The following is a 111,177-nucleotide window of genomic DNA, read 5'->3' as shown; positions in this document are numbered from 1 at the left end:
TGTACCAAAGCGGCTTTGTGATGGGGTTAGAAGATACACCCTTGCACAGAAGAATATTGGAGCGTGGATGCTGTTCTGTGCTCAGTGAGGGCTGTCTAGATCCAAGCCGTGGAAAATATTTCCTAGCAGACTTTTCCCTCTGCAGTCTTCACAAACTATAGGTGGTCACTAGCATACTAGAAAGGCTGATTTGTCTCGCTGCTGATGGGGAACTACAGTAAGTACACACACACCATCCCCACATCCTCCCCCTTGTGCTCTGTCTCCAGGCTAGCAGATCACCCAGGCCCTGCGCTTCTCCTCGTTTCTTGCTGGGCAAATGATCCCAGAACATCCCTCTTCAGAATATGCCATGTGTACTCTGATCTTTTTCTTCTGTCCATTCAGATCTCATGGCTGATTGTTTATATTAAATGTTCTTGCACATCCATTGAGTAACATCACCAGCACCGATTCAGGCTTAACACAGACAAAAACATTCTCTGCTGGAATCTCTCCATGTATGTGCATCACAGTACCTCATACCTGTCTGTCTGTCACAAAAACCGGACGTGATTGTTTCTTTTCCTCTTTACTAGTCTAGTTATCAAGTCTGGCTTTCTCTATGAAAAGGTGATCCTATCTGTATCAGAAGCTAGGACTTTTTTTTTTGCTTCTGGTCATCCATTATCCTGCTACAACCCCTTTCTTTTAGGTTCCCCGATAGTCATGTCCCATCCCAGCCCTCTTTCAAATAATTTCTCATATTGCTTACCTCTTCATTCCTTTATCTAAACTTTCCTTTTTATTTATTTATTTATTTATTTATTTATTTATTTATTTATTTATTTATTTATTTTAGGTCTTAGTTCTGTCCAGGTCTGCAGCTCTAGTCTGGTTTCTCGTCATGTCCCCACATCCCCTTATTCCCTTTGTTCTACTTGTTATTCCAGCTTTAGTGTCCCCTCATCCATATTTCATTCCTATCTATTAATACTCATATAGCATTTTTCATCTGTAAATTTCTAAGAATTAAGAGCCTGTGGAGAAACCTTCCATATCAGTTCTTCAGATGACCTCTTCATTTCTGTGAGACGCTCACTTCTATGGTGACCACAAATATTAATCCCAAGGCCTTTTGCATCTAACTGCTGTTCTGTTAACTCAAATACCTGCAAGGAGGTCTACTGAAATCATAGAATCATAGAAAGTTTTGGGTTGGAAGGGACCCCTAGAGGTCATCTAGTCCAACCCCGCCACAGCGAGCAGGGACACCACTAACTAGATCAGGTTGCTCAGAGCCCTGTCCAACCTGGTCTTGAATGTTTCCAGTGACAGGGCCTCTACTGCCTCTCTGGGCAACCCGTTCCAGTGTTTCACCACCCTCATTGCAAAGAATTTCTTCCTTATATCCAGCCTAAACCTACCCTGTTTTAGTTTAAAACCATTACCCCTCGTCCTATCACTGTTGTCTCTACTAAACAGATTGTCCCCATCTTTCCTATAGGCTCCCTTTAAGTACTGAAAGGCTGCAATCAGGTCTCCCCGCAGCCTTCTCTTCTCCAGGCTGAACAAGCCCAACTCTCTCAGCCTGTCCTCATAGGAGAGGTGCTCCAGCCCTCGGATCATTTTTGTAGCCCTCCTTTGGACCCGCTCCAACAGTTCCATGTCCTTCTTGTGCTGAAGACTCCAGAGCTGAACACAGTACTCCAGGTGAGGTCTCACCAGAGCAGAGTAGAGGGGCAGAATCACCTCTGTCGACCTGCTGGCCACGCTTCTCTTGATGCAGCCCAGGACACAGTTGGCCCTCTGGACTGCCAGCGCACATTGCCGGCAAGAAATCCAAGACATCTAGGGGAAAGCACTTTTTCTAGTCAAATTAGCTCTTCTGAGTTAACACACTTGAAAAACCTGGAAATGCCACACTCATTTTTTTAGTCTGAGTTTAATGCTATGTTATAGTCACCTCACCAAGCTGAGATGGTGTTAAATATAGATGATATGCAGTCTTTCCAAAAACAGTAAGATAATTTGACAAGAGAGAACTGGAAAGTTCACGTATAAAGTTTTTTGAAAGTAGAAAGATAATTGAATGGTGTAACTTGAAGAATAAGGGCTGAAGAATGAGGGAATAGTATTCAGGAGAGGCCATTGCTCACTGTTATTTAGGCATTTTTAGAGCACCAGGGTGCTCGTTAGTACAAAGATGTATTTGGTCCCTGCCCTTCCAAAGCTAATAATCTAATTTTGGACACCACAAAGCAACAAAGAATAACAGAACACTGCTGGAAAACACTGCCGCCCTGGTTATCTTCATAATCATCGTTTCAGCCATATTCCTTATCTCAGTGTATCCCCCCCCGCTCCTTCAGCATCTTAGCAAGCAAAAGCTACTTCACTTTTTTGGCTCTTTACAGCTTATTCCCACCCTATCATCTTTTAATATCCCAGAGAGAAATCTACGTCTTCCCCCCACACGTTTCATTCAGTAATAACTCTCTACTTGTTACATTTTCAAACCAGCACCTTCATGCTTTCCCTCGCTGCTGCTTCTCACTCCCACTCACCTAATTTTCCTCCTTCAAATCCCTCCCTAAAAATCTCCTATCCTGTGATGTCTACTGAAGGAATGATAATGAATCGTCAGCTGTGTGCCAAGATTACTGTCTGTCATGGTGACTAGTGTCGTCTTCTGATGTCTCTTGCATCCACTTCTGGCATTGGACTGAAAGTGACTTGACGCAGGTTCCCTCTTTTTGCTGTGTCAGTCATGGGTTCTGGAGTGGACTCTTAAAATCCGTTATATAAACAAATAAAAATAAATTGAGGCGATGGAAATAAAAATGGAAATGCTGGCCAAACCCAGGAAGATTAGGCAATAATTCAGTTATGATTCATCAGCTTAAGTAAATTTACATAAAAATTAATGTGACTGACAACTCCCTTCATTAGAAATATTCAGAAAGAAACTATTTCTCTAAATACAGATTTGTGCCATTTTTCTATTTATTTATAACCTATAAGGACTTGAGTATGTTTTACTTTTTTATCTGTGCTTGTACTTGAAGTATTAGATATTCCATTTTTTGTTTGTTCAGCTTTTGTCTGCAGCCTGCAAGACTGTGTGGTGACTAAAGAACATGAGAAAGCATAATACGACAAGAGCAAAGACTGAAAAGAAAAAAGATTTCTGATCACTCTTGTTTTTAACATGAGTATGATTCAAATATGCTGAAGATAGAATGATTTGCGTTACACATTCAATACTTTCGATTCAACTAGAGGTGGATGCTGTCAATACATATCTGTCGAAACCCCAAAGATCTTCCAAGAAAATCAATAAAAATCCAATTTTACAATCCTGATCTTTTCAGAGTGTGAAAAAAATCGGCAAAACCCACCCTTTTTTTATACATTACAAAAAAGCCAGTAAGGTGTATTATTGATTTTTCACAAATCGTTTTTAAGTGACTGTTAAGGTGGATAAGATTGAGAAGATAGAGTATGAACACGAGTTTTGCATTTGCATGTGTTCCACATGCCACGTATATGGTATGGTGTATGGTATGGTTCTTCAAAGTGGGGATTTAAAAATCCAGGTGTAATTGTGTAGAAATCATATCATTACTTTTTTCTGTATCGATTTCCCTGTGTAGAAGTAGTGGATGCATTCAGGTGTATGTCCTATTGCTACTTCAACTTTGACTACTGTCAGAGAAAAGGCCATGACAATGTTTCTGCTACAAACAGGCCATCAATGTAGGCTGTGCAAGCAGAGAAGGTACAATCCAAATTAAAAATAAAAAAAAAGAAAGAAAAAAGTCTGGACAGGGTGTTTAGCCAGGATGTTATGGTCCAGTGGATTCAGACAGAAAATTAAATCTGATAAAGAAAAAAAGAGAGCCAAAATGAAAAACCAAAGCCTAGACGGAAGTAGCAAAATTGAAGTGAATTTTAAAACATGCATACACATGGAGGAATGCTATAATCTTGTTATTGTAACCTTGATCCACTCTCTTCTTCCAGCATTTATTGCTCTCATTAGTTATGTACCATCTAAAAGCAGACTGTGAATTTCTTATGTCAGGACAGTATCTTTAATGTATTCTGAACGTGCCTAGTATAACTTCAGACATTCTATACAAAAATAATATGTCTTGGGTTTTTCTGTATTATTTCTAAGCATAGGAAAAATTAAAATGAAGCAAGTCTGGAAAGGTCAAAATGTGTCTCCCCTCATTCTGTGCATGACTTCAGAAATAATCAAAAAGTTACACTGGGATAACTGATATGAAACCTGAGACACCGTGATCACAAAACTTGGATCAATTTGTGCTCATGCAGGCGAAGCATCATCTCATCTCACTCCTGAAAATATTTTTTCTAATTTTTACATTTTATGCATATTTTGAACTGTTTGTTCTTAACTATTGTCCTCACGGATGTGCATCAACATTGCATAATTACACAGAGAAACTGTCACCCTGAAGGAACCCAATCTGCAAATTACAACCACACTGGGTACGGAAGGTGGGCAATTTGTCACTCCGGGATTTTGAACGCTGCCTTGCTTTTCCACTCTTCCACAAGCGCCTTTGAGCTTGGGAAAGCACGGGACTGCCAACCTGTAGTGCTTTCTCAGGCACACTTCCTCTGTCACTACTCCTCTGAGCAGGGCAGAGCTTCGATCGGGGCCTGGTTGCCAGTGTGCACTTAAGCCTGGTGTTTGACTAGGAAGGGAAAGAAAGGTCTGTGCCAGCCACCTGAGTGCAGAATGGGAAAAGAAACGTTACCCAAGGACAGGAGCAAATGCTTACTATTACAAAACTGGTATTTTAAAATTATTTCCAGAAAATAAAGAACCTTTTTAAGTTCCCATCAGAAAGGCATACACATGTATACGATAGACATGCACTTTATCTGGGAAAGATGGAGGGCTAAGTCAGTTCTCCTGGGATTTGAACATGTGGATCACAGCAGTTTAGGAATTTCAAACCTGAAGTGTAAGGCTGAGCGCGAGTAAGTATTCTGCACCATTCCGAGGCAGGCAGAAGGGGCCCAAAGGACTCTTCTACGCTGGAACCCTGCAATTCCCTGGGAGCTCTCAGTAGTGAAAGCACTTTCAAATCGTTTCTAATCGTGTAGCTGCTAAATAAGCTGTTACTTTGTGAATATTTCCAAGGGGTCTACTTGATCCTCATACAGTCCTGGTGCCAGTGATTACTACACCTATGCTTAAAAATTAAAATATCTGCTTGTGTGATGTTTTCATATATTTATTGAAAATTATGTCTAAGTATTAGTTTTTCATTAATATTTCTGTATTATGGACATTTTCCAGACTTTATCCTATATGTATACATACAGACATATTTTATGCATTGCATTTTAATATTATATAAACTCTGCAATTCTCCTCCTCTATATTTTAATCTCTTTTAGCATCTACTCTTAACATTCTTTTAATGTAGCTACTGAACTTCTGGAAAGATGAGAGAAGTAGAATCAGAACTTAATTTGGGATGAACTGAACAATTTTTTGCTGTCTTGAAACTGATTATTGGGCCCTCAACTGAAGTTTAATTCTGTGGAGGAAAGGAGAGTTCATAATGAATTTAGGAACCATGTTAAGTTCCATACTTTTTAAATAAATTTATGATTTGGTTTGAGTTACAATTTCGCAAGGTTCCAGTGACACAGAAAAAGGAGCAGCAAATCACTGAGAGACAATTACTACATGTAGCAGCTGGGAGAGAGGAGGTAAACTGAAATTGCAGGAATTTACTTTAGACTGCAATAAGCTTATGTTAGCTAACACATGGCAACTAATACACGATAAAATCCCAGTGCAGAAAGGCCATTTTTAGTTTTCACATTTGTTAGCAGATCATGGTAAACAGTTGGCTCACCCTAATACGCACTTGTCTTCCCTAGGATTTTTTTCACATGCTAAGTGGCAAAGAACCATCTTTTTCTCCTATCATTTACAAGGCCCACGAGTGCTCAGACAGGAAAGAAATAGTTCTATGCCAGTGTAAGCCACGTGGACTAACAGTGATCTTACTTTTCCTTTAAAAGAATCCAAGGGATGAATTCAAAGGCTGCAGATAGATTGCCTTTGGTGGCAAAATTCACGTGTAGGCTTGAGTTCAATGCACTAGATGGCTTGAGACTGTCAGCCGTTAAGGTCCTAGTTCACCTTACGCCTTTTGCTTTTGTGCTGTACTTGTGCAGCAACACTGTTGGCTTGCCAGTTATTCCATAAGTCATGCAGTGCCACCAGAAGAAGTCCTTGTAGGGCAAAATATTATCAGCATTGGCTTTTAATAATAGTACAATAAGGAAAACTCCAGCCCATAGCAGTACTCCAAACAGCATAGAAAAGGTACAACAGCAAGTCGGACCCCTTCTCTGTGGAATCCAGGCTATGGAGTAAACCAAAATATGGGGCCTACCAAGGCCAACCACCTTCCCCCAGGAGTACAGGAAATACTGTTGTTGTTTGGTGAATCTAGTCCTAAATACTATCTGCTATGGCAAAATAATGTGAACTCAAGTGAAAAAGGTCATTATGCCTCAAGGACAACGTTGTAACTGATGATGGTTAGCAAGATGATCAGGGATTAGTGCCGCCCATGCAAACTCCAGCCTGACCATCTTGCGATACAGATGTGGCTTTAGCATCATTAAAGAATTGTTACACCAAGACTGCGTTCATAATAACATTTTAAAATCACTATTTCACGTGTTTGAAGACATAAAACACACAGCATCTTTTCTTTAATTTCTCTGTATTTTGGCCAAGTAATATCAAATTCTAGGTATTCCTGAACATTGATTACCAAGGTTGTTTCCCCTGTTATAACTAGCAATGCTGAGAAATCAATATTCAGTAAGACATACTCACACCCAGTGATCTGTCCCCAACCTTGAATATAGTCTGTAGAAAAAATTACATGAACTTTATTTAAAGTTTACATCCATAACATCTTCTTCTGCATTCTAGAGCTTCAGTGACCTTCACTGCACGCAAACTTTCTACCCCTCCCTGCAAGAGTTAGTGCTCCTACAGAAGAAAAAAATCCTTTAAGATCTTGAGGAACTGAAGAGATATATATGTATTTGATCAGAAACTGAAAAAATAATTTAATGTAATTACTACCTGATCCATCTTGAAATCAAGGACAATTTCAAAATTAAGAGATTGATATGAAATTAGAATGACTTGAAGTTCAGATGAAGGAAGTACGTAGTAAAAAAAATGTAGTTACATACCATGTTTATCTGCCAAATGAAGATACTTGGTGAAGCACACTTAGGATGGCGGCTGCTATACCAGAGAAAGGAAGCTGATTTCTTTTTCATATTTTCAGCACACACAAAAGTGGCGGCAGCTTAGGAACCAGCTCTTAGAAATAGCACCTGGCATATAAAAGCATTTAAAATCTTACCCATCAGAAAGCAATGTTGCATTATACGGGAGAACTGGAGTTCAAGTGTACTGAGGGTCTGATGAAGCCCTGTCCAAGATAGCCAACCTTGACCATTTCTGAAACTGTGCCAAAATTAGAATGGGTGGCAGAGTTGCTCACAAACCCCATGCAGTATCTGCAACTTGACAACGTGTATAGATGAGGGCTTTCAAGTAAATTCAACCTTTCCTTAAAATTCTGTACTGGAAACTGCAGGATTGAACACTAGAGGGGTAACCCCATCAGGCACCCTAAGTTACACCATCCCGATGGGGTCACACATGACCTAGCGACACTTGAGAAGCCCACTGTGGGGCAAGGAACTGATTTGGTTTCCCAAGTCTCAAGCTTACCCATCAGGACCTTCCTCCCATAAAGTAAGCAAGAACTTTCAAAGGCAGCAGCTGCAATCAGCCAGTGAACCAGAAGGTGACAGAAATGTTGGTAAAGTGTCCCAGTATAGCACCGAGAGTTACACAAGAGGCAGGATTTAAAACAAACACAAGAATAGATGCTATTTAATTAGGACCTTCACAGAAAAACATCTGGTATAATTGGTTAAGGGGAAGTCTTTACTCAGGCAACATTTATTGGGATATAAACAATGTCCAATTGTAAAAGCTAATTAAACAGCAGGGCTAAGGTAACAGAGAGTTTTGCTTGCGTGACTAGGATATAAGGTTTATAATCCATGCTGTTATGGGACAACAACCACAGAACAAATAATTGTGTATCCAAAAAAGTCAATTATGCCCCTCTTTTAGTAATAACATGCTCCAGAGGTCAGAGAATACTTTTTCTTTAAGTAACATAGCCAGTGTTTATAGTATAGAGACTGAAGCTTGATTACTGTTCAGCATTTGTTAGGAAACTGAAAGCAGCAAAATCAGCCTGATGGATATTCCACCCGATCCGGCAGTACGTTATTAGCCCATCGCTGTGAAGCTCTAGGCACCCTCGTGCCCTTTGCTTTCACACAGCAGATTATCTGATTTTGAGCCATCTGGCCTATAGCAGTTTCCAAGGAACTTCTATCATTGACCATAGATTATTTCAAATTGTCCTTTTAAAGAAAGTTCATTTGCAAGTAGTAAGGAGATATATATATATATATATTGTTGAATTAATAAAAATTAAATGGCAGGTACACACACATCCATGTAGCTACAAATTCAGTGGCAAATGCATCTCGTAGAGCTTCTTCAGATGTTTTGCAGCGGATGGCAGCCTGGGTTTACCTAACCTCCCCAAATTGCCTCCAGGTTATTCATAGCAAAGCCTCAAGCTTCTGCAGCATCTTCAGCGTTGTTTCTACTTGGCAGCACCACACCTGCCATTACAATCCATTCAAATGCAGTCTCTGTAACAAAGAAAATTCTGCTTTATTAACTTTCTTCTTGCTTATCTTCTTCGTACTGGTGGAATGACATACCTCTGCAAATTGAAGGGAAAATAAGAGGCCAGGCATATACCACTACTTCTGTGAAGACAGAGCAATATTCTCCCTTGAATGTCACTCTATGCACTGGTATAATCCACAGGGACTGAGAAGCACCATTTGTCCTATAATATGAACAACTAATACTAAAGAATCTCCCAAGAAGTCCTCTTCCAAACCAATGAGAGCTTTATTGTCTTTCAAGTGAACACTATTCAGATATCTTATCTTTTTGGTTTTTAAACTGTTATCTTGACGCAGTGTAGGCTAAAGTGCATTTACTGTACTTTCCAACTACGGCCATCAAATAACTTGAATTCTGTGAGAAGGCTGCATACCGAGCAGTGGTACACAAATGCACTGAAATGTTAAGCTAGTTAATAGCTTTTCAAAGTGCACACAATTTTCTCACAAACCAAATATCTGGAACAATCCAAGTGGAAAAACTAACTTTAAAACTTTAAACGTTTTTTTAAATTCATAGCCTCTAGCAATATATTATAATGAACAGTAGGTATAAAACTGTACTCAAAAGCTTAAATGTTTTCACAATAATTTTTACTTTTAACAATTTAATTTACTACATTTTAGATTCAAAAGTAGCAAGGACAATTTCAAACAAAAACTTCAAAAACAAGATACAACCAAAGACTTTTTCAGGATGAAAGAACACATGTAAGAAGGATCAAGACCCTACAGTGAGATCAGCTATTAGCTAATTAAATATGTGACCAAAATTCATCATTTTAAATAGCAGCTGTATTGATGGTGAGCAATCTGGTAAGCAAACAAATGATAGTAGATTTTTTTTTTGTATCTTCAGAGAGAAACATTTATCTTAATAAGATTCACTATGCAATAATACATGTGGAATAAGTCAATGTCTACTAATTAAAGGACACAGTCAACCTGATTTTCTAAACAGCTAATTAAAATATGTAGCATTTAATACAGCACTTCTTGCAAAGTATGGTCTGTTTAAAAAATACATCCCTGTAAAATTACTTGTTTTTCTATTCCCCTGTGTTTGCTTTTTAATTGGTTTTTCAACAAAGGAGGATCTGCTGAGCTAAGGTTCCATTTCTGTATCAAGTTCCATTAATGCACGCCCATGAACTCATCCAGTGATTTGTAGATCTAAAAGGCTATACAAGAAAACAATGACCTCAAGTTGCTTCAGGGGGGCTGTAGATTGGATATTAGGAAAAATTTCTTTACTGAAAGAGTGGTCAAGCTTCAGAACAGGCTGCCCAGGGAAGTGGTGGAGTCACCATCCCAGGGGGTGTTCAAGAAACCTGTAGATATGGCACTTCAGGACATGCTTTAGTAGGCATGGTGGTGTTGGGGTGACGGTTGGACTTGATGATCGTAGAGGTCTTTTCCAACCTTAATGATTCTGTGATTCTATGAATGACATTAATACTAAGGGTTTGCTGTTGTTGCTTTTTCAAGGACGACAAGATTTCCTCTCTCTGTTTTTGGGGGGATTTTAGATAATCTGGGTGTTACTTGAAACTGTAAAAATTTCAAAAAGAAATATGATATTCACATTGATGAACAATCTTCAACCTTCCATTTTGTAGATTACATTAGTTTCTCAGAATAAGCAGGCTTCTGTGTTTCTTATTCTGATTCTGTATGTAGCTTTTTCAAGAGAAAAAAATTGTTGCAGATCTGTCAGCAAGGCTCTGGGAGTAGGAGGATGTTTGGATTTCCGGCATATTGCAACACAGTTCTTGGCCACCAGCAAAGCTATGTGTGTGAATCTCATTTTATATCCGTTGTTTGCAATACCACATATTTTAAGAGACATTTGAAATAGTCTCTGTACTCCTAATCCTAGATAAGTAATCACAAATCATTCCCTAAAAGAAGCTGAGAAGGCAAAATACATACCTTTACATAACTCACGTCATGAGAGACTGTGGATGAAATGATGCTGTCATAGAAATAAAATCTTTTGTATCTTGAACAATTTAAGTCTGTATTCAAAGTTCTTAGCTCAAACCAGCCTATTGCTTGCTGTTTGTTTTTTCTTCCCAGATTCAGATTCAACAATATTTTCTGACATATTTTTTGCATTAAAACATTATTAGCCATCTAATCTTATCAGTCAATTTTAAAATCTTTTTTAAAATGTGTATTTTTGCAGTGCAGAAATCTGATATAGTAAATTATGAACTCTCTGACTGCTAATTAGTTTTACATCTGGAAGTATGCGGAGCTCATCTTCAACTCATATTTGCATCACCCGAGTCACCACTCCCACCATTTCCCCTTCTTTTCTGTCCTTGACCACTACATAGAAAACATCGTTTTTCCAGCCAAGGCATACGCAACATCCTTCAGAATGCATCTGAGCAGATCCTTCATCAGCTGGAGGAATCACTGTGTTAACAAGATGAGGTCCTTCCTGCCCCGGGCAGCATAAAACAAGCTTGGGATTTCCAAACATTTTGTCTTCTCCAGCAAAGAGGTGATTTTAGCATGTGTTAACTAACACATTATAAACACGTCTTTTCCTTTTACATACCTGTGCCCTTTTGTAGGCAAGCGCCCAGCTCCTCCCAAATTATCATGAAAGTTCTCTGTCTGACCAGAGGCTTTGACAATCTCTGCACAGGACAATGACTTGAAACCAATCCTCTGCATTATAAATAATTCCAGAATAAAAAAAAAAAAAAAATAACTGAGAGTTGTGTTGACAATGACTTGGGAGGGAAAAGTACTTTTTAGTCTTCTATAACTGTCTGCATTCTGCAGTGCTAACAGGAGCTAAAACTTGGTTTAGTCATTAAGGTAATCAGGTATGAATCAAAGAAATCTCAGGAGATTCTGTTGTTGAGAAAGCGGGTATTATTTTCACACAAACAAGCATTCTTCTCATCCTAACTTTATCTTAATGGGTATATATCTTTAATAAACAAAACCATTATTTTGAATTGTATCAAGAAATTTCCATCTTTAATATTGCTCAGACAAAAAATACTAAAATGCTAAAAGCATTTTGTTTTTTTATACACACATCTAGCATCGTCATTGCCATAATGCAATATTGTAAATGCCAAAAAAGTGAAGCAGTGATCTATAATTTTAAAATGCCAGTGATATCCAAGCTGTCACTGGTCTTGGAAAATTTCCCCAGTAGCATGTGGAGATCAATAACTGTTTACAGACCTTTTAGTCCCAGTTTATAGGGAGCGTGTAACTATGGACTATGTCAAATCTCTTAACTGTGAAGTGAAAGACTGATTTCACATTTAAATCTACCCAAAAGCCCATAATGCTAAAGAAAAAGCAAGTAGGATGATCCACGGAACGACAGGCCAGTCAGTGCCTGCTTGTTCTCTGGGACAATAATGGTGCAAGTCCACGGGAGCCATTTCCAAAGAAGAAAGAAATATGACTAGAAGCAGCAGCCAGCATGGATTTGCCAGGGGTTGTAATGCTCGACCAAGCCTAATTACCTTCTGGGATGCAATGGCAAGATGTGCAGACAAAGGCAGCGCAGTAGATGCTGTCTATCTTGACTTCAGCAAGGCTTTCAGCACACTCTTCCACAGCACGCTTGTATCCGAGTTGGAACATTACAGCGTGGATGGGCAGACTGCTATATGAGTGAACATCTAGCTCGACAGGCACAATGGGTTAACAATTCATACTCCACCTGACAGCTGGTTACAAGTGGCGTTCCTTGGGAGTTTACCCTTAGACCTACACCATGGAGTATCTTTATCAGTGGCCTGGAGAACACAGAGCACAACTTTGTCAGGCTTGCAGAAGGCATCAGGCTAGGACATGCCATCAGCACTTTCAAGACCAGAATTGTCATTTAGAGGGACGTGTACAGGCTGGAGGAATGGACTGACAGGAACCTCATGAAACTCAACAAGGACCCATGAAAAGTCTTGCACCTGGGAAAGACTAAGCCCCTACAACGGTATGGGAACGGACTGGCTGGCTGAGGAGCAGCTCTGCTGAAAAGCACACGGCAGTCCTGGCGATGTTGTACACTAAGCATGAGCCAGCAGTGCGTTCTGGCAGCAATGAAGGCCGACAGCACATTGCGCTATATCAACAGGTGCATAGACAGTAGATTGAGAGATGTAATTATTCCCTTTTACTCCGTATTCTTTAGCTATTTTAGTATCTGGAATATTATCTGCAGTTTTGGGGACCCCTGTACAAGAAAGATGTCGATAAACCTGAGAAAGCTGAGCAGACAAGAATCAAGGTGTTTAGGGGGCTGGAGCCCTTCTTTGAGGGAAGCCTGAGAGATGAGGACTTGTTTAGTCTGGAGAAGAGACAGCTTCCAAAACACCTGAAAACCACCTGCCCATACTTAAGAAGAGGCTACCAAAAAGATGGAGCTGGGCTCATTACTGAAGTGCAACTGGATAGAAGGAAAAAAATAATTAAATAGAAGGATATTTAAGCACTGGAAGAGGTTGCCCAGAGAGGCTGGGGAATCTACATCCTTGCAGGTTTTCAAATCTTCATTGCACCAAGTGCTAAACAAACTGATGTGGTTTCAGTGTTGACCCTGATCTGAACAGGAGTTTGCACCAGCAAGCCTCCTAAGGTCCCTTCCAACTCAATGATTCTACGATTCCCAGTAAGAGTCTTTTCAAAGTTAGACTTTGCCATCCATCCTATCCTTCGGGTTGTCCCTTTACATGTGTAGTTCTGGGCTGATGTCAAAAGAAAGTAAATCAACATGTCCTCCTCATCCTTGTGCCTCAGAAGCAGGTTTAAGACCAATATCCTGTGCATGCTGATCCTAAATTCCACTGCAACATTAATGTATCCCATTACCAGAAAACACCTTTTACTCACCATTTTTCCTTCCTTGCACACATACCCATGTGAAAGTGGGTAAAGAATTTCATTGTATTATGGAACCTTTCTCTTCTGAGATGGTTTTCTATTTGATATTTTACAGAAAAGGTACTGAAAAATAATTTTATCTTTTATTATGTCTCCTTACAGTTTATTCATCAATGCTTTTAGTTACAGTAGATCAATTCTTTTCTATGATCATCCATTTCTCAGACTTCTGTTTTGTCCAGTTTTTCAACAGCTGAATCTTTTCCTTGCATAACCAAAATACGAGCTATGGTTTTACACGCATCACTCTGTCCATAAGTCTACAGTTCCTGAACATTAATTGGATAAGAAACTGTGATGCAAATTAGTAACAAAGCATGCTATATCTCAACGCTGTAAAGAAATGTGAAGTTTGAACTGTTCTCATGAAAACCAAAATTTAATTACATTACTCCATTTAATGAAGTCAGACTTACTGGAACTAGCGTCCTCTTACAACCTTAGGTTTTATCTCTTTACAGTCACATTCATACTGTAAACTCCCTGGTTAGCAAGTAAGACGTTGCAGGAAATCCTCAAAATGAACACTACTACTACAGTAGTCATTTGTTACATGATTGCACATTCTAAATGTGACAGTATTTAGCAAATAATAGAAATGTATACTGGAAATCAACCATAGATTTTCTTCCTAATTCCTTTAGTAAGAGTGCGTAAACACATTAAATTGTGCTGTTTCATATCCAAGGTCTTATTTCCAATATTATGAAAGACTGCCTCGAAGTATTTAAACCTTCTTTGTGTTATATCATCATGAAGTAAAAACCCAACCTATAAGGAAAACTTACAAACATAAAAAATTAAAGGGGCCACTGGAATTCTCTAACTTTTGAGCAATTAAGGTGGCATAAAATGGGATTTCAAAGATATGACAAATATACAAAATTATTAAGCATGAAAATAGCTAGGAGCCTATTTGGGCACAACTGTAGATACATTGATGGCTTTGCCACAAACTACAGCCAAAGACCAACTTCTGTTAATCACAGGAGAAAAGCAATACTCTTCCTGAGGTATAGCACTATGTATATCAATAGAGGAAACAGTTTAAACCTATTCAAACAAGAAAAATATCTTAGAAGTCCAAAAAGATAATAAACAAACAACATATCCTGTTCTTTATCCTTTTTCCACCCCTGGCTGTGCAAATCAGATAAAGTAGAAAGTTGGGGTAGCAGTGGAAGGCTCACCAAAATACATTTCAAAAAGAAAGAAAGATACTTAAATTGGTATGAAAAAGAAATAATGTTACACTGACTGTTGAAGGCAGAGTGAACACAAAGTCATGTGGCTCTGAGGCCTGATCTTTTAAGCTGCTCCTAATTAAATGCAGCTTTGCTCCTACTAGATGCTAAGAGCTTTCCAGGTTACTGCCTGTATTAAATGAGAATTAGAATTATCGGTATGAATGTTGCAAAGTTGATTGAAAAAAGATAACGTGTGAAGTCTCTGTCAGGAAAGAATATTGCTGATTCATTCTAATGTGCTTAGACATTCCTGAACTCCGATGGTTCATCAGTACCTCATAGTATAGGTCATAATCCTTAGCAGATAAATGCTTAATCCAAGATAAATCGTAATAAATCCAAATGAGATTAGACCTTTACTGACATATTCAGTGAGTGGTGTAAAAACATGTTTGACTGACTGTGATATATCAGTGGGAGTCACTGACTAAATGATGTACAGAAGTTCAGAGAAGGTGCAATAATAGTTAAAAGAAAAGCAGAAATTTACTGATAAGTGCCACGTAGGGGGCTGGTGTTGAGTGTTCTTCACCAGCGTCACTTCTTAACAATATTCTTCTGATCTGTGAGTCTTCACGGTTTAAATCAGTGCTCTGTCAAAGTCACCTACTTTCTGAAACAAATGTTTTATTTATCTCCTTCTCCCCACTCCTGCTATTCTGAATCTGAATAAAACCTGCAGGAGCCTTAAGGCTAAATCATTCAGTAGGATCCACTGGCATTTTCATCCCCTCTGTATTTGGTAGCTTATGATATCTGGTTGACTCGTTAAGTATTCATAGTAAAGCACACCTTTGCATAGTATTTTAAAAAATCAAAAAGCCATATTAACTGAAATTAATAGTGCTACGATTGACTCAATGCATTACAGTTAGAGCTGGACAAAAAGAAAAATTGTTTGCTGCTAAAATCTGAGATTGCTACAAAAGTCTAGGATCTTCACCTGGAAGAAATTTTGTCTGTCTTTATTTGTGACACAAGTATAACCTCTTAACCTGCCAACTGTAAGCAAAAAGCTGCTGTCTTGAAGCAGCAGCAGTTCAGCTACATTTTTAAAAATTTTTTATTCTGCAATAATAAAACCTTCAAGAAATCCCATTCTAAAAAACTGTGTTGCCTTACATTCAGCAATTTAAAAAAAAATCACTACAAGAAATTACTGCTTAATAAATTGCAACATGAATTAAATTAAAATTCTGAATGAAGCTGCCCATGTAAGTCTGAGTTCCATAAGTATTACTGAGCGTACTTGGAGTTGTGATCCTGGGATACTGGCTTCATGGGAGTTGTTGACTGTGTGAGGAATGAAAGTTCGTATCTGATGTCCTCAAAGCCTTGGATGTGTTCATAGCTTTTATACGTCAGTTGCAAAGATGAGCTTTGTAACAGCTTTCTACACTTACATTGCAAAGGCACTTATATTCTCTTTCCGTTGCTTAAAATACATAAATATTTACTTTGGACAATATTTGTTATTTATTCTAAAAACAGTGGTATGCATTAACAATATATTGATTCAGAATGCTATATTCTGAATAGGCAATTTCCTCCTTATGCTCTAATAGCACAGTGAAGCTATCAGATTTTGTCACCATCTGACTTTGGCTAGTTCTGCTGTTTCATCATGAAGCAATACAAGCAAAATTCTGCATTAGGTATTATGATATTAACAGTGAACTAGGTAAGCCACTTCTCATTAGCAAATCACGCCCCCTCCATTCAGTCCAGGTTTCTGAACTTCTGTAGATCCTATTGTTGGTTGCTCAGATTAGACAAAGACACAGGGCGGATTGTGGGAGGAGTAACATGAATTAGGTAGAGACAGATGCACATAGACAAAGCAACACAGGTGCTTTTCTAATTCACATGTAGAACGAGCCCTCACCTACTTTCAGTTGAGACTTCACGTCATTTCCATTGCCTCCAGCATACGACTCATTTTTCTGAAGGAGAAACGTAAGTTCTTATTTTAGAAGGTGTTTTTGTTGTTGGTTTTGTCATGTAACTAAGTAACATGAAAATGAACTAAGTCTTTTCTTTTAGTCTGTGTAGTACATATCTAATTCATGCATTAGCAGCATTCAGTTGTAAGAAACATTCACGTTTCTTCATATCTGACCAGATCTACCTAGAATTCTTTTCAGAATAACAGAATCAGGCTTTACACTTTTCAAGAGTACTGAAGACTTTCCTGTGACTATTTTCTGTTATATTTTTAAACGGCAGTTAGGAATATCGTCTCAGTCTAAGCTCGTATCATCAAGCAAATGCCACATAATGATCGTTAGTTGTACAACCATGTAGACCTTTTGCTACGTTGATGGAGAAATATTTGCACTGTAACCAGATGCAGTAGGAACTGCAAAATGGTAGATTCAAGTTTTTGGAGTATCAAGTAGAATTTTTAAACCGTTTTTCTTTTTCCAGACCTAAAAAATCTAGGCAAATAACTGAAATATTGAATAGTGCAGACTCAGCACACTGCAAATAAAAAAGCTGTGTAAAAGATGTCATTTTCTTTAGGTATACAGGGCTTCAAAGTGAAACACTTTTAGAAAAGCTGTTGTCTAATGGGGTGATACCTTATCATTTAACGGATTGATGCCCTTTTCTTAACTGTGGTTTGGAGCTAGACTTCTCAACTTTTAAAAATATCAATACCTCTTCAGAAGAAAGTTGTAAAGGCTGTAAGTCAGGAAGGATTTCGATAATTCTGTCAAAATACACAGAAAGAAAAGATACAGCGCATCTATAAGTACAGCAACACTACTTTGGTTCAGAGAGAAGTATTTTGATATCATTACCCTGTTTAGGGGCAGATGATTTTTAATATAACAGTGCACTGACAAAGTCAAACTTGTTTCCAGGAAAAAAAAAAGTAAATAGCAATTTAGTTTTGTCTGGATTTCTGATGATCGCATTTTATACCTCCACTTTTTAGTATAATTTATGTATTTTAGGGGATGCCTGCATAGAGTATATCACAGGTCTTTTCTGTATGTGATAGTGTGTCTCTAAAACAAGAGAATTTTGACCAAACTAATAGACAGATGAAGCCAAACAAACAAATTGCTGCTATGCTAATTTCTGAAACAGATGGCTCTGATCCAGTATTTGCTAGCAAATGTAATTCATTGTCAATCTTGCACAGAATCATGTATGTCTTTCTGTCATTCTGTATGTGTAGCATATAGGGAGAAATCTGGCTCAGGATACTCCACCCACAGCTAAATTTATACACAAAGAACTGAAAATCAAAGCGCATAAACAAGTACAAATTCTGCCATCCTTACTAAAAGCGGAGATTAGACCACTGTTTAGAAGTTTCAGATACAGATCTTCAAAAGGCCTGAGATTTTAAGGCTACATAGTCTTTCCTCACTTTGTGGTAGAAATACCCTTGAAATTAATGCAAGTTGTATACATGGCTTGCAGCATGAAGAGTATACCAGGCAACTCACCCTACAAACTTTGAATTATCTAGATGCAAGATATTTTATTTAAATGGCTGAGATTTTGTTACCTTTAAGCAAGGTCCCTGGAAAAAGGTCAATAAAAATGTAAGTAATTTTGCATTCAGTCTCCTGACCAGGCCACGCAGGCGAGACTGTGGGTCTAATTCAGCTTTCTGAGACAGTCTGACTTTGGTGTTGGTGCATCTTCAGCTAAATTTAGCCTAATGTTCAGAATGACCTACACAGCAAGGAAATAAACTGTTTGAAAAAATATAGGACAAAGCTTATGTTTAAGGGAAAGCTTCCCACAATGTTCTATTTGTGGCACACGATCATACATTTGTGTCACATCATCTTATCCTTTCCTTTGCACTGATTGAAAAAGAGGCTTTTTAACCTACTCAAAATTCTTCTTTATACATCTTTATCAGCGAGGGTCACGGACCTGGGTCAAAAAACAGGGGAAGCGCCTCCAAGCAGAGACCACAACAGCTCCCATCCTGCCTGCTGCACTTTATTAATTTTCATTTCCAAATCGTGAGGTACCTGGACGCGCCGCAGCCTTCGGAGGGAGCAGCGCTGGGCAGACCCGCTGGGTACGTGACCCCGACTCCGGTGCTTACCGTCATGCACCCACCCACGGGGGTCATCCCGCCGCGGGGCTCACCGACCCGCACGGACGTCCTCTCACCCACCCCAGCTGCTCAAGAACTCCCCCGCCTGCCGCCGAGCTCGTAACGCGCACTGCGCGACAACCCGCCCTTCCCGGCACACCCCGCCCGCCTCCACCAAGATGGCGGCGCCGCCTCACGCCGCTCCGTAGCGCCGCGCCCCGCCCCGCCCCGCTCGGCTGCGCGGGAGACCCCGTGGCCACCACCGCCACGTGCCGTCGTCGCGCGCTGGCCACTCGCGGGCGTCTCGTGCTGCCTCCGCGGTAGAAGATGCGCGTGCAAAGCGCGGTGAGGACCCCCCCTCCCCTCCCCGTTCGGCCCGCAGAGCGCTATCGGGGATGGGGCGGGAGCGGGGACCCCACTGCACCGACAGCTGCGGGAAAGCGCGATTTGCCGGGATCGCGGCGGGGAGGGGGCGCCGGTGCTTCCCCCGCTCTCCCCGGTGTGTGCGGGAGCCCCCCCCCCGCTCACCCGTTCAGCCGCCGAGTCCTCCCGCGGGGCGTCGAGCGGCGGCGGGACGCGTCTGCCGGGGCCGGCCCGGCTCGGGCGGCCGGGTGCGCTTCCACCGCCTCCCAAGAAACGGGTTTTTTTAGAAAAAAGACGGTAATTTTGCGTGGTGCTTCCTAAACTGTCGCGTTCGCGGGAGTTCCGGTGTGCTCCCGGTCCCCGGAGCACCTCGCTGCGGGCTCGGTAGCCGCCGCGGCCCGCCGGGGCTTGGCTGCCGGGGCGCGGTGCGGGGTGGCGGGCGGGGGCTGCGGCGCCGCGGCGGGAGCGCCGGAGCCGGCGGGCAGAGGGTGAGTCCCCGGTGCGGTGACCGGGCACGCGGTTTCTCCCTAGTTCAAGGCGTCTGTGCGAGGCGGCGAGTTTCAGAGTTCCAGGCTCGGTCTAGTTAGCTGTGATTAGCACAATTAAGGCGTTTTTAATTAAAAATTTTACCCATGACAGTATAGTTTTAATTGCGTGATACTTGCCGGGGAAGTTAGCCCGGGTTTGTGCTGATAGCCTTTTTTCCTGCAATGGGCTGATAATATTAAGTATTAAAAGGGTGTTAAAGGGATAACTTACATATTTGAAACATCTATGTGCTCGTTATTCTATATAATACAAGAAACATTGCTAAAGTAAGTGTTGCCAATGAACTCGTGCGTTAAAAGATGTATTTCTCTCAAGTATTGTCTTGGAGTGCGTTGCAAGTGTGATGGCACATGTTGAGCAAGAGGTGCAGGCTAATACTGACTTATACTGACTGTGGAGACTTGGAAGCCGGGCTGCCTGCGGCGATAAATCACCTTTTAAATTTCGGCAAAGCGAGGGTGGGATAATTCGTACTGCCGTGCTTGTTCCATTTGTTTATCGGTCCTTAAGCAGGTCTCCCACTGCCTTCCTCGGAAGGTCATTGCGCACAATGGCACCCTCAGCACCATTTAAGGCTGCTATTGTTGCTTTGTATTAGTGGAAGGCCACATAATACTATTTAACAGATACATTAGAGGTTTAGTTTTGTGCCAACGCTTGGCCTTTTCTTGTCAAAAGGGCCAGGGAGAGCAGTTGAGAATTTTTTTAATAAAATTAAAGCGGGTCCCTTTTTTTTATTTAAAAGCTCTGGAACGATATTGAAAACCTTGGACGAGAACACTGTTCTAGTGGTTGAGAAGCAGAACCTGCAACATATTCAAAGCAGAAATGAAATTGATAGTCTAATTTTACTATCCACACTGAGTGACTTACAAAATAGTAAGGAAGCCTAAATGATGAAAAGTAAATTAGATTTTTAAATTAGGTAATGTTTGAAGATGTTAGAGTATTATTACATTTATTTCGTTGTTAATATTCTGAGATGTTTTAGGAAAAAGTAAGGAAAGATAAATCATACCAAAATAATTTAAATTACATTTAAAAAATCAATTACAGTGTGAGGCTTATTGCTATGCAGAGGAAGAAGTCTTCGCACAGAAAGAAGCCTTTTACTTTACTCCACCTGTTTAACAGAAAAATGTAGACTTGGACAGAAAGTGCATGTCTAGCTTTGGCAGTGGAGAAGCCTGGGAATGGTCTGAGGAGATGGAGATTCCTGCACCATTCCAGTCCGGGGTTGTGACTGAGCTGCGTGGCACAGGCATGTATGTCTTTGTCTAAATTTTAAGGGGGTTTGGAAACACAGCTAACTTTTTTAGACACGTACAGGGAGGACTTTTTAGATGTATTTTTGTCTCAGTACAAAGAAGGAAATCCCTCAAATCTGGAAGTTTAGAATGAATGACTTTTCAGTAAGATGTGTGCTGTGGCATTAGTTAAGACTGCTTTGCAGATTCAGATCACCCTGGTTTTGTGGTGGAGGAAGAAAGGTGACACCCTACAGCCATAATAGCCTGAAAGCTACAGGCAGGGCAGCAATCCAGGGGTGGCCCTGCACCCTCTGACTTCAGAAATGGGCATGGGAAAACATTGCTGCAGGCAGCCAGCTCTTCCTGGGCAGTTGAAGGGTTAGGTTGGGCTAATGTGTAGTGATACACCAGAAGAGAATTTTTAAAAAGCCTGTCAATTTCTATTAGATGTAAGAGCATATTTTAAGAAGTAGAATTTTAGTTCTACATAGCTGCAGAAATAACTTTCTGAAAAGATGGTTCCTGCTAAGACTTTTCTAAGCAGAAATAGTTGATTTGTATCTCAATAGGGTGTTGGGTTTCATGCCAACAATGTGCTGGGGAGAGGCAGAAGTTGTTAACAGCAAATCATTTTGCTGTTTGCATTCTGGGATTGTGGGTGGGAGTTCCTTTTTTTACCTATTTTTATTCTGCCTAGGTATACCTGGGGTTATTGCAGCTGGGAGTCAGCAACTTTTTATTAATTTTCTAGAAATAGATGTGTAGCAAATAAGTTCTTAAATAACTCTAGGTTGTGTCAGCATTTTTCTTTGCTTGTTTCTATCAGCATTAACTAACTGTTACTGTTCAAATCAGCCTGGTAACAGTTTTGAAGAATGGCAAAAGTAATGAGAATGGATGTATTTTCATGGAACGGTAGTGTATAAGAGGAAAGAAGTAAAGCCTTAATATTGCCAGTTAGATTCCTATTATCTGTAACTGCTTTTTTGGCCTTAAGGGAAGTTCATACCTAACAGTAAAATCTGTGTGAAATCGCATCATATATTTATACTGGTCTAGCTGCCTGAATAAAAGAAAAACATGTGGAATAGAGCATTATTGATGTAGCAATGTATCAGGATCCGTTTGTAGTAACTGAATTCGTTCAGGATGAATGGGGGGAGTGTATAATATTTATAATTATGGCTCTATAAGAATAATATTGTCCTAGGCAGAAGAGAGAGTCTCTCAAAACTAATGACAAAATATGCCAGTTGTGCAAAGTTAGATCTCTGTGGTATTTTCTTCACTTTTGCTCAGATTTTTGAAGAATTTGAGTGGAAGAATCCCACATTCAAACAACAAAGGAGTGCAAACAAGATGTGGGATTAAAGAGCAAGCTGAAAAATCATGACTAAACTTAGTCACAGTGACAGAATAATTGTGGTCACTTCCAATTAGCCTGTTTACCTCACAGTACCAATTCAGATTTTTCTAAGACAGTATATATGCTGGTGTTTTTTTAATTAGCTCTCCTTGATTTTTCTTACATATCTTAATTAAAAGTTTGGTTGTAGTTGTTAATTATGATGTACTTGCTTAGCCTTTTGTTTAGTCTTTGTTCTGTTTGTGAATGCTGCCTTCGAACAGCATTGCTCTTACTCAAACATCTTGCATGATGGTTTTCCTTGGGGGTTACGGAAATGATAATCAGCCTTATGCTTGCTCTGTTTCCAGGTACCAGTAAGAGAGACTATTTGGAAACGATAGCTCAACAAACAAACATTTCATGTTCTGCGGTGACCCAGTCCAGTTTGCCAGAGATTGAATTTTAAAGCATTAAATTGCTTATCACTAGACCAAACTGCTAGTGAGATTTTCATGTTTCCCCTTCAGCTGGACTTCGGAGTTCTGGTTTCAGTGGTTTTTTTGGTATGGAAAGAGGGTTATAGTGGAGGATCTAAATGTGTGTTGTACTTCTTGCAGTATTTTATATTTTGTCAGTTTGTTTTTCTCCCAAACTGTTTGCAGCAAGTATGGCATAGAAGCACAGAAAACTCTTAACCTCTTGCGAAAAGAAGTAACATGTCAAATACTATACAGTATATTACTGGATTCAAAAAGCAATTGACTTGTGAACCATTTTATTCACAGTGTCTTTTCATTACTTATTCAGATAATTGATGCAATGTTTGAAGTCCCTGAAGTGCACAGAAGCATCTGCAATTTCATGACATAGTAAACTATTTACAAAAAAAAAGTAACGTACTTCTGTATCCTCGCAATAGAGAAAATGTGCAGCCTTTGTTTCCATAACGATTTAAAGTTAATGCATGGGAGATTGGGTTTGGGATTTCCATAAATTAAGAATTTTTTTCCCACTTTTCAACAGTTGGGTTTTAGTACTAAAGAAAAGTGTAGCGTCTGTGTGGGTTGTGTATGACTTCAGTAAAAAGAAGCGTTCTGGTGCTTACCCCCAATTATAAAAAGTAATAATAATTAGTGTTATTTGTAAAAGTGCTGATACTTCTCCAGTTTAAGAATACATTGAACAGATGCCTCTTATTGCCATCCACTTCAGTATGTTTACTGGTGCTTCGTACAGCCCAGGTCATATTCTGTTTTCGTGTTTCTAAGTGCTCCTGTAGCCTCTTCCTCCTGAATGCAGTCAGCTGCTCCTTGATTTGGTTTACATGCTCTTAGTGTCTCCCTCGGGTTCTCTCCATTCACCGTCTTTCACAACAGTCTCTGCAAGCTTTGTTAATCAGCTCATCCATTTGCATTAGAAGGTGTTTTTTTTCCAGGGCAAGAAAAATTGTTTGCACCGCTCGCTGCTTGCTGTCATTCCTTAGTTTGGAGCAAATCTGTCCCTGCATCCTAGTTTATTGTCAAATTTATCACTTGCTGTACTTCTAGATAAAGCTGCACGTTTCTGTGAGGGTTTTTTGCATATGTGTCTGTCTGTGTTATCTGGCCCCTTGCCTGCCTTTATGAAAAAAGCTTACTTTTTCTTCTTGATTGATTTCTTCCACTTGGTTCCTTTCATTTTCTTCACTGACTAGTAGTTTTGTCACTTCTGGGATTTCACGCACTATTTCCAACACAGTAGACTTTATTTGAACCATTGTCCTCCATACTTTCATGCAATGTATAGCTACAGTGAAAGAGTCTTGCATCTTGTTGTTCAGGTTTGTCTGCACTTATTTTTATGTCTTTATAGCAAGCCAGTGTGCCTAACTGAAAAAAAAGATATTTATGTGCTGATGCTTTCTTATGGGTAATACTTGAACAGCGGATTTTCTGACCTTCCCAACAAGCATGTTCATTGTGTACGCTTTTGTGTTTACTTAAAAATGTGTAATTCCAAACTTCTTTTAGTTAGTGTTTTTATACCCTGATTCATGTATTTTGGCTACCTTGCCGGTTTGTTTAGTTGCAGTAACCTCTGTGAAGCTACCTTTGGCTAAGCTGTTGCTCATTGCTTATGCAGAACCCCAAATTCTCCAAGGTATATAAAAATTGTTGTTGTTTAATAGAAATACTTTTAGTAGAGGAGCTTTCTAGGTCAAAGGAGAAGGCCTGGAACCCATGGGGCAAAGAAGACTTGCCCATCTCCTATGTGCATTGCCCGCTAATATTTTAAAACCTTATCTTCCAGGAAGGATTCTCCTACCAGGTACAGGATGCTAAAGCCCACCCTCTGTTGTAGGCTATGGAATATACACCTCACCACCTCATGCATGCCATTATGGAAGTAATAATATCTCAGCTGATCTGCCTCCACTTGTGTAGGGATACGGTGAGTTACCGGGTGGCTGGCTGTGTGCAGTTCCCTGCGGGTCTGCAGAAGGCTGGCTGCTGCGCTGCTTAGGGCAATGTGCTCCCAGGGTTTGCTTGCTCCAGTTCAGGTTGTGCTGTAGAGCTGTATTCAGCACCTGTGGCTTTGCTGGAGAGGTTATTACTGTTTCAAGATCTAAGATAGCAAGCTTCATTTACAGAAGTTTTGGTCTAAAGCTGATGTGATACGAAGCTGGTTTGATACTCAGGCTCCTGTTTCCGGGTCTGTTATTTGTAAATGGTTAGTAATCGTGACTCCTCATTCAAGTATCTGTGTTTTTGAATAGTTCTTGATTTCGTTCCTTGTTTTCTATGAAAAGTCCTTATTCTGTCCTGCTTGTCTGCTGGTCATGTATTCCCTGTTTAAAAGCTTTCTAACCCACTGGTGAATCTTGAGCGGATGACAGAAAGGTGGAAGTTTCAAAGGTGCTACACTATTAGAAGCTTTGCAAAATCAAACATCCGAGAAAAGCCTTCATTTGAGCTCATCATCCCTTGGATAGAAGCACAGCAGCAAAACTGAACGCTGAAAACTTAAAGAACCATTGTTTGCACGGGACAAGGTTCCCGCTGGCAGCCGTGATATGTGGGAGATTATTTCTCCCGTGCTATGGTGAGAAGGGATAAAGCACTTTGTGTACCCGTATTGACATCCTAGGTAGCATCTCATAATACAGGTTATTTACTTTTTGGTTGAATGGTGGTGCCTGTTGTCTGTTGGTGTTTGCAATATAGCCTTTCTGCTAATGTACTCATTGCTGAATTGAACTGCTCTAAGGAAAGCATCAGCTTTAATTATGTCTTGGAAGACGCATTCAGATCCCTCTCCTGACAAGTTTCCTCTCCCTCCATGCTCCACGCCGTGGTTTGTTCCTGGCTCACAGGAGCTCTTCTCGGGCTATCACATAAGCAGAGAGCTTGCGGCAGCCCTGGGACTGTTCTCTGCGTCTGTACTTTGACGTGGCAGCAGTCAGATGAAATCAATAAATACAGTAGATGGAAGTGGTCAAGGACTCAAAAGATGACAAGAGATTGGTAGAGAAGGAAAAAATGGCGTTTCCTGAAGTTGGTAGGACACTGAGCAGATCAGTTTGGGTGGTTTGTTTTGCTGTTTTCTATTCCCAGGAGGGAATGCAGTATTTGTTGACCAGAAAAGCAGATTCTGGAAGAATGGTGTGCCTGGGAAAATAGAGGGCTAAACCTGAACTCACAGAAAGATGCCTTAGACATGACAGCATATTTCAGTCAGTGCTGGGCTGTATCCTTACTGTCTTGTAGTCCTTCTGACCTGCATAAATCTGTAGGTTGCTCATGCAGTAGTCAGCTAAGGCATCACAGAGTCCTGAGTAGGACCTGTGTGTAAGTAGGAAGAACCTGCAGGAACATCCACCAGGCAGTGTATAGTAGCTTGTCTTAGCAGATGCGTGATACAGAGGAAGGAGCAAGAAGATCAAAAGCAACAGATACTGTATATTTGCAATGCGATTCCATGTCATGCTGGGCATTTTCCAGCCTACCAAGTAACTTACACTGGCTGGGAGTAATGTCCTGTGCAGCCTGCTGTAGGTGACCCTGCTTCGGCAGGAGGGTTGGACTAGATGACCCACAGAGGTCCCTTCCAACCCCTACTATTCTGTGATTCTGTCAGAAGGTTTTATTCTTTCACATGATTTGTGAACCCTCTCTTCTCAGTGAGTCAGTCCTGTGATATCTCAGCACTAGCAGGACAGCCAAATTTCCCACTTCATCAGTGGGACCTTAGGAGGAAGAGAAGTTGCCACTCCACATTTCCCGCAGCTGGCAGTGTGACTGGAGGGGTGAAATAGCTGCGCTCCAGCCCAGGTACCTTCCTCTGGCAGCAGAAAGAAAAGAAACCAATGCCAGACTTCTCTCCTCTTGTCCTTTGCTGGTGTGTGGGGGAAGATATTAAGGTCATCCCCAGGCTCCGTGTGCTGTGACAGCGTAGGTTGTTTGCTTTACACAGATGGTCTAGCTGATGAGAGTACACTGCTGAGCAGAGTTCTGAATCGGGGTTATTAACACCCAGATCTAACTACCCTGTATGGAACCACATAGTTAAAGCACCTGTAATACTAGGATGCTGCGTGTAGTACAGACACATGCTTTGTGGATCTGTGGGTGTGTCAGTGCATCTAACCAGTCCTGCCCTACAAATGTTCATGACTTTCAAAAATCCCAACCCTCTAATCGAGAGGTGTATTATTGGAGATTACAGCTGGAGGTATGCAGCCTATTGTCCATTTTTCCATCCACTTTCTCAAGGGTAAAGTGGTCTCCTTACAAAGTGAAAGACTGGTGGTTTTCCCCTCTGTGCCTCAGCCCTGAGCTGAGGTGGACACCTGGGCCCAGGGGTGGTGGTGGAGGCTGCAGGTGGCCTGGATCAGGGCAGTCAAGACCCGGGAGCACACCTGGCAGTGGCGTGGCCTCAGGTCTTCCTCGACTCCCTGAATCTCATGCTGCTCTCTGCAGATCCTTCTACTGGAAACCTGTTTGATATTTTGCCAGGTTATGTTGCTTATGTAGCATTGAACAATGCATTTGGGATCCACTTGTGGTATGGGACTGTCTGTCACGGGCTGATGTGCTTTTTTCTCCTTCTGTTCACTCGTCGACTCTGATTCTTAGCAGACATTCTGCAGAACAGGGAAATTGGGAACACCAGAGCATCTGGCCTGTCCATCTTCATCTGAACCTTACAAGCAGTCTCTCGTGTAGAAATTGTGAATTTTTTTCTGGTTTCTTAAATAGCTGAATAAAGTGAAACCTTCATTAAGCTTGATTGCAGCGTTTTTAAAATTATTTCTATCACGGTCTTGTGGAAGCATGTGGAGCAAGTTATCACTGTGTACACTTGCATGTTGTTTTTTCCTGACATTTATTTTTAGTATTTGGTCTTATTTTGGTTTGCATAGTTGATGTGACTGTATCTACGAGATGTTTTTTCCTTCATTCATTACTTAAAAGCTTATGTAACACGTGCAATAGTGTCTAGTTTTGACAGTTTTTTTTTTTAATAAATTACTGTTATTATCTTATGATGCAGAAGGAAAGGTTGGCTCTGCTTTCCGCATGGAACAGCAAGTGGTGAGATTCAGGGAATTCATTATTTGAGGAAATTTTGCATCTGCTGGCAACATGTGCAGAGCTGCAGTCTTTATCATGGAAGTTTTAATAGTCTGTGGTGTCATGGGCACAGGCCATGTGTATGGGGGTTCTTGGTGATGAAGGCTGGAGTCTTGAACTAAAAGTCCTGACTAATGCCAGTTGAAAGGGCCAAAGAAAATGTTTGGCATGTGTAAAGTAATCTGGGTGGCTAAGGAGTGTTCTGTGTCAGTAGGAGTTTCCTAAACATTAAAGTCTCTGTGCCTTAGCGTATGGCAGCTGAGAAATGACAAAGGCAGGAATAGATGAAGCCATGTCATCATCCATCAGCATGGGATAGGCTCCGAACCAGCTGAAGAGGGTGGCTTCCTGGACAGATGATGGCACCTGAACAACTGGCCTCATTCTCTGTGTTGACCATCTTCCAGTTACCAGTGAGGTCAGGGGGAGTAATTGGTTGGTAGTTTGATTGTATCTTAAATTTAAATAGTGCTATTAACCTAAAAGGTCATGAGCTCAAATTTCTACTACCAAATCACATCATTTTGTGATGTGCACCTATACTACCTGATATTTTGACAGAAGGCAAAAGATCATCCAGGCGATAGAAAGTGCAGGAAATAATCTGGAGAAGGAGACAATACAGAGGTGCTGTAGGGATTTTGTCAGTTGCTGCCAGCAGTTTAAATTTTCTTTGTGAAATGTTCCACGTTATCACTGATCTCTGGTTTTCCTTTAGCCACAGAAGTATGACTCTACCACTGCAGAATAAAATCTAATCTGTTATTTGACACAGTTTAAAGAAGTAAATATGTTCTTTGCTCACTAGGTGTGTGTTGGTCATCTGTGCTCTTTTGAAACATTTCTTCTAAGTGATTTTCTTTTTTTAACGTGGTACATGCTCCTGTAGGTACTGGGTCTATGGAAAACGTTAAAAATAGAGGCCTGCTTCATTTATTAGGTAAGAAGTTCCTTCGTTGTTCGATGTCAGAAAAACAATTAAGTTTTATCTGAGCAGAGCAGGGTGTCCCTAGATGCAGGTTACAATGCATCCAGTGATACTATTAAAAGAAAGATTGTTTGTTGTTGCATTGGGGAATCCTTATAAAACATCAGGAAAACTGCCTGGAAGAATATAAATGTGTTCAAGCAATGGAATGAAATACTCTTAAACTGCAGAGTGATGGCCTGTAGCAGGATAGGTTTTCAAAGTAGCTGTTTTGATGCGATTGTTGCTTTTCCCAACAGTCATAAATTGGATGTACTGGAACCCTTTTTTTCTTGGGGGTCTGCTGTTTGGAATTATGGTCTGGAATCAAAGCTTCTGTTAGTAAAGAGAGAGCATCTAACCTAGAGTTCATGAAATAAACCTTAGTGGGGTTTTCTTTTAATAAGATGCATAGGTGGCTCATGTGCTTCCAGAGATGTTTGGCTTTTCCATGTACAGACCAATGTAGCCTTGCAAGATTTGCTTTGTGTAGCTATTACAGGTGGATTGAATGTAGCTGTTGTGTCTTGTGATCAGGTTGCCTGGACTGTCTGAAGCTTGCCTTCCTTGCATTGCTGCTTATACTTGAACAGCTATGCTGAGTTACACCAAAGGTTGCACTGTTGTGGTAAGAGCTCCCAAGGAGGCTGAAGTTGGGGCAAATTTGCATCTAGGTGAGCATCAGCTGGAGACCATCTGCCTTGGTCACCTGAGCAACCCATGGTGGGGTTGGTCTGACCAAAGATGGACTTTCTACCTGAGCTAGGCTCCCTTGATGGTCACTGGAAATCTGCTTAATGCGTAGTCAGAGAAGTTAAGAGTATGATCTGTCTTGCTCTGAGAGGTTTCTAGAGCAGGACAGGTGAATTGTGCCTCAGAAGTGACCATTTGCTTTAAGTGCCTGTACAAGGTGGGTTGGAGATACTAGCTCTCCTCCAGATGTGTAACCTTAGGTGGAGTAAATTCATCCCTACTAACCCGGGACTGGTAGAGCTCATCCTGCTGTGTACAGTTTTTGTCCACAGACTGTTAAAAAAAAAAAAAAAGGGGCAGCCTGGCTGCTGCTTCATGTCTTTGACCTGCCTATTGAGTTGAAAGTCAGAGTGAAGTAGTGAAGAAAACATACTGCCAGTGGCTGTGGCAGAGGCAGTTCGGAGCAGAAGTAAACTCGCTCTTGGGTGCTAACTGATCAGCTTCTTCAACTCCGCTGGAACCTAAGCACCAAATACATTGGCTTAGTAGATAACTGTGGTTACAATTACTAGGAAGTTTAGCCTTCAAAAAATTTTTATACCTACTAACATATTGTGAATGGGTTTCTTTTTTAAAAAGTGCTAAAAATACCCATTGTTCTTCATCTGCCCTAGTTAAAGGAAGCTAAAAATCATCTGCTAAGATATGTCTGATGTTTCACAAAGAAGAGTTTAAAGAAACCATAAATGCACATGGAAATCTGTGAGAATTGGGTAGGAAAACCTTAGGGCTTCCTGACCAGAGTCATCCAGATCCCAGCACACTAGCTGCATGAGCTGTGGAGAGGGCAAGAGGAGACACAGATAGTTTTAAGTTGCCTTTCTTTAGCTCCTGTCATGCTTGTGTGTCAGTTTGGAGATTTCAATGTAAACACTGGTCCCTACTTAAGTATTGCATCTGCTCTGCTTTTTCTACCTTTCACCCTTCCTGTATTTTAACTTTTTTGTTCTCCTTGTTGTTACAAAATTGTCATTTCTGTCATCTAAATTACACACTAAGCAGTTGTTTGAGCTCTGTTGGTGAGGAAGATGTTTATCCCTGAGTTATGGGGTACCCTTCAGCAGGTGTGGAACAAAAGATGTACACAGGAAGCTTCTCACAGGTCCTGAGACTTGCAAATACAAGTGTAAGCTTTGGAACACGAGGCAAATTTCAATTATTTTGTGAAGTTATTTAAAACTTTCTTTTCTGCTTCTGAGCACTCTGGGTTTGGGGATAGGTTGTTTGATAGGGTTGACCCAGATGTGATTGTGAGTGTTTTTATATATGAAATGATAATACTTACTTACATTCTGTCTACTGTTACTAAAATACTCTGTGTAAGTGCCAGCTGTTCTAACGAGAAGTAATTGGGACAGTTAGTAGCTCTTGACACTTTTTATTGTCTTTATTCTCCTTTGTATCTTCCCTGGTTCTGCATCCTTCCTGTGTAATTGCGAGTTGCAGGAGACGTAACCCTTCTGCACGCGCTGCTTGCCGGTCTCCTTTGATTCCTGCCATACCTCTCTTCTGATCCAACCACCTTACACTCTTCCCCAGATCTTTTTCTGATCGCTGTCTCAAAGCTTGGAAACATCAGCACATTAATCCCCCTTTCAGGTTTTTATCTTTGTTCTTGTTATGGATATTATTTGGCCTGAGTGCAAGGCCAGCACACTGTATTACAGATTGGTTTAAAGCAAATCCATCAACTGTTCTAAAATTAGGCAGTGCCGGTTGAAAGACCCTGTTCGCGTTTTTATGAGGATTTTTGTGTTCAAGTATAGACACATTAAAAATGGCTGAACTCATGTAAAGCTCCCTGGTAAGTCTAGACTTCTTCAGTGTCTAGGTCCTTTTATTATTTACAAGTAAATACATTTTAAAAATGCAGTCATAAATCTTTGAAAACTTCTTCATTTGTGCTCAGTTGAAACTTTAACTGTGTTGTATAAAGTTGACAGCAATGTTGAAATGTTTTAACTCTAGGTACGGTTGAATCCTGCTTGTACTGATAGGAGAGCAAGCTGTAGAATTTAGGATGTCTGATGTTGAATGCAAGTTTTAATATCCCTAAATTTAAAAGGAAGAAAAGAAACTCAGGGGACTGAAAGCACTGAAATGTATATTCCTGAGCCAAAAGCAAAAGAACTGGGAAGGGGGAAAAGAATTGCTGGTATCTCCTAGTGCTGTATTAAAATGTTTACCTAGCATATATGCTGCCTTTTGCTTTTCAGTCTTGCAGCACTGACTGTGGGTTCTTTAAAATGTATTGAACATTAGCCAGGCAGGACATACTGTGGGACCGAGTGGATGCTGTATTTTGCAAAGCAGTAGTTTGGAGCCAGGAGAGGAGCACGGAGCCAAGGTGCCAAGGACATCGCTGGCCATCAAACGTGCTGGGAAGGTGCTGAATCATTTTCTCCAAACCCTGCTGGCATTGTAGCAGAGATGCTGGCCCACCTCGCTGGTCAGCCTGTACCCTGACATTTGCAGAAACCTTTGCTGAGGTTATTCACTGATACAGATGCATGCTGAAATGTGCATGGATGCCCAGTTTTCAATTTTGAAAATGAGTATTTGGTTCCTATCGTCAAGAATTCTCTCACCATCAGAGCTATTTACACCTATTCATTTTGTTACCTCTGTGCTCTCGTCTGCCCTGGAGAGTTTTGTTCCAGTCTCCCAGCGTTCAAACCTAAGTATCCACAGAGGGGTTTGCAGATACACACATCTCTGGAAAATTGGTGTGTGATACTTAGAGCGGCTATGCAGCATCCAAATTACACATCTCATAAGGCATGAAAAAGAATGTGGGCAAGCAACATTAAATAGCATATTTGTGCAAAAGCAGCTGAAGTGTGATTTCTGTGGGAACTGTGACTACTTGCTTCAGCTTCATGTATCTAAATTCCTCATTTAGGGTGGTAAGTATATAGGAGGGGTTTTTGTCTGGTTTTGCATCTAGTGTCTCTTCATTCCAGACCTCTTTAAGAAGCTAGATTTCTGACTAGTCTTGATATTTTTTTTTTTTTTTTCTCTTTCTGGGAACAGATCAAAAGGTGATGATTTTTCCAGGTAGATCCGTGGTATATTTAATCTCCCCAGCATCAGGAGGAATCTCAGTGCACCAGGTAGTACGTACATTGCATCAGCAGCAGAGGTTGTCAGCTTGCTGGTGGGATCCACAGCAGGGGCAGAAGAGGAGGTAGGGACAGGTTCCTGCGTTCCTGAGAGGATCATCAAATAAAAGCTAATAAATGCTCCAAACTGTGTCAATCATCCTTTTCACCTACTATTTCCTAAAAAATTGTATGGTATTTCAGCCTTTTTTGTGGGTAGTGTTCGATTATCATGACTGTTAGGTATTTTGAAGTGAAACCTTCAACATTTGACTCTTCTTTTTCTCAAATGTATGAATTCACTAACCTTAAAGAGCAGTTGCCTGCAGAACACTTTCAGTGTTGTGCGATGTTACAGTCTTGATACCTGCTTAATTTCCACAGGGCAGTTGGTAGGGTGTTTTATTTTGCCGCTTTTTTAAATGATTTGGTAATCAAACAAACGATGTTCTTATTTATATATGCACTTGATTGTAAACTGTTCAAATAACAGTGGGAAAAAATACCTTGAACTGTGTAGGTAAATAACCTGTTTAGTTCTTGTTTTTCTCTCAGTACACCCCTGGTCCACCCTGTCTCCTGCACACATGTACAGAGAAGGGCAGTCTGCTTAATTGGACTGATGATTTTTTTGTTTCTGTTCTCTTTCCTGAAGTTTGGCTTTGGGTTAGGTGCCATGAACAATTTGGCCCTAGTTTCTCCACCTGGGTTGGTGACTTTCAGCATCACTGAATTGCATATTTAGCTTTTGACATTTTCTTGTCACTTCATGGATGATTTTAAAATAATTTGTTTCTCCTCTCCGTGTACATTTGTAAGGGGTTTGCACCGCTTTGTTTTCCCTTTTTCTTCTCTTGCTCTTTTTTGGTTAGTCATGCAGTGAATTTGTCAGGATATAGGTGGTAGAAGATAATTATGAGATCTGCTGATGAAAAGGCTATGTATGAGCTGTGTTGTTAAAGATAGTGTTGATGCCATACTTGAACTGGAGACTGTTTCTGCAGAGGTTCCTGGAATTACTGCATAGGGCAAACCCTAGTGCTTGTGTTGTGTAATGTCCTCTCCCAGTCCATTGTCTTCTGTGAAATCATTTTGTACTTCAAATTTGTCCCTTACTCTCGCACACATCTCCTTTGTTCCTAATCCACCTGCACCCTCCCATCTGTCAAACAACAAAATACTCTTTGATCAGAATTAAATATTAACTTTATGATGGGGATGTCTTGGAAAAGAATAGTTCTAGGCACAAATGTTTAGCCCTCTGGAAGAGTGGGAAATGAGGTGATGGAAAATGCCAGGTTGTAGTTAGCAGGCAGCAGCGTTTAAATGGTTTGCTATAATCATATTAAGATAGAATTAAACAGAGTTCTTGATTTTGTACTGCAGTGAAATAGGGCTGCTGCTGATCATTTTCTCCTCCCTCTTGCTTTGATGATGAGCGTGAAAACTCGAGCAACAGAAATTACAGGAGTTAAGTAGCAGTGCTCAGAGAAACTGGTGTGAGAGGATCTGAGTTGGAGTTTTGTGTCCTTGCACGAGAGCTCTGGTGCTTCCCTAATAGACTGAAAATGAGACCACTGCTGCTTGATAAGAGGTCTGTTCCAGCCACATTGCTCTACAGCTTGGCAGATGGTGGCATGTGAATGGTTTCGTATTGATTGGGTGGATTTGCCTCGGGGTAAGAGGAGTGTGGGTCCTTAACGATGCACTTCTAGATTATTTTTATTTGGAAAAAAAAAAGTGTATATATAAAACACTTCTCCTTAAATTGAAGCAGTGTGGTAAACAAGGCACTGAAGTTACCTGGAAATAAAAAGCCAGGAAATAGATTATCAAAAAGACCGAAAAGCCAAGAATACTTATTTACTGAATGATTACGTTTTTACATTAGAAGAAAGTGACACTTTTAATTAGTGTTCAAGGCATATGGTGAATGAGAAAATAAGCTTATTTCATGCAAACAGAAATCGATGCAAATAACCTTTCTCCTCATATAAAAAGGGATGACTTGAAACTCAATACATATTCAAGAAGGTTAAGTCATTACTGCATCACTTTAATATTAGTTAAAGGCCAACAAAGAAAATCGCTACTCTGCATGTACTTACTCAGCAAGGATTGCTATAAATGAAAGAATTAGGTGATAGTACTTTGTAGGTGATAAATCTGAAGAAGCCCATGTCCATATAGTGCTTTTATTCTGTAACTGCAGTGAATAACTGTTTGGGTTCTGAGTTAGCACAGGTAGTTTCCAGGGATGCCTTAATTCTCCAGCAGTTCATCCCAGCTGGTAGAGACGTTTTGTGGTGCTCTGTTTGTTGTTCTTTCTCACACCTCTGTTTTGTGTTTCAATCTTGTATGTTTGTAAATCCTTCAGTATGAAATTACTTTTCAAATGTGTTTGGACAGCACCAAACACAAGGATCCCAATCTCACTCGAGCCTCTGGGTGTTGCTGTAGAGCGTTGAGTGAATTCGTATTTTTTTTTATAGCAATGGAAGTATTCCTTGAGGTATTTGACCTTAAATAAAGGGGGGGGGGGGGGGGGGGGAAGCTTGCAGGCGTGGATGAAGTGGGACAGTCTGATAACTTGGGAGACATGGGTGCTGTTGAAAACCGGATCCTTTCTGTGTATTTCAGTCGTGTGCTCTGATGCGTGCAACAGTGGTTTCATAAATTAATGTAAGCCAAAATACGTCACAGCAGTATCTTGTCAAGTTGTCTTCCAATTTCCTTGAAGGTATAGTTTGTATTTTCTACCGGGCTCTACCCACATGTGAATTATTTACATGCTGAATTTTGTGTTTCCATGAAAGACCACTGTCCTGCTGAACTTAATGCTACTTTTGTTTCTTCTGCAGCACAGAACATTTCTGTGAGCGTGCTTTCCCTTTTAATTACACTTTGTTCTCGGCACTGGTTGGATTTTATCATTTAGTTCATTTTTGCTGAATGAAATGCTCCTGTATGAATTTTAAGGTCCCTTTAAAAAGAAAAAAAAGGTGAAAGTTAAGTAATTTGATGGGTTTTCTTTGGGGGCTTGCTTCTGGGGAGGAAAGGGCGTAAAACAGTGCAAATTTTTTTTTTTTTTTTCTCCCTTCCTGCTTGGTAGGTGTAGGGGGGATGTATGCGATGTATCACAACCACCAGCTATTCCAAGAAAAATCTTCAAGATGGTTACTTGAATCTGTGTACACTGCCCACCTGGTGGTTATGGAGTGAACTGTTACTTTAAAGAATAGTTTAAACAACAGCCATGTTTGGGGCAGGCTAATCTTGCAAAGAGAGCAGTACATATAACAGGAGTCTACAGTGTGATAAGGGGAAAATTCAGCTCACTGACTAGATGTTTTAATGTGTGAACTCTAGGGAAATAACATATTGACTATTCTGTTGTGCGCAAGAAAATTGAAGAACCCTTTGCAGACAGAGGGCTTGCAAAGGATTCTTTCTGTTTCTCTTAACCAAAATCTGTGGCAAGATGTTTGAAATCAGCAGGACGCTTAATGCTGCTTTGTTAAATAATGAGGTAATATTTTGTCACTTTTTCTGGGCAGCATCTGTTTTTCTCCTTTTTCATATGTTTGTGAAGGATTCGGTTTAATCTTCCGAAAGTAAGAGATTTTTTTTTTTTTAAATCGTTCTTCAATTTATTTTTTTTTTCCTTTTGATGCTTTTGGAGAATTGGGTTGTCTTTTATTTGCGGTTTCAATCGGCTGCTGTTGCCTAGGACATTATGCCACGTAAGGCTTCTAAACTGCACAGAGTAGGTAGTTATTAACGCTGAATTGGCTTCTGGTATAGTCCATCTGGGCTCTGTATGAGAGAGCTTGCTAGCGGCTACTGATGCTAAGATACCCGCAACCTTTGGGATGTATGCGTGGTGGAGAGGGGCTCAGTGATATGAGATCACTTCTTTTAAGGGAAACTGTCATTAATGAGTCAAGAAACTGCTCATTTATGGTAAGGAGAGGGAGGGGGGGCTGGGAAACAACCCTGTGATTTCATTTTGATATTGGATTAGCTGTTTAAGACAAGTTTCTTTTTGTGGGGATGGAAGATTGCATTAAAAATATGCTTTCCTCAGGGGCTTGCTGGCTGGTGCTGGAGAGGCTGTATTGAGAATCCGATGCTTTACGAATGTCACAACCGTGATGCGGTGGTCAGTCCCTTACCCTGAAAGAGAAATAGTACTATTGGAAACACGAGAATAAGGTTGACTTTTTCAACAATAGGATTCTGCCTTTGTCTTTACAGAGGGAGGCCTCTGAGGACGTTTGAGCGTTTGTTTTAGTGTTCCTCGGAAAGACTGCGTGTGTGGGGTGCTTTGGGGGAAAGTGGTCAGTGTGCAGGGTACCTGGGTTTACAGGCGGAGGAGAGAGCTAATTTTTTAGAGGAGCGGCGTGCAATTATTGTTTCAGAAAAATGGCTGAATCTTTTGATATGCATAACGAATTTATAGTAACAAAGTAGGCTGAAGTTGAAAAGACTTAAAAATGATTTCTGAATGTCGTCTTCGGTGTTATTAACCCCTGAAGAGACCTGAAGTAAAAATTTGCATTACAAATCTAACTTTAATATTCGATGTATATTTGCACAAGAATGTATGGTAATATACTAGCTATGTAGCATTTTGATGCCTGTGTGTTCAGCCTAATAGGTCGCCTAAATATTTGAGTTAGGAAATCGGTCTTACGAGGGAGTTTAATCTTTACTAGTTTTTACGGAGCTGCGAATGTGCTCCAAAAGATGCATGGTGAGAGAAATCCTCGGCAGCCTCTTACATTGTTCATATTTTAATTGAATTCAGTGCTCATTCCACAAATAGATTGCATGATGTCTTTTAAATGCGATTTTTCTCCTTGCTTTGTCTGTTTGTGGCTAGATTTTCTAAGCTTACTGTATTTTGTGTGTTTTATGGGTGTGTTTAGTCCGTGTGTTTTGAGTGTTTATGGTTTAAAGAAATGTAAAACGTACAGAATGTCAGTTCAGAGCTTAGCAGTTCAGAGGGCATATTTGTACTTCAAAAAAAAAAATAAAACTTCTAGAACAATGATTATCTGACCACATATTTTTGAAAATGGTTTTGGTCGTTTGTATCTAGGTTTTCTTTCTCCAGGAAAGAGCTAAGTGAGCTTATAGCATGGCCCATCCTAGCTTTCTCTGTCTTTAGCTCTTGCGTTTAAAAACGCTTGCAATGATACTGAATTTGAAAAAAAAAACCCAACAACCTTGGCTGTTGAAATGAATGTGTGAATGGTAAAATTAAATAATTCCTAAGTGTGTTAATAGAGTAATACCTGGTCACTTTAGTTGAGATGAACATAAATTCAAGGGTTAGTTGCAGCTGCAGGGTGCCATGCCTTGTTACTTTGGCCAAAACGTGCTCCGGGAAAATAACTCTCAAGTAAGAGAAAGAACTGAAGGCTTTCTAACTTGCGAGAATTTTTAATAAACGTGCTGCGCTCGGGAGAGGGTAAAATGTTGCTGTTTGGAGGTGAAGTTTTGTTAGTTTGTCAGCGGCAGCGAGCGGAGGATTAATGAGTGTGCATTGTTAAGTTAAGCACGTTCCTGTCTCGGGCTGGACAAAAAAAAATTTCTTTTAAATGCCCAAAGTTCACCGTTGTTTTATTTCCTGTAGAGCTGAGGAATAATGAAGCGAGGTGGTGAAATAATTCTGAAATGCTGCTGTCGTTTGGGGGGAGCACTCTGATAAATGGGTGCCTGCCGTGCCACGGGCAGCGTCAAGTGGCAGCAGTAGCAAATCCATTTCTATAAATGGTTTTTTTTAAAAAAAAAAAAAACTCGGAGGGCTGAAGGAAGGAGAGATGGGTTGGTTATTAAAATCAATAGTACCTGAAAATAAACGCGGCTTTAAATGCACGTCGAAGTGCTTTTGTTGTGCCTTTAAGCCCGGAGGCAGATCATTAAATATGCATTTCTCCGGAAAGCAACTGTCGAAAAAGATAAGGTAGTTAAAATACGCCGGACCTGGGAGCCGGGCGTGCAGGAGGTAAGAAGATGCGGGCGCTGGAGCATGGCCGAGCGATGGACATCGCCGCGGCCGAGGGCTCCTGCGCCGGCGGGGCGGGAAGAGGAATGGGGGAAAAGGAAGAAAATACTAAAAAAGAAAAATAATAATAATAAATACGGGGATGCGTGTTGTTTCTTCAACCGGGCCTTAATTACTAGACACAAGCAGCAGTTCAGAAATCTGGTCTCTGTTGTTGTAGAGGTCACCGAATCATTAACATTGTCAATCTGGCAGCGGCTAATTTCAATAGCACCTGATGTCGCAACGCCCCCCCCGCTCCCCCCGCGCGCGGCGGCGGCGGCCAATCAGCGCCCGCCCCGCCGCTGACAGATGGGCCCATAAATGGCTGCGCAGGGGCGACGCCGCCAGGCAGTTCCAGCAGGGCTCGCGCCGCGCCGCTCCGCCCGCCGCCGGGGCCGCCGCTCGGGGACCGCGGGGCCCGCGCCGCCAGCAGGGACTGAGGGACAGGCAGGCGGGCGGGGAGACCCGGCCCGGGCCAGTATTATTATTATTATTATCGTTATTATTTATTATTATTATTATTACCGCTGCACAAACGTCTAGCACTGTGCTGTGTGGATCTTCAAAAAAAAAAAAAAAAAGATAATAAAAATTCTCCCTGAAACCTTAGCAAATCAGTAGAAGAGTTGAAGCCTCTCAAGACCCAATATTTGCCATTAAGAATGGTTATGGTAGGTATTGGTAGATTTAAAATCTCATCGTAGCGGGTTTACGTAGAGGTAGACGTAGAAGCTAACATACAGATTTTTTTTTTCCCCCAAACCTGCATCGTTCTCAGTCTTGTGTTTTCACATGAATTTAGTTTTGCTGCTACTGATTTGTTTGTACATGATCTCTCCCTTCCCCCCCCCCTTTTCTTTCTCCCCTCCTCCCCCCGCTCGCTCTCTTTCATATTTAATGTGTGCGTATCCTTTAATAAAGGATGTACTTTGTCATTTTAAGGTAATTGCGATTTCTCTCAGAATAAAGAAAAAAAGCTCATTTCTGATGCAAGGCTGGTACGTGGCGAGCTGAAAGGCGAAAGGAAGAAGAGGCTTTTTTTAAGTGGTGATGGGGGGGGAGTTAATTTCCACATTGACATTTTGGAGATACAAATGCAGAGCAGAATCCTGGGGGGGGGTGGGGAGGTGGTGGCTGAAAAAAAAAAGCCTCAAGATTGGTAATTTTCTTTTGGTGGACTGCGCAATAGGTATGGTAATTTTAAAAGAGGGTGATTTATATGAGCTTCAGTAAATGCTGCATATTGTATTTCAAAGAGTTTCCTGTCATGACCTCATAAAAAGAGGAGGAGGCTTGTATGTGTTGCAGCGCCTAGTATATGTCGATTTTGTTGCATCGTTGGGCAGCAGCGCTGTAAGAAGGAATGTCAGCTTTTACATAACGCTCTTTTTGCTTTTGACTCTGTGAGGGGCTGTAAGGGTCCATCTTGGTGATCACAGATGGAGTGGAATGGCTTGAAAATGGTAAGTGAACGGGGAGAGCCTGCTCGTGGGGTTTTGTCTCGCTTCTCGCGTGCCTCGTGGATTTCTTTTGTTCGGGGCGGTGGATCGTGAGTCATAAAATAAAATTAGAGAGCCTTGTTTATTTTTTTTTGGTGGGATATGTCTGCCTGTGCGTGTATGTATATCTATATTTAACATATCTAACTGCGATGGCACTTGACGGCGTTTCCATTGAACGTTGCCTTTCAGTCGAGCGAGGATGGTCTCTGCTGCCAGTCACGGTGTCATTGTACCGCATGTGCCTGGCGGATCAGGCAGCCGATGATGCCTTTTAATCTCCGTTTGTATTACACCGGCCTTAAATACAAACCTAATAATCGCCTCTAAAATTCAGGTATTGCGTTTGCTATGGAGCCAGTGCTGTAGAGGATGGGTGGGTGGATGGATGGATGGAAGGATGGATGGATAGATGGAAGGAAGGAAGGAAGGAAGGGTGTGTTTTTTGTGTCGGGGTGGGGGCTGGGGGGGAGCTGTGTTGTTTTGTGCTGTTTTAAATGCCGGGAGAAGTCAAAGCCATTTATGTGAAAAATAGTATTTCTATTTTTAGACTGTATTCTCCTGGCAGAGGAGCCCGGACGCACTCGTCTCGTCCCCTCTTTTGTGCTTTCCTTACAGATTGTGCAAAATGGCATGATCAGATACAACTGCCGGGGACCCGGGCTGGGGGCTGGGACCCAGCCCGCACAATACCCATCCCTCCTGCCAGCCCCACGGGATGCTGGGGGGTGTGGGTGTCGTCGTCCGTCCCCCCCCCCCCAATCCCCTGTTCCCCCTTAATTTAACGTTTTGCAGACTTTTGCCGTGGATATTTATTATAACTGGGGAAACAAAGCGACGGTCTTTTCCCATTCTTACAGGATTGTCTTTGTCTAGCTGCTTGTTTTGATGGGTGTAAAACAAATAAGATTAGACTGAGCAGCCGAACTGAAAGCGATAGCTGGGAGGAAAAGCCAATGAAAGGTTGCCGGGGAAACGAGCATAGGGGAAGCTGAGTGGGGGAGCAGGTGGCAATCATGTGGGAATACTGCAAACAGTGTTAAAAAAAAAAAAAAATCTAAAAAAAAAAGCAGGGGCTACCTCGATTATCTCTGCTGTTCTTTGTGGCAGTCACAACTTTAATTATTCTTTATAAATAGGTGTTAATTACATTTCTGGCTCAGGCTTACCGTGATTTCTAGAAATCTGGTTTTAAGCATCTGTTCTTTCTCCTCTGCAAAAGAGGGTTATCTTTCTTTTTTTTTTTTTTCCTTCCCCCTCCCTGCTGTGAAATTGTACGTGCAAAAAATTGCAAGGAATCCTGTGAGGCAGTATAAAAAAAAATGTAAATTATATTGAATGAAGTTGACAGAGGTATAATAGTGAACTCCCACAGCTGATAGCTTCTGCAAATCATTTCTTAGAATTTTCCAGCAAATGTCCCTATGAGAACAGTAGGTAGAATGAATTTACCCTAAGCAGTGATTTTGTGTTAAGTGATATTGGTATTTTTACAAAATCAGATGGTTATGTGGCAGAATAATCAGTTCATGGGAGTTCACCGTATCCTAGGGTTTATGCGCTGAGCAGAATTTACGAAAATAACGAGATTATTCTTCTCTTCGTCTCCAGCCCCACCTTTAACCACAGTCTATTATATATTTGCTGGAGCATTATCCACTTCCAATGTCAGGCTCCTTGTGGCAACTTTACTTTTTAAACTGGGGCTGAATATTTTGCTATTTGTGATGGTCTCTTATTGTAGTCGCAAGCAATAATGGGAAATAGCAGAAGTGCGTCTTTAAACAAGGCTATTGGTGCTAGAAGTGTTAAAAAAGCGTAGTAGACTAGTAAGTGATAGACGGTAGCGTAAAAGATACAAAAATGTGGTTGCCCAGAAAATGCTCATCTATCACACATCAGGAGGCACAAGAGAAGCAAAGCAAGGGTACAGAACACGCCTTTCTTTCTGTCTCCAGGTTTTCAGATATTCTTACTTTCTTCCTTTCTCTGCTGAAGGGTTACTTTCAATGCAAACTCAAGCAGGAACGGTGGTGCTTAGTTTAAATATGAACAAAAAGAAGTTAAATCCCCCTTTTAATTTGCTTTAAGTATTGCTTCTGCTGCAGCCCTTTTACTGAAGAAATAATTGAATGGTCCTCTGAAAACTGCACTGCTTTACAATGGGGAGGGATCTTGAGGGGGTGTGTGCGTGTGTAAAAATTCTATATTTTACAGTCTGTGCATGTGCACAGAGATGTATTCTGACATGCATTGTAGTTGTATGTGACAGTAAAATAATTTTTCTTCTGTCCAAAACAGAGATACTGTGTTCTAAATCTGTTAACTTAGTCACGACAATAAATAAGGGTGCCTTTTATTATTCACAGCTGCATTGTTTGTTTTAAGAGTCATCAGCTAGTAGTTACATTTTCATTTTCTGTTCAATTTGGTGTTTCTACAAAGATTTTAAAATAATGTAATCCTTGTTTTATGGTGCACGTGTTCTTGCTCCGATCTTCCTCTTTTCTTTGTTTTAAGATTATATTAATGAATACGGCCTGCATGTACATAGTGACATTTTTTTTTGCATGTAAAAGATCGCATTGTAAATCCTCCTATAGAAAAATAGCTATGAAGTTAGTGAAATTGAATTAAGATTGCTACGAATACTAAAGAAAGATTAATATGTAAAACCCCTTTCTGTTCAGACAAAAAAGTAGAGAAAATGCAGTTGTCTTGAGACATGACATTTTTTTTTAATGGTTGTCTTGGTCAGCTAGTAGTCAGAAAGGATGATATTTTACAACTGGGTATTGATGCAGCATGAATACCAGCCACGAGTTTAAAATCCTATCCCCATGTACTCTACTAATCAAGTTCCCATGTTAGATACAGGGATGCCTCTCTACTGTTGAGTGGCTTGGTTGCCTCCTTTGCTTTCTTCCTCTTTATTAATTTTACCTTTTTGAGCTCTCTCAAAGTGAGCCCGAGCTGTTGTGACAAAGGATGGTTACAATGAGCTAGAAGGGGTATACTTAAAAATCCCGTTTGAATGGGTTTGGAATAGTCTTCATCATCTTTATTTGGTCCTGTTAAATATTGTGACTCTACTGAAAGAAAATCCAGTTGCATTAATCTTACATATATTTAATGTATTAATTTTTTTGAAATAGTATCTTCTAGGTTACAGTGAATTTTTTTCCTCAGCCTTCCTACTTGGTTCGCTGGGAGTGTACTAATGAAATGCAGGTTATTTTCTGTGTGTAGTTGTCATACTGTTGGTACATAACCGAGAGCCACTCCAGACCCCGAGGTTTTCCGAAAGAAGTAAAGTATGATTGCGTCCATATTCTGGCAGGGGAATGTGGTGTTTTCTCTGGGAACTTGCACTTTCAAATAATTTCAGCAAACACCCCAGGCAAGAAATGGGCAGTGGCAGAGAATATTATAGCGAGAGGGAGAGAGAGATGCAGATAACTTGACAAATCCACTTGTCTGTTTTGGCAATCTGTGTCCACTAGACAACTCATTTACATGCCTGGACACATTAAAATGTACATTTGTTTGTCTGTGGGACAGCTGACTGGATACGCTCCGGTGCACTGGCAAATACTGCAATGCAGTATTTTTTTCAATGTCATTGGGGTTTTGGGGGAGAAGTGGGCGCAAACAGTCTTTTTGCAAGTGAGGCAATGTTAAAAAGCATGTACCTCTGTAAAGGATAGGCCAGGTCCTGCAAAATTTGCTAATCTGTGGTGGAAAGTCACCCCTCCCCCACTGCGCTCCTCTCCCTCTCTTGCTCTTTTCTTTCTGAGTGGGATGGAGGAAGAGATGGGTATGCCTGTGCTTTTATGTGTGTGCTCGTGCATGTGTATCTTCCCTTTTCGTTTGAATGGATGTTAAGGAAATTGCTGGGATTTGTGCAAGAAGGGAAAGGGCATCTGCGTAATGTGGTACTTTCCAATTGTTTGTGTAAATGTCCAGTTACCAGCAGCATAGGGCTTCCAAGCAACTTAAAGCAAGGCACATTTTTCATTTTCTGAAGAATTTTGCAAAGAGGAGCATAATGTTTCAATTCAACAAGTACAATAGATTTAATCCTAATGAAAATAGTATTAATGGGGACCTGTACCTTGCCTTAGTCTTTGCATTTGAGTACATTTAACCATTTGAGATAATATAAAGTGAAGATGTTGGAGAAATGGATATTCAAAGACTGTTTGCTTGCTTGCTTTTTTCCCGTCAAATGATGAATCTTCACTTTCTAAAATACTGGAATATTTTAGGTGCAGGTGGCTTTTGTAGGTCACTAGCTTTACAGCAAGAAGAAAAAAGGAGGGAGAAAAGGTCTCAATGTGTCAAAGGCAGTAATTGTCTAAAATTAGCCATCTAGAAAAGGCAGGAAAGGCTTGGAGGAAAGAGAAGGAGGCACAGATACGTGAAACAGCTCTGTGCGAATCGGGGAGATAAGGAGTGATAAATTTGAACTGGTGCAGTGGTGTGATGCCCATTATTTTCTCAGAACCTTGACTTTGCAGGTTTGTTACTCTGTTGTTCACACCTTTAATAATAACCATTTTTGGTTGATAGCTTGGGGCACTGAAGATGAGACCTTTTGTTTGTTTACTTAAGTATTCTGGCAGGGTTCGCGATAGCATTGGAACATCAACGCTGGAAATGAAATACTTTCAGATGAGATTATAGTAAGAACGCAGTTACTTTTTGTAGTTACCTAACATTGTCTTATTTGTAATATTTACATTGCTTGCATGAATTCATGAAGAATTAGCTCAGTAGAACCCATGTTACATTGGTCTTTATTTTCTGTCACTATAATCTATGTTTTCCCTAACTGTTTTGAGCTCCTGATGCGTTATTGCTTCTTTAGGGCCCCAAAAAGCGGGGAGCGAGCTCAGAGTCTGTCTTACTTATTGTGCCCTTGACTGTGGCTTATGTGAGGACTTCCACCTTAATGAAGAAGTAGATCTGTAAAAGTTGGGAAATTCTGCGAACCAGTTAGGAATTGTTAATTAAACTGGATGAAGAGACAGAATATTAAGAGAAAATTAATTAAAAAAAAAATAGCTAAACCTTTGTGTGTCCTCTCTGGAAGTGGTTTAGTTGCACAGTAAAATGCAAGCATGGCTTTGACAATATTTGGAGTCACGATGTATATAAAATTCTGTAGTATGCCTTTGTTGCTAAGGCATACGCAGTTGCATCAGCGATGCTGTTGTGATGGGAAATTATGTCCTTGATTTCTGGGGAAAAAATTCTGTTTCATTTATTTTTTCTTTTAATATTTAAACTTTTTTTATTGCTATAAAAGCTCTTATACATTACAGTTGGTGTTTTTGCTAGTCTGGAGCCGTGCACCAGTATTTTTCAGAGTCAGGGTGGTAGTGTATTTCATGGCTTTTGAGCATTCAGAGCTCTTGGAGGTAAAGGCGGTACAATAATGAGTTTGTTTCAGAACAGACGCAAATGGCTATGGGAGGTGGTTCTGTCATTCGCAGCGCTTCAGGAAGGTTCCATGCGTAATGCGTCTCTGTCCACGTAAGTGATTTTCGGTGTTGGCAGAGGGCAGCGATGCCACTGGAGCCTTTCCAGTAGCGTAAGTCCATCAGACCCAGCCACTCCGCTGCGTACCCAGGTGCCTTCACCGAGCCGTGGAAGGAAAACCAAACAGCTCCCTCTGGTTTTTGCTTCCTGAGGGACTTTCAGGGAGAAGGTCCCATCTGACCCTCCATGGAGAGACCAACAGATTGCCGCTGGAGCAGGTAACTGCACTGCGCTTGGGCCCTGTGTATTGCCCTGAAATTGCATGCGTGCTCATTTGGAGTAGTCGATTGTTTTTTCTGAGCACTGCGAAGTGTTTACGCCTAGGTTGTGCACTGTTGAAAAGCTTTTGTAGGGACATGAGGGATGAAGGAAGCTTGCCCTTCTTCGTTTTTCGTCACCTTATGAATCTGTCACTGTTGTATACTGGAAAACTTGCAAAGACAGCAGTACTCAGAATTTGTATTTTAAGGTATGTCTGACGACTCTTGTAACGTTATGTCTGATTGCCCAGCAAGGACGTGGAAATCCAGGAACCAGCTGTGTCCCCTTGTCTCTCCTGCTGCAGGTCAGGACAGTTGCCAGAAGTCCATGGTTCTCTTACTGCTATTAAAAGCCAAGCTGATATTTGTGACTTTGAGAATTATTATTACTAGACTAAACTTCCTCAGAAGATTTTACATTGGGGATTTTTTGTTTAATATGTGGATTAATTTAGACTGTTGATGTCCATGATGTGCTTAAGGTGTGTGGAAGCCAATTTGTAGTAGTTCTGGTTTGAGAGGGTCGTAGTAAACCACATGGGCAAAATGCAAATGAACCTTTTCACTGAGTTCAGTGCTAGTCTGGGGAGGAGCCTTTTCTCAGTGTTGAACTGACATGTAGACTCCCATTGCCATCAGCAGTTTGTTAGATAATACAAAATTCACCACTCAACAGCATGAAATAACCCATGTTTAAGTCACTACACTGTGTTGAAGTGTTAATGCATGCTGCGTCTGGGATCGGAGGTATTCGGGGGTATTTGGTTTTTTGCTCAATTGAAGGGTTTATAACGTGGCTGTTAATTGCTGTAGTTGTACTCATCCTATGCTGCTCATCCTTGATCTTCGAATGGTGGTCAGTGACTTTTTGCTTTACTATGTGCAGAAGAACTTGTGGGCAAAGACCCATCTTGTTAATTCTGTAGAGCAGAAGGCACAGTCACGACGCTGTAGAAGTAATAATGCATGTAAACAAATGCTTCTTCAGTAAAAATAGTTCTAATACCGTTCCCTGTATATCTTTGTTCCAAATGAAGTTACTGGTGGTAGATGAGTAGGGGGAAGTTGATTTTTAGCAGAAAGCGTGAATGCTGGAGATTCTTCCTAAAATGTGTCTGCCAGCTATACTGTGGCAATTTGCTGTCGATTCCCTTCCTGTGAGAGCAGCTGTTCAGGGAATTAATCCCTTTGCTTGATGCAGAGGGTCCTGAAAAATTCAGTGCGCAGCTACGGTGGTGGCCATGGCCGTTTGTCATGTGACCGTTGGTGGGAGCTAACTCCATGATCTCACACAATAGCATCTTGTTCTTTAGACTAACTGGGCCAGGACAAAATTATCATTCTGTATTTCGTGTGCTCTGTGAGAGATTCCAGAGTGCACTTTAGAATTTGACATTGTGTTTGATAATTTATAGGGCACAGTTTATATTTAACTGTAGACACCTTAATCCAGGGAAAAAGAGTAGTGTATTTTTAGAATCCTTTTTTTATTGTCTGTGCTTGTCGTTACCCAACTACTGAAAGAAGTGTTCACAAATGTTAGGTGCTCACTGGGGTAGAAGCTGAATTTAATCTCCATCGTTAGTCTTTGCTACATGCAAAAATGAATGTTATCTGTGTGGTGTTCTTATCAAGCAGCTCTGCAGCCATAGTGTAGCCATTACGGCCGCTGCAGGAGCCATGTTCTCCAGCATTTCAGCACCAGACTGGGCCAGGGCACCTAGGCTGAATGCCTCGGTGGTCAGGGATGCTTAGGTGGTACACTAGTCTTAAAAATGATGTGATGTCACTTCTGTCACAGAGTTCTCCTCCTTTGAGGTGAAACACGCAGATAGAATGGATCTGGCTGTAAGTTTAAAGAGCCCGCCTATGACTACGGAGTATTGTAAGGGAAAGCTAGCACTAGAAAGGACAGTAACTTGGTTATTCTGACGTTTTTAATATTCAAGCAAGCTATTCTTGCGTGTTTAGGCTGTTAGGACATTTCTGCCTAGTAATCTCTAATAATGCTGCCATTTTTCCAGTGGCCTATTGACATCTAAGCAAAAGGTAACCTACAGGTTTTGAGTCAGTGCAGCTGGGATGGCCCGGGTCCCCCGCTGTCCTCAAGCCCCCCTGTCTGAGCAGGGACCAGCAGGGCTCCTGCTGGGTGCGCCAGCAGAACGGTGTGTTAACCAGGAGTGTGTTATCCATGACGTCTGCTAATGTTTTCTAAAGAGGAGTTTTGAAAGTTTTGTCATTTCTTGGTGTTACCAGATTCTTACTCAAATAAACATACTGTTGAGCTTGAACGTGATTTCATTTGGAAGTTTTAGGAGGTATCTTAGTAATGGGAATAAGGAGGGTGTTTGGTTTGGCCTGTGGCATGTTTCCCTTCCTTACTACAGAGATTAATAGAGTTTATGTACAGGACAAACCATTAGGATCTGTTAGAGATGTATTTTTGTCCTTTGCTGATGAAAAATATATTATTAATCTATGGTAATGGGTCTTTGAGCTTAGCATAGATGCTTTTATGCATAAGATTGTTTGAATTTAAGTATTACTGAGATATTTATTCCATACAGTACGCTTATACTTACTCTCATTTAAGCCATTGTGTAGATATTTCTTTTGTGAGACCATCAGAGTAACCAGCTGCCTCTGCATACTAGAAGGTCATTTCTGATCATTTTTCTACTAGAAGTTTCTCAGGTCTTCAAGCCTTATTATCTGTTCTTGACCTTAAGGTGGTGACGGTCAGATTACTTTGGAGTACTTCATTGTAACTTTGTTTGCCATAGGTATGTTACAGGAGCAAGGATGCCTATATTCTGTGAAAAGATGATTTCCATTAGCAATGTTAGTGTGGTACAGGACTGTAGACTTAAATATGAATTGTAGAAAAGAGGTAAATGTCTTCATTACTATTTCGGTCAGTCTTAAGAGAAATATGCTGTTACTTTGCAGCAAGCTAACATTTCTGATGATGGAGATAGAAACTGTGATGTTCAGCTAAGTCCTGTTTTCGGGTCTGTCTCTCTTAGACCTGCAAGTAGCAGTATCCATAGAGATGATGTTGCCAGCAGTCGAGATGTACACATGTTGATTAGTGCTTCCTAATTGCATTTACCAGTGTGCCATCGTTAAGGTCCTGTTGAGGATAGAGCCTCAAAACGTCTTCGTTGTGGCGTGTTTTGCCAAGCCATCCATTCCGCCTAATAGAAGCCTGTCTTGCATAAAAAATGTATGGGCAGCATTTTCAGAAGAAGAACTTATGGCTTAGGAGCTGAAATCCTGTTGCTGTGAACGTTAATGAATCTTAAATTGCTTAAGGGCTTCTGAAAATTGTAGCTTTTGTTTCTAGAACTTCAGCAGAAATAGCAGTGGTGGGGGGTTGGATGTTCCTAGGCTTCACGGAGAGCCTGCTCTGTCCTTGCTTTGCTTTGCCTTCTGCTAAGTAGACGTTTTTAGGTTTCAGTATGGCTTGTAATACAGCTTTCACTGTCTGAACTCTCAGGTTGCAAATGGTTCTAGGTTATTTTCTTAACGGGGAAAAACATAAAGTGGAATTGTGACAGGTCTACAGCAGCTGAAGACTTGCAGCTGTCTGCTTCTTACATGAACGTGTACGTGCCCGTGGGAATCTGCGTCAGTACACAGTGCAACGTACATATTCCCGAGTCAGTAATATAATTCACTTACAGATTAGTAATATATAACTCGGTGATATAGTCAGTAAACAAGCAAGCAGGTAGTGATTAGGAACAAAACTGAGCTAAAAATAAAATTCAGAAAGTAACCAAATATATAAAAATCTTTCTAAATTTCCCGTGGTTTCGTTTCAGTGTCTTTTTAGGCTGTACATTCTTTAGACTGAGGATCTGTCTTAGATGTTGGTCTCTACCATGCTCTTGTACTATTATTATCATCTAGTATCCAGCCTTTTGAGAAACCCTCTCCAATCTTTCAGCGTTTGCCTCATATACTCAGTGTTTTCAGAGGTGTTTCTTTTTTTATCACCCTGCTAGCACAGATTTTAAGTAAGATTTTGTCAGTCACCATCTCGTTTTCAAGAGGGACAAGGCAGTCATTGGAGCCCTCTTGCCTCTGTGATGTCTGCCTAATAGAATGCAGTCCATGGCAAAAGAAGATGTTTTCATTGAATTTTGGCTTGAGGCATCAATCAACAGATCTCATCTTAGTGTTGAGATTGCTTGGGTTTTTAGATTCTGTTAAGCCTTCATACGCATCTTGAAAGAACAAGTAGTAGATCCAGATGGAAAGCCAGGAAGGGAATAAAGAGCAATCCAGAATGATGAAATAAATAAAATAAAGCCCTTGTAAAACTTTGGGTACAGGGTTGCCTGGTACGAATTTGGCAGAAGTAGGAGGGTGGCTGAAGAGGAAATAGATGTTCCTTCAGAAGGCAGAGCCTGACCGCGTTGCCTTAGGTCTGGTTTAAAAACAGGACAGACCTTTAAGTGGAGGGGACTGGTGACCCCTGGGGCTACAGTGGGCAGGAGCCATTGGTGGCCATGTCCTGGTGCAGAAGTAGGACACCTCCCCACCACTGGCCTGTGTTACAGTCTGTGGTGTGTGGGACACAAGGGGTGGGAAGGGGTTTTAATCTGGGCTAACTGTGTAACCCATCTAATAGACTGGAGACATGTCCATTTTCATCCCCGGGTGTTTTCGACAATGGCTTTCTCCAAAGCTGTGTTCCAGAGTGTTCAAATGCTGTGAAATCAAGGCTGTGTTCTCCCTTGTCTTCATATGTAAATTATGTTTAAAGGCAGAAATTATTACAAGCAAATTCTGGTGAAACCAGCCTAAATCCAGAAGGAGATAGCTGGCTGGCTTTCTAGAAGTCAGTTTTTTAGACATCACTTTTCTAGAAGTCAGCTGTCCCGCGGCAGCAATGATCCATTTGAATGTCTGCCCTATCAACTTTCAAGTGGGTTTGTGCCCTGTCTGGGTTGCGAGTTTCCAAAGGTGAACCTACGGAATGATTGTTATCCCCATGCAGGTTCAAATCCTGCCTGACTACGCCATCATGCGGGAGACTGGTTCTGTTTTAACCAAAACCAAGACGGTTGGCGAAAAGGATGACCCTGATACAGGGACAGTAGGAAATGTCTGTGACCTTCACCTCTTACACTAGTTTCCCTTGCTTACCATTTCATTAATGTTGTGGAGGATGTTTGCTGTAGACTTTCATAAGATGTTTGGAGAACATGGAAGAATAGAGCCACATGCCTCTGAGGTTTCAAGCATACATAGTTTCTCCATTGTCTTCTTCACAACAGGTGAGGAAGCTGGAAACAGCAACTGAAAATTAAGCCCAGTAGAACATACAGAACCTCAAATACTGTGAGTTAAGGTAACAAACAGGATACAGCTATTAACTATATTCTCCTTCTGGAAGAGTATTTTTGTCCTTACAAATGTGCAGTGCAGCACTTCTGTTGTGTTTCCCAGAGATCACTGTGCACAGAACGTTTGTCCATGCATCTACTCCCCAGTCCAGTGCGTTTCCTCTGGGCTTTGGGGAGTGCTGAGCTGTAGGTATGCTAATTGTAGTTCTCCTCCTCCTGTTTCTTATCCCCAGAGTACCTGCAGGAAGAGTAGGAGTCCATGTGAAGTGTGTGGCATGATGCCTGTGTTCTTACCTTGTATGTGGTATTGGATGTGTAGTTCTGAGAGTGGTTTCCTCTACTGATACCTTAGTAGTTATTGATGTTGAAATGGTTGTGACTGACTTTGGTGTCTCCTCGTTTTCCCACTCATTCCCTTTTGTTATTGAAATCAAATGCAAAACTGTAGAGCTCGTAGTTCGTGGGAACAGAAGACATATTTATCCGAAACACTCTCAGGAAAAAAAAGGCAATTTGGTGCTTAATTACGCGGTTTTACTTTCTGAAAAAGTTCTTAGGGGTGGTGACCTTATCACCGGACCCGGTTTGAGGGTACGGCATTGTGTTATGGAGCTGTTACAGCTTACTGTGCAGCTTCAGTAGTTCACCTAGATACTTTCCTCTGGTTTGATTTTTCGCTTCTGCAAAGCTGGGAATAAAAATAACAGGTTTTGCCTGTCTATTTTTGGGCACTGTGTTGGTACAGGGGCAGTCCCTGTCTTTACTACCCATTTGTACACCGTCTAGCACAACTTGGTGCTGGTATTGGTTATATCCTTCAGGCATGGCTGTGATAACAAGTAGTATTGCCAATAAATTTTTGCATTCATTTCAGATTGGGGACAGAATATTTTGTTTTAGCACATTCACGCAAAAGCCTATAATGGACTACATCAGTATAAATTTAGCTATTAAAGAAAATAATTTTCTTCTTTATTTAAACTGAAGCTTGCCACTTAAAATGAATGCATTTGTTGTCTTCTCCATTTGGATCGTTTGTGTGTTCTGTACAATTGTTGTGGCACCCATAAATGTGAACGTAAGTTTGAATGCCATTTGCACCTGAGTGCAGTGCACTCTGAAACCAAGATTCTGTAAGAAGACTGTACCTCTGCCCTGAGAGCCAGAGACTGCTGGCTTTCTGAGCTGAGACTTTCAGCTGTATCTATATTTAAAATACTAAGTATGACTTACTCGAAGGAAGGTAAAGATGGAGCATGTAAAAGCGCATATGAATGGGGAGTGTGTCAAAATATGGAGGGTTAGGTAATGATTCGTTGCTGGGATATTGAATTTGCCTCCAGGCAGATTTACTCAAAAGCTTCACTTTCCTCTCTTATTTCATGTTCATGATGTATTTATTAGGTAAATAATAGCAAAGTCTAGTTGTGCAGTACATAAACTTTAATAAAAATCTAATTGACAGTGAAATTTGACAGTTGTGTTACAGAGAAGAAAATCTGTACTGGAGCTGCATGCAGAGCATTGTTTGCCTCTCCTAAGGTCGCTTTAGAAAGAAGCCCCCATAACGTGTACGTGAGGTTCAGGTGCACCTACTTCTTGCTCTGGCAGGCGTTGGGGTTTTGAACTAATGAGTACTTAAAATCACTTGTTTATTAACACTCCTATGGGAAGAAGACATGATCTGCCTGAAGCTTTTATGATCCAGTGCTGCATTCTCCAAAAATGCAGAGATATGCTTGGTACCTCCGATGTGAGTGGCAGTGGCTGCATCTGGAAGTGGGCTGAGGACACCCAGCTGCTGGTCCAGGGCTGAGGGACCTGTCTTGGGTGTGTTTGTGCATTCCACGCCATACCTGTGGACCAGCTTTCTGCCTTTGGCACGGCTGTTCCCATGCAGGTCAGCAGATGGGAGGGCTGTGGATGGATCAGTCAGGCAGCTCCTGTAAATCGGGTTTTTCTCACCTGCGGAAAAGTTCTTGTGCGACAGACTTGTGCTGTGCTAGCTTCCATTCAAAAGAGCAGATACGCTGGGAGTTACAGCCTTTTTTTCATTAGAAAAGGAAAACCTTTGTGCATCTACATTTATTTTCTTTGAGAGGTTTTGTTTGTTTCTCCTTTTGTCATCGTTGTTCAGGAGATGGCTGTGGGACCTCTGCCCTGGCACCATTTGTTTTCACTTCTAAAAGCAAACAACTTGCAATGCTAATTAAAGAGCTTTTTTAGATAAAGAAAGAGCTTTGCATTATTTATCTAAATTCTTTTTTATGGGAGAATGTTCTGAGTTTGCTCATTAATGAACACTTAGAAATAATATAAAGTTAGACCTCATGAATTCTTCATGAGATGTGGTTTACCAAGATCATCTTTCTTGGCATTTAGGTGGTGTGAGCAGTTCATGATTCATAGGTAACTTTTTGGACTTCTGAGTCCTCAAAATGGGTATGTCTGTGTGATTCTCCATAGCTTTTAGATTTTTTAATTTTTTTTTCTGATTTTGATTTTAGGAAAAGTTTGCTTGTGGTGTGTTTAAAAACACTTCTCTAGTGCCTATAAATAACACTTATTCTTAAGATTCTTTAATGCTACTGTTTTTTTTCCATACATATCAAATTAATTTCTGTTTATTGTGGAATATGGGCAGTGGAGTATATGTGATTCAGGTGACAAGAACGGGTGCCAATTATTTGCTGAATAGAAGCTCCTTTTGGTGTATATATGTGACAGTTTCAGTTCATCGTGCAGACCTTCTTTTAGACTGCTGAGAACAAATTTGTAAATATAAAGCATGTATATTTACATTTAGTGAGCCATTGGCTATTGTTTATGCATGCAGTAGGGAGATAAGACTGTCTTAATCAGTCTGTGGGTAGTTTTCTAAATGATTCATTAACTGTGCTTTGTAATGGTAGATGGATGTCACATATTTACTGTAATAACTGAAGATGAATGTCAGTTATTCTAGCTTGTTTAAGCATTGTAGTAGTTATGTTTATACATACAGGTATTCTTTGCATTGTTGTGGAAGCTAATATTTCAGCAAGAATAAATGGAAATTAATTGAATTAATTGTAATAAAATGTGAAGCTATGACAGAATTATTTCTGAAACATTATTTGTAACGTAGTTGCTATAACAGATATTTGCTGCTGATATTTTGTAGGAGGGGTTATACCAAGGCTCTTGGTAAGCAGTGTTTTACAAAACACTGGCAAAGCTTATGCTGTCTTCCTGAGCAGCAAAGCATTTCTTTGTGAAATCTGTCAAACTAAAATACCTTGTACTTTGCTGATACATTACCATACTGAGAAAAGTAGTACACCAAGAAGTCATTTTTAAAAGCAGCAGTCTGATGAAATACATCCAGAATTTGAAATATGGGTTGCCTTTAACTTACAAAATTGCAGTCTTGAAATTCTGTCACAGATAGTATTTTTTCAGTGTTATAAACATAGAATATTCAAATGATTGGTGGCTAAATTGTCTATGTCTATCAACAGTAACTGCAATTTATTCTTTTTCAAAGATAATGTTATCTTGTATATAGAGCATAGTGTTGCAGTACTGGGAGCCTGGCAAGTTGTTGCCAAAAAAAACCCCAACCCAAACCAAAATGCTCTTTATGACAGTAGCATGTCAATGTCATCACACATGACGTTTGCACTGTTATATTTCAAGACCAGTAGTAGCTGCCTAAATTGGGACAGAAGGTCTACAAAGGCGTAGAGGTGTTGCCGATTTGAGGTGGCATATGTAGAGGTGTAATACTAATCTTCGTGGCATAAGTATATATTTTGTTTTTAAAAAAAAAAAAAAAATTAACATTGGGGTTAAGTCACTGTTGGATTTTATTTTGCCCGTATCTAAATAGGCTATTGATGAGTTACACTTTACAACCTCCTTTAACAGAAGAAAGTATTGGGCTGTAATTCAATTCTGAAAAAATACTTCAAAAGGTTATTATCAGTAATCAAAAAGAAAGGTAACTGTGTGCCCGGGAAACTAAAGTATCTATTTTTAAAGTGTTCATATTGTGATACAGGTGTAGAATTAAAAGTCTAAATCTTCATGTTGTGAATAGGAAAAAAAAACAGCAAGTAGCTTGTTGAAATCTATTCTTTGAATAAATAATGTTACTGTTACGTAATGTGTGACTGACGTGGGATCAACAGCTGCTTAATATTAAAAACAGTCATCAACAATAAATGTCCCAGTGCCTGCACACTACACTCTTAACGGTGGATTTGAGCTTCAAACGTGTGGGGGAGAGAACAGAATGTTTGGAAAGGAGAGCTAGGAGTTACCTTTTTGTTACCATTAATCATTTAAGTCTTTGCTAATGATGCAAGTCCTCGTGTGCATCTACAATAAGTATTATTCCTTTGTGCCGGTGAGAACTTTGAATGCAAGCTCTGGTACATAACTGCTTTTGCACAGAAATCACTCTCTAAATGGAGACTTAAAATTATGCAGTAAAAAAAAAAAAAAAAATCTAAAATAGTTCATCAGAAACATTTTTAATAATTCTTGAGCATTTATCCATTATCTCATTTTTTATATAGCAAATTGATTTTTGGTAACCTACAACTTTGCAATAATTTGAAGGGCAAATAAGTGCCTTGATTTTTCTTTCTGCTATTGAAAAATCAAGAAAACCTAATTGGAGTTGAGTGAGAATAACTAGGAAGAAAACCTGGCACCTGGTGCAACAAGAGTTTATGCCAAGATATTTTGATGAAGTATTATATGAGGAAATCTACTTGTTCAAGAAAAGATTTTTACTGAGCAGCTTACTCTTAGTGTTCTGAATGTGTTAAATATCTGGGTTGAATTCTGTTTATTTCCTTGGTATGGAAGGTAAGCATGCTGAAAATGCAACTAAAAAGAGTTTGCAAAATGCATAAGTAGGACGCCAGCCAGTTTTGAATTTTGTTTTCTTTCACGGATTTTAAAAGATCCGGGGTTATTGTTTGTCGTGGGGAACTATAGATAGCTTTTGTGTCTGCTAATAATAGCTGATGTACCTTTCTCCATGCATTGTGCTGAAGTCCTGCTTCTGCTGTAAGTGAAGCCAGTGGTGTGGTATTCCTGTTGGCTTTAGAAGGGTGGGATTGGTCCCAAAAATTTCAGTTTAGCTTGTGGGGTTTTCATGTTGGAAAGGGTACGGTCAGATGATTCAGATGCACACGGAAAGCTGCAGTTAACCATCTCAGCTGCTTCACTCATCTTCTGACTATGTCTTGCTGTCAGAACTGGAATTTTCTCCCCCCAATTTTAACCAAGTTGGTCCAAATCCAGCATATACGAGCACAACGTGCTCAGCTGAAGTGGGTTAGCCTTGGGGTGCAAAACTCTGACCCTGCGACAGGCTGTTAGCAGAGCTTAGGGTTGGCGGCGGTGTTTGCTGTGGGGTCCCGGAGGTGCAGGGATCAAAGTATGATCTTCCAGCTGGACTTCCGAGCTAAACAGATTTAGCAGCATCTGAAGCGTTTAGTAGTATGTGTGAATAAATACATGTATGAAACCAGGCTGAAAAGGAAGGTATGGCTGATACTGGGTCAAAGGCAGAGTCCTTAAGGAGGAGTGTATGGGGCTGGTGCAGCTTCACGGAGGGTGTCGGCAGTGCTTGGTGCCTCATGGCTGGTAAAATTGGCAGGGGTGTTCTGGTTCAGATGTGCCGATGTCTTTCAAGAAGTTAGTGTTTTCCTGGAGTTTATTTTTAAAATTATCTTGCTCTGTAGTTTAAGACCTTTTTGTTAAGTGCAATGTGGCAAAGCTTCTTTTTATTTAAAAATTGTTAAATCAAGTAGCTGTTTCTGGGCCTGACAGTCAAAAACAATGATAATTCAAAATTTATTTCCATTGATGAAAAAGAGGGTTATTTCCTAAATGAGGCATTGAACGACACTGTGGCATTGCAACTAAAAAAATCGTAAATAGAATTGACCAGGATAGAACCTATTTAGAGGCTGAATCACCCCAATGAAGTTAATTTTAGCAGACACCCCTGTTTTTGGTGTTCCCCATCCTCCTGAATTACAGGCCTAATTTGTCACAACATGTACATCTGTGAATTTGAAAAAAAAGAAAGCAAATTAAGTCTTGGGTAATTATAATAATTACAGGATGGGATGAATACAAGGTTCAGAGCATGTGGTGCCTTAGCCCTCAGTTCTCCCTCCGCCTGTCCCTGGGCAGTGGAGTCTCCTGCCTGGGGCAGCAGCTTGCATCGGTGGCTCTCCGAGGCTTGGATCGAGGAAGGCTGATGCTCTGTGATAAGAGATACCGGTGAAGCTGTGCCATTGCAGACTTCACAGCAGACAGCAAAAGCCACTATTTATTCTGCTTTAATTTATCTAGATTTGAGTCTAAGATGATGTCCTTCCCTTATCAGCGCTGGTGACAGTGAAGACAGGCTGGAAGCCATGGTAGAGGCAAATACCTATATAGAAAAGGCTTGAAGTACCCAGCTTTTTCTGCTTCCTTTGTCTGCCTGTGCAGTTTTCGGATGAAAACTTGCATTCTTCAGCCTGCAAATAAACATGCAGCTTTACTCATGTGACCGGTGGCCCCGGCGACAATGGGGCTACTGTCCTGCATGCACTTTGCTAGGCTGGATTCTTGTTCGTCATTTTTTGGAAGGGTCTGTTTGAGTCTCTTCTGTGAAAGTTGGGGTTTTGCATTTCAAGATAGATGCACTTGTTAAAATTCCAGCCTGCACCTGTGCCTGATAAGCCTTTCTCTGATTAAACCTTTTTGATTCCAGTAAATATCTGAAGACCTTTATATCTCTGAAGATTGCAAATCCAGGGCTTTATTATTTAAAGAGGTGTCAGTTCGTTAGTGAAAAATATAACTAGAGAATATAGGTCATCACTGGAAACCAGTAAATGGTATATCTTGGGACACTCTGAGTTTATTAATTGAAGGCAGTCCGGGTGATGACACTTTGCAGATTGACTGTGCCTGGTTAATGTTGTTGTCATTGCACTCTGTGATACACTTATTAAATAGGTAAAATATTTTACCTTTTCATATAGAGCCATACACTTACTTCATCTGATTTAATGGAACTATAATTTTAATTATGATTATTACCTTAAATTATAATTAAATTTATGTGGTTTAAATTTACATTTGTGAAAATGGCTGTGTGGTGAAAGCAGAAATCAGCTTTGCATTAACAAAAAAAGGTTTTTTTAACTGCATCTTAGTATATGCTCACAGTCAAAGACTAGCATGACCTACTTTGCAACAATAACAGAGGAATCAAGCCGAGTTTTTTGTTGAAGTATCTAAATTGGCCACGAATGCTACCTACTCATTCGTTTGTAAGTATCTTTAAAAATAGCTATTGTATCTATGAAACTTAAGGGTTTTTCCCCCCTTCTCCTCTTATTTTGATGTAGATAATTAGCACCATGGAGCCTCAGGTGTCGAATGGCCCTACTTCCAATACAACCAATGGACCCTCCAGCAACAGTAGGAACTGCCCTTCCCCCATGCAGACAGGGGCTGCTACAGATGACAGCAAAACCAACCTCATAGTCAACTATTTACCCCAGAACATGACCCAGGAGGAGTTCAGGAGTCTCTTTGGGAGCATTGGTGAAATCGAATCCTGCAAGCTCGTGAGAGACAAAATTACAGGTAAGCAGCCCACATATTGTTGACTTTACGTCCGTCAGGGTCAGTTTACATTTAGGGTCAGCAAAACCTCAGTGCTTATATTGCAAATGCTTAGTGTGGGGAATACTGCAAATACCATGGTAGGCTCGTTCAGATGTTACACCTTTCGTTTTCAATGATACAGGCTGGATCTAGGACAACTGTAGGAGAAGCTCCTTGTCTTTCAGCCTCCACACAGACCTAAGGGGAAGAACAAACACTGCCAGTCTGTGTGCGTGCAGCGCACTGTGCAGCTTCTTGCAGCAGGGCTAATATGATGGCATTACTTTCCTGATCATTCTGGTTTTTATTTAACAATGTCTGAGTTGTAGGAGGGTTCTCTGAGTGGCTTGAGCCAACTGACCCTTCCTAATTCTGACTTTATTTGGAACCTCACCATACCTTCATCAAATTTTTGCCTGTTAACAACGCTGTAAAGTCAAGATGGTTCTATGTGCCCATCACAGCTTATTCACCACACCGTTCTGGAACAGCAGTGGTCTGTAGTTGGGAGCCACTGCTCTGGATGTCATTCAGACATCTGTGGGTACTGGTTAATGAACTTAATTTTGCTCCCTGAAAACATTTAATTTGCCATGGTCCTTTTCCGTGTGAAGCAGCCCCCGTTGATAGGTGCCTTCAGAATAAGGAAAGCCTCCCATTACAGATAATACCTCCAAAAGGAGAGGGGTGTCTGCACCATCGCTCAAGGAGGTGTGGATGGGTGCAGATGCACCTAGTCTACTCTGTTCCTGGTTGCCACAGCCAGGAATTCACTGATGCACAAGAAGATGGGATGAACAATCAGCTTTTATAGCTGGCTTTATAGATTAGTTTTATAGGTAGTGTGTCTACTCGCACTGTAGGTGGGCAACAGCTGAAATTTCGCTGCTGTTTGGTGCATCACCAGCGCTGTCATGTTTAGGACAGAGAAGGAGCTGTCTCCTCTCTCAGATGCGCTCCTGGCAGCTTGGGTGTGCGCTTTTTGGAAAGAGGCACTGTGTAAAGGTGAGGAATTAAAATAGAAATCTTCATACCTACTTCCATAACAGCCTGGCAGCCGTTGTATTGGCAGCAGTAGGGTGATCTGCTTACTGCTTTTAAACATGCAGTGCTTCTTTTTTATTTACTTCCTGACATATAGTAATGTTCTTGTTGAACACAAGGCACATAACAAATGGCAGTAGCTGCAAGGCAGCTCAAGTCGTCAGAAGTGCAGTCCAGCAGAGCTTTCTTTAGCACGTTGACCATGATGTATCTATTTCAATATATCTTCTGATTGGGACACAGCTTCAGGGGTATTAAAAGGAAGACATTGAAAAATTGAATTGACTTTTATTTATTCTTTTTTTTCTAGTTAAAGAAAAACAAATCATGTATAACCTCCCACTCCAAATATTTCTGTGCAAATAACTGAAGTCATTGTCTTTTATAAGCATAGCTGGCCTGGTATCCCAGTGTGATATCTGCAACCAGATCAGTTTAGCTCCAGACAGCTCTTTTTCTTTAAGTCTGAAAATAATCTGAGAAATTAAATTGCAAGTTACTTCAGTTATTTCAGACCGAAGTGAAGACCTAACCCTCATCTACAGGAGTCTAGTGTGCTTAGCTTGAATTTAGATTATGGCACGTCCTGTGTTTTGTGAGCTTTTTTGCTTCCCATGTCCCTCAAATTCACGGTGATTTCCTTGCAATATAATTTCAAGACTTCAGATATTCAGTGTTGTTTTCATAGAGAATTGGTTGTCTTTGGACAGAGACCTATTACTTCATCGGCTGGGAACAGTATTCTTTTTGTTTCATGCTATCTCCAGACTTTCGTCTCTGTATTTGAAGATGTGAGAAATTTTCTGTATGATCTTCTGACATATTCTTGGGTAGTTTTTTGCCTATGCTTTTTCTACCCATACAAAGTCAGTAAATCATTATGATCAGTAAAATACTTTAAAGGAAAAAAAATTACACAGATGCTTTGAGGACATCACCCCTAAGTGATTGAGGACCCAACGTTTTGCTGTAAAAAGTTGAATTCAGAGTTAGTAAATCGAAAGCCATCCTCGGCCAGAAACAGTCCATGTTTTTAAAGGTTCTTAGAATATTGAGAGTAACAAAACGGAAATGCACTGAGGTCATACACAGCTCATCTTTCCGGATCATCATGTTAGTGTCTTCTTTATTAAGCTCTCTGGGTTTTTACGTTGCTTCGGAGGGGTGGAAGTATGCCAGTAGACTGTTGCGGGAATGACTGGGGTTTCAGGGATTCTCTGCTTTTTTCATATTAAAAATCAGTGTAGATTTCTTTTGTCTGTGAAAGCTCTATTGCAGAAAAAGTGGTAAATCATTAACGCTATTCTTGCAGAACCAGTGAAGGTCTGAATAATTTAGATTTTGTCTGCTTCTAGTTTTTTCATTGTTTCTGTTAATCTTACAGTTTTGCTAAATCTCAGCAAACTGTGCACTGTGCCTCCGAATGTTGGAGCTCTTTCTGTTAAAAACATGGGTTGACTTCGTAGAGAGCAAGTTTGTCTCCTTCCTGCTAAGGTAAATCAAGGAAAGCCAGAATAAAGTTCGCTGCAGAGGGAGGTCACTTCAAGAAAAGCAGAAAAAGGTCATAAACCAAATTGTCATCATTAAATAGTTACCCTGGCAAAACTGTGTTAGAAAATCTCAAATATAATTCTGAGGCTAGATAGGATTGAATTGGTTCATGTAAAAGATTTGATTTTCCCTGTCCTGTTAAGGAATTGCACAGCTTTTGTGAAATAACATTCAGGCTTCCAAAACACTTTTTTCAGGGAGTTCACAGCTAAACAAAGTCAGCTGAACATACAGGATCCATTTGAGAATTGATGATCTGAACTCTTTTATTAGTTTTAAAATGGATTAAACAGTGTATGTCGGAACTAATCATCTGCTCCAAGTCTTTTTGCAGTCTTAGAACAGTAGTAGGGTTTTTTTAAGAAAATTGGTTCGTGATGTTACCCCTTGCTTTGGAAAGACATGTTTAAACAAGCATATTCCTTTACTAAAAAAAATATGCTAATTTGGTGGTACACCGTACTGACTTGAATAGGAATGACAGCTTCTAAGACAGCCTTTAATTTGGTATTCAAAACCAAAATTGTAAACTTCGGTTTTGTTTGGTAGCTTCTCAGAGCAGGCAGGATATACAGTAGCATTTTTAAAAGATGCTAATGACTTGAAAGAGGAGATGGAAGTCAGGCATACATTTTAATTATGGGGGAGGGGTTGCAACAGAAAAAATGTTTTTTCACTGCAGAGATTTTAAGGGAATGAGACAAGGAGAAACAGACTGAAGATAGTTGCCTTCATTTGGCAGGGGTGTTTAATAAAAGCAGAACTTGTGGTTGTAAAGTGTGCTTATTAAATTCTTCATTTACACTACCTAATTAATTCTAGCATTTTAAATTAACAGTGAAACTGGTCCCTGCTGTACCATTTCATAGCTACAGCATATTTCGTCCAACAACCCAGTTGTTCAGGTTTAATCAGCTGCTCTCAAAAAATGAGAAGGAAGTGCAGTTAAAGAAAAAAAAAAACTAAATGGCATAAACATTTTAGAGCAGTGTTAGATGAAGGGAGGTGACTTCACGGAGGAGGGCTATGGCTTCAGATGGATGTGAGGCTTGGCGCTTACAAGCAACTAAGCTGTATAGCGTTTCAGATGCTCTTCTTATCTTGTCTAAAGAAAGCCAGTGATAAATATCTTCCTGACTTGGGGAAGGGAAAGTATTTGGATTCAGCAGAAAATTTTGAGCAGAAATGCTGAACTTGTTTTGTCCCATGTTTAAAAACAAAAGATCCAGTCAGCGTAGTGTCCATCAGACAGTGTTAATTGCTGCTGGCCAAGTGAGTTGTCCTTGTTGACATAGTTTGCATGTGGGAGAAGAGGATGTTTGTCGTTAATTTTTTAATTGATTTAGTGGCCTTGGCAGAGCTCTTACAAATTATATTTTTATTTCTCTATAGTCTACACAGGAATTTGTCTCCAAATCTTCAGATGATCGGTATCTAAAAATCTCTGGATCTCAAATAATCTTTCGTATCTTGCAATGATTCAGGCGCACTGTAAAACAGAATATTTATTGATACAGGATTTCTGTGCATCACTTAACTTATGACAGAGTTTGCGTATTTCTGCTGTGTGGTACAATTTGATGTTCTTTGCATGCATAATCAGGAGCTTCATTGCTCCTTTGCCCAAAAAGCAATTTTTAAATTGTTCGTTTCGAATTTGCAATTCCATTAAGGTTATGCACAAAGATCTACATCTTTTGTTTAATTTCAGGTATTTCTAACAGGACTGATGCAGACTTAAATTAAAACTGCAGTTGAGAAATAATCGTGGCATTGTAAGTGTAATATAAACATGACGATCCCACTGAAAATGCAGGACAGAGAAGTACTATGGACTCAAAACATCTGTGTGTTGTTGCTTATTAGGAGAGAAAAATATTGACTGTTTTAGCTGTAGTCCTCTCAGAGTTATGGTTTATCCATTCCTCACTCTTTGGATGTTCAACCACATGATCCAAGGACCAAAAGCTTAACAAAATGGCAGAGTCAGAAATAATGCAGCATTAGGAGAGAGTACAGGAAAAAATCTTCCATGTGAGCGGTGTTCAGTGCTTATTTCTCCATGGAAACCAGTAAATGCCGAACCTTGGGAGGATGCTCTGCTTGTGCTCTGAGCAAGCCACCATGGAGCCCTTCTGGTCCAGAAGTATGTCCACACTATGTTAAGTTGATGTTGTCTACCCTCTATAAAATTTATTACTTCCTATCTTTGTGTATAACACACAGCTTACCAGCACATACTGAAAAGGTCCTGCTGTAAAAAGTAAAGATGCAGATTTGATTTAACCAAGCATGTTCAGTGAAGGATGGCACTGAACTGGTGTTTCTGTCTGAAATGCACTGTTCAGAGATTGCATGCTTGGAGTTTCCTGAAATTTGGGGTCTAATTAAGCAGCCTTAATTTTGGCATCTGGAATTTTAAATCAGTGGCTGGAGAAGGTCTGTATCCTCAGGAGCAGAGGCACTGCATGCTAGTGGTGACCCTAGGAGGCAGGAGGGAAGGAGGCCAGGTATGATCGTGTTCCCCAACAGTACGGCTCTCCAGGAGGGAAGCCCTGGAATCTGATGCAAGTGTGCAGTAGCAGGAAAGGACTGCTTAAGCTTCCCTTAGCAAACTGACCTTGTTTTGTATTGGCCCAGCGTTTGCAGCAGGCAACAGCTAAGCTTTACATATTTTGTTGGGGGTTTTTGATGCCGGACTAGATGAGCAAGAGGTCACAGTGTCCATCTTGCAATTGAGAGGGGACTCTGACAGCTCATCGAAATGGACAGACACAAAGCAAGAACAGGATTAATGGTTAAATCTATTTATAGGAAAGAGGCCTTTACAGTTCATGACAGTAGGTAACCATTGCATGCTTAAGTCTGCATTTGAAAGACTCAGGCTAGAAATTGCAGATATATTAGTAAAATTGTGCCACTTTGTCATGGGGGAAAATATTTTTATTCAAAGGAAATAGTTCACAGCTGTTTAGAAGTTGCAGATAAAATGTGTATTCACTGAAAATTTCACATACAAAGACTACCAGTGTTTTGTATATGTTTTCTCTAGGAATTTTGTAAAAGGCCATACCAAAAGTGTTTCCTATTGGAAGAGAAAAATGACCCATATGCAGAAAAATACAGCTTACTGTGAAACCCAGCATTAAGTTACCGGATCCTAAATGACTGAAAGTCTGATCTGGGCATAAACTACTCTTACATTTGATGTCCATTTCACTGATTGTGCTTTGAAAGTGCCTTCCATTTTGAGATATTACTGGTTCCAGCAGTTTTGCCCACATAAAATACATTAAACAGATAGGATTATAGGATGTAGGGATTATGTTAGATAAGACTTAAACTGTTTGGAAAGTATGTAAACACTCATGCCTTATGGCATAAGCCCACCTAATAACAGGGTTTAGGAGAAAAATACCTTGTAGAGGTAGTTTATTCCCTTGTTGACTTGAAAGGGGGTTTCAGTAATTCTCTGTAAAGCAGTGGTAACTACTCGTTGATCTCTGATCATTTATTGACTACAGATCTTGTTAGACTAGGCTTGAGTGTTAGCCACAGTTGCTTTGCTCCATTAATAGATGAGAATTAACACAGTCCTTCAGAACAGAAAAAACCCTCAAGCTTACATACTGTGGTGTTCACCCTTTACAATGGGGATATAATTCTGGCATTTGGCTTGATTGCATTTAAAGGCAATATTTAGTAGTGCCCCTCAAACTGGCTATATAGGAAATCCCTGTAAGAAGCAGTGCAGTTTTCTGCATTTGACTTATTGATAGCACAAGACTTAGTATTTGCTGAAATAGGAAAAAAAAATATTTATGCAGGAGAGTACTCTGCTAGACTTCTTTTTGTCTGAAAAATAATACCAATTAAGTGAATGACCTTAGTTTTGTCAGGAAGTGACTTGTAGATTGGCCTCACTGTATTTTAGTAGGTACAGGAGATTTGTATGGGAGTTACTTTTGTGTTGAGCTCATGTTTAAAATGCAGTGAGGAAAGAGCAGTCAGATAGAGTAGTATAACTGCAGCTGAAAGTCAAGTGCCCAGAAAAGCAGGTGTCTAAAATAACATGGTTTAGAGCTGAAAAAAAGGAAAATCCTTTCTGTGAATCAGATGGAATACAGAGCATGCTTCAGTTTTTGGTTACAATCTTTGTGTGGTACCTTCAGTTGCATGGAGAGAATAAAATACTGAGACATGCAAAACAGACATGTTTCAGTCTTTTAAACCTAAAACCTAGAATTATTTTTTAAGACTTAAGTATATGGCTCTGAATGTCATTAAAGACCTTTGATAGGTTGATCTTAATTTGGTGGCCTAGTTATTTTGATTTTATAGCTGCTTATTTCCTGAAGTGTGTTCTGTTCTTGAGCAGAGATAAACTTAATTTCAGTGTTGCATATGCTATTCTAAGGGCTGCCGATTCAAGACAATTACCAAATATTGATTTTCTAAATGAACATTTGCATTAAGTATCTGAACTAAATTCATTAGCATTGTGGGGGAGGGAACACAGAAATAGTAAGTGTCTTAGCGCTGGATTTCTAAAATGTGTTTGGTATGGTTTGATGTCTGTTCTGAGTGCTGAGGAAAACGGTCAAATTTGCATCCATCATTTTCTTTATCACCTCTCTGCAGTTGTCTGGTGCATGCTCTGTGCCGGTGAACAAAAGAATTTTGATTTCTTGATTATTGGAAAAAAGCAATTGAAATGAGTGTTGGGGCAAATAGGCAGAAAGCAAGTAGGCATGACCCTTGTGCTGCGAAAGAGCTTTCTAATTAACTTTGGCAGTTTCAATCCCAAGCTTGTTCTGAAGTGTATTAAATGCCTTTAATGCATATTTAGTTTATTCTTAACAAGTGTTAACTGTTTGGTTTGAGTAAATAACATCACCTTCCCATCAAGCCTAGTGAGGAGGGATTAGCAGCGTGGTTTTCCTCAACAGCACAAGCACGCTTACGCCTCTGAAATCGTGACGTCCAGATGTGAGGTTATTCATGAGGCTGTTCAGTGTGTCTGACCTTCTAGTCTGAGACTTTCTTTCCATTCTTCGTATCGTCTGTGTGAGGATACTCCACCTGCCAGGAAACAGCCAGGTGAAATGGCTCTGTTGGCGGGAGGTGATGTTTGATGACAGTCCACTCTTACCTCCAGTGTTGCTTGTCCTTGTTTCCTCATTCTGCCCTTCCCTCTAGAAGCACAGACCCTGTGCTTCAGCACTCATGTGCAGCTGCTTATGCTCCTAACCGTTTTCCTTTTATTTTAGCCCAAGGAGGACAAGGAGGAAGGGAACAGGAGTTCCAAGAAAGGTGTGTGAGAGTAGCAGCAGTGTCCACTAGCAATGCACTGTCTGCCAGCTAAGGCAGGGTCTTCTGGGGCAGCAGTAGAGAGTACACCAGGAGATACTTTTCAGGGCACTGAGGCTGAGTTTGTCAGCATTCATCTGTGCTCTGCTACTCAAGACCTTCTGCCCTTCGGCCATACCCATGAGCAGTGTGGCCATGCTGTCGCTGTCATCTCTGCCCATCTCCTGAGTTCTAGACAACTAGTCCAAGAACAAAAGTAACCTGTGCAAAACTAGTCTAAAAGATTTTGAAATTGGCCTACCTCCTGCTCTCCCTTCTCACAAAGCTTTGCTTTTTACCAGTGCTGCGTTAGGAATTTCCTCTTGGCTTTAAGATGGTGTTAACCAGGATTATTTGACCTGCCTGCCTTAGCTGTTTCTCAAACTCAGTGAGCTGGGAAGGTCTTGGCCCTTCTCTGTTGCAGAGCTGATCCATCATTATTTGACTTCCTAGCGTGCGGGTGCTTTTCTCTACAGCCAGAAGAGGCCTGCAAGGTCGTCTTCACCTTGACTTCTGGGAATGGTCAACCTGAGACTTTCAGATCAGCACAGGGATCTGCTGTCCATGGGAGTGTATGTCCTCAGCACTTCCGTCTTTTTCCTCTCCGTATTTTCTGCTTGCTCAGTTTATGTGCAGCCCCTGTACTGATGAAAAAAGCTGCCTCTTCAGAATCCGTCCATGCAGAACCTACCCCTCAGCTTTTCTCTGCTTTTGGGCTTACTCTTAAGTGACTTGAGTGAGGAACCTGCATATGTGATCAAGCCAACCTGTTTTCCATCTGCTTTTCAAGTGAGAGACCTTCTGCAGAGGGAAAGTTACTTTGGGGACATCTGCTGCATGGAGGTCTTGCCAGGAATTAAACCCTTTCTTTGATTTCAGAAAACTTCAGAGGTTCAATCCCAATGCTTTGAAACTTAGGGTGTCATCTTAATTTGGCTTATCGTTAAGGGGGGTTAATGTCCTGATACATCATTATACACAAGAATGTATGGAGAAGGGGATTTAACACTATTTTCTACGCCTGAACATCCTTGATGCCGCTCACCATCTAATCTTTTCTCCTACATAAAGGATAGTTGCTTTTGATGATTGCATTGGGAGTCCAACAACGTTTGTATGTAGCTCAATGGCAATTGTGTGCTTATAGTCAGCACTGGTAGTCTTCTCAGTAATCTGTCGCCTACTGGAAGTTGTTCTGATGCTCAGCTTTTGCCAACATACAAGCGTACATCTTTGGATTTCAGCAGCATCCTACTTCATGTCCTATATGTCATTCCTGGAGTTGTCATTGGTAAGGTTTTGCAGCCTCTGACTTTTTGCACTGTGTGTGGTACAGCCTGAGTCTTGTTCAGGCCCTCCTGCATCTCTGCCTGTTTAGGCAGGCTTTGCCAAGGTGCCATGTTTCCCATTTCTGTGATGCCATGATCTTGCAGTCCCTCTCATCCCTGGGAGGCTTTGATTCTGAAAGATGTGAAGAGGAAGAAAGCATCAAGTCACTGAAGTCCAGGTCTGTTTGTTTGAGTGCTCACCAGCTCTGCTTTGGCTGACTCCCTGATGGGGTTTGGTGGACATAGCTGCTGTTCTTCGTTCTCCTTGAGCACGATCTGTCACTGACTTTGCAGATGTTCCTGCTTGTCCCTGCTAGGAATTTCTGTACAAGCCAGTGGCTGGCAGGTGCTGCTGGAGACAGGATATTGGACTAGGCAGACCTCTGCTCTGACCCAGTACTGCTGTTCGTACGACTCTCACAGCATCTGTTTAATCAGTAGAGTATATCAGCTGGAGGGAAAAAACTCTGAATGTTTTCTGTTATTTTTATTTGCAAGAGCCTAGACTGGGGAGTTTTCCAGTTATATGGTTTTTAGGTTTTCAGGCTTGTTGCAAAAGCAGATGGACAATAAGCTGCGTCATACTCACCTGCAAGCAAACAAATGGCACCGTCTCCAGTATGATTAATTTTGCTGTAACAGAGAGGCTGCTGTTCCTGTAGTGGGCATTAATGTGCTTGCTGCCCTATATGGGTTAACATCTCTATTCACGTGCATTTTAAAACACCTTAAGTTAGATATCAACACGCTTCCCCTTGCTCCAGCATTCCAGGACCCACAGAATGAGGCTGCCTTCCTCTTCCTTAGGATGCTGTTGGTTAGGTGTAGGGAGTGTTCTGACTTTCCCCATTCTGAGGATGGTAGATAGGGCATGAGAAGATCGGACGTGTAACAAGAAAAGTGTTCTCCAGCAGTTCCTTTTTTAGACTCCTCTGTTCTCCTACATGCTGTATCTGTGTCATTTCTATTTACCAATGCATCTTTCTCCCAATTTTTCTACATTTTCTTTAAATATTTTCCTGCTCTGGAATCCACTTTCTCTTAAAAAAAAAAAATCAACCCCAAACATGAGCAGCTGGGGAGCGTTTTTCCCTTAAGCTTTCTACTGTGTTGGAATAGTCGCTCTGTTACCTTGATTTTGTTTATTGGTAGGATACAAATACATGTATATTTTCTCTCCATTTACCACCTACATGTTTAATATTGTGAAAAGCTTGTTTACTGGAGTTGTGTATCATGAAACCTGCACTGCTTTCAGTGGTGGTCAGCCAGCAAGAACAGCTTGTTACGACTTCCACACGTGGTACATCCAGTGCCATACGTGTGGATGGTGTCATAGGAGGTGTTGGCCGATACAAATGAAATCTGCTGCCTTTAAAAGGAAAAGATTTGCTTTTCAGTCTGGAGAAAATTTATCGAGAAGCATATTCATGCTAATATTCTTTTCAACAAAATTATCAAGAAATTTAAGTGGTAGAACTAAATATGTGCGCAAAAAGTCATAATATTTTCTCCTTTAAGCAGTTTTATTACTTCTATTACCTGCAAGTACCGAAAAGGAATATTACCAACATTTGAAACATACTTAAAATTCCCACTCTTGTTTTAAAGTTCTTGAAAGGTTCTGTCTTAAAGCTGAAGCCAGTTTGTTAAGTCGGCTCACTGCAGTGTAAGTATTGATGGATAGCAACATTTTCGTAGGTAGCACATTTTGCAGTATGATAAAGTGGCTTTACTTTTCTCAGCATCTTTCCAGATGCTGTGTAAAATAATCTACGTAAATCTAACTATTGCAGATTAACCTTCTTAGCTGTCAGGTCGCAGATTTTATTTATGTTTTCGCTGATCAGATTAAAAATGCTGCAGACACAGGTTGTGTTGTTAATATTAAATTTTGTATTCCGGTCTGTAATAAATGACTTTCCTCTGTGCATTGGAAAAACTGGTTAGTAGAGCTCAAAGAGAGTTTAATTAGTAGGCTGTTTATGAGACAGAATAGGTATTCTGAGTCATTGTTCAGAATTACTGTGAAATTTCTTGGTGTTTTGGTGGCTTTTGTTTTTTGTTGTTTGACAGAGGCTGAGGTACAAAACCCTAAATGTTGCTGAATTAAATAATTTAATGACAAAATTACCAGGGCTTTTTGAATTTGCAGTCAACCAGGTTTCAGATATTGCTCTAGCAGTACATTGTTATGTCCTACTTAATATTCTTGTTTTGCAAAACAAACCCTTGTTTTTCTCCAGTTTTATGTGCCTCTGCCATTTCCTTTAGGCTGGAAGCGTTACTGCCATTGTTGCCACATAAAATCCTTCCAGGTTTGATGGTGGACTGGATTGTCGTATCTCAGCTGTGCCTTGCCTTTCCTGATTCCACTGCTTTCATAGCTCTTCTCAGGGAGAGAGCATATTCTTGGCCTTTTAACAAAAATCTCTCTCCTGTAAGCCAAGTTGCATGTTACTTCGTTAAGCCACAACTGAGTTTTCACTCTGCCCATGCAGTTCTCTGACCCATCACGAAAGTGGGAATGTTGGTCAGAGCACAGGCTCCAGCATGGTTCTGTCCTTCTGCCTTTCTTCTCCCACCACTCACTACCATCATCTTCTAAAATAGTGGGTTTTTGCGTAAGCTTTGACTCTGGGTGCCTGGCATCACGTTTTTTGTGCAAAAGTTTGATACATTTGCACTAAAACTCTGCACGTGGCACAGTATGGGATCACTGCGATCTGAACTTACTGTCCCTTTGGTTGAAACCTGACGGGTGAAAAACTACTCTGGTTCTTTCGGTTTCCTTTCACTTTCTGCTCCATTATTCAGTATTAATTTTTTTAGTTGCCCTCCACTTTTCATCTAAATTTCAGAAATGCCACTGTTCAGGATGGGATGCAGGAAGGGAAGATGAATCTGCTGTAATGAAGCATGTACCTCTTCCATGACCTGCAGGTTCACACTGTTGGAGTGCCTTTTCTCTTTGGTTTCAGACCATGTAGTTTTTTTACCCTATTGTAATTTCATCTTCTCTTGTAACAGGGTTAAGTAGCACACTTTTAATATTTTGTCTGCAGTTCTTTTGGTCACAATTTAACCAAAGGATAGCATATTTTAATGTTTTAACCCTGGACATTTCTAATCATGCATCTTTAGCTGCTCTCAAGCATTAAGTCATTCTTGATTTTAAAAACGTGGTGGTTGCTGACATTTGCATCAAATTTGTGGCTTTCCTTATTTCCAGTACATTTCTTGTTGAGTGCAGTCTTTACTGTTCTCTGTGTGCCACTGACCCAGCAATGCTGTATCCCCTCTCCATGATGTGACATTGCCTATGTGGGATGTGAAAGGCTTCCTACCACATATTGCACGCTTTATGTAGTGCAGTGACTTCTTTAATTCCTGTTGAAGGTTTCTTTCCATGCTGCTGCTCACCATTTTTTATGTCCTGGTGTGTCTGTCTTTTTTTTTTTTTTTCCTGAGTCTATTTGTGTTCACTTTTTCTTACAGAATATTAGTTTAACTTATCCTGTTTGTTTCTAATGTCTACGTTCTTGTGTTTAATTCATCTCTTCAGCACTGAATTTACTGTTCGGGATAGACAAGTCATGGCTGTTTCTTGTCCATTCATGCCTGTCCCCAGAACACTGGATTTTTGTAGTACAGTCTCTGTTGTGTTCTGGGACAAAGCAGGGAGGAGTGCAGCCTTGCTCTTCTCAGTACAGTTGCTAATTCAGAGGCTGTGTGCTCCTTGAAGGAAGGGGGAGGAGAAGATGAAAAGGGAAGCAAGAGATGTCAGCTGGGGGGGGAATCCAAATATTTGTTCAGAAATGGAACTCAGTTGTCTGACATAGATCAGGAGCAGTAGCTTCTGAAAAAGTACTTAATCAGTTGCTTGCTGTAGCGTGGACGCACTCATGCTTAAAATCCAGGTTTACATTTAAAGAAACGTGATAAAGGTGGGAAAGCAAAAAAGAAAAAGGAGGGAAATACATTGTGCATCATCAAATGCGTGTGTCTACAAGGTACCTCCAGCCCAGCACAACTCACAGTGGTCCAATAATAAGGTTACTGCCTTTAGAGTGGGGGAGATGCAGTTTTAGGTCCATGTTCTAGTGACTGTGTTACTCTGTCCAAGTTCACCCTGGAAATCTTGATGCCTTTCAGTTTCTCTTCTCCAAAATAGGAATAGAAGTGCTGTTCTCAGTGGTGTTTGAGGAAAGGTGCGTTACAGAGATAAAATGCTTCCATGCTACAGTAATGGGAACCGCAGAGGACTCCAGCCAAGTCAGCAGCATCTGTCTCAAACTGCCACTTAAGCTTTGCATGCAGATTGGTCCCTGTCCTCAAGTACAGTATAATTACACAGCTGACTTTGTTAAAACTCTGTGTAGCATGCAGGTAAGAGCAAAGTCTTGTTTCAGATGAGATGCCGAACATCTGAAACGCTAGAAGCCTTGAAGAGACTGTAAGGCGCTATTTGCAGGAGTAGGCATGTTTCATATTGCTGCTGTGGTCAAGTTTAAAATGGAGTAATTCTATGTTTTTGAAAGCCCTCTTGAAATTTCTGCGGGAGGAGGATTTTCGGAAGAATCTAGTGATGTTGAGCAGCAGAGGCTCTGTCAAAGCATGCTCCATCTTGTTCTGATTTCTGGGTGGATGTGTGGGGCTCTTGCAGAATGAGAATCATTACTGTGTCTAATTTTGAGGGACAGCGGCTACTGTCAATTGGTATTTAATTTACATGAGAACTGCTACTGCTTCAGCATCTCTGAAAATCAAGACATTAAATTACTCCGTCTTGCATCAAGGGATTTGTCGAAACTACAGAGGAGGACAAAACTTGTGTAATCTCCTCTGGCACTGCCTGGTGAAGGCAGGCTTTCTACCTCAGCAAGGTGCTGGTTGAATGACCTTTCTTTCTGTTGTGGGGAGCTTGCAGTTGGGTTTTGGGGGGTCTTGCTTTGTTTTGGGGGTTACTGTGTTCAGGTCCTGGTGGTTCTCTTCTAAACAGAGATACAGAGGTCCAGGGGTCGTAGTTACCTCACTAGCACTAATCGTTTCATCACTTCAGCTACATTTATAGGATTTGTTTCACGCTTTGTGCAACACTTTTTTTATTCCTCTTTTATTTTTCTAGGCTTGTTGTCATGGTATCTGGCACTTCCCATTCAGATATTAAAATTGAGTGAGTGGTGTCTGTATGTCTGGTTCATTTTCCCTCACTTATCCTCTCCCCGAGGGAGAGTTTTACGTGGGATGTAGCACGCTGTTTGCAAGGGCTTCTTTTGGGGGATTTTTTTTTTTAATCCCATAGCAGTGTCTCTGGAGAAGGCCTGGTGCAAAGAAGCCCCTTCCACTTGGACTGGGGTGTATTAAATCCTGCCTGCGTAGGTCTCCCATGGGAGCTTATCGTGCAACTCACGGCACCTCCTAAGCCCCTCAGAAAGGCTTGTCTCCTGCACGAATGCACTTTCATCTGTATCTCTCTGGCATTGCTAGGATGAGGGCAGTGATAGGAATTTTCTCCCTGCAGTTTCCTGATGGGGAGGGCCCAGCCTTTGCTATTTGGAGATCGGGGCTCCTGTGCCTTACAGGAAGAGTTTGAGGGGTCTTGTCCCATCCAAGCAGGTTTGGGTCAGCATGTGCGCCTTTGCAGGTGCTCTGGATGTAGAGCTAGGCTTCCGCCTGCAGAACACGGAGGGATTTTCCCAGAGGTTTGGGTTTAGATTTCTTTATTTGTTATGAAACTACAAACCTGTTTCAGAAGGGGATCTGTTACAAGGGTGTCCCAGTGCGAGTCTGGATTGGATTGCATTTAAATACAACAGACTTTTCCTAGTCTAGAAGGGGAGTCTTCTCAAAAGAACTAACAAGGGCACCCAAAATACAGTAGTTTGATGGAAGGTTCCCAAACAAAACCTGTACCCAGTCACCTTCCTGCAAAAGGCAAAACCCAATCTGTTTGCTACTCATCCTTCTCTCATATTTGCATTGAGAAAGACTTCACATTTTTCCCTGAATTCTTGCAAAAGTGATAGTTATATTGTAATAGGAGAAGGAAGCTTTCTTGCTAAGCATGGACAGCATATATTAAATAAATCCTAGTCTGCACAATTATAAGGAGGCTGTATTCTAAACAAGCTGTAGACTAAATGGATGCTGTGATAAAGAACTGCACTAGGCACAGAGTAAGTTACCTTCATAGCTGGGTTATAGCGACTTGTGACAATGACAGCCTTAGCTTAATTGTTTGTTCCAAGGAGCACCGTGCGCAGAAGCTGCTTCCCTCCTGGCTTGCTTCTGGTGTGACTGCAGTGTGCATCGCTGGGCTGACAGCAGGTGCTTCTCCTCGATAAAGGATGAATGAGACAAATGTTACTGGTATAAAAAAGCATGAGATGAGGAGCAGGGTTTGAACTGGTCTCATGATCAGATCTTTCTCCCTTGATCTGAATATTCTCTCCTTAGCTTACCTCCTTCTTTAGGTAAACAGCAGTATTTGGTAACCGTCATAGAAACGAAAAAAATGAAGCAGACAATTCACTTTGACCCTCATTGTACACTTTTAATGTATCTTTTCAAGGGTATTTATGTAACCTTCTCCGAAGGGTTCTACTTCATGCAGCTTTTCATATGAGTTGCAATCATACTTTGTCCTTCCAGGAATGTGTTTAAAACACTTCTGAAATGGTTTGGAGGGTCACAGGGTTGTGCTTAGAAAGTGGACTAAGCTGGAGCAGGACTTACATTGGATGTTAGTAAGTCACTTCCATTACTGTTATTTAGAAGATGGAAAGCACGAGGAGTCTTTCTCTTGCCCATCTCTCTCTTGTTTGCTGTTTTCCTTGCAGCCATCCGTAGGTGGTATTTATTGGGAACATCCCCAATTCACGAGAATCTTTGGGGAAGGTTAAAGAGCAAGTGCAGGTCCACTCGGAAGAGTCGCAGGTGGACAGCAAGTAGAGCTCAGCTGCTTCAATAGAGAGAAGCTCACGCTGGCACCAGTGTCTTCCCTAAACACTTGCCGATGTTGGAACGGGCAAAAATTGGAGCCAGGAGGCTCAGAGAACTCGTGGCAAGCATTATTTTATCTTTTGGTCCCAAACCTGGAGTGACTGAAGGCTGTTGCTGTCTGACAGCTTCTGCCTGGCTAATATGGATGAACTGTCAGACGTGGCCTACTTCTGAAGGAAGGGATTGTGTGAGGAAAGCATCGGCGCTCGGTGGCGTTCGTGTCATGGCTGTCAGGCGGGCAGCTTTAATTGGATTTTACGTTTGGGCAGGGGACAGCAGAATCCACAATTTAAGGCAGTTTACATTGTTACTGTCCCATTTTGTGCATGTTTTCATGAGTGACTGTTTATAGTGGGGACCATAGAGTTCTAATGTGACTTCACATTCTAGAGTAGTCTGCTTTAAAGAAAAAAATTACATTTTAAAATTTTAACTTACCCAGTCACAGATGAGAAATTTGAAGTTGTACTCTTCTATATGTTGCTTTTAGAATAGTTTCCAGCAATAGGAAGGTTTCAGACTAGTCTGAAAAAGTAGTTTACTTCTACTTCCCTTGTGGGAAAGACTGCAGTAGGAGCTGTGTGGAGAACATCCAGCAGGAGCAACGTATCTGTAGACCTTCAGAGTAGAAGAGACTTTTGGGCACTAAACACATCTCGCCAGAACCTTCCCAGGATTAATTCTGCTTGAGCTAGAGCATAGGTTGGGGGAGGGGGGGGGGATCTGAATTTTCACAATTTCTGGTGATAGAAGAGCTGACAAAATGGTTGGTAGGTAGTTAAAATAATCTGATACCTTCAGTGTCAAAAACCAAATGAATGTCTTCCCCAGGAAAACGGCATTTGCTTTGCTTCTCGTCTGGTTTCTCATGTTTCAACTGCCAAGCGATGGGACTTGGGATACATAACTCCATGTTTTATCTGCTGGACAGACATTATTAAAAAAAAAAACAGTCTGTACTTCAGATGAGTACTAAGGTAGTACTGTTAAAGTTCAACTTCACCTTTTTCGATCAGGTAGACAGACTGACCCCCACCTTTCCATTGAAGCAGTTTTTCAGTCCTGGAGTCTATTCTCATGGCACCATCGCCAAGGCATCGGTGTCTCTCATGAAGCGTGTACACCAGGACTGGGCACAGTCCTTCAGCAGCAAAACATTCGGCCAGATCAGAAGCAGCGATTTTTCTTTCCCGAGTGTGTGGCTTTTATGCCAAGAAGAATTGTTTTAACCCTTTTGGCAGTGTTGCAAGCTTTTGGTGTGGTTGATTATCTGTCACCCTGTATCAGAGTCCTTCATTTCTCATTTTGAAAGTGTGCCACAGTTAACTGGATTTGTCGGGATGTAATTTTGGGTTTGTGCTATTTAAATGTATGTATTTGTAGTTTACTGAGGAGCTTAAATTGCTTTGTACCTTCGCTCTGTCCTCTTTGTTCTTATCTTCTCATCCCGTCTTTCCTTGGTCAGTGAACTTCAGGAGCAAGGATTTTGGTTTTTTCCACTCGTTGATGGAAACAAACAGTTTAGGGCAAAGATCTGTTTCCTGAGAGACCTGTAGCAAAACATCTTTCTGGTGACTTTCTATTCACAATTCCTGGTTAGATATCTGTTGGCTGATTATTTTGTTTTAATCCATTTAATGTGTACCATGTTAATTTTGTTTTAGTCAGTTAATAAGCAGTACCAAATCAAGTGCTTTATAGAAGACCAAGTATATCAATGCCATTAAATCGACATTCTTTAAATTTACAAGTCAAACTTGTAATCTCATCAAGAAGGATGTCAGTTTAGTTTGAGAGAATCTATTTTCCATAGACCTAATTTGATTGACATTGATTTTATTACCCCTCTCTAATTCTTTATTATTAGAGTCCGGTATCGAGTATTTTGTAATTTTGCCTTGCTCAGCGTTAGACTGATGGACCTGTAATTACTTGGGTCATCTAGTCCTCGCTTTTTGATTTTCAGTGCAAAATTGTCTTTCCTGTAGGCTCCTGGAATTTGTTCAGTGCTGTAAGAACTACTGAAAATAGCAAGAGAGCCATTTACCCATTTTTTTGGCGTCTGTTCTGTGCAAGTAATCCAGATCATCTCATTTAAACATGTATAATTTCAGGAGCTCCTGTTTAACATCCACCGGGGTAGCTCGTTAGTACTTCGTATTGCTGCTTCAGGTGTACATAACACATCTGTTTTCTCTGTACTGTTACTATTGCTATCTGCTTATGAGTCAGCAGGACTGTTAAGGGATTTTTTTTCTGGGTTTTTTTTTTTTCCAGTTTCCTCCGATTTTTCTGTTTTAACTTAAATTGGTTTGTCTGTTTTCGCCTGATCTCAATTTAAAACAGAATTGGCCTAAGCAGACTGGCTTACAAAGGAAGTAAAGGCAAGTACAGGTCTTTACCTGGCACCGGCTTTTTCATAGTTGCAAGTTCTTGGCTGTATGATTAAATATTATAAACAGGGTATATTGATTTTTCCATATTCTTTCTCCTCGTTTGGTTTAATCTTGGTGGATTTTTTCAGCTCTGTGAAATGAAGCCTTCCAAAATACAGAATGTGTCCATGACCAGCTTGGGCTTGGCTTTGCAGGTGGTGTTATAAGACTGTCAAGTCCTTGATAATTTTTAACCCTGGTATCTGTCTTTCACTCTTAGACCTATTCTTTACCAGATTGTAAGAGGTGCGCTACGCTTTTTCTGCACGCTAGATAAAACGTTAGGAAAAAACAGTTGTAATAGTGAAATAACAAGGTGGTGTTTTAAGTTCATCTAGAAACATCTCTTGCCTGCCCTACTGAATCGCAGCATGTGATGAACTATTGGATTCCAAGTCGCAGAAAATATTTACTATTTACGGTGCTGTTCCTGGGAAGTGTAGCATGGGAATGAACTTCAGGGTCTGTGTGGCATCCCACTGAGAGGTCCAGCTGCTTGCTTTGCACTGCCAGATTGCGTCCAAAGAAATGTTACCCTTTCTGAGTACACGCAAGAAGAATACATGATGAAAAAAACTTGAAAGTTTGGACTGCTTCACTGTATTGTAGAACAAATCCTTTTCTTCTTTCTCTGCCAGTAACAATTTTTAGTTCTTTTCATATCTAGAGTCTGTGTTTTGTCTGACATAAGGTGTATTGCTCTTGAGACTAATTTGAAAATAATATTTTTAGCTGGATATATAATTTTTTTGTTTCTTAGCTGGTAAATGTTTAGCACACTAAACCTTTATGATGTCTCCCAGCAGTCGTAAAGCTTTTCACAAATAATTTTTTCTGGGTTTATCTTCTTTTCATTTTTTCTGATATGGCGGGGTGTCTGTCTTCGTTAGATGACTGTGTTTAAGGGAGATGCTTGGAAATACAAACCAAACAAAATATACCCATGAAGCAGCAAGCTCTTAAGTGAACGATTTTTCTCTCCAGCTTCACTGGTACAAAGCGAAGCATATGGCATAAAGCAGCAAGAGGAATTTATTAATTGAAAGAATGCACCAAGATTTCAGTAGGCTGCAAAGGATGTGGAGTTTGGGTTTGGTTTTTTTTAAGATAAAAGGTTTTTTTTTTGAATTAACAGAAAGTAGGTCCTCAGAATGCTGAGTAAATCTACCCTAACTTTTTTGTGAGAATATAATGCAGCCAGAATAGCAATTAATGTACTTGGTATGAAATCAAAGCCAATAGCTTATGAGTAACAGGCCTTAAATTCTATTAGAAGTTTTATATATTTCATGATGTTCAGGAGTATATATGACCAAAAGGAAATTCTGTTTTTATGTAGCTATTATTCTAAGCAAAATTTTATGACAGTGTAATTGTTTTCTTTAAGCCAGGTTCTGCGGGCATGCATGTGGACGTCTTTGTTCATGTTGGTACTCCTTATCCTTTACCTTGGAGAAAAATATTTTTGTTTCCGGTTGGTAGTGAGAATTGGAGTTGGTGGTACCTAAAGAACTTGAATAGTGTTACTGGAGAACTCTAAGGAAAAGAGCATATGGTCTATAAAATTTTTGTGTCATTCTTTTCTTGTGTTGCCATTATTTCCCTTCCCTGCAGGTTGTGTTGTCTGTGGGTTTGTTATCCATGGTGTCTTCCTTGCAGAGGTATTTACAGAAGTGAGAATTTTCCTATGAGAAATTGATTGTATATATTGTAGAGGTGGGTCAGTCCATACGCCAGTGGCTGGACATGGAAGCCAGTGGTCAGACCCTGACGTAAATCCCAGGGCCTTGCATCAGCTGCTCCTGTTACCTGCGCACCTCTGAAGGTTGGTGAATGGTTAATGGAAAAGTAGGGACACAAACTCAGGTTATCCAAGCCCTGATCCTTGAGTCTCCCTTCCTCTGTAAAAAGGTTCGTTTTCTAGAGAACGGCTTCCTTCTGCCTAGGACTGTTCAGGATCAAATATATTAAGAATTTGATGTGTTCAGAGGCACAGGGATTGTGGCTATACAAAATATCTTAGGTAGACAAGAAGAGGAAGATGTGGCCTGGAAAGCGTCTTTACAGTATTTCTGCTCTGGGCTTCATGCTTAGTCAGACTTCAGTTCATTCTTGGTTAATGTTGTGTAACTTGGGTAAGAATATTTTTGTTGAGATTAATTTAGCTCTCCAGGAAGACTGGATATGTTTTTGTACTTTTTTATTAAGTGAAATTGGTTGGATGGAAGTGCTCCCTGCATATATTGTAGGTTAAAACAGCTATTTCTCATCCTTATGCCTGCATGTGGGCATTTTAGGCATGAACTGCAGTGTTTCTGTGGATTTTTAAGGTCTTCCATCACATAGTTAGCAGCTTTTAGTGCTTTGATCTGATTTCCTCAGACAGAAGCGCTCCCTGTATTTGTGTTACAGCGAACGCTGTATATTTGGTGGCGTCTGACTTTGAGAAACACACAGATGCTTTTTTGTAGTCCAGGAGACAAAGGAACAAAGCTTTGTGCTTGGGAGGCAGGATCCGTGCCTCCAGGGCACGTCAAGGCGCTTGGTGTGCAGCTGCTTTCCCAACCTCCTTCATCCCGGTGAGCAGGAGCTGCGTCGCCGTTTGCCGCTCCCTCAGACAGAAATCTTCCACAAGTGCTGTCCTTCTCCTTGGGAGGGATTTCGCAGGTTTCCTTCCTTGTTGCCAGTGAGCGGGAGCACTTGGATCCCCTGCACATCAGCGCCCAGGGGCACATCGTCTGTTCTCCTGATACGCTGAAGGGTGTATGAGAAGGAGCGTGGCTGAAATACAGGACTGCTCACCTGCCCGCTTGGGCTCGCTTATTCTTGAAGTTTTATTATTTGTTTGTTTTGAAGTCTATATGCCTTAATTAAAAAAAAAAAAAAAAGTAAGAATTGCTGTGCTTTCCAAATGTGCAAAATAACTTCAGTAGGAGGCTTGAGAAGGGATCTGGAAGCGGCTGTCTGTCATGTTGCATTAATAGAATCGATGCTGCAAAATTGGTACTTGGGAGCTGGGAAAAGATACCCCTTGGGTACTGCTTCTCACAGCCCATTGCAGACCCGCAGCTCTGGCCCTGTCTGTGTGGATGAGTATCTGTAGTGCTAACAGGACGGCCTCTCCGGCTCCATGTTACTGAGCCCGGCTATTAACCAGGTCTCCTCTTTCTGCTGCAAATGCAAACACGGATCTTGCTAGTAAAACAGAAGCTGTTGAAATTATTTTGGCTGCTAAAGTGGGCTCCTGCCATCCCGCGCACGGCAGCAGTTGTTGCACTGTGTTGGTTTTGCCGTTCTCTCTAATACACAGAGGAAGGCTTTAATGCGGTCTCTTGCCCTACTGCGGTTTGATCTGTCCTTTCTCTTCCTATTTACTGGCTGCTCACTGAGCAATAAAAGGAGATGTAAAGGTGGTTGTGTTTCTCAGTCAGCTGCTTCAAGGCTAGTGTTAAAACTCCATTTCCTAATTTTTGTGTTTTAAACACTTACAAACTTGTTTATAAACAGTAGCAGAATTACGTTTTCTATTGTTGTTAAGAGGTGGCCTCGTTACTCTTCTGGACGGTCAGCCAGTTACATTTATTAGGAACTCAGCACAAAACTATTACACAATTGTGCTGTCAAGCCTTGTACAGGCTTTCCAGTAAACTCCTGGGGAAGGCAGCATGGGGGGTTGCTGCTTTCTGTTTTTAAAGTAGCATCTTCAGAGCAGCAATTTAGTTTTTATGTTGCCTTCCACTGTATTAAGGAGATAATGAAATAGTGAAGAACGGCGTAAAGACCATAGGGGAAAGCAGGGATTAAATGAACAGTGTAACAAAATTGTGTTCCCACTCTTGGAAGTTGTTCCTGTACTTAAAAAAAATATTGAGTCTTTTTTTTTTTTCTCATGTTTCAACAGGGCAGAGTTTAGGGTATGGATTCGTTAACTACATTGATCCAAAGGATGCAGAGAAAGCCATTAACACTTTAAATGGACTCAGACTCCAGACCAAAACCATAAAGGTAAGAAAATACAAACGCCTTTTGCTCAATTCAGGAAGTGGAGAAAGCAGTTGAAATGGTTTCTGGCAATTTCATCAGTATTTTAATCTCCATTGTAAGGGGCACTCAGCTAACGAGCTCCTCCTTGGAACAATGGGAGGACGTGCAGAAGATGAATCTCTCTTTTCTGAGGTTGCTGCTATTGTTAAAGGGAGGAAAGTAACAGGAAGCTCCTTAAAGCATTGCAGTGATTCTCAAATGTAGAATAAAACAGCTGTAGTGATACCATTATCCACAAACAGAGGTGAAGTACGTGACAGTGTATTCATAAGTTACACGTTTTCTTGTGTTTTAATGGGGAATACCTTGACATGGACCTCTCTTTTAGTAACACATCATTATCAGGTTTTTAAAGTATGTTTCTCTAAAGTTAGAATATGTCATTCTCAAAAAAAAAAAACCCTACCTTTTTTCTCAATTTCCACATCCTTAGTTTGATTTATTCTTCTAAAAGCTGGAGGGATTAGAGATCCCACTGAAGTCTCTCACTTCATTGTTGTAATAGACCATTAGTTATTCAACGACCTTCTTTAGTGGTCTCACAAGAAAAGCAAGTTTCTATACTGTCATGTTTTTTGCTGCACCACTGATAAAGCTTTTTCGAAACAGCTTATGGAAGATTTCCACATCCAGAATTCTGACAAATAATATAGCGTAAGGAATGTGAATCAAAAAAATTTGACGGGGAACAAACAGCCGATCTGATTCGAATTACCTGAAACTGCTTTGGTCGTGTTTGAACGCTGGCTCTTGATTTGTACTGCTTTCTTAATTTTTCTTCTGCATTTAGTTTGTATTTCAAAGCAAAAAATGTTAAAGAATATAAAAATAGGATTTTTACTTTTGAAAATATCGGTACAAATACTGTCAGTGATTTTGTATCTTGCTAAAAAGATGCTGTATGGTCAATACTTCAGTTGTTCCTACCCTTTCTCACTAAAAGTTTTGGTTTGGATAACGTGGTATTCCCTAAAGCAAAAACATTTTTTGGGTTCCTGTGCATCTCTAAGGATTGTTTCAAGCAAGCTTTTTCCTAGTCTGTTTGTGTAGTGAAGAGTAGAAGTCCTGGGCTTGAGGGCTTTGGAAGTGGTGCAGCAGCTGCGTGGTTTACGTAGAGAAGGCTACTTCCAAACCTCCCTTGGACCAGCCAGGTTCCATCCCATAGATATGTATGTGGGTTGGGCCCTATATCAAAATGCTCACAGCATGTTTTTGTAGAGTTAAATAGAAAAACTTACAGGTATATGTAAGGCAAAGTGGCAAAATCTACCGTCTGCTGCAGGTGGAAATACATGCTCGGACTCAGCAGTTTCCGCTTACAGTGGAAAGTTGAGCAGTAAGTTGCTCTCCAAATTGCTTTTAAAGGCACATTATCAGGAAAAATATAATATTTTGAAAGTACTGACCTATCTTCTAAACACTTCATGAAAAACTAAGTAAACTTGAAAAATATAGATCAGTTTTTGATGCAGCACTTCTGTATTTTGAACATCATTCAGCACTAGAAAGGGTGCTACATTTCTTGTCCTAAGTACCTGTGTTGCTTTGCCTCTTTTTTTTTTTTATCTTTGTGAGCCAGAGCAAATGCTATTGAATTCATGATATTCCAAGGTTACAGGAAACACATAAGCTACAAAAAGGCCTCCAAAAATTCCAACGCGCCCCAGTTATTATTTTACATTTATCTCGCATGGAAAATTAAACCATTTTACCTGCCTTTTTATCACATGTAGCAAGATTTTTTTGTTATCCGGGAAGTTCCCATGCTAAAATGTCTTTGCTGAATGTTTTTATTTTTTTTTTTTTTAATTCAGTATAAATTTTAGGAATACAAGTGGTTTATTAGGTTTGGGGGTTTCATGCTTATTAATAGCTAGCAGATCTTTATAGAATACATGACTCTTTGGGCTCTTGAAAACTATTAAAATTTAATCATAAACAAAGAGATCGACCCAACCTACATGCATAGGAGCTGCATAATTTCTTCAGTGACTGGGAGAATGAGTATAGACTTTTTTAAATAAAATTGTTTTCAAGTAAGTGTTTATGCAGGTGCCTAAAACCAACCCAAGGGAGCCTTCTGTGCAAATAGCAAAGCTTTAGATACATGGACATCTAATCAGCAGTTTCCAACCCCATTTTTAATTACAGAATCGCATGGCATTACCTTACCTTACCCCCTTGGTTTTTTTCTGTTTTTAATTATGTTTTGCTCTTAGAAACCTTCATAAATTAGGTCCACTTTTCTGGTTCTGTGTGATGAGGGTGGAGGTTTGCTGATGTTCACGCTAACCGAGTGATGAATCGTGGGTTTGCTGCTCCCGGCAGCGCCCGTCTTGCCGGAGATGTCCCTGGTTTCCAAAGGGTTGCAAAGCAGTGAGAAACCGTATTCGGTGCCACTGAAGTCTCCGAGCTTTCCTGTTGCCCCAGCGTGCCCCTTTCCAGCATCTCACAGCGGTTTGTTATAAGGTTGAAGTACTTTAATTTGTGGAGTTACTATATTTGATTATCTGATCCGATTACTTTAGTCTAGCTATAGATGCCCTTTAGTTATTAAAAACACACTTTCGATGCATTAAAAAAGCCAGTCTCAGAAGAACGTACAGAAAGGGATTTTGTGCATATAGTTTTGTAGGCTAAAAAATATTTAATTAAATATTAGAGTAGGATTGAGCTGGAAAAGTACTGAGCATTACTTTCTTCTGTTTGCTTCATGAGTGTGGTTGGATTTTATGGCCCAGAATGACTCTGTGATGACCTATTGATGGAAAGGCTGAACCTTGGCCTCCGCCCGTGTACTCTGGGTGGGTGCAGCCCTGCGGGTAGCACTTCTCTGGCTGCCTTTTGTTTGGAAACTGTTTTGATGGAAAGCTGAAATAATTTGTGAAAGCCCTTTTACAGGGGCGGCTTACTTCTGCTTTCCAAGGTCACCTTGGTTCTGCTGGCTGTGTCCCATCTCTTTGCTCAGTCGTGGGCTCTGCTGTCCCTGCACCTCGGTTGAACATGAGCTGGCGGGGGGATATATTTGCACTCACTTTTTGACCCTGCAAGGCTTAATTCCTGTTTAAAAAAATACATTTCCTTTGTGTGTCCCCAAATCCTGTCCTTTTCACATCTGTAATGTTTTTGTGGCAGCTTAATGTTCTCCCTCTCTCTCCTGATGCCTTGCAAAACAACCATGCAGTCACAGGAGGAACTGGTTTTACAGCAGGATCAGCAAAACAGCTAGGCACAGTCCGCTCTCAGATGTGCGGACTAAAATAACTGAAGAAATGTTCTTTTATTATTTTATTGTTACAATAAATAATCCCTTTTCACTGTGGCAGCTAAAATATTTATGTGCATTTTATTTAAGTCAATGATGCTCTTTCAAGTCAAAGTTGAGAGGTGACTATTTACAGAATATCTGTTTGGGGAAAGCATCGAAGGAAGTGTTATGCGTTTGGTGGTAATAGGTTATACACGTTATGTTCCTCCTCAGTTGATCATAGCGTATATTTTATTTACGCCATTTCATAGCAGCATCATCTTGCGAGGGAGAAAGGCTTCACTTTATTTTTACAGCTAAAGCTTGACATAATTCTACAAAACAGCTTAGAACGAGGGGAAGATACAGTGTGTGTTGAAATATATATTCCAGAAATTGAATCTATTTTTAGAAATTAAATTTGCCCATCCATAAAAGCGTATGAAAGGTCACTGCTGCTGTTGAAGATTGCCTGGCAATTCAGTTGCATCAAATATCAGGAAGAAAATAAGATGTGTGATGCATGGGGTACAGATTGTTTAAACTGTGCTGCTTTGCCCTGAAAAAAAGGACAGCATCTGAAAGGATGCGAGGGAAGCGTTTTACAGTTTACATGAGGATTCAGGTGACCTGGCTTCATGTTGGGGGGTGCTGGAACAAGGGCGGAACAGAGTTTTGAAAGCAAGTTTGAAATCTGAAAAAAGCCAATGGCCCCCTGAGGCACAGTCTTGTGTCCCCTCTCCTGCCTTTTCTCTGCTGCCTGAGAAATAGGATTGTTTCTGTCTTCCACCGCAGGAGCAGGCAGCTCGCTGTGACGCTGCTGGAGCAAAGAGAGAAGTCTCCAGTGCGAAAGGGGAGAGGAATCTGGGTTGTCTGAGCCCTTGGTGCCTTCCAGTTTTCAAATCCGTCAAATCTATCAGACGATAAAATGCCAAGCAGATAGGATCGTTCCTCTGTAGTCAGAGGCTTTCTCTATACCTATTTAATTTTCAGTTCAATAACATGGAATATAGCTATCGCTGTTTTAACACCTCCTATCATTAGTTCAAAATGTGGTTTTGTGCTTTACTCTCCGGTTTTGATCAATAGGACTGGATGGTCCTAGTTTAAAATACAGTGTATAGGGCTGTAGGAGAAAGCACTCCCATGTTTTCTGGAAATGAAGTAGTAACGTTACTGCTTAAATATCTTGCTATTTATCTTGGTGTCTCTGGCGTTTTTCGAAATGCCAGATACTTCTACAAAATTCAGGCACTAAATCTGTCCATGTTAAGTCTTGTAATTGTCTGCGAAACTACAAATCGTGCTGTCACTGTAGGGTAACCGAATAACAGCCACCTCGGACTTCTCCATCCTACGAAGTCATTTGTCAGAAAGATTGCCTTCGAGCCGTGCTCGGCGGGCGGAGGAGGAAGGCTGCGGCAGCGAGTGATGGGCGAAAGAGCTGCCTCTTCTGCACCTCGTCCCGAACCGCTTGGGAGGTCTGGGGGGTTCTTAAACCCAACAATTTCAGTTGTGGCCAGAAAGTGCTGGTTTGCTGATAGTGATGGTAGCAGAGCTCTGGTGTGGTCCCTTTGGTGCAATGCTCTGCTGAAAACCCTGTGTTTTCCACTCGTATTCTCCTGTAGCCTGCCCGGGGCCTACCTGCCACCGAGCCGGCTGGCCACCACCTGCTGCTTTTCCCCATGGAGAAATGGGATGTTGTGCAAGGCTGGGTGTTAAGGGGAGGGTGTAGAGAGACCTGGGGGTACCGGGGTGTGTGCGTGGGACCCAGGGAAAACAAAATACAGAAAGGAGAAGACACAGAGAGAGGGCTTAGGTGTTCTATGGGGGACAGGAGGTGGAGGGTCGGGGGGGTGGAAGATGCTGGGAGGATCTGAGCGTGTTGGACTGTGGCAAAGCAGGATGTGCCTTTCTGAGGTTTCCCGTGTATGCAGTTGCATCAGGCCCCGTTTGCGTCTGCGGACTCAGCGTGCTCTGCACCCTCATCAGCTGCCTTCAGACATGCTCAGCTGTGTTCGCCTGAGCTCCATGAAAGCATCGCAGAGCGTGGAGGTGTGAAAGAGCATGCACGCCTTTACTTCCCAGAAAATTCAGATTACAGGCATTTGCAGGCTGCAGATTTGGGATGTAGTTGTTCTACAGTTCCTTTTAAAAATAAGATAATTGCTCGTTCTGTTTTGTGGTAGCTCAGAGTTAGTCATAAAAGGGGTCATCTGCTGTGACTGCTGCACCCTGGAACAAAGCCTTGGACAAGAAACTGCATGGATGCCACAGACCTGGAAAGCCTCAACTGAATTTACTTTGGTTTTACTCTCTGTCTGTGTAACCTTTTGGACTTTGTAGTGCTTGTTAATAAATCCTTCGCCACCCTTTGTGCCCGTGGTGATGCTGCTGCTTGAAGGACATTTCAGTGCTGTATTTGAAGGTTCAGATTTGGCTCCTCTGCTTTCAGCGGGCACCGGAGAGTCTTTACATGTTAGTTTTGTGCATCTTGTCGTAATCGAGATCTCTCTTTTAACTGCCTCAGTTTTGCCAATGAATCCTTTTCATTCCACAGAGCCGCAGCAATTATTTCTCTTAGCCCTGCTCTTGATACAGCCAGAGTGCTGCTAGGTTGTTATCTATGGGTGTCTTTCCTGAAATGATGGGATAGACCATTGTATCTTACCTGCAATCATAATTAATCCCAGTAAAATGGCATTGAATCACTCAACAGTAAACTACATAATCACTCCCCTCCATCCCCCAGCCAAGGGCTTGGAGAAGAAAAAGGACAAAGCCGAGCAAGCAGCGGATGTGAAAATACTGCAGATTCTGGTCCTCAGCCTCTGGACCAGAGGGGTTTTGTGTGTGATTATTCTGAAAAAGCATATAGCTTTCACAGGAGGGTTTCTTAAATCTGGTTTTGCACAAGATTAGGACAGGGATGAGGGCCTGGAAGTGGCTGTGGGGAATCGTCTCTTCTGGCCGCAGCCTGTCCTCTGGTGTTAAGCTGATTTTACTTCTAGTTTTGTATGTGTGTGAAACAAGTGAGATTGTGCTTATTTACACGTGTGAAGCTCTTTGAGTGGTCGTGTTAAAGCACTTCTAGGTCGTACCAGTGGAAGAAGAGGCAGCATGTGAGGGAAAGGTTGTCCCCATTTTACATGTTTGGACCTCAGGCAGGAAAAAAGCAAAGTGACTCACCCCAAAAGTCGTGCAAGAAATCCTACTTCTCAGAGCATGTCACGCAAAGAGGCAAAGCCAAGTCTTCAGAATTATTAAGGTCACCAAGCAGTTCAGTATTATTGAACGTTACACAATTGTCATCTTCGAAAGCCGCCCAGGGAGTCCTGTAACACTGACTGCACCTTACTTGCTCGTGGCTGGAGAGATGTCCCAGGGATTGCAGGTACCTTCGGTGGATGGGTTGATGGCCCATGGATGCCTGTGCTGCCATGCAGCACACTCTGAATAAAGGCTTCTGACTTGTCTCATGTTCCCCAGGTGAGTAACGCTGGATGCAAAGCAAGGCATACATCTACTTGGAGAAGTTCTGGTTTTGAAGGACATGAGCTGCTGGGTTGCTTGTCAGGAGATGTTTTGATGGGGGCAGGGTGGCTCTGCTGGCAGTGCTAGCACATCATTTCAGGGAAGGATCGTGCTGCTCCTCTTGGGAGTAGATGGGAGTTGGGTTTTGGGAGAAGGCTTCTAGAAATGGGCTTAATGTTTGAGAAGTCCAGGATTAGCGTATGTGCTGGAGGCATCTCTTGTGATGAGCAGCATTGAAGTGGTTAAGGGTCAGTGTTTAAAAGGTTGCTGTTGCGTGTCCAGCGCCTTGCCTCTGGAAGACAAATGGGATGCGCTGGTGCCGCCGGGTGCCTTGGCTGTGGGCTCTGACTTGGAAAGACAGCTTCAGTTTAGCTGCTGAAGAGTCTTGGGGTTAAAAATTCTTCAGAAAGTTTTCTACGTGGGAAAATGGGTGGGAAATCAATAAGCAAGATAATTACTTTAACGCAGAGATATTTTCTGCGCTCCTGAACTAAAATGTGCATTACCGTGGAAGATATGAAACGCTGGACCTTACGACTGCAGTAGTGTTTGGAGACAGTGCTGCAGGCTCTTGAGATGGCTGAAGAGAAGCCCTTACACAGGCTGATGTTCAATGTCAGATGAGAAACATCCTAGCAAATGTTTTTCACAGTTTGTGTGTATATATTTATAGAAACTAATATTGGAGGCCAGCAAGCCATAAAATGAGTTGTACAGTATTTTATTATCTTCCTTGCGAACTTGACCAAAGAACTCCTAAGTGATCTTACACGGTAAAATATAACACTGTTGTTTGACCTCCAACTGTCAGCAAATGGACAAACATTTTAATGCTGAGCAATGCCTGAGTCAAACAGTAGTTTGGCATTCTCAGTCTCATTTATTTGAATTTCTTCTGGTGGTTAGGATTTCCGTATTCTTTTCTTTCTGAACGCACTTTTATTATAGGCCACTAAAACTGCCGGGGGGGGGGGGGGGGGGGGGGACCACCAAACATTTTTAAGTGTGAATATAAAGAATCAATGTAGCATCCTTGCGCAGTGCTTTGTGGCTTCCAATGATAAAAATGGGATCTGATCTTGGCTCCCGTTTTAACCTTCGCGGCACAAGGAGCTTCTGGTGTGGTGGAGGGTAAGGGTGGGCGATTTCTTCCTTTGATAGCTAATACGTGGGAAGACATCCATCCTCGGTACTAACTGAATAATGGCTTGAAAGCAGGATGGCACAGTCTAACTGATCGATTTGTCATTGGCTGACCTGAGAGAGAAGATGAAAAAGATTCAAAAGCAGATAAATAATTGACATTACTAGTCTTGGGTCCATCCAGCTCACAACCTTTTCTCCTTGATAATAAAAATGGCTGAGCTGCTTTTGGCAGGTTCTTTGTTTTGGCAGGTTCTTTCTTTGGTGCAGGCTCCCCTGCAACCTGAATGTTTGATTGCAGGAGGGAATAAAGATTAGACTTGAGCGGCGATAGGTGTTTACATGTGCTGTGAGTAGATGGATCTGAGAGCGTGTGCGGTCTCCTTCCACTGCGTGTCTGCAGGGCCCACAAGAGCAGAGCATTTTCTGTACGTAGAAGTGTGTGTGTGTATGAATAAGAACCATCAAGCACTCAGTGCTCCGGGAAGTAGTGTTTTTGGCATATCCCAGTACTTTTTATCTTCCCTGTAATGTGGCATTTGGTTAATGAATGTGCCAGAGTGAGAAAACCCAAAGGAAACCCCTGGCTGTTTTCCCAGGAACTTTATTAATTTTGCAGCTCTCAGTTTTGAGGTACAAGTAGGGTTTCTACCCCCACTCCAGAGAGGCTCTGAAGTGTTTTTTTAAACAGTTACTCCTAAAGCAGGTTAAACTGTAGGTGTCTGAATGCTTAGTGTACCCCCCTTAAAGTAAGGCATTTGTGGAGCGTGGAGAGAGAGTCTGCTTTTCTGAATGCCCCGGCACGGGATACAAATGAGAAGCTGCTGACGTGAGACCACCAAACCAGGCACAGTCAAAACCAGTGATTTTCAGCATGGTGTCTGTAGGTGAAAGCACAGTGTGGTTATCCCTGGTTCCCCCAAGCACCTGGCTTGATCTTAGTTACATAAAAGCCAAGCGGTGCTGCATGTGTTCTGGTCCTGGAGCATCAGGGGGGTGTTTGGGACCAGCAATTAACTGACTTCAGTGCTGCACCTCAGCGAGAGCTCATGGGCTGTGAGGTCCTAAATTGCTGAGGCACGAAATAGTTTCCGCCCCAGTATCCTTCTCCCTTTCAGCACTGATCTCGGCACCTGAAGGTTTCTCAGCTTGTTACATTTGCTTGTGCCTTTGTGCCGTGCCTGAGATTGCCTCTGATGCAAATGTTTTATCTAACCCCTTTTTCACATTTCTTTCCCTAAATTTTTCCACCTCCTCTCTTGAGCCTTCTCTGTAAATGTTAGATTTAAAAGGTTATGTACAAACATGTAAGTTATAAAGAAGTTGCCAAAAACCTTAAAATCTAGAATCTTTAGAGATTGTCTGCTATTATGCAGAGAAGATTGTGAAAGCAAATATTAGTCATTCACATCATTTTCTGTGTTGATTCAACATCTATTTTTAGGTGTGGAGCACATAAAGACAACTCTTTGACACATAAAACACATAAAGGCATCCACTTGACATCATTTGTGTTTGGGCTAAGGCTCAGGAAGAGGGGAAGACAAGAGTATGTGTGATGGGACCCCCCCCAGTTCCTTCCAGGACACATTTTAAGACATAATGCAGGAATGTACTGATCTGTTTATATTTAAACAAATCAAGATGAAGTGCAAAATACTCAGGTTTGGATCCAGTGCTATTTCAGATGTGTTGCAAAGTAATTCTTCGTGATCCGTGCTGAACACTTGCCATTAGGCTTTATCCAGGAAGTATTTTTATTATGTTAAATGTGTGTTCTAAATGTATATATTATTTTAAAAGTGCAGAAGGCTTTTTATGCACGTATTATAAATCTGATTCATGGGTAGAAGAGCAGCTGAGAGCCTTGATTTAATAATTTTCCAACAGCATACATGCAGTGTCTCAGCTAGATGATCTTGTTTGCTTGGTCATAATATTTTATGGTCTGGTTCTGGGCTTATAGTGCAAGGGAACTTCTCGTGATAAATTGCAGATACGACAATGAGTGTCAGTACACGGTTCCCCGAGCAGATGTTCATTTAGTCTAATTTCACCAGTACTTTACTGTTCATCCAGAACAGATCTTGCCAGCTCAGGATGAAAACACAGAGAGAGATAGCACAAAAGATCATTCTGCAAATAACCTGATCTGTTTCAGACACTTGGAGAGAGGAGGGAAAGAAAAACATACTGGAACTTTAGAGTGCTACGTATGTGCGAAGGTTATTACACATTGGATATGGTAAATCATCCATACACCCACAACCCATAGGGGTAAATTTACAAAGCCGTGCGTAGGAAGTTGCACATTAATCTGCCTCTGAACAATAGTTATTTTATGCCTGCACTTAAAGAACCCTTGCGTCTGTTTTTAAGGTCTCTCTAGCTCTTCCTCTGTTCTTCCAGCCTTTCCTGGCTTTGTTGGTTTTGCAGAACAGGTAGTGTCTGAACTTGAGGGTTATTGCTTGTGAAAGAACAGAAGATAATCTGTCTGTTTAAAATGCAAAGGATGGCTGTAGCTTACTAATTTGCCTTTCCTTTTCTTCAATCCGTAGGTGTCATATGCCCGTCCAAGTTCGGCATCAATCAGAGATGCAAACTTGTATGTCAGCGGCCTTCCGAAAACAATGACCCAGAAAGAATTAGAGCAGTTATTCTCACAATATGGGCGCATCATAACCTCACGGATTCTGGTTGATCAAGTCACAGGTTAAAAGAAAACTTTTCTTGATACATGCATATTTTTCTAGAAATGGCAAAATTGTAAACGCTTGCTGGCAGTTGGGTTTTAAGACAATATGACTTGTAGTGTAAAATGCAGTACCTGGTTCTTTATAGACATAACTGTTTGGAGGCATAACTGCTGCCTCTTTAATGAGAGATCTCAAAATGCAGAATGTTGTTTACTTGAAGTCGTTACATTAAATATGGTAGGGGCTGATCTTGGAGAACACAGCTGGGGAAGGGTGTTTTTCTTTATAGGACTTGCTTTAATTTGCAAGCTGTGTATTCTGTGAAGTCAAAACCAACATTCGGTTTGTTCATTACTTAGATGAGGCTGTTCCTACAAATATTCATCTGTTCACTGTTTTTACTTCCCAGGGGTTTCTCGAGGTGTGGGATTTATCCGTTTTGATAAGAGAATAGAGGCAGAAGAAGCCATAAAGGGACTAAATGGCCAGAAGCCTAGTGGTGCTACAGAACCAATTACTGTGAAGTTTGCCAATAACCCCAGCCAGAAAACAAGCCAGGCACTCCTTTCACAGCTGTATCAGTCTCCCAACAGACGCTACCCTGGACCGCTTCACCACCAGGCTCAGAGATTCAGGTAATTACCTGGAAAAGAACTGAAGTTCCACCAGCGACGACAATGTGGGGCAGGTGCTGTGCAGGAAAATATGCTTTAGTTGCATAGGCTGACCTGATTTTCTTTGTAAAATTAAATATTCTTTCCTGGAGAATGAGGAGGAAAATCTGCTGACAGCAGTAGTCATGTTGTATTTACTAAAACAGCTGAAGTACTGTACAATCAGATCTCATGAAGGCTCATAGAAAAAGGGAGGACAAAATAGAGTTACACTGATAATCAAATGAGCAGTGACTATCCTGTTCTTTCTCATTTTTTTTTTTGGTAATGCTTTTATTTTCTGCTGTATTATTACAGTTTTGATGCAGCTTAGACTTTGATCTTAATGGCAGTGGATTGGTAGCAGGAAAAAAGCTGAGTCTGTTCCAGTCAGCAGCAGTATCATTAAATTTATTAGCCTGAGATATCTGCTCTTAGTATAAAGAGACCTTGTGTTAGTCTTTGGTGGGAATCTTCAGATGCTTTCGGGGATGTTTTATGCTTTGCATTCTGAATATAGTGTTTCCATCTGATACCTAAGCCAGAGTTAGCAATACATGATGTTCTCGTTACTTTGATACTAATTTTCAGGCAGCCTAGCATTCAAGTGAAAAGTCTGCCTTCCAAAAAAAAAAGCCAAACTTGGACATATTCATACAACTGAGTTGCATACTGGCTTTAGAAATTTATTCAAAAGTAATTGTAGTTTTTCAGGAGATGAAAAGTGTTGATGAATTCAAGATCATAAAAAGTCAGTCATTAGATACAATAAATTTACACTTGTTTTTGTCTTTGGCGCACATCTGTGTCCATTGCGGTTATCACTAAATCATTCCATGGATAGGACTTCAGTGTGCTCCCATGGAAAGCAGATGCAAAATTTGGTGATCATTTAGATTGACATATAGTGGAGGATTAATACTAAATATATGTAATATAGTGGGGAGAATGTATTGTGGTAAAGCAATTAGAATCAAGAATTTTTCTGGTTCCAGCAATTCTGGACTGTAACATTTTATTTCCAAGTTAACTGGAAATATAAGGTGAACAGTTGAATTATTTTGCAAAAATTCCCTTCTACTGTTGTCTAAAAAAGACAAATCGGAAGTGGATTTTTCTTAAAGCCAAACCTGGGAAGTGAAGGTTTTCTCTAAGACTGTAGGCAAGTTAAAAATGGCTTTAAATGCTGTGGTGGAAATTTAAGCACAACCTCAGACTTGACAAAGCAGGCCGGGAGTTGTTCGGCTCCTTAGATGTGTGGGAAACTTGTTGAACGTTTCTTCTTTGAAAATGGAACGCTATTAATAATAGTTCCATTGAGCGATCTTGCCATCTGTGAGACATTAACCCAAAGACCCTCCTTCTCTTTTCAGGCTGGACAATTTGCTTAATATGGCCTATGGCGTAAAGAGGTAATTAGAATTCCACAGATTGCCAGATGTCCGTGTTGGCACAGATTGGTGCTACAATTTATTTTTTTTAATTCACTAACTTTATTTTTTTTAATTCCTTCTTTTCTTCCACCAGCATGTCAGATTCTTTTTAAGTTTGGACTTCAGTTGGTTTTGTTAATTTAAAGGCCACACACGCAAATTCTGTGGGTTTTTTTTCAACCTTTTTTTATTTACAGGTGGGCTTCACAAATGGTTTAGGTGCAACAGCTACAAGCATTCAAACTGCAGTTGTCCTGCGAAGTGGCACTTTTTCCAGAATCAGAACTATTAAACTTAAGTTTTTAGCTAATCTCCAATCTGATAATAGAAAACCTAAGTCAAAAACAGAATTACACTGCTGTTGTCTAAATCTCGCAGTTAAGACCTTCTTTCTAGTACATGTGGCTTCACAAATTTGATTTGAAAATATAGCTGTGTGCACCTTAATCAGCCCTACATTTCTTTTGTTACAGGTTTAATACTTTGAAATTTTCTTGGTGCTTGGGATTTGTTTTTCATTTAAAATAGCTCTGTGTGTTCATATGTATGTGTGCGTGTGTGTGATAAAGCTCAGCTGATTTGTAAATGTTTATGCTGTTTCATGAGTATGTTCCATGTTTGATAGCTGAGATGAGTTGACGTGCTGTTAGTGTTTCCTCTAATGGCACACATCAACGCAAGTGAACCTTACAGCAGCATAAAGGTGTAGTTACCGTAAGATGTCCAGCCATCCCCCACAGTTAAGATGAGAAAGTGCTTCTTAATCTTCTGAAATGGTCTCCTCACCACATTTGAAAATTATTTGAGCTTTTTTAAAGCTAACCCTGTGAAATGGTGTGGTAAGTATATCTTCACACTGGCCAGTAGTGGACAGTGACATGGGTTTTAACTGCTGCCACAGTAGCTATCATACAAATCACAAATCTTAAGACTACTTACAAAAGCAATAGTCAAAACAGAGGCAGCGTAGCTTCCCAGAGCACCAGTTCTGGTGTTCATCAGTACATTTGTTACATTTGCAATATCCTTAGCAGTCACGGTGATACGATGAGTCAGAACTGACCACCTGATTTTATCACACTTCTGCGTTCTCCCGTCTCACTTCTTTCTTGATGTTGCCAAGAACATGGTGAAACTCTCAGCCTCAAGTATCTTCAGGCACAAGTCAGCGTCAGAAGGATGGGTGTGTTCCTGGAGTTCTCCCTGGGTTCGCTGCTGCTTTGCTGGCGCTGGACTGGCCCGTGGTGCAGGACAAACAGGGCTTAGCCCAACCTAGTGAGGGTCTGAATTCTGATTTCCTGTGACCTACAGAGGCAGAGCAAGTTACTTGTCTCTGTAGGTTATGCTTCTGCTTGCTTAATATTCAAGCTTCTGCAATGTTAGCCTTGAATCACAGCAGGTTTTTTTTAAGTTGTTTTGTAAACATCTCAAACTAGTGGTTGTCTCTTCCCAGCAAATATTGAAAACTTGTACTTGCACTAGCAGTCTCTGTATTTCACAGGCATAGGGTCACACAAGAAAGACTACTGGTAAAAAATTCTTAAACTGCCTCTGAAACATCCATAGTGTAGTGTTCCTGGGCTTGGGGGTCAGTTCATTCTTTCCTCATGTTAATTGTGCGGTACTGATGGAAAATGAGATGTGGTGACGTGGAAAAAAGGTTTTATCAACAGTAATTTCAGATCAAAGCAAAGGTACTTATCTTGTATTTGTGTCAATACACTTGCTCTAGTTTCCTGGATTCACAGCAGCTGCTGTGCTCGTGGTACCCAAGTCGTTGAAGCTGCATAGCTCTTGAACATTTCCAGGGGAAAGCTGCTCTCCAGTGAATTGTATGAAACTTTAACCCTTTACATCAGTGCAGCATTCCTTAAAAATGCAAAAATTTATAACGTACTGTGTGGCGTGCACAGCTCTGCATTGTACAGATTTTACAGTAACATCGCTTACAGGGTAGTGTACATTTTAGTGTTGAACTTCATGTTAAATTTAAACATTGCAGAAAGGAGTGTTTGCTGGCCTATGTATGTCACTAGCACAGTTGGCACTTGTCAGCAGTGGGCTTAAAGTCCCATCTTCCAGATTTCAGAAGAAGCTGAAGCTGTTGGCCTGTACAAGCTCTCAGTCCTGGTCGCCTTATGTACAATTCCACGTACGAGGAAGGAGCAGCGTAAACTGGCCTTGTCCAGCCGTCTTTGTTTTCAGCAGCTGGGGAAATACCGTGGGTTCGAGCTGTGCTGAACTGTTACCATCATGTTACTAGTTCCAGTATGCGGGAGAGAAACAAAAAGATGCTGAGAGTAGGGTTTTCAGAAGTGAAGTTCAGTTGGAAAATTGCCACGTGTTCTTATTAAACTGTCTGCAGATCTATATGTATGTCTGAGGATCCAACGCTGTGAGCATTTGTGAGCTGCTCATTTACAGCATAGCTACACCCCAGTGATGTTCCTCAGCTTAAGATGTATATTTCAAGTGTCTTTTTTCCTTGAATATACATATAAAGTGCCATCAGGAGTCAACAGAATGGTGAGCAGCCATCAAGTGTGCAGTTTCTTTTATGGTTATTTAATATACATTGCATAATATTGTGCAGATTGCTAAATGTGTGTGGAAGTACTACAAATGAAAAAGGAGAAGTTTTGGAGAGCACAAGAGCTCACTCAGCAACACTGAGTTGTCATCCCCCCCTCCACTCCCTCAATCATCAGTCAAAAAATCCTGAGGAATTATTACTCGGTTCTGGTGTTAGAACTCATCATATTGAAGGTACATGTGAAACTGGATTTTTATTAAGACATTTCCTCTGTGCAGTTGTTATTTTAAAACATATCCCAGAGTGTAGCTTCAGAAAGCATGTCATTTTATTTTTTTCGAGCTGATGAAAGGAAAATTATGTTGATCCTGAGGGCTGATTCTGCTTAACATCTTCATTAATAACCTGAGTCACGGGCTGCAATGCGCCCTCCTTGCATTAATGGGTGACACTAAATTGGTGAGGGAGCAGGGGCAGTCACCGTGCTGTTGGCCACAGCTGCCACTGGGGAGACCTTGACAAGCTGGAGGAACATGGCAAAATTCAGGAAAGGCAAATGCAGAGTTTAGCCCCTGACTGCTGCCTTCAGCTACCTGCAAGAGGCGTTAGAAAGAAGATGAAGCTGAGCTCTTCTCAGAGGTCAACTGCGAAAGGACAGGAGTCAACAGTGACGGGTTGCAGCAGGGGAAATTCAACCAGTGTAAGGGAAAATCATTCACAGTGAGGGTGGTGGAGCCTTGGAGCAGGGGCTGCAGCAGTGGAATTCCCATCCTTGGGGTTTTTCAAAACTTTCCTCTGCAAGGCCACGAGCAGCTGATCTGGGAAGTTATCCTCGCTTCTTGCAGGAGGTTGACCAGATGACCTCCGTGGATCCTGTCCAGCTTATATTATTCTTGGTGGTTCTGTGTTCATGAACACACTACCTGGCTTTAGCTTCCCAGTTCGGATGTTGAAGTTAAGAAAGTAGTCCCAAAAGGCAATGGGGGGAAGTTAGGGTGCTATATTAGATTTCTAGGAGCTTGCCTCTCTACGTTGACTATGTGAAGAACCTAAGAGCCTGTCACGGATGTGAAGTCTCACAGTATGAAAGTATTAGTTGACATGCTCATTAATTATATTCATGCACTGTTTTACTTACTCTACAATTGCTGCATAAATCTTCTTTAATATGTGGCCAGCATTAGGACTTTTTTATTAACTGGATTTTTTCCCACTGTATGTCAATTAAGGACTACGTTAGGAGGAGAATTAAAATCTACCACTTACAGACGTCCCTCTAAATCTAATAGTATTTTTAGCTAAATAGGCTGCTGTTGTATCTGAATCCTGACAACAGCATTTCATATTAATCTCTTAAAACAAGCCTTGAAGTTTGGGGGTTTGCTTTCTCTGCACACTACTAAAAAAAGTAAAGCATCAAATCTCCGTTGCCCTGAAACTACGTTATTTTAGTGATGGGAATAAGTGACGTATTCCTGCAGGCCTCTTGAAATGAACTCTTACTGATAGCAGCATGCACGGGTCCTTTTTGACTTGAATTGTCCTTAAGCATTTCTTTTATTAGATCTTTGTATACATCTAAGTAGGGCTTATCCTTGAAGGGAGAAGCATTTATGCCCGGATTTGGTCTGTTTTTTTTAGTACAGTTACCCTCCACTTAAGCAGGAGACAGAAACTAAGGGTGGCTACGTAGTCCTCTTCCAGGGATAGGATCGAGAACCTTCATTGTTTCATTTATTTTGAAGGCTTATTTATTTTAAAGTCTTGGTTCCATGTAGCTTGTGCCAAGAGATATATTTAGAATAGACCCCTCTTTTTACTTGGTAGGTTTTCTCCGATCACAATTGATGGTATGACGAGCCTTGTCGGAATGAATATCCCTGGTCACACTGGGACTGGATGGTGCATCTTCGTCTACAATTTGTCTCCCGACTCGGATGAGAGCGTGCTGTGGCAGTTGTTTGGTCCCTTTGGAGCAGTCAATAATGTCAAGGTGATCCGTGATTTCAACACCAACAAGTGCAAGGGATTTGGCTTTGTCACCATGACCAACTACGACGAAGCTGCCATGGCGATTGCCAGCCTTAATGGATACCGTTTAGGAGACAGAGTATTGCAAGTTTCCTTTAAAACCAATAAAACCCACAAATCCTGAATTTCATATCCTTACTTACTAAAATATATATATATAAATATATATACGAACAAAACAAAACAAAAAAAAACTCTTCAAGGCTTATATTCAACCATGGACTTTATAAGCCAGTGTTGCCTAAGTATTAAAACATTGGATATCCTGTGAGGAACAGGAAAGGATTTTATAATGCTTAGAAAAAAAAAAACCTTTGATGCATTGAATGTTCTTTCATAGCTGTCGTTGTTGAATATAATATACATAGATAACAATGTGCAGGGATTTTTACCCGGCCAGCTAGTTTTACTACCTTCCTTGAAGGTGGGTCTTTTTAAGATGACCATTCACTCATTTGAAAAAATAATAAAACAAAAACAATTTTTACAAACTAATGGGATTAAAAGCGAGAAAAACGGTTTTGCTTTTCTTTTCTTTTTTTTCAAAACATTGATTGAATCAGATTGGTAAACCCCCCAGATAAATTAAAGAGGAACAATAAAAATTGCAAAAAGAACAACATGATTTTGCAACTTTTTTTATTTTTCCTTTTTTCTTTTATATCATGTGAACTAAACAGTCTTCTGTTAGGGAATGGGGTACAGGGGGATACCTGATGACATAACAATTTAAATAACATTAACAATGTTGCCAAAGAGGTGGTCTCTTTGCTGAAAATGGGTTTCAAGAAAAATCTATTTTTATAAAATATAAAGAATTTTTACAAGAGAATCTGGATTTGAGAAAAAATATTTTGACTGGCTAATTTAGGGGAAATTGACAACTTTGTCATGTTCATACTGCACTGGTAACTTTTTAGAGATCAAGATGTGTGTTTTAAACTGGATTAGTAGATTGTTTTTTGAAGGATGGGCTACAAACAGATGATCTTCGTATCTTTTCATAGCATGTAATAAAAATATTAAATACAGTACGGGAGAGTGTTCTTCCCAGGCACGCAGTTACCCACAGTCAAAACCCAAAAGCAAGGAGATGAGTTGCAAGACGGTTTTTCTTTAAGTCATCAGTATGGGATATCAGCAGAACAAAAGTTAAAAAAAATTAATTTTTTGATCAAAAACTTCCTTGGTTTGAGCAGTAGGTGCTACAAAATTATTTACATATCTTAGTATCATAGTTAAATGTAATGTGTTTAGAAAAAATACATTTGCTTTAAATTTGTTAAGAATTTTCAAATTCACTTTATAGCCCAAGCTAATATAATTGGGCTGTGTTGGCACATTTGGAACACTGTTTATGTTGCTTGAAACACTTATTTATTTAATTGCCGATGTGATGCATATGGCCAAAATCAAATATAGCTAGTTTGGCTAGTCTACTTATTTGTTTACTTAAACTATGGGAAGAAGCATATTATTGTGTCATTTTGTTGTGTGTGTATGTGTATATATAATATAAATATATATATATAAAGTTATTTTTTCTTTTGGTTAATTTATTATAAGTTGTAACACTTTGCTAGTTTTGTTTGTATATGTCTTAAAATGTTTTCTTATGATACTTAAGTGACAGAGGTATCAAGGTAACTTGTGTAGAAATATTGTTTGATATATTGTCATGTTTGTTGTGAATATTTTTTCTTACTGCACAGTAGAAAAGAAAACAACTGGGTCTTTATTTTAATGTAATTCAGATTGGGGAAAACAGAGCTAAGGGAACAAAATGACTGAGGGGGTGCTCTCCCATGTCCAGTGCACTGATCATTTTAGTATGTTTGTGCTTTGTACGGTTATATATTTAAAACAAAAAAGGGTCATGCTCTTCCCTGAGTACTAGAAACAGTTACTCGCTATGCATAATCTAGTTGATAGTTAAATTTGCTATTGCTTTTCTTGTCTTGTTATATAAAATCTTTTCAATACAAGTTTAGTCTTAATGGTAATAAAACGTTATGGTTATTTATAACTTGTGCTTATTTTGTGCATTTTTTCCATGCTATACCCACTAACTGCATGTAGACTAAGTATTGTTTTTTCACACTGAAGAGGCAAACTTTTGTAGTAGACAAATAACTAAAGCAAAGGCTGCATCATAATTTTATCAGTTTTTTACTTTAACAATGTTAGATTTTAGTTTAAAGGAACACTCATTCAATGTTCAGGGAAACCTTTATACATCATCTGCTATGAATGAGCGCAGTTTGCTGGGAAAGTTTTGATGCATTTGCTAAGCATTAGTGGGGAAGGCATGTCAGAATCTTTTCTCTACGATGTGTTTTACTATCTGAATAATAATAATAATAATTTAAAAAAATCTTTCTTAGGACCAGGCAGTTGTATACTTTAGTTATAATTGAATGACTTCATGTTAACCTTGCTAGTTTAGATCATTTCTGAGGGAAAGTATTGTAAATGTTTTTTTCATAACCTTGTTGTGTTTGAATTATTTGTACTTTAATTGTCCAGACAATAAATGAAAGTGTGTAGAATGGCTATGGACTTTCCACCTTTTTAACTGTGTTCAGATGTTTTAGTGATCCCAGCCGCACCTCAAACGAGGTGGATGGTAGAGTCTGATTTCAGAAGCAAGGTCTTCAAGAGAGAAGCGTACTAGTCAAACCAGATTGAGCATATTCATTGTTTGTTTTTTCTTTCTGAAGGTTAGAAAGAATCGGCCATTTAATTTGAGATGTTGATCACCAAATACCAAACTGTAACTGTAACTTTATTTACTTGAATGTGGAAGATACTGAAGGATTTCTACTATATACAGTATTTTTACACAATGAAAATATTAACTCAGTCAATGTCAACACTTAACAAAGGTAGCAAGCAAATTTCAGCGTTAATACAGGTTTTTAAGCCATCATTTTAGTTTGACTTTTCTATGAATATGCTATGAATGTCATGCAATATGAAACACTGTACATATCTGCTGTACAACATTATATATGATCACATTCCAAATCTGATTCTTTTCACCATGTGTTATAACTAGAGTTGATACTTCTTTCAGTTGACTTGTTTGAATCCCATTAATACAAATATTCACTTCATGTTTATGTTCTGTAACATTCACTAATTGAGAATATGTACCTTGTAAAACCGCAGCATTGAATTTCGTAACTGAGATTAGGAAATCTATATCAGAGGGCTGGATGGACTGTGTGGTTCTTCAGCTCCTTCACCTATTAATAAACTCGTGTTTTTGTGAGATTAAGTTACCATGTTGGTTATAATAATTAATTTCAGGCCACAGAGTGAGTTTGTGCTTAATTCATCTTTAAATCAACCTTGCCATTCCACAGTGAAAGAAGTTAATGATTTGCTCTGCATAAAGACTTGGCTCTGAAAAACATCATCCTTCCATCTATATATATGTATATACACACACTTTTGATTGTATACATATATACATACGCTGTACAACAGTGTAACATGCACCAGCCCATTTAAAAAAACTGCACTTTCTATTTAGAATGAACCATAGTAAATAGTGTTATTTTGTAACAACCACTGCCTGCATTAGGTGGTGAACCTTACAAACGCTGTGATTTTTTCCCTGTCCTTTCTTCCGTCACTGTCAGAAAAGCAGTGAGATGAAAATCACAGTCTAGAACCTTGTAAGACAGAAATGTAACTGTACACTCTGGCATTTTGCTGTTGACTTCAGAGGGGCCCGCTTTGATCCAGGTTATTTTCCTCGCTTCCACCGACAGGTTGGCTGCTGGTCTGTGTCCCGTTCCTGTCCGGTGCCTGTTCCGCTGTCCTGTGCAGCTCCTGTTCGTGGGCTGCTGTGAGCTGTGTGGGAGCTCGCATGCTTGTAACACCACAGAAAGGACTTTGCCTGCTTAAAGGATCTGGAAGGCAAAGTCCAGTCCCCCTTTGGAGGGTAACAGCAGTCGCAGGTGGGCCCGTGGTTCAGAACACGGATCCTCTCTGAGCATTTCTACAATGTCTTACTGAAACACAATTTCCGCCCAGCTGGGATCAGAACCAAATTTCGCTAACACTCATTCAAAGTAATCAAGTTTTATATTTCTTTCCTGAAAGGGTAATCACTCTTTCTGCAATTAGCAAGCCTGCTGAATAAATGGAAAATCACCTGGGGGAGGGTGTTTCAAGTGCGCTCACTTTATATTCCACTTCAGACTACCTTGGGCGCGGTGCTGGGCACTGAAGGAAAAAAGCAGGGAGGAGCGTAATGTCGGCAGCGATGGCTGGCACGTTCACCATAGCGGAGAGCTACTCTTGAGATGGTGACTGGGGGAAGTCCATATACCTTGTGAGGCTGAATTTGTGGCAGCCAAACAGACAAACCCTCTGGCGCTGTTAGCGTTCTGTAGTGGGGTGGTTGGTCAGGGGGGCTATGGGGGGTGCTGCCTGGGTGCTTGGATCAGCCTTGGGATCACCGATGGGGCAAGGCAGGCGCAGAAGGTGCCGCGGGGAATCACTGTTTCCATCGCCTGTAGCAGGAGCCCAGCAAGGCTCTTGACTTGCGCATCCCAAGTGCCCACGGATAGATGAGGTAGAGACAGGTCAGTGTGTGGTGACAGAAAAGATTTGCTCCCTGCCCTGGAGATCTTACAGACGGAGCTCACTGCACAGAAGTAATTCATTGTACATACAGAGCAAAATGAAGGAGATCAAATCCAGCATAATTTTATGAAAGCTCTGACATCTCAGACTAATCCACTGTCTCTCTTCTAAAAATAGCTGACTTCTTACACACACAGAAGATGTGATGGAGCCTGTCCAGCTGAGCTTTAGTCACTCAAATGGGGGCAAATTGCTTGGGGGCAAACAGGAACTTCTGCGGGAAGGAAACAAAAAGCAACAACCACACACCAAACCACGTAATGCAGTCCGTGTCGGGCGCTGCTCCGGGGCATAGCTGCAGTGCAGCCCCGTGCCGGTGGAACCGCTTCCATCCCAGCCGCAGTGGGGTGGTGACTTGGGCAGCCAGGAGAACGTCTGCTGGTGCGACTGGCGCTTCCCAGGCCTTGCCCAGAAACGCTGTGTGCCACTCGGCGCGCTCGAGAGATTTAAAGGGGATCAAGCGCAGTAAGGTGCCGGGGTGATCAGGGAAATGGAAACTGAACTCTGCAAAAATGTTTCTATTCCCATAAACCCAAAACCTCTGTTTAGAAAAAGCCTGTTCCCTGTAAATCTACCAGGCATGAGCATTAGAAAGGGCTATAGGAAGGAAAACAACTAAGAAGAGGGGTCATATGAAGGCAAACTAATTTGACTTGCACACAAATGAAGACAAAAAATCAGTCTGGTTCTTTCTGACTACCAGATTAGCAATTTCCTGAAATACTCATTCAGTAGAAGTAACTGGGAAGATGGGGACTTGGATACACACACGCAAAATTAAACTGGTGCGTTTCAGACAAGTTACAAAGTTTTGTCTGCAAAGTTTTGTCTGCCACACCGCTAAGGTATCACTGATATTTTTAAACAGCAGTCCAGCAGACTTCAAAGGACTTAAAATGTTTCACCTCAAATTGCATTCAGATTTTAAATATTATGGGGCTGCAAATTATTTTTTGCACAGCAGAAAAAAAAAAAAAAACTAAAATCTCTATCCAATCCATTCCACAATAAACCTCCAGACTCAAAGCGGTGGGGTTTGCAGCTGCCAGCAGTTGTGACCCAACTACTGCTACCTACGGGCAAACACAACCCAAGGCTGGTTCGTATTTTTTCCCCTAGAGATGAAGCAAAGCCATGCCACAATCGTAGCGTTGGTACGCCATCAGGTCCAGAAGCCCCCAGCATTGCGCATTGCTTTGGGGTGGATGTGAGGGGTTTGGCAGCAAAACCAGTGTCTTGTCCCCCAACTGCTTCAGCCACCAGCCTCGAGGTCCCTCGTGCCACCGCGCACCCCGCAGCAGGTGGCAGCCCCAGCGCCCAGCCCCTCGCCTCCAGCACGATACTCTCACCGTGGCAGCTGCATGGCCATCTCCCAGCCAGCCCCGGGTGCCGTGGGGTGCTCCTGCCCACCCAGCCTTGCTCCAGCCTCTGAAGGACCAGAGGGATGGGTTTTATTTAGTTCCTTGTCAATACCCCCAATGGCACAGGGGCAGCCTGCTGGGGACCCTCTGGCCAGGCCATCAGCACCCCACTGCATCAGTCCTTTACTTAAAGTGAGGAACCAAATTTCCTAAATTTCATTTCTGATTTACCAGCCCCTGTCTCACAGCACCCCAGCAGCCATCACTCGGGCAGAACCTTATTTTATTCATCCTGACCATCTGCCCAACACCACGAGCATGGAGGCCCTGGCTTCTTCCTCCCCCCTCCAAGGACACCGATGTGGACCCCGTCCTAGACGCAGCCCCGTTTTCCGTGCCAGAGCAGCTGGTGACGCGAGGCTGGTGAGTCTGGAAGTGCCTGACCGCTGCTGGATTTTTCTGCTCAGCCTCACATTCTTGCTTTCTCCTCCAAGACCCGGAGGTGCAGCCTGGGATGGCTGCGTGGCCACAGCACAGCTGCAAGCCACCAGCGGCAGATTTCATGGCCACAGGAGACTTTGTCAAATTAGGAGGAAACAAAGATAAAAATCCCCTAAACTTTGCAAATGAATATAAGCAATGCCATTGAAAGAGCAATCATTTAAAAATAAATCCCTGATAAGCAAAGAAGCCCGCGAAAGGAAAAGGGGCTTAATTCGGAGGCGTTGTCTTTGCTGCGTATCTCTGAGCGCAGCTGAACTGCCCCAGCAACCTTTTTCATGGCAGCATCTGGGGAACCTGACACTGAGGCCCAAAATACTTCATTTTATCTAAGTGACTTTTAAACACACAAGATCATTAGCTCTTCAGTCTGCGCATCAGGACTGACTAGAGCAGTCACGATCCATTTGCTTTAAAGCAGCGCTTAGACTTTTCTTCCCTTACATTTTGCTGGAATAGCACAGGTCCCAACAAAATGATATGCAAGAATTAGCTTTTTACGAACAATACAATTCTGATTTTAAATCAGCACATGAGACACTTAATTAATTTTGTAGGATAAGGAATCTGTTGCAAATATACAGCAGTACACCCACACATCACCATCTGCTGTGGAGAATTAAATGTACAACTCACAAATGAAATCCTGCAAAGTTGGTGCAAAAAGGTCCTTGCTTGAATTTAAACAAGGCTGTGGAAACCTGCAAACACATTGCAAAAGATCATGAAAACAATAACAAATTTGTCCATCTGTGAGTCGTTCTAGCAGGGTTGGGATTTTGTTTTGGTTTTTGTATTGGTGTATTATTTGCAATAATTGTTGCAGGTCACAATGCAAATTGTGTAAATTGTGTTTGAACACTTCTCCTGGCCAGAACAAAGTCCTTCACGGAGGTGCTCCCAACGGCTCCGCCATGGTACGCCACGTCTTCTATGTTTAGGGGAAAAAAAACCCAAAAAACACAAGAAATTCCTTTTTTTAAATATTTACTTCAGCCACAGTTTTGAAAAAAATTCCAAATCTGGCAATTGTTGCGGATGTTTTATTATTAGAATTATTAACAAACACTGTTCTACTGAAGTGAGGAAAAATAAACATCAACAACTACTGCTGCCATGAAGAACTCTAACAAACACAAAGATCTGTATCCCTTTGACTCCCCTGAAGCCAAGAGTTCAGTTTCGAAAGTTGCCCCCTCGTTTTTCTCTAACATACTGACTTGAAATATGCTCTTAATTTTACACCTCGAGTAGAACTGCGTGATACTCAGTCATGCATCTCCTGTGCTGAGGAGATGGCTGTGAACCTTCGTAGCCAAGCAAGGCGATGAAGCCTCCTGACCTCATACGCGCCAGCGCAACGCGCGGCTACGGACGAGGAGGCTGGAGCAGACTGGAAGCAAGGCTCTTTGCACAGCCGCGGCTCCTGCCTTTGCCGTGCTCAGCGTTAACCCCCAGCACAGCCGAGCCTGCCGAGCGCTCGCCGGCAGCCGCGGGCTGTGAATGAGCTGGGGACCTGCTCCTCGCACTGTCACCAGCTGTACACCTCAAAAACGTTGTCATTTGCGGTGTTAGGATGACTGAAGCCGTACAGCTGATCCCCGAAATACAGGTGCCCTGCTCTTTTTTCTTTTCAATAGGTTTCCAGGAAAACATGTTGACATTTTCTCTGGTTACTACTTCGTTTTATCAGTACAAGTGCTATAAACACACTGTCTCAAAGCATACTCATATGATGCTACCAAGCCCATCAGCATCTGGAATTCTACCTGCTCATCTCCATAACTGTGAGGGTACATAGGAAATATAAGATACAGCATTCCTCCGCCCCAGCCAAAAATTGCGCTGCGTTGGTGTTCTTAAGGAGTTTAGCAGGGGTTTTTGGAAAATGAAAAGATTTCCTAAACCTTTTCTGAGATGCATGTGCTTTTTTGACACGTGCTTATCCCCTCACACACCTGGGAAGTACTCTCAGTACACACACCCCGAGTGTAATTTATGCTAAGGGGCCTTTTACATGTTTAACTCAGATAAAGTGTATCCGTAATTAAGAAATGCAGCACCAGAGGTACGATGTGCATGTAAATTTGCAGAAAGGATTCCATAAACTGAGCGAATGCTGCTAAAGACTATTTAAAACCACAACCTAATCAGAAAACTACGCATATATATGTATTTATATCAATATCACAAACCCCTTTGACATCCTCAGCACTGCTAACACTCTGACTAGAAGCCGACTTCACACAGCTGCCTTGGGCACACTTGCATGCATAAAAAATCAAGTGCCTTGATTAATCAGTTAAAGTTGCTGAATCATGGGCTCGCAGCTGTGCCTGTGTAGCCTTGGCCATCGACGGGAAGCCGTCAGCTTGGGATTTAGATGAATTTCTATCAGCTGGTCGGTAGACCTGTACGGCCCTTATCTTTGCCAGGTTTTTTATGAGAAATAGAATCTCTGCCTTGAAAAATGAGCGTTGTCAGTAGGGTGGAATTGGGTGTATGAGAAGGGAGTCTCCAAAGCTAAGTGTCAAAAGGAAAGTGTATCTTAGCAGAAGAGGTAGGCAAGCTGTGAGCAAGAAAATCCTGAATTCACTTGGAAACCACCTCCAGCAAAGGCAGCCAGAGGCCCCAGGCTGCGTGGCCATGCCAAGCAGCAGCTGAAAGTGGATCCCAACCTGAGCAAACCGCGTCTGAAATTCAGCAGCACCACCAAGGAAATAGCAGGAAGAAATGGGGAATGCGTCATATGGCTGGGGATGGGAAACACAAGCATCCAGGCAGTCTGTCTAGCAGAAAATTGCATTCCCAGAGTCACTGTAGCACCTGTGCAGCTGCACGAGGAAAATGGGAGCACTTCTGGGTCTCCAGGGCACGAACTACCTTGTCATGAGTTTTCAAAAGTCAGAGAGGCTAGGGAAAAAGATGCTTTTCCTTAACACATAAAGAGCAGTTTGTCCAGAAAAAAAGATAAATTTCTAAGGGATGTGTTTTATTTGACATTGATTGTGGAGGCTCTCTGCATGGCTCATCCTGCCCAGTGTCCTGCAAGCTTCACCTCTTCTCATGAGGCCTGGAGGCTTTGGGAGCAGGAAACTCCTTCCTGTGTCAGCCTGCGTCTGGAGAACAGAAAAACCGCAGAAACAATTCGCTGTGCCCCACAGGGACCCACTGCAGCGGCCCCGGGGTCTGGCCACATGTGCCAGATGAGAACGGTGCTTTTTGTCATTGAGTTCAAAGCCTCCCATGCAAAGGTGTTCTCCTTTGGCTGGATCTTTAGGTGAGATGAGCAGCCACTGCTCCTCTGAAGGACATGGACCCACCTGCTTTCTGCCAGGAAATCAAACAATGTTTGGTTAAAGAAACAAACAAACAAACAAACAAAAAGCCCTAGGGAGAGCTGGAGAGCCAGAGCCTGTAGCTGCTGCCTTCTCCTCCACCTTCCTCCCCCTGCCCACACTGCCCAGCAGACCCAGGATGCGATGGGGAGGAAAGGCATTAGAGGACCAGTTCAGGCAGGAGCAGGGTCCCCGAGGGACACTGTTCCTCGGTTGCTAGTGCCTTCTTGACCTGCAGACCACGGCAGAGAGAACCATGATGGCCCATTTGCCAAATCCTTCCTGCCAAGCAGCTGGTCAAAGCTTTTGCTTTGCTTTTTCAGAGCAGGAGCAAAGTGTCCTTGAATGAGTGTCTCGAATAAAAAGAAAAGGAGGGTATGTAGCCTTTGTGCCAAGCCCCATAGGCTTCCTCCTCGGTGTGACTCTGCTGCACTTGTGAATGATCATATTAACATATATCAGAGGAGTTCATGTGCCAGTAGCGGAAGAGATCGTCAAACCACAGTGTCTTACCTATTAAAATAGCCAGAGTAACAATGTCTTGCCAGCTAAATTAAAAAGAAGAGAAGATGCTGAACAGGTTGTTCGCTGCCTAAAATCAGTACATCTTTGGCTACACACATATTTCAGCATGAACTGATTGTGTGTGTATTTTCAATATTAAAAGAGAAAATACTCTTCTACGCCATGTTTTAAACCAAGTTTGTGCAATGGAACAGATTTTTACAGCTAAGTTAAAACCTCTTGAGAATAAGGGGGTTTATAATGGAAATGCTGACAGACTCGTAACTATAGCACTGGGATCTCTCTTGCTGTTATGACCAGATAAACCAACAGGGTAATTCAATGTAGTGTTCCAGCTCCGAGACACTAACACACTCCTTCTGGTCCCAGGTGCTGGGGGAAAGTTAAATATAAAACTTAATGAAACTGCAGGGACTGACTGCGGGGCTGGGTGGTTGCCCCTGCACCGGGGAAAGGTGGATTCCTCTCCCGGGAAGGCGTCTGAAAGGCAGGCGGTGACCATCTGGTTCAAGCGCAAGCAGTAACTGGATGTTGCTGAAGTTTTCCTCGGCTGAAGTCAAATGGCTGGCTAAAGTCGAAAAGCTGTAAGAATCAAACCCAGCCGCTGCACACATGTCAGCCCTAGAAATGGACAGAATCACAGAATCGCGAAATGGTAGGGGTTGGAAGGGATCTCTGTGGGTCATCTAGTCCAACCCCCCTGCCAAAGCAGGGTCACCTACAGCAGGCTGCAGAGGACCTTGACCAGGCAGGCCTTGAATATCTCCAGAGAAGGAGACTCCACAACCTCCCTGGGCAGCCTGTGCCAGTGCTCCGTCACCCTCAGAGGGAAGAAGTTCTTCCTCATGTTCAGATGGAACTTCCTCTGCTTCAGTTTGTGCCCATTGCCCCTTGTCCTGTCGCTGGGCACCACTGAAAAGAGTTTGGCCCCGTCCTCCTGACACCCACCCTTGAGATATTTATAAGAATTTATAAGGTCCTCTCGCAGCCTTCTCTTCTTCAGGCTGAACAAGCCCAGCTCCCTCAGCCTTTCCTCATAGGAGAGATGTTCCAGTCCCCTCATCATCCTCGTAGCCCTCCGCTGGACTCTCTCCAGTAGCTCCTCATCTTTCTTGAAGTGGGGAGCCCAGAACTGGACACAGTGCTCCAGATGAGGCCTCACTAGGGCAGAGTAGAGGGGGAGTGCTTCCAATGCGCTCACCACACCTCGCATGATGGTTGCTGAGGGCACGAGCAGCATTCACGGGGGGCCAGGGGGCACAGACGTGCCATCCCTCCCCGCAAAATGGCCCCAAGAAGCCTTCGGTTCAGCGACTCAGGTGCTGGGGAATCCGGCTCTGCTCAGA

At 41.2% G+C, this 111,177-nt stretch overlaps 1 protein-coding gene across 8 annotated transcripts; it reads left to right on the top strand.

Annotated features, from left to right (window-relative positions):
- Positions 1 to 19,381: 19,381 nt before the first annotated feature.
- On the top strand, positions 19,382 to 102,717 carry ELAVL4 (ELAV like RNA binding protein 4). 8 transcript variants are annotated; one of them, XM_075424519.1, is made up of 7 exons: positions 19,382 to 19,437; positions 59,160 to 59,400; positions 82,035 to 82,138; positions 92,660 to 92,813; positions 93,207 to 93,432; positions 94,824 to 94,862; positions 99,244 to 102,717. In XM_075424519.1, the coding sequence occupies exons 1-7, from the start codon at positions 19,420 to 19,422 to the stop codon at positions 99,569 to 99,571; spliced, it is 1,110 nt and encodes a 369-aa protein (XP_075280634.1). In that variant the 5' UTR covers positions 19,382 to 19,419; the 3' UTR covers positions 99,572 to 102,717. The 8 variants fall into 8 exon arrangements, with proteins under 8 accessions (XP_075280634.1, XP_075280633.1, XP_009938064.1 ...); XM_075424518.1 differs by lacking the exon at positions 19,382 to 19,437 and adding an exon at positions 36,488 to 36,564; XM_009939762.2 differs by lacking the exon at positions 19,382 to 19,437 and adding an exon at positions 36,882 to 36,998.
- Positions 102,718 to 111,177: the final 8,460 nt, after the last annotated feature.

This window comes from Opisthocomus hoazin, chromosome 6 (genome assembly GCF_030867145.1).
Source record: "Opisthocomus hoazin isolate bOpiHoa1 chromosome 6, bOpiHoa1.hap1, whole genome shotgun sequence".
Classification (NCBI taxonomy): Eukaryota; Metazoa; Chordata; class Aves; order Opisthocomiformes; family Opisthocomidae; genus Opisthocomus; species Opisthocomus hoazin.
The sequence above is the reverse complement of the archived record's forward strand: the minus strand, read 5'-3'. Positions and strand labels throughout refer to the sequence as shown.

Coding starts and splice junctions, on each gene's coding strand:
- ELAVL4 (XM_009939762.2), top strand. CDS start 36,882: ATGCTAAGATACCCGCAACCTTTGGGATGTATGCGTGGTGGAGAGGGG. Junction 82,139..92,659: donor TCCAGACCAAAACCATAAAG/GTAAGAAAATAC, acceptor TTCAATCCGTAG/GTGTCATATGCCCGTCCAAG. Junction 92,814..93,206: donor TCTGGTTGATCAAGTCACAG/GTTAAAAGAAAA, acceptor TTTACTTCCCAG/GGGTTTCTCGAGGTGTGGGA.